This window comes from Perca flavescens, chromosome 22 (assembly GCF_004354835.1).
Source record: "Perca flavescens isolate YP-PL-M2 chromosome 22, PFLA_1.0, whole genome shotgun sequence".
In the NCBI taxonomy this organism is placed as follows: Eukaryota; Metazoa; Chordata; class Actinopteri; order Perciformes; family Percidae; genus Perca; species Perca flavescens.
The window spans coordinates 13,015,474-13,159,652 of record NC_041352.1 but is presented as its reverse complement, the minus strand read 5'-3'; the positions used below and the strand labels follow the sequence as shown (position 1 = coordinate 13,159,652).

General features: G+C 41.1%; 1 protein-coding gene across 4 annotated transcripts; it reads left to right on the top strand.

The window, feature by feature from the left end:
* Nucleotides 1-23,378: 23,378 nt before the first annotated feature.
* Nucleotides 23,379-134,941, top strand: sema5a (sema domain, seven thrombospondin repeats (type 1 and type 1-like), transmembrane domain (TM) and short cytoplasmic domain, (semaphorin) 5A). Of its 4 annotated transcripts, XM_028569874.1 has the most exons (23): nt 23,379-23,910; nt 54,901-55,112; nt 64,011-64,110; nt 64,462-64,515; nt 66,303-66,348; nt 74,938-75,000; nt 78,030-78,128; nt 83,133-83,346; nt 84,595-84,880; nt 86,614-86,749; nt 91,106-91,310; nt 94,890-95,097; nt 96,879-96,996; nt 99,739-99,920; nt 100,684-100,827; nt 105,187-105,334; nt 113,286-113,511; nt 124,234-124,443; nt 126,567-126,737; nt 126,995-127,150; nt 128,654-128,698; nt 130,125-130,336; nt 134,184-134,941. In XM_028569874.1, exons 2-23 carry the CDS (start codon nt 54,965-54,967, stop codon nt 134,301-134,303), a joined length of 3,291 nt encoding a protein of 1,096 aa, XP_028425675.1. In that variant the 5' UTR covers nt 23,379-23,910; nt 54,901-54,964; the 3' UTR covers nt 134,304-134,941. The 4 variants fall into 4 exon arrangements, with proteins under 4 accessions (XP_028425675.1, XP_028425676.1, XP_028425677.1 ...); XM_028569875.1 differs by lacking the exon at nt 64,462-64,515; XM_028569876.1 differs by lacking the exons at nt 23,379-23,910; nt 54,901-55,112 and adding an exon at nt 57,994-58,216.
* The last annotated feature ends 9,238 nt before the right edge of the window (nt 134,942-144,179 follow it).

Here is a 144,179-nt window from a genome sequence, read left to right as displayed (position 1 = left end):
TTTTATTCATCTAGGCTATCATTTCAGTCTGTATTTTTTTAAAGGGACTGAAAATAAAAAAATATATCTTGGAAAATGGTATTACCACAACCAGTGTCACAGCCTGGTGTAATGTAGACATCCCTGCCTATTTATGTGACTCATTAAAGTGACGCCTCGTTCTTTAGGCGAGGTTAACCTGTAGGGTTGGGTATTGTTTGGATTTTTACGATTCCTATGCCGAACCGGCATTTTTAAAACTATTCTGATTCCTAAACCGATTCTTGAAAAACTGAAAAGTGAATGGTTAATATGCTTTTACGTCAGTTTTGGTGAGCCCAAAAGTAGCTTACATTTACGGTAGCTAGCTAATGGTAGACTACAAAGAAAGTGTGATATTTTTACGTCCGTTTCGGAGCGACAGAGGGAAAATATTTCAGTTGACACATTAAGTGGAACCGGAATTTGCGTTCTAATCCGCTCCAATTCCTACTGGTTGTGTAGGAACCGGTTCCATAGTGGAACCGGGTTTCGGTACCCAACCCTATTAACATGGTTCATCAGGTTCGGGATGAAAATATTCAGTGCTTGTCAGCCCAGATGATGGAAAACACACGTTTGAACACAGAAAAAGAGGTATAATGCAGGCAGCCCAGCACATCTACAGTATCATTCATTCCTCTCCCAAAAAAATTTCTTTCTGTTTGTTTAGTGATGTTTGTGCTAGGAAGTCCAATATTATCATAACCAGCAGCAATGTCCTCTCTGGAGATGCGTTCTGTAAAACCATAGTGTTAGCAGTGTTGACATTTGAATTGTTGGCTTTTGCTAATAGATTTATGTGCAATGGTGTATTTATATGTGCTTTTGCTTTTTTGTGTGTTACTCATTAACTCTCTGTGTTCCCTTCCCTCTGTAGCAAACCTCTGTCTGGCCTAGTTGGTATGGTGTTCAAGATGACCTGTCAATAGAAGAGCCCTCCACAACCCTGCCACCAGCTGCGTCCTACTCCCACTTGGACATGCCACCACCATATGAGGCCGTCTCTGGAGGTAGCATTCAAACATTCTCATTCATCAAGCGAATCAAAAGTTCAGCCAGGAAGACTGCCTGATTCTTATTTTTACCCCTTTTACTTCTTCATTCATAAGCTATAGTAAGGAGAAAGTCTGCCTTGTTCTATCACTGAACGTTCCCTGTGGTCGCTACATAGTTTCACTTACTGTGATAGAGAACAAGATTTTCAGTAGAGATGGCTTTGCTGTGTATGTGGGTTACTGAAAAGGAGAAGAAAACTGAGCCTTCTTTTCAACACATTCTTATACTGTTGCATTAACTCTGAACAAGATTGTTTAGACTACTGGTTATTAGAAACTAATGCCCAAGGTGCACATCGTAGCCTGTAACATAACAGAGCCTATGTACGTTGCCATCGTTAGTACGGCGTAACCCCTTATCACAGAAGTAAGTCCAGTTTAACCCTTGTGTTGTCTTCCCGTCAACCTTGAAAAAAACGCCAGGTTGATACTACTCATGACAAAAACTGGCCACCAGCTTCTTTAACACCACCAGCATTATGACTCCATCAGAATCGGTGCAGCCTGGAGATTCATGTACTTTAGTGATTGTAGGGGTCATTGTCACAACCAGAAAAATTAATTCTATTCAAGAGTACAGTACTTATATCAGTAAACTTGTCTTTTCTGATTTAAACAAGCTCCCACATGTATGCACACACAGAGTACTCGGTTTGCTTTAAAAAGACAAAGTAAGCTGTGTGTCAGTAACTTAATCATAATGCCACAGCTTCAAGGCAAGGCAAGGCAGCTTTATTTGTATAGCACATTTCAGCAACAGGGCAATTCAAAGTACTTTACATTAAACATTAAAGGAACACGCCAACTTATTGGGACTTTTGCTTATTCACAGTAACCCCCAGAGTTAGACAAGTCAATACATACCCTTCTCATCTCCGTGCGTGTTGTAACTCTGACACCCCCAGCGCTAGCTAAGCCTAGCACAGATCCTGGAGGTAACCGGTTCCAACCTACTGCTCGGAATAAGTGACAAAATAACGCCAACATGTTCCTGTTTACATGTGATTTGTATAGTCACAGGGTGTACAAATAACAAGGTTACTATGCTTTTACTATCTAGTAATTGTTGACTCTATTACTCCAACTCTGAGCGAACTCTCTGCTCCTCACCACAGGGCTTCAGGTGCTGCGAGCAAATCACTCCGCCCAAGTAGCAGAAGTAGCAGTGCTTCGCCTTTCTGAGAATATAGTTCCGAGTTTGTACACGGTTAGAAGACGGATGTGTCTCATATGACCTTGTTGTTTGTACACCCTGTGACTATACAGATCACAATATGTAAACAGGAACACGTTGGCGTTATTTTGTCACTTATTCGGAGCAGTAGGCTAGTTGGAACCGGTTACCGCCAGGATCTGTGCTAGGCTTAGCTAGCGCTGGGGGTGTCAGACAGTTACAACACGCATGGAGATTTGAAGGGTATGTATCGACTTGACCTGAGAGGTCTGGGCGGTTCATAGTGTAGCAGCAGATCAGAAATGTATTTTGGCCCTAAACTAGTTAGTGATTTAAAAACCAGCAAAAGTATTTTGAAATCAATTATTTGAGGCCAGTGTAAAGACTTCCGAACTGGAGTAATGTGATCCACTTTCTTGGTCTTAGTGAAGACTCGAGCAGCAGCGCTCTGAATCGGCTGCAGCTGCCTGATTGTTCTTTTTTTTTTTAGGGAAACTTGTAAAGATACCGTTAAAGTAGTCAGGTCTACTGAATATAAACACATGGACAAGTTCAAGGTTTTCTCTGTATACTAGACAGACATGCCTTGATGTGTACTGCGTATGTGTCCATTGGGTCTCAAGTTAACTCATTTCTGTTGTCTGTTTTACCACACTAAAACAGACCAACTTACCACACTACTGGTGCTTTGAGAGCAATCTAATATTTACCATTTGTTGAGTTCCTTTTATTCTATGTTCCCCTATTTATGTTTCTCAACATGTCATTGTGAGTACATGAAACAAGATACAAGCTGGCCAGACTAGTTGTTCAATTTTTGTGTCAAGATTCAGAGTCTCCTCTTTTGCAAATGCCATCTAATTTGAAGTACTCATTCTGTCTGAGAGCAGGATGTGAGGAAACACTTTATGAAAACGGTCTATAAATAGTAAATTCATAGATAATTAAACTTTAGTTAAGTTACTTTACTGTTAACCAACAATGAAATGTTTACCTATTATTTGTAATGTTATAATTTGTTATTTTATCATTAGTTCAGTGGAATACAAAGTAATTAGTTGATACATATAGAAACATAGTTAATACTTTAAGTGGTTAATAACGGTTTTATAAACCATCTATAAACACGATTTGAATATCTAGTATAAAGTTGCAACTAATGCTTACCAAACCATTTGGTAATAATTAACAAATACTTAAATACATAAATTGTTGTGATATGTGCAACCATAAACTGTTAAACCTAACCCGAATAATTAGTAAACATGATTGATTAATTTAATTTCATAGTTAACAGTAAAATAACTATTAAAGTTTAACTAGTTATCAGTTGACCTATTTTTACTGATGGTTATTATTAGTGTCACCAGGTGTTGAGATTTCAGCACTTATTGTATTACATGATGTTTGTACCTTATTTTCTTATATGATCTTTTTTAAAGATACCAGAGGGTGTCTGAGGGCCTGCTGTCATCCAAAATAGTTTAACTGGTTCATGTTCTTCCTACACTTTCCTAATGTGTCTGAGCAGACTCAATTTTGCGTACTATCATTATCAAATTGTATTTTTGTGACCTTTTGAGATATCGGATATCAAAAATATAGAGGTTGGGGGAAACAAATCGATACAGCATAGTATCACGATATTTTCCGTGGCAATACTGTATCGCTACACAGATGCCAAGTATCGATCTTTTATTATATATGTGTTGCTAATTTTGTTTGCTTGTCAATCCCATTTTGCAGCAATAAAATTGAGATAAACAAACAGAGAAATGTATCTTTTTAGATAAAGCAGATGTTGACAAAGTTTCCTTTTTGAAGTTGGAAAAAAGGTAATAAATTGCAATATATTGCAGAATATTGCAATATGTTTTAAAATCGCAATAATATCGTATCGTGACATAAGTATCGTGATGATATCATATCGTGAGGCCTCTGGTGTTTCCCACCCCTACAAAAATATGCCGTACGTCATCGTCTTCACTGCCAAATGTTCCTGCGTAACTTCTAAACCGAGAGTGTTGTCAGAATGAGAGACAGTGAGGGAGAGACAAGCGTACCGGAGTCGCAAAGGTGGTATTAGGTAAGTGAAAATGGAGCAAAAGTTTTAATGCGAGCACAGCAAACAAGGAAATGGTTGAACGGACCATAAGGAGACTAAAATAACAACTTGGCAACGTAAAGAAGTTAAAAACGGAAGACGCACTGCAAACTTTTTTTTTTTTTTTTTTTTATGAGAGCGACGAGGAGGATTCAGGATTCCACTGCTCTGGGGTCAGTTTTCTCCGACAACTTTTTGTCTGTTCTTCCTCACAATCACTGGGTTTCAGAGATTCTGACAAATTTTTGTTATTCCTAAAAAGTGTTCTTTCAACGCATTTTGCTCCTGTGTTTTTGAAACTCATAAGATTAATTCACATCAATGTCCTGCCTGTCTCTTCCTGTACACAGTTTTTCATCCGGAGTAACATACACTTTTCATGTGGTGATGCAGCTTGGGGGAGAAATTGGGAGCGTTTGTTTTGATGCAGTGGAGCTCCTTGCTAGTGAAAACGCGGCAGAATCATTGACACACAAAACTTTTGATAGCATGCAAATAAAGTTGTATCGTATGCATAAATTGCTATTGTGATCTTATTTTGATTTGAATGTCAAAGCTTATTTGACCTAATGCATATGTTCTTTTAGGCCGCTGATGGACTAGTTGACCCTTTTTCTTCTTTCCTTCCAGAGGATGATCTGAAGCCCCCTCCCTACAGCGAGTGTGCTCATGGCGATGAGGCCGATGCTCCTCGTCCCTCCCATCAAGCTCCTCTCAGTTCCGAGGGAGACGCCATTAGCGTTAACGAAGCCCCACCCCCATACACACTGTCACCACCTCCACAAGTCAGTCAACAAGACGTCCCTGTAAGCCACAGGGAGTCCCAGTCAGAGAGCAGGTCCACCTAATCAATCCCTGATATGCCACTTTGCCTTTTTTTCATGCACTGCCTTCTTACATTCAAACTCAGTGATTGTTACCAGCCTAACTCTCATCACACGAGAGCAGATGTTTATTTGGGTGCGAGTGTGTGTGTGTGTTTGCGTGTATGCGCGTGTGTTTGGATGGTTTTTAGATCCAAGTTGTTTTTCTACTTTGTATTGTGTGTAAAAAAAAAAAAAAAAAAAAAAAAGGTGGCCATCTGATTGAGTTTGGCAGTAACCGATGACATCAGCAAGTCTGTGTGCCTCAAGTCAAGGCCGCAGAACCTGCTCCCAGCTAGGATAAGAAAAAAATCCCTTGACCTCGAAGCTCAAAGGTAAATCGGTGAGATACAGATGGGCCGAAAGACAGATACTTTCAAGTATGTTCTGTTAGTTTTATAAAGTTGTTTCCTGCTGTATGTCCGAGGCCACTTCCTTTCACAGATATAAACCAATCGACTTCTTCTACAGGCATGCTTGGGGAATTGAGTTATATTTAGTTCCTGCTACTGCGATACTTAATATGTGGGACATTGTATGGTCTTTCTGTGTGCGTCTATAGACTTTGTTCTGAATACAGGATCCTAATAACAGTGCATTATAGCCAATTCATAGTGTAGACAGTCTAATTAGATTTTGGTGCACCTTGCTGTGAAGATGTGCATTTTAAATAAATTGGAAGTGTTTCAGCTTCTGCAAACCGTTATTACTCTCAATGCTTCATTAATACTGCACGTGTCATTTGAAGACAAAGTATGTCAGCGGAGAACTATTTGATAATAAATGCACTAATTGTCTTAAATAATTACCTCATTAGCATAACTGGTTATGTTAAATATATCATTGTGATTATACTGGGACATTAGGCAATTTAAGTGCCTATCACATCTGTGAATGGAAGTGAGTAAGGACAAGCGAAACAAGTTAGTGAAATAAATGAACACTTCATGGCAGCAGAAGAGAGATTTTCTATTCATGATCTCATCTGCTGTTGGGTTCTGCCTGTCGTTGCTTTACGTGAGCACCTCTATGCCAGAAAGCAAGATTCTGTGCAAACGGTATAAAAATAAATTTCTGTCTTTAAAAATAGTAGTGGAATTTGACAAATGGTCTTCTGAACATTTTCTGTAGTTGTAGTTCCAGCTGTAAGATAATCAGATCAGTAATGAATTGTAATGTTGAGCTGAAGGCTTAAATTGAGAACAATATCATCAAATGAAAACTCCTGAGGAAAAAAAAAAAAAAAAAATTCTGAAAAAACATACGCACAGGGCTGCACGCTCAGGCTCAAAACATTTTTGGAGCTAAAGGCTAAAAAGTCACAAAACTCAGCTATTAGTTCTTTTCATAATTGTTGCAAAATGAAGACTAACCAAAACGTGTTCCTTATGTGTCTGTTCCTTATCGGTTTATCTACCACAGGCTGGTAGAGGTCAGCCGACTTTGTGTATTTCTTGTTTGCGTTTTCTGTTATAGTATTGCTTTGGAAAAGGTTGTTACTTTGCTTTTTGGATCACTGCATTTTAGATTGTCCAAAAATAACAGTTAAGACGATGCTCCACTTCCTGCGTTTGTTTTAGCAACAACGTAATCTGTGTACAGTTTCTGAACATTTAAGAAAAGAAAAACAAAATGAACGCTGTATAAATGTATTTGGGGCCTTGGGGAAGTACATAAAGGAGATCTTCACAGAGAATCTGCATTTAAAATGTTTTTTAATGATAATCTTTCGTATCGTAATGACAAATCGTAGAGCTTCGGTCACTGATGCCTTTTAAAGAATCTTTCCTGTGGTTATAAAATCTGAAGCATGCAACAGAGAGGCCGCAAGGTACAAAATCCGAATGTAGCTTTGAACTCTGTTGACATCACTAGCATAGCAGCCGCATGATGACGATTGACTACCTTAACCATGGTGTTACAGGCTCCCACTTTAATGTATTTGTTGACTTCATGTTCATTCCCATGGTGGTTGACATATCCGATCTCTCCACTTACAGTAGTAGCTTTGTGAGTTAAGGAGAATTGACTTTTGTCTTTTGATTTTGGGGGAAATCCGTTTTCTGTATTAAACTGTTGTTCAGAATTCCTCTGGTGGTTTTATTTTTATATATATTTTGCTTTACCTTGTGAAGTCACTTCTAATCAATGTCCCTGCACTATAGAGGAAAAATAGCTGTACTCTGGTTCCAAAATAGACCCTATTTACTTAATTTTGCACTCATAATAGACGGTCTTTCCTAATGATTTGTTTCTATTTTGCAGTGTACCACTACTTTATTTTTGCAGATTTGATAAAGGTTTCTGTTCCATTTTTGTTATAAGTCTCAAGCCTAAACCTAGACAACCTTGATTAGTTAATCAGGCTTATTTTATCAAACTTTGGAACGGTCTGCCCAGAGCCACAGAAGACATTATGTACTGTATCTGTTTCCCAGGCCATGTGACAAGTAAAAAGAACTACATAGTGTTAAATCATGTGAAGTGTCCTTTTAAAATGCACGTCAAAATAACCCTGCAAGTTTATTTTCAAGTTTTACCCTGTTCCTACACAAAACATAAGATGCGTTTCTTTAAATGCTTTTTTTAGTAGAAAATCCCCTCTGTTTTACTTTCCAGCCAGTGTCCTCTTGCTGAGCTGCAGTGGAGGGAATCGCAAGGGAGAGATTCCGTATTCTTTGGAGGATACCTCCTTAATTTGTCTAATTAGAAAACTGTAGGCTACTGTAGATTTAGTCCCCCATCCCTTACAGCTATCAGAATCCTATTAGGAATTGGTCTCTTCACAGCCTGTATGAGCACAAGGGATGATTGGTGTCCAAAAACTGTTGAAAGGAACACGTGACTACTGTTTTGAGACCAACTTTGAAAAATGTAATCCTATGATGTGCCACTAGAGAGCAGTCTTGCACCAGTGATCATTAAACCACATGTTTCTGAGCAGCCTGTACCTGTTGCTGATGTATGACAAGAGCAGTGCTCTTGGTTGCTATCATTTAAGTAGTGATTGAATTCTTTTATCACACACTTTTGTGATAGAAAATGGCATCGACATTTGTTGCAAAGTTTTATAGTTTAGATGGAGAAAAAATAATGGGCTGTGCAATCGATCAAGATCAATTGTACAGCCCTCTTGTGGAATGTATTGCAGAGTGGATACTCAAGGACATTCATTTTTCATATTGTAGCCTCTCAGCTGCTGCATCACTAAGCTGCATACATATCAGCTGAGCTCGAATAATTTACAATGGGTGTACGCATGATTATAAACCTTTTCGGTAAGCAAAATGTGTGTGGGACAAGTCAGATAAAATTTCATGGCCAACTGCAAAAACAAGCCCCAAAATGAAATGAATGTGGAACTATTTGGATAATGATCCCATTCTCATCCCTGTTATTAATAGTAAAAATGAAAAAAATACAATATATATACAGTATATGAATTAAAATGTACTTGCATGCTTAATCAATTCTATTCATTTTTTGAAACAGATATTCAGATATCACTTTAAACCTTGAAATGAAGGAAATCCATCAAGAATACAGCCTTCATTCATTCGTGTATTCATGTGTGAGAGTATATCTTGTGTTAGTGTTAAATCTAGTTAGATAAGCACTCTTTGTTTGTCACTCATGTATGCTGCGCACTGGTTTTGCTTTGAGTAATTGATGCTTTCAGGGGATATATTTGCATTTTGGAAAACCGGCAATAATCCATCATTTAAACCATTTTTCTTATCATTACATCTCGGTATAAACAGCTGTATAATGGATACAACACAGAACACTCCTCAAGGATATTTACTGAACCCTCTCCAAGATTATTGAGGTCTTCAAGGCCGTTTGAGAAACGGAATAGACGGCTCAATTACCCTCTGTTGTCTGTCAAAGATGTATTGCAATTCCAAGCCTCGCATGTCAGAGCCTATCCAGTGACTATTATTTAGAGGGAGGTATGCATGCATTGGTCATGGAAAAAGACACACATTTTGAATTCAGCAAGAAAGGCACATTCCAGGTATGGGTGAGGATGGATAAGATGTCAAAAAATGTGCCTGTACTTGATTTCCAACCTCATTGCAGGAGGGGTTACCCGTCAGTAGTTATACTTTTTTACACAAATTAATATTGCATCCTTGTGCAAGGACTGTAAAACCTCACAACCTCGGAACTTTAATGAGTTTAACGGATTTCTTCCTTTCTCTGTCTGAACACCTTTATCACTTTTTGTCGTAGTTTCTTACTTTGTTAGTTTGGTTCAGTGTGATGTAACCCAATATCCAGTTAACTACAGTTTGTAATATGCTTTTAAAGTATATAAAACAATAAGCAATTTAAGGCACTTCCACTGTAATTATATATGGAAAACTAATAAGCTTGATAAGCTTCAGTTCTTTAGCAGCTCCTCTGGCAAATGGCCATCTTTTTCAAACTTATTCAAAAATCTAGTTGGTGTGTTTAATATTAAAGATGTTTGTACATCAGCTACTGTGGCCTGTTGACAGAGAGGGTGATATCCTGCCATGCATCTGCAAAGTGTCCGAACATTAACATCTGCTCAAATATGATCAGAGATAATAACCCTCAGTGGATGAGTGGATCATATCAGCGTTTAAGCACATAGCATGTCACTTTACAGTAAATTGCACACTAAAGTGTGGACTGTGGAGCTAAAAACTATTTTGTTTCCTATGTTTGCTTCCCATTTGAGGAATTTGAGTAAAGACAAGCAGCAGTGGAAAGTGTACATGTACATTCACTCAAGTACTGTACTTAGTTATAATTTTGAAGTACTCACACTTGAAATCTCCATTTTATTCTAGTTTATACTTCTATTAAAGTACAAATCAGAGGGAAATTCCTCACATATGGAGTTACTTTACATATCAGTAGTTTACATAAAAACATGATTATTAAAAAACTAAACCAGTGGTTTCCAACTTTTTTGGCTTGTGGCCCTTTATAAAAAAACAATATAGTGTGTGTCACGTTTTAGATGTTTATGAGTTGTTCGCAGTTGCACCAAAGAATAATTGCTCCTCTAAATATCCCAGATGTTCCATTTAAATAACCGTTTGTGGCCCTAGGAAGCAAAACTTTCAAATATGTCACAAAAAGGGATTAGGGAAGATTCCCAAAATAATTAATACAAATTTGTGTGGCAGAACTTTGTTTTTCTCTTTCCCATGCATCATTTCCCGACCCCTCCGTTTATTGACCTTTTTGTAGGGCCCTACCATACTAAATTAACTGTATATAAAGTAGATAAAAGTATCTCCCCTTCAAACAGCTACAACAATAAAATTCTATAAGTATGTCAATCTAATAATGCCATGTATGATAATACAGTATAGAATGTGATACATTACACATACATTAAGCTGAAATACTTATCTACATCTACTTCTACTACTACTACTACTAAAGTCAATCTATTTAACTTGTATTTTCATTTATTTCTTTTTTTGGTACTTTTTACTTAAGTAAAGGATCTTACCGCTGATAAACTTTTGTATGATTCATCCTACGTTTTCTGGAGGCCATCATCATCCAGTGGTGGACATGCTTATTTTCATTCAGTTATTTCATTTGAAAAACATTGATTAGTAATGAGGGGTGGTATTCTGGGGCTCAGTGGTAGAGCGGTCGCCTGCCAATTGGAAGGTTGGTGGTTCAATCCCTGATGACAGTCCCATGTCAAAGTGTCCTTGGGCAAGACACTGAACCCGGAGTTGCCTCTGATGCTGCTCCATCGGAATGTAAATGTGTGAGTGTTTATCTGATGAGCAGGTGGCACCTTGTACGGCAGCCTCGGCCATAGTGTATGAATGTGTATGAATGGTGAATGGTTCCTGTACTATGTTAAAGCACTTTGAGTAGTCGTTAAAACTAGAAAAGCGCTATATAAATACGGTACATTTACAGTATTCAGTGATTGGTCAAGAGACAAGTCAGACAGAGTAATGTTATATGAAGGAAAAAGAGAGTGAAAGCAGGTTTTCTTTTCAGTAATAGGACTGAGTGTGTGGTTTGCGTCCCATAGTGTTTTTTTATTTAAAATACTGCTGTCCATACTAGCTTTCATCAACATCAAGTGTCAAAATCATGATAAGCAGATTCATCATGTCTCCTTGGCCCGCCACTACTGATGTGATCTAGAGGGCAGGGATAGGCCTGCTCTTGTGTCTGTGTGATGACAGGATAAGTGAGGGTGTCTGAATGTCACAAGGAAAGGATGAGCACCTGGTGCAGACAAGTATGTGTTTAAGCATGATGAGGTGGTAGTCAAGATCAGGTTGTTGAATTTTAAGAATTTGTTATAACCTGCTGGATATGATCATTCTAAATGGCTCCAGTACTTATTGTAGCCCCACTAAATGGCAAAGCAAGCAGTACACTCCTCCCAGAGGTAATTTGTTGGCCACTGGAGTCAGTGTGTTTTGCATTTTTAATCTCAGAAAAATGTCCCCAATGGAAAGCTGTCATCCAGGCAAGTGAGTTTGTGACTTATATCTGCCACTAGCTTAATCTAAATGATAAAAAAAGTGAAATTTGAAAACTTGGAAGTATGTATTTGACTTAAAGAAATGTTGTAAGTCTTATATGGATTCAATGTTCCAAAGTGTTGCATTTGCCCTTCAGCGTATTGGGTTCGACGTGACACGAATTTGGCCGACTTTGTTTTATTTTTTTTAAGTACCACGAGTCAAAAAGTGTGTCAGCTCCTTGCAAAACAATGTCTCTCCGCTTGTAGAAACGCTTCAAAGGTGCAGACCAGATTGAGTCTTTCTGGGAGCTGTCAATGCACCAGACAAAGACCTGCAATACACAGAAGATAGGTGCTTGTGCAGGAAGCGAGAGAAGTGGAAAGGGAAACAGCAGAGAGGAGATCAGTCTGTAAATCCCTCTGAATGGCTGGAATCCCGCCCACCTCTGACCTTATGTTAATTTCCCTGCTGGGACACACTGCTCACCTGCTGTCCAACACAACAACTTCCGAGTCTCTTTGTAAAAAGACGCCTCCTGGCTGGTGCCTGAGAAACTGAGAGGACTGTTGTTCCCGTTTATCAGCTTAGCAAGAATTTACATTTTAATTGAATCCCGATGTTTTTCGGCCAAACTACTCGCTGAATAACTGGATCTCTTTCACAGAAATGACTTACAGGCTTGAAGTTTGAGTCCACAGAAGATGACAGGCAGTCAGACCCGTTCACATTGACTATGCAGAATTCAACTATATGTGCCAAGATTGCTCATGCTGCCATCACCAGGAATATTCTTGGATTGTGTGTGTAGGAATGTCACACAACTACACCTGGGCATTGTGTGTGTATTTACACATCAGCTTCTATTTATTTTAATGCGTTTGAACGTGCCAAGAGTTTTCATCCTTCCAGTGCCAAGGATAAAGTTGGAACATGTGTGTACAGACAGCAAGGAACTCAAGGTGTGTGTGTGTGTGTGTGTGTGTGTGTGTGTGTGTGTGTGTGTGTTAGATCACCACTCCTACATTGTTTTTGATGTGGCATGTTTGCCAACTGCTGATGTTGGAGATTCTGTCTTATAAGACTATGAGATAAAAGATTTGAGTCGTCAGCACCTGTCTTTGTTTGGTCAACCTTTTACATCTATTTACAATATTATATCAGACAAGATGGGGGTGCATGCTATGGGGCCCTAGTGGATTTTTGCAATGCCTGATGGGTTGTTTTACATTATTACACTTGTGTATTAACAGATCTGGTAAGTTAAAACCTTTCTTTTAGGTGTTCATTTGTGTTTGTCTTTTGATACCATATAAATCTAGAAATATCACCTTCACTGCATTTAAAACATATCTTCAACCATTTCAGCAGCTAATTATCAACACTGAAGTAAAAGGCTGCAGTTAATTGTCAAATAATCTGCAGATTATTTTCTTAATTAATAGTTTGGTCTATTAAATGTCCCAGAGCATTAGGTTAAATCTCCACATTTCTTGTTTTATCTCACCAACAGACCAAAACTCAAAGATCTTCAGTGTACTATGCATGTGGCAAAGAAAAGACATGCGAACATGCTGCACCAGGTGAAACGTTTACCCTGTTCGCCATCTTAGTTTAGCGTGTTGGCATGTTAACGTTGGCTTATTAACACTAAACACAAAGTAAGGCTGAGGCTGATAGGAATGTGATTAGTTTTGCAGGTATTTGGTAAACAAAACAATTGAAGGCATTAGAATAAAGGTCGGGGATCAAACATTCCTTCAACGTCTGAACCTAATTTCGTTGGCTATCCATCCAATAGTTTTTTGACACATTTTACTCCACAAATGTCAACCTCGTGGTGGCGCTAGAGGAAAAGTAAGGTTTTTTTTATTTGTAGATCTGTAAATAAATGAATCGTCTAGCTTTACTTAGGCTGTTATCTTTTACTACAGGTCCAACTACAAAGAATATTTTTGTCTTATCCTTTCTCTGCTCTCTCCTCTGTTTCTTTAAGTCCTCTGGTCTTGCAAGGCCTAATACTAACTGATTTCACAGTCTTGAAAGTTGAAGTTAATAGTTGGAATAAAGCTGCTGGAAACACTATTTACCCTCTCTCCTTTGAATTAAGTCTTCTGTTTGAAAACGACTGCTCTTCCTATTTTCTCATTAGACTTCACCAGTGCTATTCTAAAGGTATTGTTCTGTTATGCTACACAAAGAACCAGGTAAAGGACCATACTTACTCTACGTCTCATTTGCACTGGTATGGACAGAAGCCCAACACATTACAATGCAATTAAAATGCTAATTTCAATTGTTATTATACTTCCAGACTGTGGCATCTGCAGCTTTCATCCAAGTGCTGTTCAGTGCAACGAGATAGTGATTAACTATTGCATTTTCACACTGATAAAGAGCAACTAAAAAGTCAAGAGCATAAATTGAACGACAGGCTGCCAGCACCAGTTTCCAAAAGAAGTCATTAGGATTCCAGCTAATTACATCTAGTCTGACCTTCCAGTCTCATTGCTTCAACCCAAACAAATAGATGTTCTTCTCTCTGCTTATACCTCATACATATGGAAATGAAAATAAAGTGGTAATAGATGGCACGGCGACATTGTAACTTATGTTTCGGCATGACACTGGAAGGTGTTATCATTCTAGAAGTAGAGCAGATAAAAGTTAATTAACTGATAATGGCACTCTATTCATTGAGATGAAAGTAAGTTAATAGAAATGAAATGGAGGGAGTCAAAGAGAAAAATTGACATTCTGTAGATCTAAAAAAAAAAAAAAGCAGATCATAATATTCCTGCTGATTAAGTTTCACATTGGGTTGGCATGAATGCCAAGAATGCTGGGTAATCTTCATCACAGCTGCCACAACAATGCACTAAACCAAGGAGTATGAATTTCATCACGTCTAGTTCTATACAAATTGCACCACAGGCTTCTCGGAGGAAAACACTACACCTGTCACATCAGAGCCTTTGATCACTTGATGAAGACCTCTTTTATTCACTCCTACTCTTCGTCCAAAACCCAGCATAATACAGCAAAGCAAATCGATAGCAACAGCACCAAGAAACCCAAATATGTACTGTTTTGGGGAAGTAAACTCAACAAGAGGGCAAGAATAACACAATTCTTTCTTCCTGTATGCACAGCTTTTGATCAACTTTCCAGCTGGACAAGTCGGGGGGGGGGGAGGGGGGGATCTCACAGATGAGAAACAATGTGCTTTATTCCATTACACTGTAAATCCAATCTCATGCTTCACGCTCTGTAGAAGAGTAGCAGAAAGAGGGAATGAATGAGATGGCATGGGGAAATGTTGACACAATCCCAAAATCCCTAAGGCGACACCAGTCGGTCACTGTTGTACAGTTGAGGGATTCTGAGCAATTAACCAATCAATCAGGGGGCTGATGGGGCCCCATGTAACTATTATGGTAATACATGTGTCGCTGAAGTGAGAAGTGTGCACTTGGCTCAACAAAGTCAGGCTGTTTATTCATTTTGTTGCCTATTCCAACCAAGAGGTCACACTTGGGAAATCAGTACCCTTCCTGAGGGAACATTTTCAAGTATACAATTAAGAAATAATTAGCGTTTTGCTGCCTAAAATGTAGACTTGCACAGATAAAGTCTGCTTCTTATCACCATCCTGGTCTTATAAAAGCATTAAAATTACTGAACATGATGGGCTTGAGAATGGATGTCTTTTCTTCTGTTGACTCTTGCCGACATCTGATGAATGCCCAAATTAATAATGGATTGAGAGGAAATAAATATTTAATTCTTTAAATCTGTTGCAAACAGCTTGTAATAGTCACCGATCTATCTCCTGCATTATTCACACAGCAATATAATACCTTTAAAAAGCCCAGAAGCTTTATGCCTTCACCACTTATGAAGACCAGAGTGGCATTACATCTCCTGGCATCAGTTAACAAAATGTCTTGCATATGGAACAATCTGTGTTAGGTGTTGCGTGCTGAGGAAGTTGATTATGACTAATTGCTGTAGATGCTGTTATTACCGGAAAAACAATCCTGCTCAAGACCTAATATTGAATATTGGAACATAAAAGCAAGCTGCAAATATCATCTAACATAATCGACAGCTTCACTGGCTAATGCCTCCTGACTCGCTCCAGGGTTTAAACAAATTTTAAAACTTGTACACTGCAGGCTGATATGTCTTTACTGTCGTCAGTTAATCATATTTTGTAATTACACTGTTTATGGAGTTAGATAGTTATGTTTTAAATATTCAGGAAGTCTTGTGGAGGCCAAGACCTCTGAATCTCGAAAATAACTATTATAAAGTTTTCACTTATCCTGAGAAATATCTCAACATTTAGAGGAATTATCGGTACAGACATTTATGGTTCCCATATGATGATACCCTTACTTGTCCTTCCGCACCACCATGAGGTTAACATCTGTGGCATTGACATTGATCAAAATGCCTCTCAACATCTATTGGGTAGAAGGCCATGACATGTGTTACAAACATGCATGTCCTCTTCAGGATGAATTGTCATCAATATAAAATAATGGTGTTTCCTTCAACTTTCCAATTTTCTCAATACCTTGGACTGTGACCAAATACCTGTAAAGCTAACTAGAGTCCGCCTCAGCTGTACTGTGCGTTTAGTGCTAATTAGCTAATGTTGCATGCTGACATTAGCATTTAGCTGATAGCAATGCTTAAGTACGTACCTACTGCTGCCTATATGCAACATGAGCGTGATTCAGACTGAACGTTAAAACAACACAGGGGCCTGCATTGTTGGGGGGCATGTTGTTTAAGATACTGGTGGGACAATGAAATACAATCTGGGAAGTCCACCTTCTAACACCTTCGTGCCTTACATGAGAACACTGCATAATGTTTTATGAAACTCACAAACAGGATTTTACTCTTAACTCACCAAGTATTCAACAAGAAATGTGCGCTTGTGTGTGATTGGTCAGTGCAATGCCTTGCCAGATGACCTCAGGTTGCGTTATGGCAAAACAAAAATTCCAGAGCCCCCTGCGTTGGCAACCCCGCTCCACCGCTGGACTGGCTCTATTCAAATGAATTAGAGGACTGTAACTTTTCATGCAGGGTTGAAGTCGGTCTGAACCATCTGAATGTGGCCTTACAGAGCAGCTAGAGATACTGTAGGTGTTCAACATGAGATGGCAATCCAACCAAATTCCTAATTATGTATAATGTTCTCCTGTTTCTCTCATATAAGCTGAATATTTGTCTAAGTAATCAGTGACACCACCGTTGAGTCTATTACCAATGACCAGAATTGATTAGTTAGGTGACTTCATTAAGCAGTGCATATTGCCCACTTAACAGAGTCAGACTCCATCTGCTCAACAAAGTATGTTGCTTTTAAAAACCTTCTTCCACTATGTGATGATGCTTTTTTCAACTTAGTGCAAAAGCATGCAGCCTGGCCAATACATTAAACCATTATAAACTGTCGGTAGCTTTTAGAGGTACTTTACTTCACACAAGCTGTCTCCATATAGTTTGTCTAGTGTGCCCTGACAGAAGTGTTCAGATATTTGCTTTCATCTTGTCCAAAGGCATGCCTCAATGATGGGAAAAGGTGAAAGTAACTACAGGATGTGAGGGAGGAAAAGGCTTGTTCAAAGCCAAAACAAAAGAGTTTCTTCCTTTATGCCGAGTGGCCTAAATTTCTTGAAAACAAGCAGGTGCTTTGATCTTATAATGCCATTTTGATGGTTCCCATTCTACTGTGTGGGGACAGCTATAGACTCTCACAAGCTCAATCTCTCGTATCAGTCGGGAAAAATAGCTTCAGAGACAAGTGTGTCTAAATATAATTACAGGCAAGTTGTCGCCCCAACATACAGTTATGTTGTCTTGGATATATGGAAAAGTAAATATCAGAGTCTACCTCCTCCACACATGCAGCATTGACTTCTAACTTCCAACTGGAGAGCTGCCAGTAATTGAAAATAATTAACCTGTCCAAAGTGAGGCAAAAACAATTACCCAAGCACCCCCTTGCTTGTCAACAAAGTTTGTTTCTCATGAGAAGAATGGGCAGCGTATTACAGTTGGTTGCAGTTGGCCCCTACAGGAGATGTGCAGAGATGATGGATGTCTGTATTTCCAGTGGTGCCTTCTTTCTAATGAGTTCCTGTGCCATATTGCAGCCTCATTATAAAAAAAAACAGGATCTCCATTACTGAGAATAATAAGAAACGATAATAACCCAGTAATGAGTATGATTATTATCACTTAATGCAAGTTTTGGTTTGTTGTTGTCGGCCTTGGTGCTTATTTTCCTTCCTTTTAATAAGGCGGTTTATTAAATTCAGTGGTATGTAAGGCATATACATCTGCTCTATTATATACAAAGCCAGTGATGTGATACATTTATCAAGAGAACACATATTTTAATGTAAGTTAAACATTTCTTTCAAAGCTGTTAAGTTTCTGTGTTCATCCGTTAGACTAGTAAACTGTGAAAGCCCCTCAGGTTTTTGACATTTTTTCGTTTTCCTCTGCAGACCTAAGAAGCACACAAAAATCAAGGTTTCCAAAACTCTGGAGATAGAAACGCAGCGTAGCGAGAAGACCAATCTTGATTTCCTGTGCACACCTGCTTAGAGTGCATCACGGTTCACGCAAATACGAACTCCCTCTACGTTGGTTGGTCTGTGGGGGCAGCTCTGTTTTGTGTTTGCATGCGAGAGTGAGAAAGAAAGAAAGGAAAAAAAAGAAAGAAAGAAAGAAAAAGGCACAAAGTATTTGAGGCACATTTCATAGTGTTTGTGTAATATTGGAGTGCATCATGATGTCTGTGCCCTCAGTTACTGAGGATAAACTTGTGCATTGAGAGAACAAACAGCACTGTGCAGCAAGAGGCCTGTGAAGACACCCTGAAACACTAGATGGTGTTGAAAGAAACAAATTGCTTATGCTGAGTTAGAAATTAGGGGATTTATTCTTGTTTTCTGAGAGTTTTTGGCCAGTGCTGGTGAACAATCACTTTGGTCCCCTGCGGCCACAAGGACCAGAGTACACTTTATTTCTCTGCTTAATCTGTGATGTAAACCTCCACTGACTATGAAGTGGAAGTGGCAAAAGTGGCTGTGACTGAAAGATAATTTTCTGCAGATACGGGTATATTTTTAGCTGATAGCCTTTCCATAGTAATACAAGAAACACAATACACAATATGGTGGTTTATATGTTTTGACTGGACCATTTTCAGCTGTATAAATGAAATGTGAATTCTTTAATTGAGTGGTACTCCCCTTTTAACTCCGGGTCTGCCTTCACAAGATTACAATGCACAGGAGATGGTGGTAGTTTTCCCCGCCGTGGCTTCTCTGGATTATACGCGCCTTGAGTACTTACATAAGTGGCTTTATTTTTCCATCCATTTAGCTATGGGTAGCTTTTGCCTACTTTATCTCCACTTAAATTGCTTTTGGCTTCTCAAAATTACTGACTGGGAATAAAATATCTTCTTAACACAGAGGAAAATCAGCAGACTGCACTCTTTACTGTGAATGGCGAACACCATGCCCAGCAGTCACATACATAATTGTCCTCTACAGCCTCACCCTCTCCATTCTGACATTAATTAATCTGAAGCAATCTCCAAACTGCCCATGGGGCCAAGACCTCACGCCTCCAAACCTTCAATTCCCATGATTGAATTTCACAGAGTTCATCTCTCCAGCCCTTAACTTTACCACTTCGCTAATGGTGATCGGTAAAAAAGAAGACACTAAAAAAGAAGAAGAGTAGAAAAAGAAGAAGAGAAAAAATCACCATCAGCCGTATTCTTTTTGCTATCCATCATGGGCCATAGAGGGGAGGACAAAGACAAATACAGCCAGCCAGAATCTGGGCAGAAAGCGAGAAAGATGACCTCACTGGACTCTGGTGCTGCATTTCATTAACTCATGCAGTCCATTCATTCACTACATTTGGACGGACCAAGCCCCAAAAACACTCGATCACACCTCTACACTGCATTGTAGAGGGCTGATGTGAACTGTGACCCACAAAGATAAGATGAAGATGGAGTAAACTTCATAATGATGTTATAAGCAGAGATGGGAAGTAACAAAGTACAAATACTTGCAAGTTACTGTACTCAAGTAGATTTTTCAGATATTTTTACTTTACTATTTATTTTTGTGCCAACTTTTTACTTTCACTCCTTACATTTTTAACACGAATATCGGTACTTTCTACTCCTTACATTTAAAAAAATTGGCTCGTTACTTTAGTTTCAAATAATTTCAGTCTAGTTAGCGTTATTATTTTTTATTGTGAATATACCTTATAATGTGCTGCAAATTGTGCCAACCGAAACACCACGAACTGCTGGCTTTCAAGAATTTACCATCGAATTTTAAAACACACATAGAGGTAAATGCATCTTTTTGTTGTTATCAAAAGCTATTTGTTGTTTGTTTCAGTAACTTTATTAAGTTTATGCTAATGGTCAGTTCATTTGTTTATTATATATTAGCAATGACGATGCCTTGGTTCGCTAGCATTTAGTTAAGTAAGCCAAGTAACGTTAAGGTTAGCGAGTGTTCAGTTTATTTGAAAATAATCTAATACTAACTGATACAGTATCTGCATGTATAGCTTTATATTAAAAACTAATTCAGTAACTTGATTTAATGTACCAGTGCTGTAGTAATGTTAATGTTACTCAAGGCCGTTCTTGTTTTCGAGACCACTTAAGTTAACGAAAACGTTACTTGGTCTTGTCTGAAATCGACTTTATTTTGGGCTAATGTTAACGTTAAATAACGTTAATGTCTCAAACCTCTCAGACGTAAATTAGAGGACTCATGTTTGAATTCTCACAGAATCACAATTGAATTCCTATCTTGCTGCTCAGTCAGAATCTTATTCACCTGGAGTCCCAGTCTCTGTCACAATAATCCTATATGTGATGTTTTAGGCCTATTGGCATCCCTAGCAAGCATGACTTAAAAAAAAGTTAGGCATCAATAAGTATCTCCTATCTGATAAACTTTAGCCTCTTAATAATCTTGCTGAGTCTGTCACCTCGAGAACTGTCGCAGACATACTTCCTCTGACACTGTGACAGTTACGGCATCATTGCCCAATCCTTCCTTCCGTGGAGCTTGGCAGTGAAAGTAGACTTTGTGGAGTCCTGGTACTTGAGGCCCTGGATGCTGCTGCTGCAGGGGCGCAGTAAGGCTGAGTAAGCCTGAGAAATCACATGGCTTTGGCCCTGCTGCAGCGTGGGATGGCTCATTGAGTCTCCAGGTATGGAGCTCAGAGTGAGGAATGACTGCAGTCTCTCACAGCTGGCCAGTTTTGCGCTTGCTTTCTCACCCTTGCTACCCCCACACACACAGCTTCTTTGCTCCTGGGAAATGACCCCTTCTCTCTCTCACTCACCTGTCCTGTCACCTCTCTAAATCACTCAAATGTAGTCATTTTTGCACAATCATGCATATGTGAAAGCATCAAAGTGTGCCCATATCTCAACCCCCACATTTGAAAATGTTTCACTTATGTGTCAGTGAACGTGTGTGTTTTGCATGTCCCAGCGGCTGGCTGGTTGGCTGCCTGTGTTTGCAAGGTGTGAGCTGACCTCGGGATCAAAAGCAGCAGAGGAACTGCATGACAGATGGCATGTTTGAGAGAGGGATTTTAGGGGCTCGGCAACTGAGATTTGACACCAAAGCAAGGGCTTGGCCTGCTGTTAGCATCTCCCCTCCTTCCATCACTGTATACAGATACAGATAACATGCACACAAGCCATTACAGATGCTTGAAAAGCCATAAATAGACATGCCAGGGAATATTCTTAAATAAGTATTTTGTCCCCTCTGGTATGGCTTTTTTCTGTACAGATAAAAGTTGGCCTTCAGTTTCTTTCACTTTGACATTACTTTGAAAATAGTATTTGGTCTCTGCACTTAGTAGACTACAAAGAATATAAACCCCCATTTCTTCAAAAAACTGAGAGATAAAACGCACACGCACGCACACACACACATACACACACACAAATACATCCTGCTGAGATCTTATACGACCAGGTGAAACATAGGCTCCTTCTGAAACTGAATTTTTTGTGGTTGCCTGGCAACTTGAGTTCGCTTGACATCAAAACAGGAATGCTGAGCAACAATGGTGGCCACACACATTCACAAACACGCCAGAGGAGACTTGAGAGTCATTTTGATTCATTCTGTCTCAGGCCTCCCATCATGAATTAATGTACTCAAAAGCATCCATCATTGAGTCTGATGGCTCATTCAGAGACACCGCGTTATTTTTTACTGATGAAACCTCCTCTCTCGGTGCAACTCAGGCAGCTAAAGCCTCACTCTGAAGCTTAGCTGGAACTCTGTGGGATACACTTTATTGCACGGCAGAGAGCAAACCATGCAGAGTAAAAGAGACTCTGCAATTCTTGAAGCAAAGAGAAAGTTCTGGAGGTCACAGCACTTTCAGTGGATGAAAGAAGGCTATATATGATGATTTTCTAACTAACATTTGAGAACTTATTGTTTTGTCAAGCACTGTCAAGGCCTTTGGCGTGCCATACCTTCATCCAATCTGTTCTAATATTTTAAGAAAACTCCCTTTGCGACTCCCTGTGCAGCAAGAGAAAGGAAAAGGTTACCCACGCAATTCCCAGAGTTGCATGGACGCCACTTGAAATGTAAATCTCAGCTTTACTTCCCCTCGTGGGTAGCAACATTTTTATGAAAATTACCTGATTTGAATATAGATGTGGGTATACAGGAGCTGGGGCATTCACAGAAGCACGTTCATGTTGAATGAAGAGGCGTATTAACAGGCTGTTGTTGACTCCGCTATGCGTCTGTCAAAAAGACAGACACACACTTGCTGTCATAGCCCTAAAGCTGTGTACGACACTATTTGGGCTTTTGGAGCTTGATAGAGGCTGCCTTCATTCACCGGAGGATTAATAGGTAATTGAACTGGGGGTGTCTATTAAAATACACAAAGGCACATAAAAACAGCGCTGTCACTCTCTATCTGGCTCCCCCCCAACACACACACACACACACACACAAATGCACACATGCACGCATGCACACACTCATATCTGACATGACATACATTTACTTTCTAAAAACGATCATTTTTCTCTCTCTACTGCTCATTTTCTCTGTTAAAATATGTTTTGTGCTTTGTGTAGCTTCAACACTTCATCACAGCATTAGACAGCTGGGCCCCAGTGATTACAGATAGGCCTATGTATGATGGGGTTCGTTCCCCATCCTTGAAAAGGGATCCTAACCAGTTTTGTCACAGAGAGCGAGGATTTGCAGGTGAAAAGACTCTAAACTGAAAGTTTTTGGCTGTCTATAACAAGGTTTATACGTCCAAATGTAATGTAAAACTCCCAGATTCACATCAAGGGGAGAGTGCTTTTCTAAAACTGATGTTGACCTCTGACCTCCCTGGAAGAGACAAACCACAGTGGAATTTAACTGCTGGAATCAATAGAGAACCATATTGAGGTAAATATGTAAAAATAGCTCAAACTGTGCAAAAACTTAGTCAACCCACTTGTAGCTCGCGCGGTTTGTGGGCTGTATTCCTCTCCTCCACCTGCAGAACAGCTGTGCGCCGCTGCCACGTTTCTCCTCGGTGCTGGAGAGGACGCGCGAAGTGGTTGCGCACTCCTCAGCCATCCGAAACCCTACTCGTGAGATGCGCAGCTGTGACTGAGAGCAGCATTGGACGCATTTCCCACCTCCGATCCGCTTGGCTTTTTTGTGTGCACAAGATCTCACTGTTTTTACTTGAAGGACAGTTTTGTTTTGCGCCGTTGCTTTTTGGCACTCGCGCCCCCCACCCCCCTCAAGAGCGGAGGCATATTGTCTGTGGCGCAGCGCGACAGTGCGGTGTCCGATTACAAACCACCGAGGAGCCATCGGCAAAGAGCGTTTCTCTGTGGGGCAGAAATAGCACGCAGGACTCCGGAGGGACGAGAGAGAGAGAGAGAGCACAGAGGAATCTCTGCAGAGAAAGGAGTTTTACTGAGCTCGATTTCTGGCAAGAGAGGCAACAGAACGGAGGATATATCATCTTCAGCTCATCTTTATTTTTTGTTTCTCCATACCACTCTTCTCACCGGGACAAGACGCGCAGCTTCGCTCCCTACTAGATGAACGGGAATTGGGCACCTCACTTGGTAAGAAGAAGCGCATTTTATTATAGATTGCATACTATTCAGATATGTTACAGTTTTGTAGACATTGCGTTTCTAAATGCGAGGTATTTGTTTTCGTCCTGAAAATAAAACCATGACTTTTACTGATTGTCATATCGTATTTCACAGTCAAATCACAAGTTCAAATAAGTTAAAGCATGTTGCAGAGTGGGAATATGCCAGAGTCTTACAGCAACCAAAATGAAATAATCGACAAATCCAATACCCTACAATATAAAATACCAGTTTTAGAAGTTTTGCATCTGGATTTGCGATGTCTGACCACTTGGTGGTGCTGGCAGAGTGCAACCATCACCAGTACCCCCGTCATCAGATCTTTATATTTTACAAACTCCTTTCCTTTCTCAATATCTTATGACAATTGATCAGGGTATGGTATTATAACCAATACTCTCAGAAGCACAAGTCTTCTGCATTCACTGCAGCATGTGCAGGAGTACAAGCATGTATATATAATATGACTGCTCATGATTATAAAAAGGGAAATAGTCTAGAAAAGAAGCTCTGCTTTGAGAGCCCAAATGCAAATAGGGGAATGTGTGTGTGTTCAGTTTTTAATTGTGCTAAGATTTTTGCATATACTAATTGTTTTATCAGTTGTCTCTGCTTTTAGATGTGACCTTTAAATAGTTTGTACTGCTTTGTGTAGTTTAGTCTTTGCGTTTGGTAAAATGATGTCACTGTCACCAAGGAGATGAACAGAATGTATGCCCTTCATGAGACAATGCTGATTGTGTCCACTTGTATTTGTATATGCTTGTATTTCACATTTAATGAAAATGAAAATGAAATGTGCTATAAGTTTCTTTAATTCTGCACATCCCTTTGTTGAGGAGGTCAGACCTTCCAGTCATACACCTTCCACCTCAAACATTCAGCTTCCTGCACAATAGAGCTAGAGCCGAGTCCTTGAAGGTTTTTACGGTTTTGTAAAACTATCAAACAAGTTTAAACACTTCATTTGAACTTTCGTTTTATTCCCAACGAAACCAAGCATTTCTCTTCCACAAAAGCCATCATCAAACTGCATCCAGTGTACTATTTGTCTGTGAGCAGGGTAGATTAGACAAGGTAAATATACAATAGTAGAAGCTGTGTTTGTGCTATAGGTAAAAAATGTGATTGGTGTTGGGAAGGAGATAATGTATGTGGTTTGTGTACTCCTCAGTTAGCCTGCGGCTGTGTCCTTGGCTCTTACCAGCCCTGCAGCAGATTTAGTTAAATGCTAATCTCCAGCCATGATCGTGCTGATTGGTGTACGATTAACCGGACATAATTGTTAACTAAGCCACTTGTTCATAGGGGTGTGTGCGATATTTTCCGTGGCAATACTCTATCGATACACAGACAGCAAGTATTGATCTTTTATTATATATGTGTTTGTCAGTTTGTCTGCTTGACAATCCCATTTTGCAGCAATAAAATTGAGATGAACAAACAGAGAAATTAATCTTTTTAGATAAAGCAGATGTTGACAAAGTTTCCTTTTGGGGACATCATTTGAAATTGGGAAAAATTTGAAGTTGGAAAAAAGGTAATAAATTGCAATATATTGCAATATGTTTAAAATCGCAATAATATTGTATTGTGACATACAGTAAGTATCGTGATGATATCGTATCATGAGTCCTCTGGTGATTCCCACCCCTACTTATTCACCACTGTTTTTTTTTAAGCCTGAGGCGAGCACCTTTTTAGAGAACATGCAAATTTCTTACTCAGATGTTGTGTCCAGAGTATAAAGCACCCGAGCAGTATTTTCCATTTCATTGGAATTCATACGGCTCTGTAGCTGTTTAGGTCGTGCTACCTTTCAGGGACTTGAAAGTTGCAGTTCTGATAAACACAGTCAGCTTCCTCTGATCTTATGGCCTCAGACCCATGAGGATGCTGTGGCTCATCCATCCTGTCGCACTGTGCTTACCAATGGAAAAAAACAGATGGTAGAATTACTTTGGACTCACAGCGTCCAGGCCTTTATTAGACGTCAGATGTTAAAATCCCCTAGAAGAAGAGAGGAAAAAGAGGTGAAAAAGAAATACAAAATGAGAGGGATGAAAATGCTGAATCAAGGAATCATGTGACATGATGCCTTTTGGCAAAAGTTGCCAGTTTATATTGCAACTGAAGTGCAAGAGAAACACTGCAAGGAGCAAAAACAACATTGGAGTTGCAACGAATGGGCGAGTATCTATTTCTGCAACTACTTTGATATTTTTAAGAGCAAAAATGACAAACATTGTCTGGTTGTAGTTTCTCAGATGTGAATATTTGCTGGTTTACTATTCCTTTAATAGTAGTACATTTAATATATTTGGACTGTTGGTTGGATAAAACAAGAAAACTTAATATGTCAACTTGGGCTTTGGGAAACTGTGATGTGTGTTTTCTGACACTTTGCAGACCAGAATGAATTGGTTAATTGAGAAAATAATTGGCATATTAATTGCTAATGGAAATAATTGTTAGTTGCAGCCCTGCACCCGTTCAACATTAACACTTACACTCCTGAGTCATAACAAAGATGAGCAGCAGATGCAGATGAGCCCACAGTAATGTAAACCAGCCACACATTCCAGCACCTAGTGAAAAGCAGCATATGATTAGCGTGATTGATATTTGCACTGTGTTGGGAATTTGCCCGAGCACTGACACAGAACACCAGCACAAACACAGCAATTAGTCCCAGGCAGGAGGGTTTCATGATGAAAATGACCCCGGTGGCCTCAGCGGGTTGTGTGGTCGCCATGGAAACCAATTGAATGACAAGCCCATTGTCGTCGACCTTTGTGATTCGGCGTCCCCTCGGGGTCGAGCTCTGTTGGGAGTGAAAGTGAAAGGCATTATCATGCACGTGTAAACCAAACAGCCATTACCCTCTGGCCCCTCGGTGCTCTTTAAGGCCCTTTGGTTACTTATTCATCTGACACCAGCAAGATGGGGCTTTGAGATAGTTTGTCCCTGTACACATACTCTCAAAGGATTTGACTTTATTGGCTGTGAATTGCATGGAAGCCCAGATTGTACATATTCTCCTCAGTGGATGATTTATTGCTCTTATACAAGTAAACTTGGGGACTCAAACAATTGCTGAAGTGCTTTGCTGTTCTTCCCTGCTGTGCTTGCTTTGTCCTCTCACCACAACAAGCTATTTATACATCACAACCACTTTGCCATTATCTCATTCCTCCCTTGTTCTTGCTGCCACTTCTGATTTCAAGACTGTAGCTCCGGAGAATCATGCCACATGTGGGAAGATGCTGATTCCAAATATTTAGGCACTTTTTTTAGTGGGATTTTGTGCTTATTTGTGCCAGTAGCATATTGAGATACATGTCTGACCTATTCCTACATAACAGGTAAAGTTGCCAGGGTGTAAGTAAAAAGCTTTTCTTTTCTTTTCTAGCGTTCTCAAGTTATTTAGTGAGATGGCACAATGTTGCTATGCCTACTCCCAAGGTTTCCTGCAGGGGACTTGAGTGCCCCGTCAGTCACAAAAGAACTGAAAATGTTGGCAAAATTAAAGTTTATCATCCACGGCACTTCTGTTCTTTAAAGGCCAAAGTGTCACGACAGTTTCTATAGAGATCGTGACGAAGTTATCAAGTGGTATTCAAAATGCAACCCCATAGAATCTGTTCTTTATCCTCACAAAAGTCTGCACGATGAAGTGGAGTTACATCTCTTTCCATCAAGGTCAGCTCTGAAAGCTTTGTTGCTTGCCTGGCGGCATTATTTTCAAACTCTCATTGTGACTTTATTTTCTGCGAGGAATATTAATACTGTAATGCTACACAGCTGGTGACTGAAGTAAGTTAAATTGAAAACACAGCATAAAAACAAGTGATAAAAAGTGGACGTGTGTAGAAATACACACAAACACACACACACACACACACACACACACACACACACACACACACACACACACACACACAGCAGTTCTCTGATGGGACATATTCTTGTAAAACAGACAGAGGAAGCTGTGATAATTTCACACATGCATGCTAAACAGCAGAAGCAGCACAGGGGCAGGTGTAGGAAATAATTTGAGTTCATGGTACGGCAGGGAAGCACAGGCAAGCGATATTGTGATCCTGGATGCACCATTATCTCTGCTGCTTGGATCCAAGAATGAATGTCTGTGGTTTGAGTAAAACATCCAGTTTCATGTCCGCCCGTCTAAGGGAATTAGCACCGCCGAAGCAGCCTTCACTCACCAGCGCTGTTACACTACATTAGCTCTGTTCCTCTCTCCGCTACAACCTCAAAAACCCCAGTCAAATAGCAAAGGAATCTGTCTTTAACCACCAGTACAGGAAGAAGAGGGAGACTCTATTTGGGTCACGATTAAATAATCCCCAAAGCCTCTTTTTCACTCGGGATCAAGCCAAGAGGATGTTTGAAAGGTTAAACAGAGATCCAAACTTCTGTGACAACAGGAGAAGCGATTATTGCAAACTTATTTAAGTTTGGAGTTTGTTGTACTACTGAGGCAAAAGAGAGAGCAGTCGAGGGGAGGAGAAGAAGGCGGGAGAGAGTGTGAGAAGGTTTAATGAGTTGGGGGGACATGAGAGCTTGAGGAAGAGAGAGTGAAGAGGCTTTGCTGGTCTTTGTTTATTGACTGCGCCACAGGGCCATTTTAAGGGTGATATGAGTCATGAGTTGTCACCAAACACACACGGAGAGAAACACACACTTTTCCCCTCTCTGGGCCGTCAACCTAGCTGTATTTTTCTAAAAGATGTATGACTTTGAAGCATGAATGAGAGGATCATTTGATAGCGGGTGCTCAGCTCGTATATTTCTCTTTCATAGGATCTGCTTCTTCTTTCAGGCTGCAGCTTGCACCTCTGAGGTGAGAGCAAAAGTGGACTGCCTCCTGCGAGACTTTGACACTCAACGCTATGTATAGTCACAGCTAAATTAGCAGCCTGCACCTATTACTAAAGCAGGTGCACGGGTATGTGCTGTCTGTATGTTTATTTGTGTGTTGTGCGAAGTTGTGTTTGCCATATTTTTTTCTATCTCAGCAGGAGGTAATGTGGCTGAATTCTTTCCTGGGTTTGAGTTTTTTTTACCCCTCTTGGGACGCGCATCGCAGCGTCTTATCTTTATAGAGCATATCATTATCCGATAAGAAGCTCTTTTGATGTGATGTGTTTAGAACTCTCAGAGCTTCAGCTATCGCACCACCGCAAACAGCCAGAGAAGTTCTAATTTGATCAATGAGAGGATATAAATGCATCAAATCCTTTAATCTTCTGCAAATGAAAACATTTATCTCTACTTTGAAATCATTACGAAGGGCTAATCAGAGCAGTATCCTCGAAAGAAATATTTGAGTTGAAAAAGGATGCTCTCCTCCGCAGATGGGTGAGAAAGCGAAATTTCAGAGCGTGCTATATTCTTTTCATCCGACCTTATATGAAAGTTTGTGATAACATCTAAAAGATAACTGCTTGTAGTTCGGCCACGCAGAACAAATGGGAGCAGAAGAGAGATGCAGAGGGAGATTAGAGGGGAGATATAAAGAGTAGAAGGGAGATAAAGGTGAAAAGATAAGAACTTAAGTTTCCCAGACAAAGAGGGGCAGCGCCTTCTTTTTGAATGAGAAAAGAAAAGGCAAAAGAAAAAAGGAAGCGGAATTATGTAGAGATAAAAGGCCAATACGAGGATTGGCGAGCAGACAGGTAGGACGAGCGTGTTTGAGGGAAATTGTTAAATATACAAGAAGGAGTTCCTCTCGAGAGGCAGCGGCCCCCAGATGCATCTGTCTGCTGGATTCATCTGTCAGTGCCAGAGGTCCTTAGAGAGGGACAGACGGAGGGACAGGTAATCGGGATGGGACAAGACAATAGTGAGAATGGTGGGAAGGGGCAGCAAGAGAAGGGAAAGACATGAGAGAAGAAGAAAAGAGAAAAACAAGATGAAGGAAGAGAAAAGTTCCAGTGGGGATGAAGGGGGCATGTCTCCCCCACTTTCTGTTCACTAAAACCAAGCAATGTTCTCTTAATGTCAACACTCTAAAAGTCATACGTTGTTGCCACCAGTGTCCAAAAATGTCAATATGCTAACCTGAATCGCTTTCAATTATTACCTAGCAATTTCAGCGAATATTTAGGCTTTTTTTGCCCTGGGTTTGACCTCTCAGGCTACATACAGTGGTTGAAAGTAACTGATTATGTGTATGATACTCCTAACCAAATAATAATTTCATGACTTTTATCCTATAGGCTTATATATATATATATATATATATATATATATATATATATATATATATATATATATATATATATCTGTATTCCAATATCTCACAGGAGTCATAGTATACTTAGCTGATAATACTTTTGTACCTTTACTTAAGGAGGATTTTGAATTTGAATTTTGTTTCATTGAATATTTAGGCTTTTTTGCCCTGGGTTTGACCTCTCAGGCTACATACAGTGGTTGAAAGTAACTGATTATATGTGTACGATACTCCTAATCAAATAATAATCTCATGACTTTTAGCCCAATATATATATATATATATATAATTTTCTTCTTAAAAGTTGCTACAATTAAACATCAATCAAAAAGAGCAAAGTATCAAGGCTCTTACAAGGAACCTAAACGTGACTTTAAGCAGGGTTACTGCATTAATAAAGCAGCGATCTACATAGTAATCCATTAAAGGACTTCATTGTGTGGCTGAAACCAAACATATACACCCTCAAAGTAGAGCAAAGAAAGTGAGAAACAGGTTAAAAAAAACACAGTCGCGTGGTCTCTCCTTCACACACACACCTACTGTATTGTTTTCCAAAAACACAGCACACACTCCAGACAGGAGACTCTCATGAGTCATTCCCTTTACTCGTCTGTGTAGAGCACAAATGGGGATGTGCAGTCTACCCCGTTACATAGAAACAATGCCGCCTCAGTTCTGGAGGGGAAACCACACAGAGGATGTGTGGTCTCATCTAAACCACCAGCAGTGAATAGCAGACCACTTATTATTCCCCCTGAATAACATCTCATTCTTCCTAGAATAAACCATCAGGAAAAATGAGCCCTCAGTCTGAAACCTGGCTGGCGTTCTGCCAGCAGTGAACACCTTATTTTGGTGATTGCCCATGTTGCTTACAGTAAGCTAAGCAGACTTGACTTTGACTTTTTAAGCTCTTTGCACGAGAGAAAGTGGTCATTTAGAGTTGAAAACTATTGTACACAAGTGGGAGTTTCAAGAGATATTTTTTCTATGGAACATTAAGTCTTTTAAAACTCCAGCCAGGCACTGAGCCTCAGCGATAAGGATATTAGTTGCTGTAGAAGACAATGGAGTAATTCTAGAGGTATTGCTAGGAGTGTGCTTTTTTCATACAAAGTTTTGGTTGGCCAATATAGTGTTCTGATTATGCTGTTCATGAAACAAGAGAATGTTTCTATTCTCCTTCTCTGGCTCTATTGTGTTCCCCCAAAAAGTGCATTCACAGGTTGTACTGACTCTCTTCTTCTGCACTGTTGGGACTTAAGTGGATTGTTTAAAGATTCTCTGGGATGAGAATGTGTTTTTTTCTCCTTCTTCTGTCTGGCATAGAAAAGAGAAGACTAATACAAACAGCAAAGCGCCTAAAAACACACATCCCCAGTGTACACATGCGTTAAGGTGGCATGCTGTTGTGTTACTTTGACAGAAGAGCTGAGCTTTAAAACCTTGCAGCATCATATAATGTATAGATACGGAGGAAGAGGCAGTCAGATAGACAGAAAGATGATATCAATAAATAAATCCCCAAGAATAAGCAAAGCAGAGTGAGTCAAGGCAGAAACAAAAATATCCCTGTGTACAAATATGATATAAATATAGTTCTGCGTTTATTTCACATGCAGCTCTGCTCTCAAGTGCTTGTGTCGGGCCTCCGGATGTCAGCAGGGTGACTCAGAGTGAGTGAAAGAAAAAGGATCCAGTTTCACTTTCTCAGAGATGGGACCTTAACCAGACCTGACCCCCAACCTCACTACTGCCCTTTCATAGAGATACACATTGTAGGTGTGTGAGAAAGGTGCATAGTTTCATGAAAACACACACTCTTTCACTGTCAGAGACTAAAAGAAGAAAAGACAATTGCCTGTTTTTCCTTAATGAGGATAAGCTAATATCAGCTCAGTCAAATAAGTGTAAATGAAGGATCAAATGGGTTTTGTTGCAGGAAACCTTCACAGTTGTTTTGTACTCAAGCTGTTGCAAAACTCTTAACAGGCGCAGCGAGGGAGGAACTCCTACACGGAGGATACATTTCCTCTGGACTTGCACTACCACAACACTTTGTTGCAGTGCTCTTGTTGTCATTAAAAATAGACCTCTGTCCTTCCGAAGTAAGGGCCCCGTAGCATCCTGATCTATTTTGTGCTCCACGCTGATCCCCAAAGGCTTTCTGGGTAGAAAAGTACTCCCTGCTCTGCAGCAGTTAAGGGCAAAAGGGGATTCTTTCCTGCAGGGTGGACGTCTTTTTATTGACTTTAGAAAAGCACACAAGCAGGAGTTATATCTCACACAAACTGTTGCTAGATACCATCAAGCAGCTGACACTCAGGAGGTAATTGTGCGAGTAAAGAGAGTTGATTTTTTCCCCCACTCCTTTTAATGCCACTGCTGGTGTTACAAAAAACCTGAAATGTGAAATGTGTAGCTGGATATCTACAAACCATTCTGAGTCGTTTTTAGAGAACAGCGGATGTTTTTACTTCTTTCCCTCAACCCCATTACAGCTCACACCCACCTTCTTCCTTTGCGCTGAATACCATAATATTAACTCAATACTTATTCACGGCCAGAGGGAAATAATCTTTTCGCTCGTCCTCCCTTTTGATATGAGAAGGTCAGAGTGCAGGGGCATCTGGATCTCAGAGGGATGCAGTAACTTACTCAAGGGCACTAAAAGCCCTCGTGTTCAGCTTCATGGCCAGTGTTGTATCTTAAAAGGCATCACACAACAGTGGTTTCTGCTTCCTGGAACCATTTCAGTCCCACAGGCGGTGGCAAGTCACCCTGCACACAATGAGACTTGATGTAACCTGTCATTGTCCTCAGCAGAGCTCAACACCCACGCTGTCTCCCCCTCTCCCGCCTCTGGGCCCCATATATCATAATTAATACTTTCTCATTGCAAATATGTTTCTTCTTGGCTTGGCTTCATCTTAAAAAGAGTTTCTTTTTGTAATTGCGTATGAGCAGACGTGTGTGATTTCGCACCCTCTCAGATATCAATTCAATTCATCAGTTCTAGCTGAAGCAATTATAGTAATTGTCAGGTTACAGTCACACTGTAAATCACACTTTTGTTTCTGCCTCAGCTACCTAGACTATAATTTAGCCGCACATCTGATTCAGTGTGTGGTCCCACACATTCTGCCACTCAAAATGACCTGTTCCTCTCCTTTCTTCTCTCGCTCTTCTGTTTCTAACACACATTTGCCACTCTCCGTATACACAAGAATGCAACTTGACGGATTGATTAATGCAGATATCCAGCTGTATCCCTTGAGAACAGAAAGCTTTCACACATAGAAGTTACAGCTTTCTACAATTGCAGAAAGATAAACGCTCTCGCAGCAAAGAATACATTTTATAGATGGACATACATTGACCGTGCAGTAATAAAAGATTGACAAAGTAAAAGATGGACGTGCATGGAGAGTTGGGAGGTTAAGAAGTAACATAGATAGAGTTGAACACACCTGGAGGCCACATGTGGATTACCCCGCCGGCCCGCCCCCATCAGCATCCCGCCTTGGAAAACTCCATTGTCATCATTACAGCAAAGGGTGGAGGGGATCATTAAGTCATTATTTATGTGCTTTCTGCTGTTTTATCACCTCCAGACACAGTCTCACAATGCAGACACCCACACTCACAGCCCCAGAACAATAACATAATTGTATGAGGCAGCCAGGGGGTCCCGTCTAATAGAAAAAGTGCAGACATTAACAGTCTGGGCCAGCTGTAGAGATGATCATCACAACTTTATTTTCCCTGTTAAGCTCATTTACACCTAGTGCTGTTTATGTTTATTTACACGCTGCTCCCACAATGAACCTCCACTTCTAGATTTTCTTCGGTTTGAGGCATGATGTAGCAGAGGGGACGTTTTTACAGGCAATTTCCCCTTTTCACAATAGCAGTAGTTTGCTTGATGAGCCCAGAAAAAAAGAAAGAAAAATAAAACACACACAAACAGAGCACTTCTCACCCAATATTGGCTTCTTCCCCCGCCACATTTTCCTGCATGTAAAAGCGGCGAGGTTGTTATAGATATTTTTATGTGAACTGGTTTATTTCAGTCTGCCTTTCCTTGACGGGGGGGAGGGCGACTTATAATCAATTTTCACCCGTTCTGTCAACATGTCACACTGTGATGGACGATTACAGTCAGTTTACATAAAACAAAACCACAAAAAAAGCCTGGTGTGTTGGTAAAAAAACTGAGACAAATGTGGGGTAGAGGCGGGCTAAAAAAAAGAATTGGAACAGAATTGGATGTTAAACAGAGCTGCACTGTGTTGTACCTGGAGCTGTGGCTCCTGTGAAAGGCTATGTAGAGTCAGCTCTCTGGACACCGCAGTCCCAGATACTCCCCCGGTGTTTCCTTTCCCTTTAGTTTAAAAAGGGGGGAGGGGGGGGGGGGAATGTTGCTTTTCCAGCTGTGCCTGACCACCTCACCCCGTGTCTGTTCCCCTGTTGTTTTCATGTCTTGATTCAATTACCTCTGTGGGACCACTCTCCTGACATATGACATACACACAGCGGGCTGGAGATGTGAGGAATTGCAGTTTTAATGGCATGTGTTATTCATGGAGATCCTAGGAACTCTTCATAGCAAAGCCACACGTTCCAACCTCCTTTTCCTGAAGTGCCTCTGAACTCCTGAGTCCTTTTCTTTCTTTCCATCTAAACTCATCTTCTATTAATCCCCTCCATTCTCCTCCTCACTCATCGCTTCTTTTGTTCCCGCCTAACCTCTTTTACACCCCTCTTCTCTTCCCTCCAACCCTTCTCTATACAAGCCCGTCCCTTAATTTCATCCCATCCAACTTCTTTCTCTTCATCCTCTATTGCATCTCCTTCATCCTTTGTTCCTCTATTCCTCTCATTATTACCAGTCTCTCTAAAGTAACCCTACGCGACTTTCTCGCCTCCTCTTCCTCTCGTCTTTTCACCTTTCTTCCCGTTTTTGAAGAGAGGGTCAGTGGGAGCCATTATTGGTCTTCCCAGACAACCAAACAGCCTGTAAAAATTCACTGGCAGAAATACATTTGCTCACATGCATGTTCTTATGTGCATTTTTACATGCGCTGCCCTGAACAAAAATAATATACGCAGCAAATATAATATATGCAGGCATCCAGACAAACTCGTCGGAGTGTTCAGCTGGAGTCACAGCACAGTTTTTTAGGTGCCGGCCCGTCATGCATGTGTACATTTAAATTTGTTCTGACTCTGTCCACTGACTGCATGCAGCTGAACAATACAAGTCAGTGTAACCATGTGATAATGCACCTTTGGACTTCTGAGTTATAGTACTACAGACAAACTACTGTAACACAGGATGGAAAAATGTCTTTCCAGATTTTCCAAATTTCCATCAGCTTCTCGTCTGCTTTTATTTTAAAGGTCCCATGACATGGTGCTCTTTGGATGCTTTTATATAGACCTTAGTGGTCCCCTAATACTGGATCTGAAGTCTCTTTCCCGAAATTCGGCCTTGGTGCAGAATTACAGCCACTAGAGCCATTCCCATAATGAGCTTTCCTTAGTATGTGCCATTTCTGTGTCTGTAGCTATTGAGGAGGAGAGAGGGGGGGGGGGGCAAGGTGGGGGGGTGGGGTGTGGCCTTCACCAACTGCCATTTTGCTCGTTTGAAAGCCATGATCTCTCTCTCATGGGTGGGCCAAATTCTCTGGGCAGGCAAATCATAGAAAGGTGAGGTAACCTTGCTCCTTATAACCTCATAAGGAGAAGATTCCAGATCGGCCCATCTGAGCTTTCATTTTCTCAAAGGCAGAGCAGGATACCCAGGGCTCGGTTTACACCTATCACCATTTCTAGCCACTGGGGGACCATAGGCAGGCTGGGGGAACACATATTAATATTAAAAAACCTCATAAAGTGATATTTTCATGCCATGGGACCTTTAATACAAAATATAAACTTTTTACAGGGTACAATTTACAGTATTATATATGAATGTAATCACATGAAGCAGCAGCTCTGTGCTTAGTTCTAAATTGCTGCTAATCTGCAACTCATGTTGACATTGTAAGAGGGATTGTTTTTTAGTTTGATTTAGATGCATACAAAAAGGAATATGCCCCATAAGATGCAAAACAGCTTGATTATAATGACTTTAGTTAGAATGTTGTCGCCATATCATGAAATGAGCTTGAAATTATGTGTATGTCATTGTCTCAATTAGAGAAATAATGTAGTCAAATCCGAATGATTACAAGACATTACTGAGATATCTTCAGACTCGAGCTGTTATCCTTCTGTGGAGAAGCATGTCAACATTTCTGCGAACCTACACAGAGAAGTGTGTTATGGGTAACCGTTGGTCGCAGAGGCTCGCAGAGGAGATGATGTGCACACATTTTCAAAAACTTAACAATTCGCAGTGCGGAACTGCGTGTCAAGCAAGCTGATTAGTTGATTTTTCTTTGTTTGGGCATTCATTGATACATCTGCTGATTATTTCTCTCTGAATTTTGTCCATAAAATGTAAATGTCAGAAAAAGGGAAAAATGCCCATTCGAATTTCCAGGATCCCAAGGTGAAGTCTTTCTATTCCTTATTTTATCTCAGTGTAAAATATATTTAGTTAACCACACATACAAGAAAAGACATGTAAATACCAATAAATAGGATCAGATGAGCAGCTGTTCACACTGTTAAGATTGAACACAAAATAAAAATAAGGAGGCACGGACACAAACTCACTCACAGAGGCACATGCAAGTAAACAAACTGATACAAGTGGGTCAGGCACACTCACACTAACAAAGAGGTATTGTCAGCAGTAATAGGTGCATTTGGGTAGGCAGCTGTGCACACATATTCTGCCCACACATGCTTAAAGGTAGTGAAGAAACCATGCACACACACATACACACACATATACGGCCAGGAACATCTGTTTTTGGCCTACAATCAAGCCCAGATGGACCCCAGGGCTGGCACGTCAACACCAGTAGAGACCACACATTATATACACCCAGTACTCTTTGCGACTGACTCTTGGGGATTAAGAGCGGCGACGGGGTATTAACCAGGACCACAACCTGTAATTGTAATCATAATGACACAGGAAGGTATTTTCATATTAATACATGCAATAATTTCTGGGAAATGTAATAGTTGACCAAAATTAGACAAGCTTGGCGACTTGCGTGGCTCGGGACTGTTTGGTGTTGTAATGTGTGTATGCTGCTTGAATATGCATTGTGAGGACAAGTTCACTTTTTTTCCATCTTTGCAGAAATATGAGGCAGAACCTAAACATAGAAAGTGAATTAATATATTGGAGTTAAAAGTGGTGATATTCAGCTTTGATGTTGAGCCATCAAAGGCTTCATGAAACTCGGTTCAGAGGGGCAGTACTGTATATTTAGCCGTGAGCTTAAATTAGACGTGTCACAGCTATAGACACATGCCATACCCGCTTGTGTGTCTGTTCATCTCAGCGAGGTTGCTGTAACTGTTGCTGCTGATTAGATGTTTTTTTTTTTTTTTTTTTTTTGCTCTGGGGTGGCATTTTGGGTGGGGTTGTGATGGCATATATTTATTGAAAAAAAAAAGATTGTGTGTGTGTATGTCCCTTTGTGTAAGTAACGTGTGTGTTTGTGTCAGCTTGCCCTTGTGCAAGCCTTCATTTCAGTGAAGAGAGGGCACAAAGCACGTGGCCCATACCTGCCTAATCAAGTTAGAGGAGCCTGCAGCAATGAAGGCTCAGAGAGTTAATACTACCTCAAACAGAGACTACACAGTCTCACTTTTATCCCGCAAACCTTGGAGTTCCCCCCACTAAACTCATTAAACACCAACATTAAGCCTGAAGTCGCTCAGTGCGTTTACACACACACACACACACACACACACACACACACACACACACACACACACACACATATATACATATACACACCTGCTCTCCTACTGTTTACCTGCTGACACACGCATTCTTATCAATTATAAACTGTCCACCCCCTCCCAGTGAGGTGAAGGGGTGATTTTTTGATAATTTAATCTTTGTAGTTTTATCTAAAAAAAATTTTTTAAAGCTACACTGCTTCTGTGATATGTGGCAATTTGCAGCTTTATAAGTCTGTTTGATTTGTCCCGACAGAAAGCATTTGTGAGCAAACAGTGCCTCTAATCTCTGTCGCTCTCTCTTTTCTAAAAGAAGTGATGACACATTATCAAAGTGATTTCTATTTGTTACATTGCTCATTTAGGTCAATTAGAGGAAACTTGTTTTGTGTTGTCAGTGTTTCGGGGGGAAACAGTGGCACCGTACCCCAAAGACGTTCAATTAGCTCTCTGACTGTGACGTATATTCACAAATGTTTGTCATATATGGAGTCTTAAAAGGATCTGCTGTTGCTACAAGGCAGTTATGACATGAGCTGAAAGAAGCATTGTTGTTGACTGTCTGCGTATGTGTGTGTGTGTGCATGCTTATATGCAAGCTGTTGTACAATTAAGCATATAATAATATTAGTCACAGGTAGGCACCGTGTGCATGCGTGCGTGCGTGCGTGCATGCGTTTGTCTTTACTTGCACCTGTGACCAATCTTTGCCTACTTTACATTCCCCCTGCCCCTCTGTCCATCTAATGTGGCATGTTGATGATTTACCAGTACACCGGCGGAATGGATTAACTGTGCAGTTCACGCTTTCTGTCTGGAGCTTCTTGCTTTTAAAGGAGGGCAGAGTGTCATTGATCAGAGAAAGAGACAGTGTGGAAACATTATAGTGAGACCTGATTAGTAAGAGTGTAGTGTGACGCGTCAAGGGATCAGCATCAATAATGACAACCGCATCAAATCTGCTTGGGCCTCAGTTTTCTATTTCGCTCAAAAGTTTGATGTCTCCCCCCTGTCGTTGTCTACAAAGTGTGCCAGCTCCTCAAATCCATCACCCCCCACCTCCATGCTGCTATATAAAGGCCCGGACACGACGGACATGGATAATCGGCCGTTGGACAGTCTGGCTAGGCCAGTGACTCAAGTCTGTCCGGTGTGATATGTATAATCGTCGGGGCGGGCACTGCCGGCAGTTGGACTCAAATGACCCATCTGATTGGTAGAGTGCTAACCCGGAAACGGGGAGCGGAATGAATCAAAATCAATTAAACTGACCTTTGTTGATCTGAAATGAAGACAGATTCAGCAACTGCATGGCCTATTTCTCGCTTAAAATGTTTTGAGAAACACGTTTCGTTGAACTATTTTAGTACAATATGAGATCGTATTCTGAACAAGCCACCATGACAGTCTGGCTTTGAATTTCTGGAGAAACAAGACCCACGTGACGCGTTCGTCCAATCAGTTGCCAGTTTTCATTTTTGGGCGACAATACAGATTAGCGCCGCCTGCTGTTATGGAGACGTATTACGTCTCGTCGCTTTGGTGTGTTCCGAGGCATTTTTTTGACCAACTCGGGGGGACTGATCAGTCCAACTGCCTTTTCTGCCGAGGGTCGGTCGTCTGGTCAGTGTTTCTGCAGCTTAAGTGTGTCACATAATAGGAACGTCATGGATTCCTGTGTAAATGCTACAAAGGCAAAGTTTAATTTTACAGTTTAACGCTGATGTTAGTAGTTCACCTTTAGTTTGGTTAACATATGCTGCCGTTTATATATCACCATAAGCCCTTCTTTATATCAGGCCAAACCCCTAATGTAACCAGTGTGTCTTCCTTGGCACTCTGTCAAACTGTGTTCTAATTCACTGCTTCTCTTGACCTTCCAATTGGCATTTACAGGGGAAATCTACCTGCACAAAAGGCTTTGTCACAGTCGTTAATAAGCACATGGTGAAGGACAACCTGACCATTAAGCCTTTGGACCTAAGCATGAAGATAATGGCACCCATTGATGTGGGTAAGATAATGGTGGGGACCATATGTGGTGTGGTCTTCAGCTTTCTACCTTACAGTAGCACAGTTGTTTTGGGGGTTGTTAAAGCTGTCAGCTATCAGCTTCATAACTACATAAATAGTGTGTGTGGTGAATATTCATGCTGCCCTGTGGTGGATGGCATTAAGGTTAATAAGGTATTTTGAACAAAAAGAAAGAAAGAAGAGAAGTGAGCTGAAACCATAAGGCAGTTTGTATTGCATGCTGCAGAGGTTATGCTGAATAAAATGTGTTGTTAGATGTTTTGAAGGCTATCATTAGGGACAGCGTTGAAGCAGACTGTGGAAAAACTCATTACACCGACATCACGATGCAGCTCTGTAATGATGGACATCTATTAGTATTTGTGATTGTTGCCCCTGCTCTTCCTCACTTTTACGGTTTTACCCCTTGGAGATTGTGTTGCGAGATGTGTACGTTGTTGTGCTTCTTCAAAAACAGCCTGGCCTCTCCCACGGGGAAAATACACTGGATTACGCAGAAGGAAATGCAATTACCGCCTCCCAGCAGAATCTTAATCACTGAGGCCTGATGTTAAAAGTTAGCCTCTTTTAATCTGTTGAATTTCAAAGACACAGCACATATCATTTGATTTACTCACTCCGATCTTCAGAGGATGTAAATAAGCTTATTAACCAGACATTTTTAATGTGAGAATCCCACCTCAAGAGGAACTACTGACTTTATTCAAATAGAATCTCTAAAGATACACGAGTGAAATGAATGCATTTACAGTGAATGTGTTTATTTAAAACCTGAAAAATTGTGATGGTGTCGAAAACCTGGAGAGCTGTGTGTGTGTGTGTGTGTGTGTGTGTGTGTGTGTGTGTGTGTGTGTGTGTGCGCGCGCGCACACCTAAACAAACACATGAAACGTCCTCCAACACACCACTTAGAACTAGTTAACTTTAGGTTTAACATATTTCTTATTGTGCAGGTGCTTGCAATATGCCATATCTGTTAGTATGCATAACGTATGCACAGTGTATATAATATACAGTATATGAATACAGAATAAATGTTTCAAGTCCAGTGCCTCCTAATTGTAACACTGACTTATAAACTCTTCTTCTGGATTCCAACTGGGAATAAGATGGCCAATTAAAGCCTTTACCCTTAGGCCCTGCTCCAGTAGAAGTGAGCGGAAAAGAGGAGGTGGAAAAAGATTCACTGAAGTAGTACATTTCACGAGTGAAGTTTTTGCCTTTTCCTGGCCTTAATAGATCTAGAGACGCAAGTTGCCTGGGGCTAAGGTGTGGGTTGGTTCTGAAAGTGGCTTCAAGTCTCAGGCGTCTCTATTTTTGAGGAGGCTAACTGGACTAGTCCATTCAGATCTTGGTGAAACACAATCCTTCAGACTCCTCACTAGCTCATAAACATAGACAGACAGAGAGAGAAAGATAGAGGCGAGGGAGAGCGAGATAGTCCTATATCTGTTTGCTTGGTCTAGCAGAGACACAATCACATGGTGCCTGCAGGCTCCGTCTCAGACTCTGCTCCTCTGTTGTTCCAGTTTACCCTTGGGAGACATGTTCGGGGAGACGGAGACTCAGGCAGACACACACACACACACACACACACACACACACACACACACACACACACACACACACACACACACACACACACACACACACACACACACACACACGCAAACACACAAAGACCACTGCTGCCGTTAACCAAAGCCATCTCTCCCTCTCATTAATGCTATAACTTTCTGCTATTGTGCCTGTCTCTGGTGTTAACGGGACAAATTACCAAGGCCAGGCACTCAACAGACACACACACATGCACACGCCCGGGTAATTAATTGGTTCCAGTGGAGCCAAGAGCTAATTTACTATCCCTCCTGCCACATTTCTTCAGATACAGTAAGACGACTCATTTCAAGTCAGCTTCCTTATGGCTCCCTCCCCATTTGTAAGTCCTTTACGTGTGTATGATTTTGTTTTTGCTGCCAAAGAGGTGGTGGTTGTTGTTGTTTTTCAGGCATATAATTACTGAGCCGTAGGAGTTGGCAGCCTGTTAGGCTTGTTATTTTGGATGTGTTGATTGCAAGAAACGTGGAAAGATTGATAAGAGTTCATTTCTCCCTGTCCCCCCTGCCTCCCTTTTGGTTTGACCAATTGGGACTTTTGACAGTTTCAGACCAGATTTATGAGAAATAAGATTTTGCCATACAGTTCACACACTTTGTTAGATCTAGCCAAGTATCTAAAACAATAATTAACTGATTCTGTAAAGTAAAAAGATTGTCTGCATTAAGCCACTGTGTGTAATGGGAAAGCTGACCTACTTTATTCATAACATATATTCCACTAGTGTTATAAACTTTAAAATGGGAAACAAAAGACAAGACACAAACAAAATACACTTAATGAAAAAAGGGCAGCATGTTTTCCCACTATGGAAGTCCAAAGCATTACAAATTAGGGGATTATTGACTGATTAAATTTGAGCACAAATCAATCAAAATATTATGTACATAAATAAAGATATTCAACTGACTCCAAAAACTGGCATATATTTAAAGCCAAAATCTTATCTGTCACATTAGCAAGTATTAACTTTAATAATCCATCATCCTTTAGCATATGGTCCACATTTAAACCCTTATATTACACATACCGTAGTCATTTTATCCATTGTTAATATAAAAGTATATACTGCAGAAGTAACAGGTCTGTATTCCAAAAGGGTAAAAAGTACAATAATTAGCCTTCGTCTGAAATGTATGGGGTACAAATATAAAAGCTCACATTATGTTGAAGTGCAGTTCCTGATGTACTTTTAAACCCTCAACCTCTGCCGTAGAAGATCCAACAATACATACAGTTGAAAGCGTTGTACATTTACACCAAGTAGAACCAAAGAGACTCGACCTCCCCTGCAGTGGAATCTATCTGTAAGATATTTCATCCATCATTCCCCCAGTCATATCCTGTCACCACTACAGCTGATATGATTGATTACAATATTAGTAATTGGATTATTCAAAACTGCAGTACTCTGTGCAGAGCCCAAAGAAAAAAGTCTCATCTCACTGATTTCACATTCTCAGCTGAATGAGAGGAGTTTACCCTTGGATGGCTGTGATTTTCTTTTCATTTGCAGTCTGGTTAGCATTAAGGTAGCATTTCATTCTTCTGTGAGGCGCGTCTGTGCCACAATTAAGGGATAGATCAATGAGCTGGTCCTGCAGTTAGTGGTCACCCTTGATATTGGCAGAGCAGCGAGTGCAATCACTTTGGTCCTTCACCTTAGAGGTGCAGAGGGCAGGTGTGTTTGTGTGAACGCTAAGTCAGGTTTAGACTTGCATCTGTGCACAGCTGTAGACTGTAATAGTGTCATTTTGCACCCAGTGAGACAGTTGGCTGCCCATTAGCCAAGCATATAATTAAAGCTTTAAAAATGTCACCGTGCCTCAGTGGTGGGCTTTATGCCCCTTATCGCTGCAGTCCCTGGTGAGTGTTCAGTACATGTGTCGCTATGAGCGTATGAGTTTAATGTTTGGTGAGTTATTTGTATTTTGGCCATGTTCCCACTGCTGCCTTGATCAGGCGTCAGATGACACTGTTCCTCTCGTGCGGATCAGCCCTGCCAATACACCGCGTGGAGAACAAAGGCTTTCAAGTGCCAGAAATCTTTGATGCCAATGCATTACCCAAGCAGTTAAACGTTGAGAAAATGACAGAAAGATTCTTCAAAACATCCATGACGGGATTTTTTTTTTATTATCTCCAGGGTGAAAAAGAATGTGATCTGATGCTTGCAAATCAGTTTAGGGTTTTAATCTTAGGTTTTAAGTCTGTGTTTTAAGTCTGTGTTAATCTTCAGTGCTAGCTGTTAAGTCAAAGTCAGCGATGACATTAGCTTAGAAGAAGTACCCCGAAACATTTTGTATAGGGAGCTGGTGGCAACCTTACACTTGCTTTCCTGTCAGAGATTTAACTTTGTAGTACCTCGCTGAGGTTGTTATGGAAATATCAACTCTCAGTTAGATGCAGTTTTGAGGCAGGGGTGACAAACTTGGTTCCTTCTCTGAGATTTAAGACACTCCAGAGCTACAAGGTTGTTGTGACAATTTGCTCCCTGTGAACAGCGCTTTCTTAAAACTGAGAGCAGCTCAGACAGTAGCCTGAGGGTCTGAGCTGTGTCAGAGCCGCTGTCTCAACAGCCTGGGTCGGCCAAAGGAAAGTTGACACAGTATTATGCAGACATCTCCCAGCAGCAGCAGCTGCCTGGCCGTAGAGGTAGTGAGAGGGCTCGTGGGATAATGTTAATTGGCACTGAAAAGCAGAGTGTGTGCTGTCCACGGATCCTGACGAAGCTGATACATAGCTTCATTCCTCTGTCTATGCTGCACGTGGCCTTGTTTAGTTTCTGAACTCCTTCAGGGTCTTCTTCTGTGAGAAAACCTTGAAGGAAAGTTTGACATTTCAGAAAGTATACTTATTTGCTTGTACACAAAATATAACGCTACAGCCCACTATATTAGCTTAGCATAAAGACTGGAAATTCTATTTAACACTAATTAACACGTATCACATTATTGTTACATTATTACGAAAAAGAAGTGTAAAAACAACAAATCAATGTTTTACAGGGATGTGTCAGACTACTTCTTGGCTCTTTGCAGTTTCCAGGCAACCAGCGAAGACAAGAGGAAGTTCCTGGTCCTGACCAAGAAATATTCTGGCACATAACACTCTGTCAAGTCTTCATTTACCCTTCCGTTTTTTGTACTAATGACACAAACAAGATAACGTGTTGATTTATAAGCTTTAGATGTGCTGTAGGTTGATTTTTATACCTTTTGGACAGAGCCACTCTAGCTGTTTCTCCCCATTTCCAGTCTTCATGCTAAGCTAAGTTAGCATGGTGCCAATGATGGCTTCATATTTAAGCGTAGAGTAATGACAGTGGAATCTATCCTCTCATCTAACTCTCGACAAGAAAACCAATGAGCACCTTCCCCAAAATGTCAAACTTTCCCTATAAGAACTCAGCACAGTTCCTAAAAGAAATGAATACAAATTAAATATTACTCAGTAGATCTTTTTTCAAAGTACCCTTGTCAAAAGCTGAGCAGAAACCAACCAACCTCAGAAATGATTAATTCTCTGTAATTATTAAGTCAGCTGTGTAGGCTACAAGTCCTGACTCTGCCTTACCTTGACCTGAATTTTGAAGTGAACAGTTTTAAAAGCCCTGCTCTGTATTCAAAGGGCCATCCTGCCAGGAGTTCTGTAATGACTTAAAGTCACAGGTCATATTGAACTACAGTACCTCCAGCAATCATGGAGACAGCAAGACAGGGCCACGCCGTGCTGGTAATCTAATGCAGTGTGAGAGCTTTTCACACGGATGCTTTGCTTTTTGAGGCATGATGTCACTTTTCTTGCCACATATTGCATGTTGTTAAAGCCTTTTCTCATCTGGAGATGTGTTGTGTAGAAACACTTGCGCAGACCGCATTCAGGCACGTGGTAATGCATCAGCAAGCATGATTGCTGGAGGGTAAGCCAGTTGAGTAAAAATAACAGCAAGATTTGGGAAGCTCTGGAGAGTTAGGGTGGGACTCGGATGAAATTGCTGGGTGTGTTTTTGAGCAAGACAGTGGAGCGCGCGTGTGTGTGTGTGTGTGTGTGTGTGTGTGTGTGTGTGTGTGTGTGTGTGTGTGTGTGTGTGTGTGTGTGTGTGAGAGTGATGTACATCCTAGATTTTACTGGAGCAAAGCTATGGTTGTGGTCAGACGAGTAATCAGGGCTGGTCAAAGACCAAAAAAAGCCTTTTACCTCAGTACAGTACCCAGACTTTGGTGTTTTTAAGATTCATTGTGTTTTTCAGCATGCACATGAAATAAAAAATGAAATATCCTAGTGCAACCATTACTCAGGTGCAGAGGAGGGTGACATGTTCTTAAATTGACCCCAAGACTATTTACTGTAAAAAGTTTCAGTTTTGTTAAACAAAGTTAGAACTAAGTTGAATACCTGCTATGTTAAATTCCAATACCAGAGAAGCTCTCTGCTGTCCCGCCTCCCAGCGCCTTTGTTTCATCAGCTGTATAACTTCCCTCCATATGCTGAGAGCAGAAAATACACAGCAAATCACAAATCTGTTTTTCCAAATCTTCTCCGGCAATCGCAAACCTGACAACAGATTGTAATCTTGGAGCGTCATTGCAACAGGGGGAAACTGATTTAGTATTTGTGGAGGTTTAATGTTTATTCCAATATAGAGAGCTGTTAGTGGAACACACTGGACTGAAAAATACGCTACAGAAATATGCATATGCAAACATACATGTGCAAAGAGTGATTTCCACTGGGTTTAAAGTTGAACTGATGTTTAAAATGTTCTCACTTTTGTGCAAGGAAACATAAACTACAACGATTCTGCTGCTATTGTGCATATTTCTAAGATTTTCAAAAGAGGATGAAACTGTTTTTGAAAACTATAGTTTCAAGCCTCTTTGTGGGTGTTTCTCAAGGCTGCAGCTTCTAAGAGACATGCTGTCAACTTCTGTTCCCTGGTGCGCTACTGACTGGAACGTGTCACAGCCCTGTAAAGCTTACAAACGTTCACAAAAGTATGAGGTAGAATTCATTGTCATTCTTTCCATATACAATATTCAGTATACATAGAAATGAAGTTGCCTTTATCCAGTGCTATGGTTCACACAATAAGAATAATACAATAAAAAAACAGAAAACAAGACCAAAGAAGTCCACACTAAAAACAAACAGCAAATATACAGCAAAAATAGATTTTAAGTTAAGTTTGACCTGAAAAATAATTCATATTACCAAAAGAAAACATATGACAACATAAAATATATGATAAAAATAAAAATACCAAAAAGAAAATGAAGAATATAAGCTTTATATTTTGTACAAAGAATGTAGCTCAAATAATATAGTTTAAACTGCTTTACGATAAGAAAATAGATGTGCAAACGGGCACAAAGTCAAATCTGTAAGAGCAGTAAAGTAATATATAAAATATATTGCATATAACATAATAACATGCTCACACACACACGCAGAATGACTTATTTGATCAAAATGCAGAGAAATATATTAATATATAATTAATACCTCTGTGTGTCTGTCTATCTGTCTGTCTGACAGGGAGACAGACAGGTGACAGATAAAGAGAATGGGAAAGACTGAAAGACAAACTGCACATTTGATTTGCACATGAAAAGCAATACTGTGCACCACAGATAAGCTTTTGAAACAAACAAACCATCTGATCCGGGTGCGCTTTTCAATCTCACTCTTGGAGAGACACAAACATTTCTATGTGTGGAATTATCCATGGGTTGTGATGCAGAAAGGACCCCGCTGTGTGGGGTGGAGCCTTTGATGACGATCGGTCATCCTCGGCTGAGCCTGTGAGATACCTGGCGAACTGAGTTGGACTGAAAGCATAAATAGGGATAACAATAATAATAATAATAATAATAGGTAAAAGGTCAGTGACAGGTAGAAACAGAAAGGAGCAGGGGGTGGATAACAATGGGGAAATCCAAGGGATGGCAGTGAAAGAATATCCTCGTAACAGCCAGAAAAGTCAGTCAGTCGGCCATTTGGTCTGTCAGTCATGTGTTTTGACAGCTAGTCATTCACTCATTCAGGCCCCTCCTCAGTCTCTCTGTCATAAAGTCAGCTAGTTTGTTAATTTGTCAGATCGTTTGTTACTCAGTCCACCAGCCTGACGGCCAGTCTGTCATTTAATTTATCGGTCACTCTGTCAGCCAGTTGGTAAGTTAAATTTAGACTTCATAGTCATAATTTACCTTAATCATAAAAGGTTAAAAACAACTTTGTTCAACCATAATCTCTGCTGCCCTTTTCAGACAGACAGACAGCAAAGTAAAGCACAAACATCTCTGTCATTTCTGTGTGTGCTTTGGTCTAAAACATAAGATGCCAAAATCACAGATACCAATTGGCAGACAGAGACTCAGAACAACAAACAGAAACTGGCAATAACCTGTCTGATAAACAGATTGATAAACAGACAAACACCCAGTCAAACACACACATATAAGCGCTCTGCCTGATAAACATACAGCTTTATGAAGCAGCTCTATAGTGTCTTTGTGTGCCCTGGTCTGAAGCAATGTCTGGGTTGATTTTACTTGTGTTTGTGTGTGTGTGTGTGTGTGTGTGTGTGTGTGTGTGTGTGTGTGTCCTGTCTGGCCAAAGAGAGAGAGAGAAGCATCTATCAGCACTGTGTTGTGACCCCAAACTCACACTCCCCTGACTGTGTTTGGACAGATGGATCATCACTGCACCACTCACATTTGACAAACGTGTTTGTATGAGAGTGTGTGTGTGTGTGTGTGTGGGATACAATGTCGGCGTTTATTCAGGAGTGTATTCATTATGTATAGTGTAATTCAACCATCATGAAGTCCCCCTCAGACAAAATCAATAGTGGTGTTAATATGATCCTCTCTCCACTCGTTACTGCAGGAAGACTTCAATTGATTAGTTAGCTGACACCTCAACTCCCACAATGCAAAGATCCAAAGGTGTGTGTGTGTGTGTGTGTGTGTGTGTGTGTGTGTGTAAGTAATACTGTCTATACCCAGATGAATGTGCCATTATATAACTTTCCAAAACTATGCAGCAAACAACTATTGACGTCTAAGCAAATCCATTATTCAGCTCGAAACATTATTCTTTAGACTTTGCATCTGCATTTTTATTCTTCTACGTTTATGGAGAGTTCGACATCTAATATGTTGTCTTTATGTTTTAAGAGGACATTAGACAACAAAATCTAACATGCCGCACATTATTTCATTGCATTAGATTTGGCGTAAAGACAAGAATTATAACAATAATATGATAACTATTTTTGATTACTGAAAATATGAAATATTTCTGTTTGAAAGGTTCTGGCAGTTGTCTAAAATATTGCATGTGAGGATTTACACAATGAGCATGTTGATGAATAGAGATTTATTGGCTTCACATTTGGGGAGCTGTCAAGCCATCCATCTTTATATACAGTCTATGTTTTGTGCTGATTTTTACCTGTTAATTATGGTTGTCATGAAACAATGTGTGTAATGTTTTGTCTGTTTTGTCTCTGCCTTCTCAAAATTTGAAGGAAAGAACATCAGAGCTTATCACTATGCTGGTAGAATACTGTATTGTACTGTATTATCTGTTCTGTACAGATTTCAAATGACAACATCGTTTATGCCAGAGACAGAGAAAGAAGTAGGAGTGGTAGCAGGAAGAGGAGGAGGTGGTGGAAGAGGAGAAGGGGGAGGAGGATGAGGAGGAGGATGAGGAGGAGGAGGAGGTGAAGGAGGCTTGTACTAATGCCCTGGAGATGATTTAGAGTTTAGACCACCGAACAGCACAGAAAGCCATTCCAGTTTTCTCCCACAGGACCAGTCGGTGGCTTGTGGTGAGTTAAAAGAGAAAACAGGATCCACCAGAGATCACTTCAGGGGAATGAAACAACAGTTCAAATGGTTTGGTTTTAAATCAAGTCACGGCTGCCTGCCTGTGCTGTTAAGGCATGATGCAAATGCATTTGTGGGCATAATTCAGGTTATCTGTATTTCTTTAAAGTGGCATATGCATATTTTTAAATGTATGGCATTCTATATATTTATCGTATTTACAGTATTATTTACAGAGTTCTTCATCGTTTCACCATGTAATGACAAATACAGTGAGGAAAGTATTTTGAAATGAATTCAATCTAGATGTAGAAAGAAGGCAAAAACAATGGTTCAACAAGGGTTCACTTAACAGTTTGACTCTGATATTAAATAAATATATAAAAAATATATTGGACATTGTTTAGATGCATCATCAATTTTGCTATTTTTTTAATTAAAAAACAATTGTATTTTTTCTGTTGTTAAATCTGGGGGTACCCTGTTGAGTTAGTAGCGATATGGAGCAATTTCTTAATGATACGGTCCCCACTTTGTATCACACACGAGAATGCACGTGGCCGTTTTCACTCTATTCCAACAATTGATTGGTGGAGGTAATGCTTAATGAAGTGCAGCAATGCGCCAACACAGGTGAGGAAGAAGAAAACAACAGGCTAGCAAACTTAAATACAGTAGAAACACTGCACAAATGAAAATATTCAAAAGTTTTATGTGGAGGGAAATATATTAAACACATATGTTTGACATCTAGGATTAACAGAATGTGCTTTTGTTTTTTTAACTTGAAATCGCCACAGGGCACCTTAAGTATTAAATTCAGCTACAACTGAAAGGGTTTTAAAAACCCCTGTAAATCGGTAAAGCAAGCAGAAGGTTATGTGCACTGCAGCTCTGTTACAGAGGGGGCGAGGTCAACAAAGAGCACACAGCTCGGTGGCCTTGGCTCCTGCTCCTGTCAGCCAACCCTCTGCATGCGCGTGTGTGTGCGTGCACGTGCATGCGCGTGCATGCACATGCATGCGCGAACGCGTGTGCAAGGGACGAACACATTATGTAGAATACCACAGTCCTTTCAGATGACACGCACAGACACACAACTGTAAAAACATCCTTAATCTCATTTCCTACACCAAGTTCCCCTCTGTGCCTAGCAGATTATAAAATATTTTCCCTAAGTGAATGCAGACATAAAAGTTTATAAGACTGAATTAAAAATGACAAGAGGAATGTCCCTACTAGAGACTACCTGGGAGAACTGACTCACTCGCTTTCAGCTGCAACAGGTAAAATGGCTTTTTTGTGAGGAAAAAAAAAACCAAAGACTGTCAAGGAAACTTGCAGACAATGAAAAGTGACATGTAAAACGACAGGTTGACTAAAGAAAAGCTGCAACGTAGCACAGAAGCTGATGTGAGAGCCGTCAAGACGAAAAGGGAAAAAGATCAGAGAGAGGTAACTGGCACTGGCTGTCACTTGCTTTCCCTGCTGTGGATGACAGGTGTTTTACATTACTCTGTGGTTGAAGGCAAACCACATATCCACGCTGCCTGTGCGTTTATATACTGGACTTTAAATGAATTCCATATAGGCCCCAAGGTCATGGAGCCTATTCCTGCACACTGAAGGTAGAATAAACTTTCCATTCAAGGAGAAAATGTAATAAAACCACCACACACACTCACAACATTAGGGTATTCATTTGAAGGCAGGAGTAGAGAGTAGTCCCTGATGTTCTAACATACTTTTCCATATTTTGCTGTCTTCCCACAACAAGCATGGTATTAATAGTTTTTGCTTATTTGCAACCCACCATTCACACTAAATCAACTCTTTCATGAAGGGAGGATTGTTTTGTTCTTGCTCTACAGAGCACCATTTTCCCACTGACTGGACAACAGATGAAAAGCCTATTTCACATGCAATAAAATAATAAGAATGCTCCACAGGTTCGGTTACAGAATACATTTTCTGTTGTAAAAACGTAAGCAAAGCAATGCCTTGCCATTACTAGCACTTTACAGCTGAGATACTCCGTATCTTTACTCACTCTACCACACATACTGCTCAAAATGTGGTATAGTCAGGGAGGCCCATTCTTCTGTTGCGCACAGCATGAATCATTCTTGGTAAAAGCATCACATAAATGATTAAAAAGCAATGATGTAGATGGTCTAGACTGCTCATCAATTCACCCTCACATAGAAAAGAAATCATGAACAATTGAGTTGTGAAAACTGCTTTGTTGTTCTTGCGGTGAATGACTTTTCTGCAGTGAGCATTATATAATAATCACATCCAGCAATTTGAGGACTTGGTTGTGAATAAAAACATATCAGATTTACAGCAGCTATAGGATTTAATTGACCCACAAGGAGTGCTGTGCAGAGCTGCTCCAAAGATATATCAGTCACATATTCACACAAACAAATGGACTCTTAATAATGAATGCATGCACATTGAACTATTGCTTCCCTGTATTATTACATACAAACAACAAAGCTCCTCTGCAGTGGAAACAAAGACATGCACAAAAGGCAAACCTATTCAGATATTAGTATAAATATAAAAGTAAATATAAGAGTATATAAACTTTAGGTTACTTAACGTAACCCCGGTTCTTTGATAACATAGTGAGGTGTTTCACTATGGGAATCGCCTCGGCGTGACCAACTATGGTAGCTCCAATGACACCACGTCTGTCCGTGACAGACAGGTCGAACTGTGCTAGGGCCACGCCCTCTCATATAATCACAGTCGACCAGCTCCTTACAAATCATTCCAGATAGGTTTCTTTCCATGTCTCTGCAAGGAGGGACGTGTTGGTGAAACACCTCACTCTGTTATCAAAAACCGGGGTTACGTTAGGTAACCAAAAGTTCTTTTTCTAACTTCGTTCGGTGTTTCACTATGGGAGATATAGACCACTTGCATGACTCTCCAAAAGCCAAAATCATATTGAACCAAGAGTCACACTGACCCCGGCATCACAAAAGTGTGAGGCGTAGCCCAGCTTGCAGCCGCGCAAATTCCTTCACTGACACACCCCTGAAAAGGGCCCATGAAGTGGCCATGCCCCATGTGGAATGAGCTCTCAGGCACTGGGGGGCCTGCAAACCTTTACACTCATAGGCCAATTATATGGCCTCCACAATCCAGTGGGACAGCCTCTGGTGGGACAATGGCTTGCCCTTATGGGGAATAGCCCAGGACACAAACAGTTGATCGGCTTTTCTGAACCCAGCCGTCCGACTCACATACATGTGCAGAGCCCGGGCAGGGCATAACGTGTGAAGTCTTTGCTCCTCTCCTGAGGAGAAAGGAGGCGGGTGAAAAGCCAAGAGCTCCACTGAGGGACAGCTGTAGGCTGACTCCACCACCTTAGGCACAATGGCTGGGTTGGGCCGTTAACAGACTTTAGAGAGCCCTGGGGCAAACTGCAGACAGGTAAGGCGAATAGACCAAGCCTGTAAGTCACTTACGCGCTTTGCAGTGGTTAAAGCCAAGAGCAAAGCTGTTTTAAGAGAGACAAACTTCATCATTACTGCCTCCACAGGCTCAAAAGGATGATGAGAGAGGGCGTCTAACACGACCGACAAATCCCACAGAGGAACCAGGGGACTGGAAACTGGGAGCTTGTGGCATGCCCCTTTCATAAAGCGACAAACTATGGGATGTTGCCCCGCCGGCTTATCCTCGAAACCCACGTGACAAGCTGATACAGCAGCTAAGTACACCTTAATTTCAGGTACTTCAGGAAACACAGCAGGTCCACCACAGAACACTGAAAAGGGATGGTATCCCTATGTTCGCACCACTTTCCATTGTAAAGAGAGCGGGTGGACGTGGCCCTTGCACATGGCTCTCCTGCCAGGAGCCGTATTATCTCTGCTACCCGATGCTTGGTTGACCACCGTGGCACCATCAGGATTAGCGACAGGCCCTGTCCTCACCCTCACTAGGGTGGCGGAGATCAGACTGTGGGGAGGAAATGCATAGAGTAGCGTGTTTGGCCATGGGTTGGCTAGAGCATCCACACCCAGCGGTGCATTTACGCCTGACAGAGAGAAGAACACTGGCACTGCGTGTTTTCCTACGAGGCAAAGAGATCTATGGCTGCCTGAACGTATCTCTGCCAGATCTGTTCCACCACCTGTGGTTGGAGAGTCCACTCTTCGTGACAGGAGATCTGTACCCGTCTTTAGAATGCCTGGCACGTGTGTTGCTCGAAGAGACAGCAGTCTTCTGTTGCTCCACAAAATCACCGAGCTAACTTGTGCAACTGCAGTGAGCGAGTGCCGCCCTGGTGGTTGATGTACGCAATCACAGTGGAATTATCTGTTTTCACTAAAACATGACGACCTTGGAGAAAGTGCAGGTAATGTTTCAAAGCCAGAAACACTGCCATAAGCTCCAAGGCATTTATGTGAGCCTGGGCTAACTTCTGGTTCCATGTGCCATTCACTATTCTCCCTAACAGCGTTGCTCCCCATCCTGACAGGGACGCGTCCGTTGTCATGGTTACTCTGGATGACACAGTCCCTAGTGGGACGGCCGATGCGAGAGCCGCCGTGTCTCTCCATGGGTGGAGGGCTGCTACGCACACCAGTTATTTTCACCCTTCGGTTGAGATGACGGCGTGGGCACAGGCGTAATGCTGCAGCCCAACGCTGAAATCCCTCATCATTAAAAGCCCCAAATGTACCACAGCCACTACTGACGCCATAAGGCCGAGCAGGAACAGGCATAGTCTGATCGGCATGGCTTTGCTCAGCTGGAAAAGGGAGAGACATTGTACCAGAGACGCTAATCTCCCCTCCAATAGCGTGACGCGGTAGGAGAGGGAGTTTATTTTGAGACCCAAATATTCCGTACATATTGCAGGTTCTACTCGGCTCTTTGCCTAGTTTATGTTGAACCCCAACCCAACCCAATCAACCTGTATGTCACAGACAGATGTGGTGTCGTTGGAGCTTCCCATAGTGAAACACTGAACAAAGTTAGAAAAAGAACACACAAAGACACAATAGGTGTTTGATAATAAAAAGCCATGTCTGATTCATGCACAGATATACAAACGTAAGAGGTGAGAGCTCTCCTGGAGCATACAAAAAAACACTTTCCCCTCGATCTGTCACACTCTCTCTTCTTTGCACCTCTCTCCCTAGTTCCCTTTTCGAAAGGATTTATTTTTGCTGTTATCTCCCAGAGTGAACCCCTTGGTGATTGTAGCGAGGTGCTATGCTGTATCAAGCTTTTCAGCACTTGATTAGAACTAACGTGAAATTAGTCTTCGTTTAATCCCAAAACTGTCTCTTTGTGTCCTTTCAGGTGTGTCTCTCCAATGCTCTTGGTCCCTGAGGCCTGAGGAGAAGTGAGCTAAACCCAGGCCCCCATGGGACGCCCTGTTACCCAGCATGCACTGCTGCTGCTGCAGTGCATGCTGGTCCTGCGGCCCGGAGGCGTGGCCAGTAGGAGAGGGCCGGTGCTGCTGCCTGAATCACCTTGTCACAAGACAGAGCACCCGCTCATTCCACACTCAGGTAAACATGTACACACATCAAAGTGACATCATGGATTTGACTCGTTATTATTTCCCTTCATAATTATGTGAACTTTGTATGCGGTATGTTGTTAATTCATATGCTCCCTCTCTACATCCATTTCTCACTCCCTCCGTTCCTTCACTCTAACCTTTATCACATTGTTTCCTCCATCAACTTCTCTTTCCCTGCCTTCACAAGGTTAGATTTGTAGACCATATACAGAGAGGTTCTGGACCATTTCATCAGAAAATGGCACTGTTGCTAGGAGACCTAAACACTCTTGGACACATGCTGTCAGCTCTTAGTTGTAAGCAAATTGATGAGCAAAGAAAGAAAAAGTAACTTGACATTTGTATTAGGTATCTAGTTAGCAATTAGCTGTTTGTCAGTGGAATACCCCCCTGGCAACAACTGCAAACAAGATACGGACTGAAATGTTGGGATTGCATGTTGTTTACCATGGAAATGAAGTGGTATTGGTTTATTTTGTAGAAAGTAATACAAATAATCTGGAATAAGTATCCCTCTCTAGAAAGGACTACAAAATATTACAAAATAATTGGGTTAAAATCTGCTAGTACCTGAAAACAATTAACCTAAACATTTGGTTACATTGTACACATTTAGCTGATATACTTGTCTAAAAACTCTAAATAGGGTAATTTCGCTAAACTTGTACGTTGAAAAGTGATTGCCCAATCACAGCTACCGTAGCAACCATAACTAGGCCACTACAGGCATGTCAAGCTTTGGATTTCTCCATGTTCAAATTATGATTTAAAGCAGAGCGATACTGTGCATTTAAAGAGTTTGTATGGTAGTGTCTTGTACACCGGGTTGGTAAATATGTAAGGAATGAATGATGCAAGATGCAATCTGGCTACAGTAGTAACTATTTTTACCACCATTGTCTGAAACATGACACTAGCCTCAGTCTTTTTAGCACAATATCATGTACATGTATGCATCAATATTCAAGATCCCTTTTACAAAATTCCTATTTCAAACGAGTCAGCTGGAAACATTAAAAAGTTAGCCGGAGACTAACGTTAGCCTAATTAACTAGCTAACTACAGAAGATGCCCTCTTTACTCTTTGTTCCTTCCCTTGAGACACAAAGCAGACACAGCCCTCCTCGTATGCCTTTACTACACAGCTCTGCAGTTTTTCGATACAGCATACTCCACATCAGATTTTATCGTGCTTAGCCTTTATCCCACATTGCCATTGAACAACCAAACTGTAAGGAATTAATGCGAAACTTAGTCGAAATAAAGTATCAATAGCGATCAATGCAGCTCTGTCTACCCTGTGCGAAGCAGCAAAATGTCATTGAGCTGTTTTCAGTCCAGCAGAGTCCCAGTCAGATAATCACAGAAAAATTCTGTCTCGGGAGAAATGGACTAGAAGACCAAGGTCACTGCATGTGTCCAAAGATCCACATGCATGCAAAGACTCATATTCAGTAACACCGCCCAGCACAGACTCAAGAACTCTTCCTCCGCAAGCCTTTCTCTCTCCGTCTTTCTTTGCAGTCTTTGGCACTTCAATGTAGCTGAGGTGGCACTCTTCCCTGTGCGCCAATTGCAATGATGATGACTAAATGCCCATCTAACGTAATATGTTCCTTCCTTGTGCTTGCTGCATGAGGGGGATAACACACCAGCCAGTGGGTCAGCTGTGGTCAACGCGTTGGTGTTCTCTAATGTACCAGAATGGCCCATTAGGCTCTGGTGGCCTAATGCTTTGGTTGAAATATAGGAGCATTAATAAAAAAAGGGGTCAACATTTCAGTTAGTAATCAGACATGGTTCACTAAGACAAAGCCTATTGTACAGAAGAAGAGAAAAATCGTGAGAGGAACTCAGATGCATTACGGTCTGTGGGTCAGTGTCTGACAGATAAAATAGTAGATTTTGTATGGAAAAAGCTTCATCATCAGGTCACCCAAATTACAAATACTTCTTGTCAACTTAACATCTTTTTGAGTTACATGGGAAACCATAGGCAGTAACTCAGTCCCGCACATCTGCATTCAAACTGTTAAAAAGGTGGAATTATTGTTCATAAAATTAAATTGCCCTGATGCAGAAACATGTGCAGCATGCATGTACATTTCATTGGCTTGTTAATGTTGTTAAACCCTAAAAGTTCACCCGAAGTTTCAAAGCTCAAACACCTGTAGACTTCAGCTTTGTTGCCCTGGTTTTAAAGTGCTTAAACTACGCAGACTTTGCATGTCTAGAGTTTTGTTGCCTGTCATGTGGGGACAGAAAGCACACGTTTCCCTTTAACTCAAGTTGTATCATCATTCTTTGTTTACTTACATCACAATCTTATTTATTCTCAACTTCAGCACCTTTGCAGTGCAGCTGCTAATTCTCATGGTCTCATGGATGTGTCCATTTATCTTTGCCTTCATAGTTATATTTATGCTCAGTTTTTTAATAACTTTTCTTTTATTGCCTGATGATAGTCATTGTGCGGTAAAAACCCATCTCATTGTTCCGAGTTGTACAGTATACAAAGCTTTTTTAGACATTGCCAAATTACAGCCCTTGCTTTTTCGCAATAAATGCAAGTCATTACAGAAAATGCCAACACATACGCACGCATACACACGCACAAACAAACAGTGTGTGAGGGAAGAGAAACCTCTCGTTAAACCTATTATCATTCTCTGTTGTGTTGTGTCATTGTGCTCCATGTAATGTAGTTTTATCCCAGGTTGTTGAGAATGTGTAGAGCGAGGCTGCCATGACTCCTCTTCAGCCGAGCTGGGAGGACTACAAACACATTAAATATAACCCTGTGAATCACAACAACACCACACTCCCACTGTGCTCAGGCAAACCTGATCCTGTTGGACATACACACAGACACACATTAGAGTCTATAGCTAGGATATAAACGTACATTTGATGTAAAGAAATAGTTTGTTTGACATTTTGGCAAACACACTTGTTCGCTTTCTTGTCAAAAGTTAGATGAGAAGATTGATACCGCTCTCATGTCTGTAGGCTATATAAAGCTACAACCAGCTGCCGGTAAGCTTATTTTAGCCTAAGGAGTAGAAACCGCTAGCCTGGCTCTATCCAAAGGTAAGAAAATCCGCCTACCAGGACCTCTAAACCTCCCTAATTAACACATTAAAACCACAAATTCTTGTCTTAAGACATCAATTTTCATACAGATTAACAAATTAGATGTTATGTGTTAATGAGTGAGCTAGTTTTTATGCTACGCTAAGATTACCGGCTGCTGGCTGAAGCTACATATTTAGCATAAAGACATCATCTAATTCTCTGCACTAAAGAAACTACATTTTTAATTTAAAGGAATGTTTTTTTGGACTGTTGGTGGAACAAAACAAGCAATATGACAACATCACCTTGGACTGTGGGACATTACTTTTCTCTCAATTATCTGACATTTCAGAGGTTGAATTACTAAAAGAAATAGATGAATCAACTGCAGTTAGTATGCAGCACTTATATTCAAGGTTGGGGTGAAAGAAATAAGAGTGATATGCTGCTTCTCTTTACTAATTTGTGCCACTGGGTCTGCATTGTGGATGTTTGGCTCACTGAAATAGCAATTAGTTTCAGCCATAGGTTTCAGTTAGCTAGCTTGGTAAAAGAAAAAAAAAGGAGTTAACGTTCAACAACACAGAGCCCAAAGAGTGGTTGTGACCCGCACGAGAAGGTCAAGGTTTGTCTGAGTATGTTCCAGTGACAGCGTTTCTTTCTCTCTATGTGATTGTGGCCTGACTATGGAAGGGCGTGCCTCACATGGCTTTGACCCCGCTGGGGATGGCGGTTTTCTGACTTGGCACAACACTTGGCTGACAGAACTGCTACTGTGGTGCAAGGATGCTATAGTCTAAAGACCACTTTCTGCTTTGTATAGCGGTTTTAGAAATGTAGGGTTTCAGAAAGAAAGTACACTGTGCAGTTCAGCAGCTACATTCAGAATGTTTACACAAAATGTACACTCGCTACACTTTCGCAAAAACAGGTCTGAATATAGCTTCAGCAGAGGTCCAATGTAAATGTGTGTCATTTATGGAATTATCATAGGAGGGTCGTTGAAAGACTATCCCCCTTCTTGGTAAAGGATATGTTTTCAAACCAAGCATTTGCTGTGTTATTGTAGCTCAGATATACTGTATTAATAAAGTGTTGTATTTAACAAGTGTTCCTGTGTGTAGGCTTGAAGACTTTTAAAGGTTATAAACTGGTGTAAGCAATGCCTTCACAGGCCAAGCTGAGGGCCACGTCTCTGAGGAGTGGAACCGGGCCGGCAGACTGGTTTTACAGCCACAGACTGAGCTCAGCTTTTATCATCCCTGAACGGTTAACACATCGTTAGAGAGAGGGGAGTGAAAACAGGAAAATAAACAAATGGCCTCATAGCATTCATAAACATAACAGGCTACAACTAGTATCAGAGGTCTTTTAATTGGTCATTTGGGAGTGATTCTTTTGAATTGAAAGCCCTCCAAGGTATTCAAAGCTTAAATTCCAAAACATTAAGTCCGCGCTATTTGTGTCCAAGGTCAACTATGTTCTAGCCATGTTTTATTCCACTTGATGGAATGAAGAAGGACCTGTCCATATTTTTGGATTTGTACGTCTTTCATTTACCCGCTGCAATAAAATTCCCACATGTCATTTCCCCACATATATATTTTAATCTCTTCCTTTTTTCTTTTTTTTCTTTTTTTAAGTGGCATGATGAGATTTGGTTATTCTGGAGATTTTGGTTGTCTCTTCTCCCGCACCCCCTAGAACCAAACGACTCCTAAATACACATTAGATTTAAATATTTTATTGCACACTTATGTGTGGCTTGACCGTGGTTTGTTTCGCATGATTCACTCGCTGCCCCAGTGCCACAGCACAGCCACGGTAATTTGAGGTGCAGGGCTTTGAGCTGTAATATGTTCTTGTTTTTCTTGCTCGAAATAACATAATAGGAAGAAAACCTTTGAGCGCAGAGCCGCGCGCCAAAGGTTTTAACTGACCTTGTTTTTTTCAAACTGCGCAGGTGTTTGTTTTCTCGACCGCTTGGCCAAATTGTTTCTTCACATCAACTTGACCAAATAGTTGCCATTCTTTGGTTGCCCATTACCACAGGGCTGCATTTAGAGTGAACAGGCTCTTCATTTATGCAAGCGTCTGTTGTCACACTCTATCTACACCACTCATAGACAAACCATTCATGTTTCAGAATTGGTTCCACATGTTGCCATTGTTGCAGGCCTGGCAGTACTGTAAAGCACTAACTTTGAGCGCTGGCAGACTGAAGACTGGCGTGGCCTCTGATGCTGGGTGTAAATATTTATATATCCTGTCATTTTGTCTTTGTGTCAACTGCTCCGTGTCAGAGCGGGGAATAACAAACGGGTGTGAGTGATGGGCTGTTCTATTTTAAGGAGGAGGGAGACAGGGGTTAAGGGGATAAGATGGGACTGAGAGGGTGTGTGTGTGTGTGTGTGTGTGTGTGTGTGTGTGTGTGTGTGTGTGTGTGTGTGTGTGTGTGTGTGTGTGTGTGTTGGTTTTATGTTGGCTCAGAGCCCTGGCTGCTCTCTGAATTTTCATCCCAATCGGTGTGTATGATTCTGCACGCGTGTGTGCGATTACGCCTTCGTCTCATCGGCAGCCAATCCCCTGATTCAGGCAGCTGCTGTACAAGCATGGCTGTGATGTGATTACATTATCACGTGCATTTAAAGGGCAGCTGATACGAACCCGTGTAACATGCAAGCAGGCCTGAAATCTAGGAAGTGAGATTGGGAGTGGGATTAGTTTTTATTTCAGGATAAATATTAGCTGGGGGTTGTACTACTATTTTCTCTTCTACTGGATTAACGATACTGTTGATTTTATGGGATCATAAAAACCTCCCTGCTTGCCCCTAAAATAAGCTTATACAACCCATCGAAAAACAAATAAATATCACAAGTCAGATCAGAGTTCAAATCAGTGTGATTAGTCTCTGTGAAGCTAACCCAGTATCCTGCAGTGCTGTTTTTGAAAATTTTTTCAAGTGTGCCACTGTCTTGTATCCCTGTAGTAAACCCAAACTTTGATCTCCTAAACCCCCACGAGTTTGACTTTGTGAAGCTCCGTATATTTAGCTCCGCAGCCTTGGGAGGTTCCATCCACGCTGGTTATGAATGTTTATGAATGGTCCTTGGCCCAGTCACAAAAGGCCATAAATCCTTTGAGTGCTGTTATGTTCAATTAGAACCTCGTGCCCCTTTTCCACACTCCAACAAATATCCTTTCTTCTCTGTTTCTGTCTCACACACACACACACACACACACACACACACACTCCATCACCCCGTTAGCGAGCCTCCCCTGGTGAGTCAGGGAGATTTATGGGGAGAAGCAGGGTTCGTCAAGCGGCTTCTTCCCCCGGAGGGTGTCACTGTTACATTTGTATGCCAGGGATCCTCTCGATGGAGTGAAAAACAAGCCCAGTGGAGCTAAAGGATTGGCACTTCCAAAACTTTGTGTCTCCCTACAGAATTTAAGCAGAACAGAAGCCATTAACCAAAATGAAATCTTTGGGGTGAAGTTGTTCGTGATCTGCCAGATATTTATTTCACTGCTGCTGATGAAAATGTATTAGGGCTGTGTAACCTGGAGTCAGACGCTGGATGCTTTTTCCTCTAGCAGTTGCACTCCATACTGGAGACTTGAAAGAGAACAAGGGAACATGTCTTTGCATACAGCGGCGCTGTCTCGCAGCAGATGATGTTGTTTTGTTAGGAGACTTGGAGTTTGGTCCCACTACGTGAAGTGGAGGAGGCAGATGTTCTTCGGAAGCTCCCAGGTTTCTTGCTCTGTTTGTATTCATTTTAAAACACCAAGAATTCCCACGTTTGTCACCGAAACCCGAAAGTACTTGCTTTTGATGCAGTCAAGGGAGAGCATGCTTTCATTTGAAACGCTGTGTGACAGGTGTGCCTGAAGAAGCAGATAATGTGTTGCAGAGAGGATATTCAAGCTGTCCTCTCCCTCCGTTCCGGCCCTGATGGAAAGCTCCCTGGTAAATAAAAAAAAGTCCCTTTGGAATTTTTAGTCTGGAAATAGCTCACAAATGTAGTGATGGATGATTTTAAATCACTGTAGCAACCAACGCTAAAAACTCTGCAGGAATTCTGGCACCTTACTCAAAAATAATAATTTCGAGCTTTTTGGAGAAAATATCCCAAATGTGGTGATGATTTTTGGAAGTGTAATCCGACAGTATAGAATAAGTTATTATGACTGCAGATCGAGTATGTGATGAGTGATGTTGAAAACACGTCACCATGACTGATTGACCACCCTCGACTAAACCTATCGGGTAACCAGATGGTAGACAGGCCGTCCTCATCGCTCGGCAACCACACTGTCCTGTGATTGGATTGGTCAGGGGTTAATGGGTTGGGCGCCATGAGAACAGGCATGTTGTGGATAAGATGTCAGTGTCTGTCTGGGATATCTCTCTCTCTCTCTTCATGTGTGTATGTATTCACCGTACCAAGGTCAATTTCCATAAAAAGTCGGACTCTCATCTGTCTTCATCGTTCATCCACAGTATACATTTACATGAAAGCGGTAAATCAACAGTTGTGATGGTTTACAGAAATCAAAGGACTGCCCACTGAGTCACAAGAAGCTAGATTTCACTATTTTGTACACATTCACTTATGAATGGAAGTCTCCAGTCTCGCTTTTATTTTGGTGAGGCTCAGAAGCAGTAATGTAAGAGTACTTTGATCCGTGGAAAATTATTTTTTGAATGAGCGACAGCAGGGACAGCTCAAAGCATTTTGTATTTATTCAATCTCTTCTTCATTTCCTTCAGTAGAAGGGCTCATATTCGCATCATTACAGGTAACAACTTGCCTAATGGTTTTGTTGAGTAGTAGTAATTACAAAATATGCTAAACTAAAATATAATGATCTATAACTCTATCTTATGCAAAAGTAAATGAAATGTATATGAGTCAAGTCAGGTCAGGTTTACCTATGTAGCCCAAAATTGTCAAGAGGACTGTCTGTACAGCATTACTTTAAACACTATATTGGTCCTCACTGTTGGAAGACATATTCAGACGTAAAAGCACCACAGTGGAAATTATTCAATAACAAGTAAAAGTCCTGCATTCAAAATCTTGCTTTAGTAACAGAAGTAATATCCACTAAATGTACTTTCTGAAAAAGGGCCCCTGTGAGTGTAATACCGTCATATATTATATTATTATTAGAATGTTACTGATGTATTCATGTGTAAGCAACATTTGAAACTTGTACTAGCTGGTTGACTTGGAGCTAATTGTGGCTACTCTACAATACTATCGGATAGTTTAATCTATATCAATGCAATGTATGCATTGCAACTTACCTGATGTGAAATAACATTATGTTTAACTGTGTTATAAGTTTATGATATCATTAACTTACTGTATGTAGCAGGTACACAAACACCCCACACAGACCATTATTTTTGATGAGCCCCACCTCTTCTGTCCGTTATTGCAGGCTTTATAGATGTGTGGTTTGCACCTGCCAATAATGCAGCATTACTGCTACAGCCGAAAACTTGCATTTGTTGCCCATGTAAACTCATTGTAATGCAAAACACAAGTGCGATGGCTCTAATATTTACATCTCAGATGCTACGCAGCATCACTAAAGGTAGACGGAAAGGTAAAAATCTGAACAAAGGCAGAAGTGGAACGACTTGCTGCTATTATAAATTTGGCCTTGTCTGAAGAAAAGTTACAGCAGCCCTTTGAACGCAGCTTATTCATCAGCACAGCTGTCATCTGTAATCGTAAAGTCTCCTCTCTGATTGGTTCACATTATTTGTGTCCTGTGGTGTCGTTGGCAGCGATGGAGCCATGGATCTTCAGGTTCAAAGCAGAAGGCACGGTGGATTACTCACAGCTGACCTTCGACCCTGGCCAGAACGAACTGATCGTCGGTGCCAGGTAACGCATATCTGAGTTTTTGTCTCCTGTCTCTTTCTGTTGTTGTCTGTCCTGTTATTGTCTTATCTTTCATTCCCCTTCTTTTCAGTGTTTGTTGGTGCATTGCATGAGTAATGATCACATTCTCTATAGGTGTCTTCCAAAGCCAGAGAACACTGGCTTTGGAGATTGTTTCCAAGTCCATTGTGTGTGTTTGTGTGTGTGTGTGTGTGTGTGTGTGTGTGTGTGTGTGTCTGTCTGTGTGTGTGTTTGTGTGTGTGAACGCATACTTACATTCACGCTGTGTGAGTCTGTGGCTGATTCCAGATGAAGTGCGCTCTGCACTTCTCTTAATGGCTTACTTGTCAATAGACAGAAACACTCCCCACAACATGAACAAGATATAAGGAAGGAGCCAGCAGGAAGGTGAGCAGCAAAACAAAGTGAGCCCAGGGAATTTACTAATGCACCCCAGGAACTTAGATGGAAAAGGCTAATCGGGTCGAGTGTGTATGTGTGGATGGATAAGAAGCAAAGGTCCAAGAGGCCAGTGGATTCTCACTGAAACTGCTGGCAAAACTGTGATAATATAATATATAAAAGCCACATAATGTTTTTTTTTGTTCCTGGCAATCTTTTATTTTTAGCTACAATTCTATCAACACATGGTATTTGGAGTACTAAAAAAAAAAATGAGATATAAGATTTAGTTCAATTTTCTGTGCCAACTTGATGACTGTGGAGTGTCTGACTGTGAAAGGCGTTGTGGCTGGATGGATGGCTGCAGGCTGGGTTAGAAGAATGAGTGATAATGGAAGGAAAGAGGGATCGATGCAAATATCAATACAGTAAAACGGGGCCATGGCCACACTGAGACCTGGCTGATAGCCACTCTTCAGGAGACTGATAGATCTCAGTGAAAGTGTTTGTATGTGTATGTGTGTGCAAGAATGTGTGTGAAAAATAAACATGCTTGAAGATTTGAGCTCCAAAATAAGATATTTACTTTATAAAAAAACAATGCTTGCTCTTTAAAAATGATTGCTGATATTAAAGAAAAACCCATAATGGGTTATTGTTAAAGCTATTGCAGGGCCTCTGCCTGCAAAATAGTTTTTAAGCAACACAGATCGATCTTTATAAAGAGTTTTTGCTGTGAAATTGAACTTAACTCACCAAATGTTTAAGACAACTTTGTGGAACTAAAACTACAAAATCTGGATAATACAGTGGTCTCAAAGAGGGGAAAAAAATCACAATAATTAATGCTTTTCGCCCTAATTGTCAGGTTTCATTTGATCTAGACATCGTTATTCAATAAATAGAATATAGAATATTCCTCCTTAAGAACCTCATGTTTCTTGAAAAGTTGTAAATGCCAATTTGTGCTGTGCAAATTTGAAAGGCTTCAATCAGGATAGGCACTTATTAAGGCTTTGATTTTCTTTCAGTCTCTTTCTTTCTCTCTCCCTATTTCTCATACACACAAAACTCAAGAGATAGTGGCATATCGTAAAACTTTCCAGTCTTTTTTGCTTCCTAATTAACTGTTGAAGAAACCTAGAGGTCCATAATTTGCTGCAGCGGTTGAAATCCAACCATCCACCACCTATGAGTACCCTGATTAAACTCTTCCAACTCCTTATGCCAGCAGGGGAAAAAAATAATTTTTTAACTTCTGAGTGGGGAAAACTTTAGATGCTTTAGATTCAACAGTTTGAAATGGAAACGCTGCCGATTTTACACATCAAAGTCGGTTTACAGGTCTTAGGGAGTACTACTGCATATGTGAAAGTTGTCGAGTTGTATTGTGGGTAATGGAGGCGCCAGGTTTTTGACAAGGAAGAAGCATGTGTGGAATAAAAAAAGACAATATCTCTGCTTCTACTGTACCAATTTTGATCTTTTTTTAAACTGTCCATCATGACTTTGAAAGTGTTATAGAAGTGCAATGCTAAATAGGTGGGAAAAAGTGTGTAGTCATCCTCTGAATCTTTTTTACCCCTAACTTGCTATTTAAGCAGTTTAAGTCTGTATGCTCCCCTTTTGGATGTGGAAATCCCTTTGTACTGGTGGCACTATGGGTAGAGGGGGTGAAGATGAAAGAACTAAAGAGAGAACACAGATTAAAAACTGTACAGAGCTTTGGCCACATCTTGATTTTTTTGGAGCAAATGGCTCCATTAGCTCACAAACGTATTTTATTTTTACAGAAATCACCTCTTCAGACTGAATCTGGAAGACCTTACACTGATCCAGGTGAGTGCTAATTCTGTCTAACTCTGTCTTTCTGACTCACCCACTGTTCTGAGTGAATATGTTGGCTCTTGCAGTCACGCTGGCACACACATCCAGAGTGCCACTTGCCTCCAAGTAACGCTGCGCTATAGTCGTAGCGTGCTGCCAGCTCCCACAACTTAAAGCTGTTACAGTAAAATGGTTTAGCATTTCACATGTCACAACAACTTCCCATCCGGTGGAGTGACAAGTGGGTTTGGTCAAAAGCGCTGTGAGTCTACACGCAGAGGGAAGGAAAGAGTCATGTTATAAAGTATAGACAGCATAAATACCCTGCTTGTTTAAATCCAATTTGAAACTGTGTATGACATATACTCCGCAGCTGTACTTTTCCACATTTTCTAGGGTATGAACATGGAGTCCAATTTCTTTTAAAATGAGTCTACCATTTTGGTTAAACCGTCTTGTTCCTGAATCATATGCTCTGAAATATTAAACAGAAATTAAAGAATGCTAACTTCAGGGCTAGAGTTCTGCCGATGTTGTAACATTTGCACAAAACACGCATGGAAGAGGTAGCAATTAGTCTTTCATTCCCTTTCTCCCACATGTTGTAATTCTAATATTTCTCTACATCCTCTCATTTTTCTTTCTTTTATTACACTTGTATGAGCCCACATCCCCCCCTGTGGAGCCAAGCGTTTTGTGACCCACTGAGTTACCATACAAACATTGACACATTGAAGGGGTTTATTTCTAGGTGGTAGCAGCAAGGCTTCTTTGATGGTTTGACAACTCTTGATGTTCGCCACTTACACCCTGGAAAACCAGAGGAGAGGATGATGAGAGAAAGAGAAACAGTGGAGCGAGAATGGCTGGATGGAACAAAAGGGAGACTGGAGGGAGCTCTGTTGATATAAATCCGCCTGGGAAGGGAAAATGAGAAAAACGGCCGGACTAAATGAGAGGCAAGACTGCATTTGTTGGATGGGAAGGAGTGGAAGGCAGCACACACAAAGGAATGAGAGAGCAGTGAGACAGCACACTGACAGAGGAAAGAAACCCCCCACAGAGATAGACGAGGATTCACGCAGAGCTGGTCTTTTGTTGCCGCTCACTGGGACACATGCTTTTTAAACATACTCTGTGTCATTCACGCACCCAATCATCCATCCTTCTTTATTTCATCCTGCGCTCGGCTGGCACTGCAGAATCGACCAGGAGATTCCAGCGACCCAATCAACCCCTCATCTCCAAGACATCTTCTCTAAAGAGAATAGGACTTGGTAATCCCTGCTAAGGCCTGGCGCCAATTTAAGATGACCTGTGCACTAGTGCCTGTTTTGCATTTGATTGGACCAAGGCTGTAGAGTCAAGGGGAAGGCTAAGTTCAACTGCTGAGATGCTATACTTCTATTCACCTCCCTCTGCAATCTTTTTCTCTCCTACCTTCATGTTCACCCTGGCAGAAAAACAGGAGATTAATTGCACAGAGATTTGGTTGCCTCTGTGGCTCGGTATACATATATTTCTCACTCTTACTGTTTTTGGATATGAAAAACTTGATCCTTTTTGGCATCATTGCTCCACTCACCTCACATGCATTGCCGATTGTTCAAATAGATTTACAAGGAAATATGGTGCTGAGAGTGTCAGAGCGAGCAAAGAAAGTTTGAGCACAAACGGGTTTTATTTCGGTTGCACCGCTGTTCAAAATAGTTGCATGAGGTTCTTTTTTTCCCTTTTTTTCTTTCCTGCAAAAGGAAAATAAAAGCTAAAAGCTAAAAGCTACACCTACGCTTGTCTTTGTGAGTTCACCACATCCCCATGTATCAGCCATCTCAGATAATGCCCAGTGGCAGTGATTTGTTCTTGCATGGCTGGCAGCGCTAAGAGGGAGGCTGTGTATGGGATGACAGAGCAAAAGGCTTAGAGCAGGTGTAATACAAACAGCCTATAATATGCTAAAGAGGTGGATATAATTACCATATGATCGATGTCAGGCTGATCTCATCTTGTATGTGCATGCATCAAACATTTACGAAAACAACAGCCATGGCTTTTGCTTCATGAAGGCAACATTAATCCAACCCTCTTTTCCTGTCCTTGTTTGCTGTATGTTGAGTTGTTTTCGAGCTTTGTGCAAGGCAGAAAATAAACTATAAATAGTTGATAGTCTTACCATTGTATGTTGGAGGGTTTAGAGAATAGTGACACTTAGGGTGGTAGCTAAACCCTGCTGGTCTAACCCACTCTATTGCACATATCGAGTTGAGACTCTGAGATCGATAAAGCCTGAGCCCAGCAGCCATAATCTCCTCAGTAAATGCCCTCCTAGCTTGGAAGTAATAACAAATAGAAAAAAGCCAAGAACATCAGAAGTTGGAAAGAGAGGGGACCTTTGTTAAAAGAGTTGATGTCAAGCCATCTGAGAACTTCTGCACTTTCATTGCCCATTTCGAGGCCCCTCCCTGTCTTTGCTCTTCAGTGAGTCCTGGGAGTAGAAAGGCTTCAGTTACTTATGAAGAGGAACTGTTTACACGACAGGAAGACACTTTCTGAATCATAAAGAGAAAATCTTCCACATTACATGAACTTGCTAGCCTGTTGTCGGACTGAATAGCAATCGGGGGGCTGAAGTGGGAGGAGTCAGGACTTGAAACATGAGTCAGCCCTCCCTATGGCCTTGATTGGAGTTAATATCTGGCACTTAAAGTTTTTTTTCCGCAGTGTCTCGACAGCCTGAAAAGGCCTTCCTCTCCCTGTCAACCTCTACCCTCATCCTCACTGATCTGGAAAACACTGACAAGAACAAAAGGTGGATACTTTTCTCCTTGCTCCACTTTCAAACTTGTGAAAAAAGAAGACAAGGACTTAACTCTGCAGCATGCACAAGTAACTTTTAGAGCGACCACAGCCAAAGAATTAGCTATAAAAACAGCAGCCACAAAGCGCAATATCCTCACTCTATCTACAGGTGAATCCCACTTTATATCTCACATCTGTTCAGTATTGAACTACTTTCCCCTCTGACCGTCATTCAACTCCCTGATCTTTTTTGCTGCCAACTTTGGGGAAGCGAATCAACGCTGGGGTCGCCGTTATCCACTGTCCATGGCCCACTGCAGAGGGGACAAACACTGATGAATTGGCCTTCTGCATTTGCATTGTGTTTAATTTCCCATTGTGCTGCCAGGGCAGATGAATGGCCACACCGGCTAGATGTACCACTCAGCCTTGTGTTTTTGTTTGCCCGTGAGCTCCCCAAATGAATGTCCTTTGACATACTTAAATACCCTAATGCAGTGATCTCGCCCCACCCAACCTGTTTTTAGCTGCCTCTTTACCCTTGCACACCTGGTCTGATAACAGGCAGCACTCATTCAAGCTGGTCCTTTAAACCCAAAGTGTCTAATTTGCAGGCACAATAAGGGCTTGTTGAATTCACAATATCCTAAGCAAAGGTGCTAATGAAAGAAGAAATGAAAAGAAAAAAACCTGCAAGAATCAAATATTAGCGTGCTGTTAACATCCTAAATCAAAACAGGATTCAGACATTAAGGCCACGTTTTAACAGAAACACTGTGGCACAGCATTAGTTGATAAGCACTGGGATGAGGAGGATCAGTGGCATTGTTCACCATTCGATACAGCACCAGAGGAGGAGAAAAAGAGTGGATATTCACTCCAGCCTCTCTCTCGTGAAAACACTATCCATAACAGCTCCCGTTGGCGTTGAGATGTATATTGTGCCTCCATTTTTCTTCACTTCCCCTTGTATTGTTTTGTCGTTAAGAAGGAAAGAGTACTCCAAAGAAAACAAAAGGCTCTCTTCAGTCACACATGTTCTATTTCATGGGCCTGCCTTTTGCAATTACACTTTGTCAGACAGACAATTAGCCCTGCTAATCAGTAGCTCACAGAAACTGTCCCCCATAACTCTGGAAGCATTGCTAATTCAATTACTAGAACCCACTAACTTGGCCATTTACATGCATAGAGTGAAATGCATCAGTGGGATTAGAAATACAAATACCAGCACATTCAGTGATATCACTACACCTCTGACTTACCAGTTTATGCTGTTATGATGATACACGTAGTGACTCAGAACTACACACTCGCTGAGACGTAGTCTCACTTTGCCAGACCTTCCTCCACAGCGCTGCGAAGGAGGGTCTGGCTAGTCCACACAGCATTCGGGGATGGGAGAAAAACATGCTGTGGTTTATTGGCATTTCTTTAAACCAATCACGATCGTCTTGGTCGACACTAAGCTCCGCACGGAGCCACCGTGCCTCTGCAAAATAACCTCTGGAAGGAACTTGTTTTGGTGGAACGTGTACGTTCAAAAGTTGTTTTAGTCGTGAAACAAAAAACTCAGATTGGACAGATAGTCTAGCTAGCTGTCTGGATTTACCCTGCAGAGATCTGAGGAGCAGTTAATGATAGTCCTCATAAATTAAAAATTCCAACACAAAGAAAGCGGAGGAAACGGACATCGGCTGAACAGACATGCATCCGGCTGAATTTCCGGCGGCACCGGAGCAATCCCGGAAGTGGAACGTCGTGGATATAGACTAGCTGAGATGTGGCATAAAGACCAATTTTATGTGTAAATCTTTCAGCAGCTTACATCAGAAGACATCAGTCTGAATAGTAAATATTGTGCCAGCACATCAAAAGGCAATATCAGCTATTCATAAGGCAGATTAGATTTCCCCAGCAGGATTTGTCCAGCTCTCACTCTCAACCCACCGTCCCCTTATAATGAGACACAGCCAGTCATTTCATAGAGCTAGACAGCTGTCAGCAGCGAGTGTGTTCTCTAGACCCTCTTTATGCAAAAATATATTCAGTATCATGTCAGGAAAAAATGCAGTTTTGGAATTCAGCTCCTCACTCTCTCCTCAGTCTTACTGACTACTTCACTCTGCCCACACTGTCTCCCTTGTTCTGGCTGACTCCTAAGTTGGATTCTGTTTTCTCTTTGTTTTTTTTTTCTGTTTGTCCCTTATTTTCTTTTTTCTGTCATCTCCACTGTCTCTGTCTATCTCCCTCCCTGCCCACTCTCTCCCTTGGTATCTGTCCTGAACCCACCTCGTAGTGACAATAGCCCCTCAGTGTGAGGACAGACGAAAGGCCCGAGCACAATGGTTCATCTCTGAGGATTGCACCCATTACAGGGGACAGAGGAGAGGGCGGACACATGGAACATAACATCTTAGGATTTTTTTTTTCAGCTTCCCTGAAGCAACAAATGACTGCTACCGACTGTGCCAAATTCCCTCTGCCTTTCTCTGAATATCTGCATCCTAATCACTTGTTTAGCTTGAATGATTATTCTGGTTGGTTGCAACTAGGGTCTTGTTTTTGCAGTTTTGGCTAGCCTTGTAGTAATTAAAAGACTGTACTCACCAAGTCATTGCTGAGATCCGGTAGGGTGGCAATACTGTCAAAAAGAAGTCCAACATGGAAAGAAGCAGGAGCAATCAAACTACTACTTTCCAAGATGGCAGCCTCTTCATTCAAAGTTGCTCACCGCGTAGAAAATCCAACATTTTTCAGGTGGTATTGCCAATTTTTAGAGCATGTGTGTTAGAGAATTTCTCTCGCTGAGACAACTGACTTCCTATTGGCTTCTGCACACGATACACGATACATGATGGCACAAAATATTTAACTGATCCGCTGGAATTTACTGTTTCTAGGTTTTCCAAGTTATTTAGGGATGTCTGTGATGCTCATAATTCCATACAGCTGTTTGTTTGGTTGTGTATGTGAAAATGCCTTTTTCGGCCTGTGTGCACCTGCAACACCAGGTGTAGCCACTACACAGATATTGCTTTAAAGCCCACCACTGTTTTTTGCTACGCTATGTTCCTGCAATAGAGGAAACTGCATTTTCAGGACCACAGTCCTAGGACCGCATTTTTACAGGTTAGGGTTAGGTTAAAAGCGAGGTTAGGATTAGCAGAACTGCATTCTAGCATCTACGCGAAAACTAGGTTCCTAGAAATGTGGTCCTGGAACTGAAGCTTCCTCTATTGCAACAACATGCTACTCGGTTCCTGGGGCTTGTAGTTTAGAGACTGATTTCCTGGTTTAACGTTGATCTGTTGTACTTATCATAGTTGTACCTTCGATGAGGGAAGACAATCTGGATACATTTTTGGCTGATAATCTGATTGTCCATGTTTTTTGTTGTTGCAGTGATCTCAGTTGTTCCCAAATCTTTCCCATTTACATAATTTGTTGAGTACAATGTTATCATACCCAATGAAAATGATAAAAAGAAATAGTTGTAATAAACCATAACTATCCTTTAACATCTGTATATTGCTTCCCGTTCTACAATACCCAATGGTTGCTTTTCTCCAGAGATGATTACAGTGCCGTGATGTATATTCATTTTTCTTTTGGGCCAATTCACCACCATGCTCAGCTCACTTAATTTAATCTGGGTCCTCTCTTATTCTCTCATCTTCTTTGTTTCCCCTATCAGTCTCTATTTCGATTTCTTCTAGGTGACAAAAGCACAGAAAGCAGTCTTTGTAACACAGCTTCCTCTGATAAAGCCAAGAATTACAGTGCATTCCAGACATATTTCTTAAGACACATACATCTTAGGAGCACAGTGGCTGAACAAAAGCATGTTAATGAGCTTTTAATGTTTCTTAATAACGCTGGCACTTGCCTTTGCATGGCGGATTCTGTTCTTTACTCTGGGCCATTTGAGGCAGGGCAGTCAGAAAGGGTGGCTTTAGTGGTAAATGAAGCCAGCATATCCCCCTCTTGAAGGCTTACGGACACCACCCTTTTTAGCAGTCATAAAGTTGATGTTAAAGATGTAATGAGGAATATATACTACTCTGAAAATCTGCTTTGAACTATTTCAGATGATGATAAATTACTTTATCACCCCGTAATGATAAAATCAACCAATTTGCTCCCATTAATGTGATCTCAAGTTGTGATTTTGCATTGTATTATGATTGATTTTTACCCTGAACATGAGTGGGTAAGGTTTCGGGCCATTAACAGGTTTTCTCCCCCACTCCCCTGCGATTAGTGAAAGCACTTTTCAGCGCCTACATTCAATTCAGCTGGGACATGCTGTGGTGCTGTGTGTGCAGGCTGTGCTGCTTGTGCTGATGCGTGTGGTTTGTGTCTGTGGTGGCTACACGGACCCAGAATAGCCAGCTTTGGGCTGGAATGTGAACTGACACACACACACACACACACACACAGAGCAAGAGAGAAGCCAGCTCACATTAATACTCCATATCTCATCCTCCCTGAATAGGACCCCATACCCTGAGCTCTCTTTTCTCTCTAAGCTCCCTCCTGTTACTGCCTATGTGTGCATGTATGTGGGAGTGTGCACCTACGGGTGTTTCTACGCCTTCCAAAGGCCAGTGAGGCGCAAAGCAAAGGCCTTGTCATAAAACACACAGAGGAAACTCCCAGAGCCTTTTCAAATAGGAAATAAAAGAAGTTGTCTGAGAAGCGCTGAGGGGGTCTCAGCTTTCGTTTCCCCTTTTGTCCGGCAATTAAAATCATCGTGATACCAAGGTGAAATCTAATATTCTCTTTCAGTTAGCGATATTTACCATATTCCCACAGAGAGTGAACTATTGGGGAATAGGCAGCGCTGCCTGGAAGGAGACATTGGGGGCTTAAAACACTGATAAACTAAATATTTCTCTAACTGCCCGGTGACAGTGACGGCTAATTCTGCCTGTCATGAGCGTGAGTGTCTTAGTGGCCCAGTGCTGTCCTGAGGCCAACACTCATTTCATGAAGAGAGAACTTTTATCAATGAGAAAGCCCCCCAGAGGTCACACTGAAATTAAATGGTAGAAATTGGAGCACGCTGGTGTCTTCACCCTCGGAGGAGACGAGTCAAGGTTTTATCTCCTTATTCCTCTCCCTCCTGTAGTAAAAATGTAAAAAGCGTCTCTCTGTTTCTTCCTCACATGTAAATCACGTTGACATCCTACTCTAGGGACTTGCGTGTTACGTCTTAAAGATACCTCCTTTTTCCTCACACATAAATCAAATCGTGCATTCAGCTCTGCACAAACATGTCACTCGTTTCTTGAGGTTTCTGCTTGGAATGCACATTAATTGGATTTGAATTGGATTCTGCTTCTGTATTTAACATGGCTTATAAACTTGTGTATAATGTGTGTATGTGTGAGTGTCTATATGTGGTATTGAGAGTACAGTGAAGATGTAATGTCAGATTAATTTACTGTTCGCTTCTGTTTTTATCCATTCCTCCCACTCAAGTCAAATAATAGTCAGCACACAGAAATGAGTGCTTCAGCCAGCATATCTAACTCATCGCAGTATGGTTTTCTATTATATTTGTGACTGTGTGTTCATGTCTTCTCTGGCATTTTTATTGTCCCTGCTATCTCAGACAAAGTCACCAGACATCAATTGACTTCAAAAAGGTCAAAATTTAGCCACGGTTGAGAGCCAGACATTGTTTTGATTTGGTTCCCTGAGAGGTTTTCAAAGTGGTTCATGGTGACATGGCGCCAAATGTTTCTGATGGTTGCTTCTTTTTGAGTCTCATAATTCTTTTCTCTCTTTCCACAGGAGGCTGAGTGGCACTGCGATGAGTTCACCAAGGGAGCCTGCTTCAGCCGTGGGAAGTCTGAGGTAAATTTAAGTGATGCCTGAGCATTTCAAATGTCACACTGTTATATTGCTTTGTCAGACACTTGTTGAGAAAAACAAGTTTCTGTGTTGATTTAGCAGAAAATATCTTGTCCTCAGTAAAAGGTGCACTTCATGAAATAGGCTCATGGTTGCTATTTGGAAGCTAACTAAACCTATTGGTTTTAATCAAGACATTTAAAGGTGTATTCCAGAAATTTTGTATCCCTTTAAGTTTTTGGATGTGTGAGGGACAAAAAGCCTAGATCCTACACTTCCCATAATGCAACTCAATAACAACTCTTTGTTTTGCTGACTCCCTCTATGTCTGGTAAATGCTAACATATTTCAAACTCTGCACCCTATTTGTAATGCAAGAGTCAGACATGCTTGCAGCTCTATGAGGCTGCACAGCAGTGCCTTGAGCTAAATGCTAACATCAGCATGCTAACATGCTCACAATGACAATGCTCACAAGCTGATATTTAGGTATAATTTTTACCATGTTCACCATCTTTGTTTAGCGTGTAGCAAGCTAATATTTGCTACTTAGCGCTAAACACAAAGTACAGCAAGGATGATGGGAATGTTATAGGTTTTGAAGGTATTTGGTCATAAACCAAAGTATTGGACAAATTAATATCTTCAAAGGAGGCAGAAGATTGACCAACCCAGCCAACGACATTGCCATTCCTCTAGCCATGCCGCTCCAAGCCAAACCCAACATGTTGTAACCCTGATGACATCACAAGGGTTGTTTTCTCAGATTGGATGAAGCTCCCTCCAGAGCCCGGGAAGACGACTAATAAATTGATATTGATGTGTAAAAGTTCCCTTTTAACAACAGTATAAACTACTAATTTGAAATGAAACCTCCACCACTGCTAAACTCTTTTCTAAATTGCAAAGCTGCAGGCTTCAAAACAGCATGGAACATATTGAAGCTGTAAAGCAACATGGAGCTCTTCAGCTGGCGTTAACATTTCGACTCAGTGGGAATCCCTGCTTTGTACGTGTAATTGTCCTCAAAATAGATATAAATCAACTTGTAAAGTCAAAAGCTTTCCCAACAACAGTCACACTCTTATTTATAGGCCTTGCATAAAGGGAGTTCCTATGTTTTTTTGGAGGTTCTTTTTGTGCAGAAGTGTATGTTTTTGTATGCGGTTAGAAGGCATACCCCTGTCTACAAAACAGCTGGTTTAGAGCTGAACTTGACTTGTAGGTGAACTACCCAGCCCTGATCCCTGTGTGTGTACACCGCTGTGTATTTATCCTCCTGTGAAAGGTGGTTAGGAACCCATAATAGGCATGCACGGGCTGGCCAGCACGAGATAGCTGTTGTGAATTACAGACCAAAGCTACCTCAGTCCTTGAGAGTCACTGTTGATTCCCAGAGTCAAATTATTTTGCTCAATATTCCCTTCTGAGGATCAGCTCCCGTGATGTACACTAAGAATAGCATTAAAAGACTTCATTCTCCGGCAGTTGACAGGGCTTTCGATGGTTTATTACCTAGCTCAGCGCGCAGCAATGTACCATCGCTTAAGCTATTACACAGATACCGTGCCTGTGCTTTGAGTGAATTTACAAGTGATTGTATTTTTTTCTTCTTAATGCACACGTCCGCTCTTCTCTTATGTATTTGATTTATTCCAACCGGGAGAAGAAAGGATAGTTGAATTGACTTGACAGGACTTGATTGCTGCCTCTGCTTTGTTTTATAATGCGAGCGGCAAGCATAACAGTCTCTGTATTACAGTACAGACGTGGAACATTTGTCAGGAAGTTTTTGTAAACAAGTCAAGACGGTTAGACTGGGCAAATATTAAATAAGTTGTTATTTACTGTAGAAACAAACAGCAGAGAAGAATTGAATTATGCAGACGCTACACAACCCACTCCTGCATCCATGCACACGCATATACACAAGCATATGGTTCACAATGAGCTGCACAATCAGCAAAGATATATAGGCATACATAACAAGTTTTACTACAAACACGCTGTTTTGAACAGGCACACATATGAACACATACACACATACTTTGGCTGTGCTTAGCACCAGGAAACAAGTTGTTTTATGAGTCAACCTTCATGTTGATGGGGGGAATTAAAAGCCCTTATTTCCTCCATCTCTCCTACGGTGCCCTTCACTCTTAAATCAGACCCTTGAGAGGGTGGGGGTGGGCTTTCGGGGGTGTTGCCCTGGGCACTTTAAGTGTCTAAGACACTAGCAGATTTACAAGGTTTTAAATTTCTACGAGGGTCCCAATCCTGCCATGGCCCCTTTCAGATGGAGGGGACCCTATGAGTTTATTACCTTGTCCTAGGACAAAAGCAAATGCCACTCTCTGTCAAGAATACTGACTGCTGTTGTTTTGTTGATGGACATCCCCAGTAAACCTGCATGAAAGCCCTACGGCGATGTCGAGAGTTCATGACGTTCAGCTGCAATCAATCATTCAATCAATCATTCACCACGTCTGTCCTGCTTTATTTGTCGCACGCTTTTAACCAAGTGCTGAGTGGTTTGCAAGAAACCCAAGCAAAAACCTCAGGAGAAGCCAGCCAAGAAATGAGTGGTGAACCTGTACTTCACTATAATTGAGAGAGAAAGGGGTTTGAATTGATTAATGTAGAGCAGCCAAAAAAGAAACATGCTTTAATGAAGCATTTGAGGGACTACACTTTCATTTCACTTTTTGACCAGTCAACAAAGCCAAGGCAATTTCCTAAACCAATCCTGAGTGGTCCTCTCCCACGCCTGTTGCATTTATCTGTTCTCCACCTCAGTCAGATCCTTCTAGAGATCTGGTCCCTGTTAAATTAAGATGTGACAGGGCTAAGCCGTGTGGGCATTAGCCTTGATTCAACTCTGTCAAGCTTGGCCACGTTTTAGAGTAGCCCTCCCGCAGTTTCAGGTGTTTGTCTCATTTATTGGTTTAAAGTGTAATTTTGTCTCTCTGCCTAATGCTGCTGTTGTCAATGTAAAGATAACAGCGCTGTTGTTTGCTGGTGTGTTTCCACAGGAGGAGTGCCAGAACTACATCAGGGTGCTGTTGGTGAATGGGAACAGGTTGTTCACCTGTGGAACCAACGCCTTCACCCCCATCTGCACCAACCGAACGGTATGAACATCACAGTTTCTGCTACTTTTGTTTAACCAGGTTCACATTAACGCCATTTATTCGTAACCATACTACAGCTTCTGATTCTATTTAAATGACCATGTAAACTCCCTTGTCTGATCCAAGTAAAGTCAGCAAGTCATTTTGCATATGAATGTTGGGGACTGCCACAAACCAGAGGTGAAGGTTGAGCTAGCACTACTGCTAGCAAGCTAATCTGCTAGCATGTTAGCTGCTGGCCAAGCAAGCTATTATTACAATGCAATCTTCTATAAACCACACTGACTGTTGGTTTAACTATTGTTTTTTATTTTTGTTTTTAAAATTCATTTGGAATTTGTCATTTTTTGTCTGTGTACCACATTGTGCTATTTCTTCTTTATTAACCAAAGGTTTTCCAACCCAACACTGAACAGGGTTGGTTAATTAAACATCAAAGTAAGACTGTCATTTTTTCATTACACATTCTTCTAATTAAAATGGAAAAAGGCTGATCCATGAACAATAAAATGCAGCCTTTCTCTGTACACACACAGGTTTTGCCCATACAGCCTTACTTGGTGTGGTACGACCGGTAACTAATGTTAGCCAATGTCAGCTAGAAAGACATTCATGTAGAACAGATGTAATTTTACTGACTTGAATACTCTTCTCTATTTGTGCTACTGTACAATACAAAACACTATAAAATTCACCATGGTAATCAATCACTTTAAAGAATTTAAGGGAAAATTCTGAGATAGAATTGTAGAAAGGTTTTAAAAACTAAATAGAAGTGACGAAGAAACAGCTAATGGTAGGTAAAACCAACTGTCTTTGTCAGTGAAGTAACCTCACTAGTAACTCACTTTTTGCACTTTGCAGTCCCTCAGGAGTCTCCCATCCATGTTGCAGTGCAGAATGGAAGTTGACAGCAGCCATAGTTGCTCAGTTATTTTTCCTTTTCTGTAATATGTGTCGCATTTGTTTGTCAGTGCTTACTAAAAATCTCTAAAGGAACACCTATTACCCCAGGAGCACATCTTCATAAGTCATTATCCTTCAATAACTTTGCAAATATGAATTGAAGTGTTGTTGCTCAAACTAACAATGTCAACAGGAAAGGCCAAGGTTGATTAACACATTTAATCAAGATGTGATGGAGTTGTGATCCTAATATCACAGGATTTACTGTATGAGCTTGTGTGGCTGTTCTCTCCTCCTCTGTTGTGCAGTCAGGGATGTAGACCAATTATGAGATGAATCCTATTAAGCTCGGTTATTTAAGAAGTTGTGTTTCCTCAAACTTGTTAAACGGCGTAATCAAAATATTGCCTTAAGCTCATTACTCCCGATAAGTATTGCCGACGCAAGTAAATATGTCTTTGTCTCATCTGTGCTGCTTTGCCTTTCTTCATGATTCATTGGTAATTAGCTTTTATTCTTTGAATCAAATAATGTCTTTTCTTCTTATGTAGGCTATTTGACTTAGTGCGGACGGTGCACCCCTTTCTCTGTCATGATTCTGCAAATTCCTTCTCTTAATCCCATGTTTTAATGTGATTAGTCAGACTTTTCAGTTTAAATGTAGGCTTTTGGAACAGTGAGGTCAACACAAGATTTGTTTTGTGTCTGTAACCACTAGTTTGCTACCCCTCATTTTTATTTCAACAGCGTACGGTGCTAATAATGTTTCTTGGTAACTGAAGTGTCTTTTTCGTCCAATATTGTTACTGACATTTGCCCACTAAGGTTAAGTATAGACCAACATTTAAAATGTCAGCCTATTGTGCTTACCTTCAACCATATCAAATACCTGTGTCTCCTTCTGTGGGATTTCAGTGGAGGAGGCGGCAGGTGTTTACTATTATGATGACATTTGTTTTGGTCCAAAAGCACTGCACACAAAGGTCACAGGCTCATAATGACGCTGTGAAAATACATATAGTTGAAATGTCATGACATTATTAAAGCAATATTTCATCAGGCGCTGTCATATTTACCCACTGAACATCCGTTAATGTGAAACACTGGTCGGGCACACAGCAACAGCAATGGAATCACGCTCAGACATATTTACTATCAGCGGTGATGGATGAACAGAGAAGGAGCAGAATATTCTATTTGTTTAATAAGTGCTTAGAGGTTATAGATTAAACAGCGGTTAATTTCTCTGACTTTTACCCATGCTGCCACTGATGATGACGCTGATGATGGGGATAATGACAATAGCAGCAAGTATATGTCTTTAACTTAAAACATAAAAAGAGCAAATTTTTGCTTATAGTAGAAAGAAAAACTGTATCTTATCATGTCATCTGTCTTTTCATTATACTTCAGAATAAGGACTATACTAAAATGAAGGTTCTGGGTGCCACTTAAAAAAACTGCAGATTCAGATTATTTTACTGAAAAATGGTACCATTGGTACCACAGGTAACTAAATCTACCAGCTCACTGTTAAATGTGACCTTCAACATAACACCAAACCCAAGGAATAATTAAAGTAAATCAAAGTTTATTTACAGCTTAACTACGGTTAATTAAACCAAAACTATGGGAGTCTGGAGGTCAGGCCAAAAAGAACAAAAGAAGGGAAGAAGCCTGAGCCAACCCATCAAGGGCCACCAGACCCAGAACTTTCCCGCCTAAACTAAAAAGTAGTAACTAACTAACAGAAACAAAGCCGCAAAAACTAGACAAAAGTAGGTAACAAAAGGAACAACGGCGATCTGAGCTGCTTCAGTCACTGACTAGGCATTCCTGTCTCCCAGCCTCTTTTATCCAGGGGTGGGGCCACCCTCATTCAGAGATCAGGAATCAGAGATCAGGAACACCTGAGATGAAGAGAGAGGAAAATAGAGCAGGGCGGGGAGCACATAACACTCACCAAATAACCTGGAGTCTAGTCTACTGGCCATTTTTACACTTTGGTTTTTGTATAGAATTTGCTAACTATTGCTGAGCATTTGACAGAAGAAGTTGATGACATTAATGATGTTTTAACTTAAAGGTCCAATATGTAATATATTTACTGTAATAAATCCAAAAATGACCCCAATGCGTCATCAGATATTCAGATCTGTGACGGAATTTCTGTTTGTGTTTTGGCCTGTGTGTTGTTATCAACTGCCCAGTTTGACAGCCTGGCCGGGTTGCCAGAAATACCTGTAAAAATGTAAAACCCAGCGCGCTACAGCTGTAACGTTAGTACAGCCCTTAGTAAGACAAAAACAGTTTATTGTGACAACTCTTTCATTCTGTTCAACTCACATTACAAATAGCTGCTAGGATGTCATTTGCATCCACAGTGGAATATCAATGAAAATCCTGTACGATGAAAAAAAGCTTGTGGGTAGATTTCCTGTCATAGTGGGTAGTTAAAAATTCTCTCAACAACCACAATAGCGTCTCAGTAGCACCATACATAGCACTCAACTGGCTCCCACAGCAGTGTCTAATCTGTGAGCTGTCTCTTTCTAAAAAATCTTATTAGAGACATTCTAAGTCACTTCAGTGTCCAACTCGCACAGCTGCTGGGAGCTCTACAGAGAAGACTTTCAGTCCACTTCCTCAAAATGCAATGGATGCACTGCAGTCTATCTATTTATCACTCATCCTCTTGTTTTTCTAAATGACCCAATTGACCTAAAAACAGCCATTCCGGCCCACAGAATGAGTCCCATCAATAGCAGGCTTTCATCTCAGGCCAGCAGAACTCAGACAGGGCTGCTCTGTTTTGTTGTGGTTTGGGTGGAGCAGAGGTGGCAGGAGTTAACAGAACCTTTGATCCAAATCGACCGGCTACAGAAAATTGGCTGAAGAAGTGGCTCGTTTCCCCCCAACACAAGCGCTGAATGGAGTCTGGCCTCTTGAGTGGAAGAGTTGTCCACAGATTATTCAGTCAAAATGTGTGAGGAGAGATTGAGCTGTGAAGTTTTCCAATGTGCTGTGTAACTGTAGGTCCTCTGCAACCACGGAGGAGTCAAAAATGTGAAGCCCTGATTGATAGAAAAGTAATTGCAAATAGAATCATTTTAGTTATTATTTTTGGATTCGAAAACATGAGATTAGTGCAATCTTTTTACTTTGCCTTAGGAATTTAGATGGACTTGGATGGAAGCACAAACCATGATCATGATCTTGATTTTGCACCATAAAATATAATTACATCATGGATTTAAAAAATGCATTACTCCTTTTTTGGTATTCCAGGCTGAGTCACTGAGCTATGGCCTGTGTGCGTTTTTTTATTAAATAGGAACCAGCCCAGTGTGTCAGGAGTAAACCAGGGTCATGCTATAAATTATTTTTTTGTAAAGTGGGGAGTTGGATTTTGGCCTCCTATTCAAAGGCAGAATACGAGAGAAGACTGCATCTCACATCAAGCCTCTCTTAAACTCAGAGAAGCTTCTCAAAGATGTGGTGCAATAATGTTTTAACCAGACAAGCAGCTGGTTGTCCCGTTGAATCATCAACCAAACCAAGAAAACACTGCAACCAAAAGTAACTTGATTTAAGAAGCCTGTTTTAGTAGTTGTATTGCTCTCTTGACAGGTGGCTTGTTGACATTGGACTTTAGGCAGCTGCTCTGTTTGTGTGTTTTATGCTGCTAATGATTCTAAATGCGTTCTCTGATTCTGTTTGCTGCTCCTGAAGGTTTTGCTCATATATATATCGTAGTGTGTGTTTCGCAGCAGATGTAAACCAAACAAAACATAATGAGATGGGGTATTGTTTTTAGTCTGTCCGCATTATTTGCATATCGGCAGTAACAAACAAAACATTACCAGACCTCTCTGGTTTGCATTTTAATGTTGCCCTTTGATACTCTTTTTTGGCAGTTTCTTTTAATTTATTTATTAGAAAAATGCATTGTATTGTTTTTGTTTCTTAACTCAAGGGATACTCCTGTTACAAACAATCAAAATCAGTTTTGGTAGGATCTACGCAACATCTGCGTCCCGTCAATGCCCTTTTTAACTTTCGCCGCCTAATTCATCCTCTTCTTTTTCTGTGTTGCAGCTGACAAATTTGACAGAGATCCACGATCAGATCAGCGGGATGGCTCGGTGTCCCTACAACCCCCTCCACAACTCCACTGCCCTGATCACCTCCAGCGGGGAGCTTTACGCTGCCACGGCCATGGACTTCTCTGGGCGAGACCCCGCCATCTACCGCAGCCTGGGTGGCCTGCCACCGCTGCGCACTGCCCAGTACAACTCCAAGTGGCTGAACGGTAGGGGAGTGACAAAGTTTAGAGTCCAGATAGTGTTTATTGTAAATGTGTGTTAAAAAAATCTTTCTAAAATTTTAAATAGAAAGAAACACAATAAAGGAGAAAATTATCCTTTTGCTTTCCCCTGTCACAGCTATTAAACATCAGCACTGCAGCTTTTGAAGATTCTGTGTTTTGCTCAAGGATACTTAAGCATGGCAGATGCTTGACTTAAATTACATGGGAGTAGGAATCTGTCTCTGTTGAACGAAGGGTTGTATTCCTCCTCAAATCACCACTATGAGAGCTAAGGAGTGTAACGAATGCTGGAAAACAGGATCCTCTCTTTCTAATTGTTCTTTTGCATTTTATCAGTAAAAACAATTGGGTTATTAAGCAACTAGAACATCTTTATATTTATCTCACCCTTTCTTTGAGGAGCATGAAATTGTGAAATTGTCAGAAATCACTGTCTTTTTTTCCTGACACCTCAGAGACGCACTTCAAGCACAACGCTTCTCAGTGCACATTGGAGAACTTCAGACAGCTTAAGGTGTCCAGCCTACAGAGGAGCAGGTCAATCAGTATCTTGTCAGCAAGTGACTTTTATCTGATTCCCATTTAAGCTAAATTGAAACAATGAATTAAAAGCCACCACATACATTGTTTTGCAGCAACCTTCTGGGATAAGGTTTAATAACTAATTTTGTGGCAGATTGATTTTTGTCCCTCTGTCTCCCCCTGCACTGCCCTCCAAAGGTGCAGAGGAGAGGAGGGTTGAAATGAGGAGGGTGGGGGGCACTTTCATTTAAAGGTGAATTATATCACTGTCAGTGAGAAATAAGTGTGCAGTTTAGATCCAATAATGTCATACATAAAGATGAACGCCTTAGCTGTGACAGTGTCGTGGAGGTCGCGTGTTTCAGATAGGGTGAGAGCTATTACGCTACACCTGTTGTGGTCATTTCTCATTCTAACCTTTAGGTTAGGGGAGTGAAAAATGAGTTTTCTTATTACAACACAACGCTATTAATAACATGGCCTGTAGTTATTAATCCTAATCACCTGCTGTTGTGTGGGCCTCACGCTCACACACACTGCGAGTCAATCAGTCATAGCACATACCCATTCGCTCTCCCACTCTCTCTTACTCCCACAGCTATATTGCCTCTGCACTTCATCTTTCTCTTAGCGCTCTGCATTTTTTTCTTTCTGTGTCTTCTTAGTCACACTTATTTCCCTGGTCTCTTGCCACCTCTCCTTCAACAGAGCCAAACTTTGTCTCCTCCTACGATATCGGCAACTTCACCTACTTCTTCTTCCGGGAAAACGCAGTGGAGCATGACTGTGGCCGGACGGTATTTTCCCGCGCAGGGCGTGTATGTAAGAACGACATCGGCGGTCGCTTCCTCCTGGAGGACACGTGGACCACCTTCATGAAGGCCAGGCTGAACTGCTCTCGACCGGGGGAAATCCCCTTCAACTACAACGAGCTGCAGGGAACGTTTTACCTGCCTGAGCTGGAGCTGCTCTACGGTATTTTCACAACCAACGTGTGAGTAGCATGAGATTTTACAAATGTACAATAAACACAAATTCAATACACTCTTCATACTGTACTGACACACTGTATGAAAATTGCATTTAAATTCACAATTGGCCATTAGCTAAACCCAGTCCCCCTTAGTTATTGTTGCTACACCTTCTCGCACAACATATTAAGTTAACAATAATAATGGTGACAAACATTCTTAGTAATTAATTTCAGACAGAGATAGACAAAAGTAGCTTCTCATATCTAGCTAGTGACCGTCTATTCTACTGGCTGAAATGACACCTGAACCCAGCCGATTTTATCAGCTGTACTGTAGTTAGCTAGCAAATGAAGCTAACTTTTTCCAGCTGACGTTTTTGAAACAAGAACCCTTTGAAATTTGCATCTACAAAATGCAAGATGCAAAATAAAGCATAATAAGGATATTATGTTTTATTTTGCATCTTTATTTGCATACACTTTCTTTAAACGAAATCAACCCTTTGTAAATAATCAGATTAAGTCAATTATCAAGTCGTTAAAAGTTTAGATCTTTTAACGTTATTTTCCACAATCATTCCAGTTCCACTGGTATATTTGTCTGTATACTTTGCATTGTGAAGGATGAACCAAAGATCCAGCTCACAGCACGCTGATATCAATGATACCAATTTATATCATCAGATTTTTCTTTCATTCTTTGTTGTTTTAAATGCACCCACAGAAGAGCTTCATGTATAATTCACAGTGTGTTCGGCATCACATTGTCAGTTGTGTAAACAAACAAACTTTGATTGCATTAACTTGGCATGTGGCCTTTTTGTAGCATGCACACTGAGCATATAAAATTGATTGATATATGACAGCAATGTTTACTGTACATGGCCATGTGCATCTTAAATTGAATTTCCAGTAGAAACACTTAAACCAGCTAAAAACAGTATCGCTCCTGCTAGCACCCTCTGACATTTAAATCCCTTAAAAGAAGCATATCATCACTATTAAAGTGTACACTGTATCATGCACATGGGGGATGTAAGAGATGGATGCATCCATGGATGAAAACTATTATTTTCTATTTTCACAAACACCCTTTCCTCCATCTTTTTTTTTTTTTTTTTTTTTACTTTCTCATTTACAAACACACCCGCGCACACGCACAGACCATTATTAAAAGCTGAGTAATCTATTCTTTATGGTCAATGCCTTTACATTGCTGAAAAATAAGTCTTTTGAAGGGTATTGGAAACATTTCCCCCTGCAGGCACAGAGTTTAATGAACAGCCACATTGGATTATAATTCACATCGCCCAAGTCTCTCAGTTTAAGTTGAGAGTTAATACTCTCATTCTTTACTCTCTCGTCTGAGGGAGGAGACCCGTACTTGTTGAAACTGACAGCTTAAAAAGTCAAAGCAGTATTTCAGCCCCGAAATCTGTACAGTTAATCAGACCAGCCAAACAGCTTAATTGTGTCCTGTTGCTGGATTTATATTCCAATAATGACGATTACTTACGTTGGCGTCTGCGTCTGACTGACCAGTGTTTGATTTGTGTTGTTGGCTGAGAGCAATACAAACACACAGAGGTCAGCTTTACAACAAAATCTGAGCAGTTTTCTACTAGTGTTATGGTGTGCTTTTCTAAATTCCTTTCATTCAATACTTTCCTCTGTTTCTCCCTCTATCATCCCTTTCGTCCTCTCACCCTCTTTATTGTGTCTCTCTTCCTTTTATTGCTGTTCCTGACATGCAGAAACAGCATTGCTGCGTCTGCGGTGTGTGCCTTCAATCTCAGTGCCATATCACAGGTTTTCAACGGGCCCTTCAAGTACCAGGAGAACTCACGGTCAGCATGGCTGCCCTACCCCAACCCTAACCCAGACTTTCAGGTAACAAAACTACTGTACATAGCCCTGCCTTTAAATAAACAGCAGAGGAACACCACAAACACTTAAACAAGACAAATATTGTACAACCATGCTAGTGGCTCTGTGAGGTAGTGCAGTGCTTTGAGTTAAACATGCTAACATGCTGAAAATGACAACATGCTGGTGTTTACAAGGTATAACGTTTACCAATTAGCACCAAACACAGAGTACAGCTGAGACTGATGGGAATATCTGAATATCTGTACCACATTTTATGGCAATCCATCCCATACAGTAGATGTCATTGCATGTTTTACATTTCACATCTCAGTTTCCGCTAGAGAAAAAGTCAGGGGATCTCTAAAGGCAGAAGGATTCATCCTCTGGGGACCATCAATGTCTGTACTAAGAGATATTTGACCAAAGTTTTGGACCGACCAACAGCCAGAAATTGGCGTCACTACAGTTGTGCCGCTAGCATGGCTAAAAAACGTTCACTAAGGCAGTTTATGAAGTGTGAGCTAATTCTTAATGATCATTTGTTCATGCTTGAGGTCATTTAGTCCCAACACACTGCCAACGAAGCCAAACAATAGTATGTGTGTCTGGGTGCCTGCCTAAGGAAATGTATGCATGTGATGTGTATGTGTGTTCACCCTGATGAGCCTGCCTCAGAGTCCCAGCAAGCTCTTCACTGTCATTAATTTCCTCCCTCTATCCATCATCCCTCTCTCTACTCATGAACAGACACATTACGACCGCTCGTTATAAAATCCAGTGATTTTTAAAATGGCACAATCACTTCTTTAAGATGTTTCATGGCCTCTTTCTATGAACTGTAGTCCCTTTCTAATAAACTGTCCTTGTTTTGCGCAAGTGGCACTTTATGTTTATACTGTGTCCTAAATCTGGGAGGGGCAAACCAAGCAGTGCTGGGACACCTTATTCCGATTTTCGGCGCTGCTTGATATTGATGACACAGAGGGAATGTTTTATTAGCTGAAGTTGGCATTCAGTTGTTGCGGGCTTAGCAGATAGTAAGGGAGCTAATCCACCTCTCTAGGAGTGGTTGAATTCCCTCCGAGGTCTGGCTGCCAGTGGGTGACACACACCTCACTTCCACACGTTTCCCATCACTGAGCCGGCAAACATGTTTCCGTCAAGCCAGCAGCTGCGTGTGCATTCGCGATGGCTGCTATCGAGAAGTCACACGCACATTATCTGTAATGACATGCTAATGCAGAAAATAGTGGATGAAATGTTCATGCAGAAAAGGTGCTAGCTCTGACAGTTTACTAAGCACATACACATGGATCTGTAACTTAGAAAGTGTCTCACTGCCGTCATGCGTTAATATATCTACATGTCGGAAATTCACTTACCTTCAAGAAAACCAATTTTCTCTATCTGGCCAGTGCTGATCACCGATTTATTCTGCTCAGCATACTGTTGGTACACCACATAGAGGTTTCAATATACCATAAGCTTTTATGAGGCTGTGTTCCTCAAGGATAAAGCAGGATCAGTTCTTCCTCTCCATCTGCATCTCTCCACTTAAGCTAAGGCACAATAGCTGCTCCTTACCGCTGGCCCGATGCACACTTTATCTAGGTTTCAGTGACATCTTCATCAAGCATTTGTCAATGTTGGAGGGTAAGATTTACGAGCAGAGGATTTATGGCCTGCCCGGGTTTTTTTTCACCCTTTGTGCACACACACCTACACACATCCAACGTAGGGAGACCAGCACCTAAAACCACCAGCCACGTACATATCTAATGCACACAAATACGCCCACAAAAGTAGGGATAATTATCACTGTGAACTCATCACTCAACACATAAACACTGGTCATTGATTGAGAGCTTAATTCCCCATCTGTCTGCAGAGAAAAATCCCCCCATTTATTTGAACCACAGGGATTGATCCTGCTGGGTTTATTCAGCCTATGAGTCATGTTCGTTGGGCGTTAGGAGCTAATACTGTCTCTGTGTTGTATAGGTTTTCTGTCACACTGCAACTGCTTACTGTACAGTTACATTCATTGTTAAGCTCCATATGCAGAAAATATGTTAAGTTAGAGTCTGGGCCAAATGCTGTTGGAACATTTTTTATCTTTAGAAGTTTCAAGTGCAACAAACAAGATATATATGTATATATAATATACATTTTACACAAAAGCCCATTTGGCAAAAAAAAGCTGTAATACAACCATATTTCTCAGAGGCACTTATTATGCCACAAGAGCACAGTGCACTGATGATGAGCAAGACAGCTGAGTGTTGGATGAGCTCTCAGCCAAATGATGGTTCTGTCCCTCACCTTGACTGTACCGAGGAAATCACCACATCCGTCTCTCTATACATTCACAGATGTCGTAGACCCTCACTGGCCAGTGCCTTACTTTGTCTCACGGTGGCAGATATACAATCCTGCAGACACTGAGACACATGCATGCAATGCAAGGACAAACCACAAAAGGAAACCTTAGACATATGGTATTACATAGCCCTCACCACACACACACACACACACACACACACACACACACACACACACACACACACACACACACACTCTACACGTCTGTGCCATAAGCAAGAGGCATATTCAAGGCACATACACACAGTATTGCATTTTCCTGTCCTTCAGGGCTTTAATTTCCCATCTCCTGATGTGGCGAGGGCACTGATCCGTTGCCCATCCCGGGGAAGTCCACCATGTTTCTCATCTGTCAGCCCAGGGAAGGCCAGGGATTTATCCGTATAAAGTGTCCGTGCTGTTGCTACTGTACTGTAGCAAGTCAGCAGAAACTAATCGGCACCCAAGGTCCAGTCTCAGCTTAGTACGGCGAGGCTGTGTCAGTTAGCCTGGAGCAAATCCGTGCAGTGCATCTGCGATACAATGTTTAAAACAAAAACAGTACCAGTCATTTGGGTTAGTGTAATTGTCGAGTACGGCTTATTTTCGTTTTCTCTGCTCTGTGTCTTGAGGGCCTATTCTTTGTGGATGGGGCCTCAATCCACAATCTTCACCCAAGCCAGGGACCTCTTTTACAGAGGACAACATGCATGGTTAGCTTCACTCATCCAGCTCTGCCTTAGCTGGACTGGCTTTGTGCCTCTCTTAGTCCCATTGTGCTTGTTGGAAAAAGGCACTGTATTCCCAACCTAAAAAGCATGAATATTGTCACTGTTCTGTGATTAGTCACAACACACTTCTTAGGTAATACAATGTTTTTTTAAATGGTTTCTAGACTACATTTCACACACAAACGTATTCCTTGACAGTTATTTAAAGACATCTAAACATTTTGAGATACACGTTTTTCCCTGGACAGTGACAACATGCTATAAAAACACATAGTACTGTATATATCTTGAAGTTAGTTTTTAGTATGCTATTATTGCTACAATGGGTCATGATTATACAGCCTGTCTCTGATAGCAGTGCTTTATATTCTACATAATGCTGGTTGGAACCTCTTTCAGCATAAAAAGCAATTTTCAAGCAAATTTGATAGATCATAGATCATTTATTATGTTGTTTTTCCAGATAAAAAAATATCAACTAAAGAAATTAACACATCACATAATATAAACCTCCAGTATCACAAAAATACTTATTTCCCTCTTTTAACTCCCATTTGGAGAAGGTTCACTTTGTTGAACTCCTTTTAATAAATCAAGTAGGGGAAATGCCATACATATTAGATATTTCACATTATAACCAAGTGCTGCGGCACTGACTCTGCTTCAGTAGGAAAACTCTCCTGGGACACAGAACGAGAACTTGGAGTCAACTGTAGCTGATAAAACCAAAATGAATCTGTGGCAATAAAGATTTGTAGGAGATACTTATTGCAGTTGGACTGTTTTCTTGGCAGGTCCTAACATTTTGAGTGCAAGTTTTTGAAGTCCTTTGTTTGAATATTATTGCAGCATTTACATTTTTTTCTGTAATATTTTGAATAGCAATAATTAAGTTCTGAATATGAAAACATTTTTAAGATATTAGCTTATTTTGGGGTACAAACAAATTAGCAATCAGACACATTACAAAACTCACTAGCAATATATGTGCATATGAGGAACAATCTAGTAAAAGAGATAACTACTTGCTCAGTCAAACATTCATTCAGTCGTCTTCCATCAGCCACAGTGTATTGACTACAAAGCCTTAAGGTTGTGAGGATAGCTAGCCATCACAAAGAGCTGGCAATCGACTTTTTAGCACTGTTCATTTAATCATTCAATCCCTCTCTTTTCTCATCTCTTGTGGTAGCATATTAACGTAGGTTTTCATCCCAAAGAGCTTGGAGCTTTTATTTATGTAGTCCGTCAATCTTTTTCCTTTCTTTCTCCCCCACCTCTACAGTGCGGCACCATTGACTCTGGCTCCTATGTGAACCTGACTGAAAGAAACCTGCAGGACGCTCAGAAGTTTTTGCTGATGCATGAGGTGGTCCAACCCGTGGTTCCCGTGCCCTACTTCATGGAAGACAACGTGCGCTTCACTCATGTGGCAGTGGATGTGGTGCAGGGGAAAGACATGCTGTTTCACATCATATACTTAGCTACTGGTGGGTTCTTGGCACTATGTTTATTCAATGTGTTGCCTTCTTCACAGGTTTAATGTGGGCAGGGTTGGGTGGGAAAAAGCTGATGTCACATAATTCGAACCACCAATCAGAATTTAGCAATATTGGATTCAAAATGTAATGACAGTTGTCAGCTTGTTTGCCTCTGTTGCAGCACTGTCAGTCAAATCTGATCAAACCTACACAGTCCTGAAGCAGCAGATTAGAGTGCGGATCGGGCCGCATTTTTCTGTCCGAGCCCGGCCCGCGTCCGACAGAGCAGTACCCGAACCCGGCCCGAGCCCGACAGGCATTTAGATATTTATGTCCAAGCCCGACACAGTTAAAATCTCGTTTTTTTTCTCATACTAATGACACATGTACGTTTGTTTGTGTGGAAAGCCCGCTTTTATTAAGCAACTGTAGGAAGGCATTCGGAAATGTCAACAGATGAGTGCATCAGCACAAGCGCACGTTAACACAGGCACGCACCTACATAATAAGCTTTTTTTATTTGAAATGTTCAGAACCTTATCGCGCTGATGTGACTGAGCCTGACCCAAACCCGAACATCATTTCTAAATATCTGTCCGAACCTGGGCTGGCCTGTAGGGTTCCAACGGGCTCGGTTTGGGTATCCATCCTCTACAGCAGATTGGCATACATTAGCATTTTAGGGATGTTAAACTCTTAATAAATAATACCTTACATAGCTTTCTAAATTTAAGCTTCAGTTGTTACTTACATTGTCATGAATATTAATAGATTTTTGGGGCTTTAAGCCTTTTTAAGTCCACATAAAAAAGGCTTGTAAGAAGAAGAATGAAAACAATAGATCCGTGCTTCTGAGGAGACATCAAAGCTTAGTGTTTTGACCCAAGTTTGATCACTCTTTCCCTCCGTATGTCCTCCATATGCACTGACCGAACACACACACGCATCCCACCACATATCACTCCCATGCAATCTCTCACTAAGAGATCGTAGACACCATGAAACAGCCATGTGTCAAAAGAAAGCAGACGGGTAATTAATAACACAAACACATACTGCTCTGATTTAACCCTTACACATGAACTGCATGGCACCACCTGCTTATCAGTAGTCTGTTTGATCACACTGGTGTGACAATATGTGATGTTAGACTTGGCAAAGTGCTGAAAACAGTATCAGCTAGACTCCAGATACACACCAGCGTTTGGTGTCTGTTCTGTATTATGATATAATGTACACTATGGATTAGGAACGGATGTACTGAACAGAATATGAACGTAGTGACCCACTTCACTGTGCTACTGTACCATGGCTCCACTGGGAAATGTCAACATGATCTTTCTGTTGTTAGTCAGTGTTATTTTAGGATATCACACATGCAAGCACACACTCGCACGCACACACACACACACACACACACACACACACACACACACACACACACACACACACACACACAACCTGTTCCAGTTCACTGGCTCTATGCTTGGCATCTCCCTCAAAAACTCCCCTCTTATTGTTTGCATGGTGCTGTGATCAATGTAGCGTCGGACCAGAGCTGCCCACACTGCAGTTCCCCAGACACTAACCAGACGCTAATGAAAACATCTGAAACCCTGCCAAGGCCATTGGGTAGCACACATAATGTACCTAATCACATGCTATTATTAACGCTTAAACGCACCCCGCTGATTGGGGCCATTGTAGAAAACCTCGCTCCAACTGGGCATCCAAAGATGTCAAGGTGTAGAGTTCTTTTATTCAAACATGTGGCTTGCAGCAAATTCCCCCCTTCGTTGTTCAGCCCTCATTAGAGATTTCAACCCTGCAGCAGCATTTTTCTCTTGCAGTTAAGGTGGACAGAATTCAGTTAAATGCAAAAGATTTTCTTAAAAGTTCCTGTTTCACCAAAGAACCAATTTTTTATTTGCTAGAGGTGAGACTTTGTGAAGGTACGTGCCTTGAGGGGAAAAAAACTAATCACTTACTCATTATATATCACTAATTGAAAAAGTAATTATATTACTCAAAAGCAAAAGTAATTATTTCAACATATGTAGGATTAGAAAAAGAGATTATAAGACAAGAAAAGTCTTTATTGTATTGCAGCAGCACAAATAGTGAAAAAAGTACAAATTTATTGAGTTAATGATATGGTATTGTATTATTTGTAAGTGCAAGAGTAATGTGATGCACACCACTATATGTTAAACAAGCAATTAGACTACAGAGGTATTTAATGAGCATCAACATAGCTTTATGTTAGCCACAGTTAGCACACAGCTGTCCAGAAGTCCCATCTCTTCAGGGCTCACACGCCCTTTAACTGTGAACAAAACCAGGTGTTTCTTAAATGTAGCTAACCAGAGGCTAACATTAGCAAGCAAGTTAAGAACGCCAACGTGTAAATAAGACAACTTTGGAGTCACCGGGAGCCTCTATTGGTAGTTTCCTGCACCAAGCTACCTGTAATTTATATATATATATATATATATATATATATATATATACTTTTTATTGATTCACAGTGGGAAAATTAGAATTTACACTTTGTTATCACTGCACACAGGCCTGAAATACACACACACATACACATGACCTATTCATGCACAAATTGTGAGTGAGAGTGAGTGGGCTGCCAGTGCTGGACCAGCGCCCTGAGCGGTAGTGTGTGTGTGTGTGTGGGGGGGTACAGTGCCTTGCTCAAGAGCACCTTGGTAGTGCCCAGGAGGTGAACTGGTATCTCTCCAGCTACCAATCCACACGCCGTACTTTGGTCCGTACTGGGACTTGAATCAGCGACCCTCCGGTTACCGACCCAACTCCATACGGACTGAGCTACTGCCACCCCCAAAATGGGGTAGCACTTCCCCGACCTGTTTATTCACTGAACCACAATGATATCAACTCTCCATCAAATTAGCGAACAAGTCAGCCCCCAAATTTTCAATGTAGTGAAGGTTACTTATAATAATAAAAAATAGTAATTACATTACTGTAATGGTACTAAATAATGCATTACTGCCCAACACTGCTTGGGGCAATACTTAACTTTTACATTCCCTACTTTGAAACTAGGTATTCACCCTTCTTCCCTTGGCTTCTTCCCTTCTTCACTGTGCACCTAATTACTTTTTCTTCACCCAGGGGATTGCATGTATAATAGATGATGTTTGTTTTAGCTTTCCCAAAAGAAAATTCCCCCAACTTCATCTCACAGGGCCTACCTTACATAAAATAAAGGTCATGAAGTATTGACAATGACATGGAAGTAAAAAGTGTTTTTTTCCCTTTGCATCTACAGCGCTGCATGTTAATGGCATAACCACTCTTGGCACGCCAGCCACTACCAGTTTTTTTTTTATTTTTGTCTTTTTTCAGAGCCTCTCTGTGAGGAAGTGATTGTTGTGATTCACACTGAGTTCACATCGCCTTGCGTGCAGTTTTGCTCATCCGAGATCTATTTTGTTTTCTGTTTTTCCCTCATCAAACTCCCAGCTATTCTTACCCCTTAACTTTTCTCATTTATCGATAAACACCCTTCCTTTATTTGACCAAATCCTCTCTTCCCCTTTCTTTCTCTTCCAGATTATGGTACTATCAGGAAAGTGCTTTCCCCTCTCAATCAGTCCACGGGGAGCTGCCTATTGGAGGAGATTGAGTTGTTCCCGCCCAGGAAGAGACAGCCGATCCGAAGCCTGCTGATCCTGCACAGCCGCAGCGAGCTTTATGTGGGTGTTAGAGACCAGGTCATCAAGATCCCACTGAAGAGATGCAGCTACCACAAGAGCAGAGAGTGAGTACATGCTTAAACTAACGCCATTAATCTCAATGGAAAGTGTCAAAAGAAAATATGTACACAACAGTACAAAGTTTTAAAGCTGCCCATTTCATAAGATGCTCTTTATCTGAGAGGGCCAGGCCTCTTTGTTGGTCAGGGGCCTTTGCTGAGATTTAAAACCCTGTAAATAAGCTTTTGTCTGGGCCACTGGAGGTGCCCACTGCTGCCCTCTGTCTGTCTTCCTCTGGTTGTCATCAAACCGTGCATTTTCTGCCTCTTGTGCACAGTTCTGTTGCTGTGCGTGTGTGTGCAGATATATTGAGTTTCTGTCTGTCTGGAAGACGCTCCGTCAACGCATTAATATTGGCAAAGAAAAAACAGAGACAGAGGCTGGGGTGTGAAGACTCACCACAAGATTGGGATCCCATCCATCATCGCTTCAGAAAAGGAATCACACCTGCATTCCTTATCTCTCGCACAATGAGCTGTTATTGGAATACACAGAAGAGTTAAGGCTTCATATTACAGCTGTGGCTCTGTGATATATGCTGCAGCCATTATGGCATTTTTTTTCTTTCTTCCTTTTTTTTTATTTTTTTTGAGAGAAAAACAAAACGGATAAAAGAAGTAAAACCACACACAGATTGTGCACACAGACTGGCAGCTACAGTACAGGGAGAGTTACTGGGTTCATCACTGACATTTCTTTGAGGTTTGCCTGTGAAATATTAGAAGGCTGCCTCTCTGTTTGGCTGTGTGTGCTGTGTTCTGATGGCTCACTGATGAGTGGTGTACAATCTGCAAGGCCCTTAAGGCCTTCTGAAAGACAGGTATTATCTTGTTCTTTCTCCCTTTCATTTTGTGCTGCTGTCGTCATCCCTGATATCCTTGTCCGTACAGATAAAGTCCATAACCCTCTGCTGTTTGTTAGCCTCTCAGACACTACGTCAGCCACCTTGTGTGTGCATCAGAGTGTGCACAAGCACGCCAGAGTGTTTGCCTTTCTGCATTTTCACATGGATGGATGCATATGATCTTGTGTCCTTGCACTTGTTTTTGTGCATGTGCTCAGTTCATTGTTATAAAACCCACGGACAACTTTGGTTACATTTCACTAGGGGCATTTCAGGCTCCGTTGATGCTCGTGGCTCAGAGATATGTCATTGTGCTGTCAACGCAGACTCGTATTTGCATGAAAAGAGTAACATCAGGCTTTTTATTGCACTCAATAAACCACCTGAAGCAGATACTGCAAAGACAGATCCAGCTATTCTCGCTACAGTATTCTCAGGGAATATTTGTTGGACTGATAAGCTATTTGAGTTAGAAATGTGTGTGTGTCGGACACAAAACTATAATCCTCGTGCTTGTGTGAAGATTACCTGAGAAATCAGTCAGCACATTGTGTCAAGACATAATTTTGATGATGCCTATGCAATGTACATTGCAATACTTAATTTCTAACACTTCTCTCCAGCCTTTCTTATCTCTCTCTTCTTCTCTGTCACTTGTGTAGCTTCTCTCATCCCTCTTTTTTATTTTAATTAGCTTTTTACTCAACTCTATTTCTACATTTGTCTCTTCTCTCCTTTGCCACTTTCTCTCATCTTATCTCTCCCATTTCCTATTTTTTTCATCCATCATTTCTCCCGCCACCTTATCTTCCAGCTTTTTCTGCAATCTCCCTTCTTTGTCCCAACCCGATGTTAGATTTCATGTCCTGTCACAATGCAGAGCTATCTGTATTCACATATGACTGGTTAATAAAAGCCCATTAAACTTTATTGTCCTTCCAGAGCCTGTGTGGGAGCCAGGGACCCATACTGTGGTTGGGACCTGCTATTGAAGAAGTGTACCACGCTGGAGGAAAGTGTCAGGATGAGCCAATGGGAGCAGAGCATCACAAAATGCCCTGTGAGTATCACGGAGCTGCTGCCTGATCTGTACATACCTCATTGTAGTCCAAATGTTTTCTTTACTTTGAATCTTTAAAGTTGGTAGAAAACACAATTATCCTTACTCGGTCTCCATAGTCACTTTCCCCTACACATGAATGTAATCCTCACATTCATCGTTGCTCCTCTCCTTTTAAAGTTGCAGCCTGCTCTGTATTCTCTCCATGCACTCACAACTTACAAGCAACATCCCCTAAAACCAGCCTTAGAAACATATCTTCGCCAAAAAAAGGCATCTTGGGACTAAACAACTTGACTTTAAGGGAGCGGCGTGTACCCTGGGAATGATCTGGAGCGTTCCCTCAATCATTCACCTTAGACTGCATGTTGATTAGCAAAACAGTTCTTCCATTTATTTTGACGTACACCAAATTCGGGAGCAGTATTTTTTTTTTTTTGGGGATTGTTGGTAAGCCTATCAATTCCAACATGGCTCTGCTTTTTTCAGCGTTTCATTGACATCAATTTCAAGCCAGTCACAGCGATAGTGCTATGTGCCTCCGTGCCCTTTTATATTCAGAGGACGATTTAGCAGTCAAGCCACTGAGCACCCAGTGGCAGCTGTCAGCATAGCTCTGGCAGAAACGTGGCTGCATCCTCATATGCATTCAGATATATACATGCACTCAAACAAGCATGCATATGTGCATAAACAGACACGCATTATATTTTCGCCATGTCACTACTGGCTGCAATTCAACAATTCTGTTCTTATGCTGGAGCTATAAAGCTCACTAATTAACAGCTTACCACTGTTTATATGAAACTTCCCATAAGACTTGTCATTTTTACACTTTTTTGTACAGAGTAAACAAACAACATATTAAGCAATGTGTTAATTAGTGAGCTTTAGAGGTGCTGGTAGGTGTTTCAACCTGTTTTCCAGTCATTACACTAACCTAAGCTAACTATTACTTTAAATGCAGGATTTGATTAAAGATGCTATTCATGTTTCCAGCAGCAGTCTAGCCACCAATCCTTTAGTTTTGATGTATTTTCATTTGGCCACATACCGCTGCCCACCCCAGTAATGGAATATGTATTTATCCACTAAACAGGTCGTACCAGGTCCAATCCATTTAGAGTGAGCATGAATTAACTTTTGGCAGTAATCACTTTGTATTCTGACAGAGAGAAATGGCTTTACAATGGGGCTTGTGAAGCCAGACCAGAATGGGAAACCTGTCTGTTAGCAACAATTCGATACCAAGACGTGGAAACTGAAAAACAAGAAGCTGCCTTTTTTGCCTCACAGTTAGTGTTTCACTCCCTATGAATTCATTAACACTTTTGAAAAAAGGCTAAACTGACTGAATGTCTGTTCTGTTGCTTTCTCCTGAAAAGTGGAAGTGTGGCGCTGGAGGCCAGTCAAGGTTTTGCACACTGAGTTGCGTTGTGTAGGCAGAGACAGGAGATATACCAACGTATTAACAAACGCCATCTGGCACCACAGTCTCACGTCTATATGGAAACAAGCAGAAAAGAGTGTCTAGTTTTAGGGAAGGTACAAGTCTTAGTCACTGTTCTGTATGTTTTCACTCAAGTAAAATGGAAATTTTGACTCAATAAAAGTTTTTGTGAGGAACCCACATTGCCTAAAAATAATTTTAATTAACCCCTACTCTAAAAACATAATGTTACAGTATTCTTTAGTATTACAAAAGAGTGAGAAAGAAGAAAGACAGCTGATGTAATTTCAGCCTGTAACAAATAAAATACTTTTACTCTTATAAGCCGCATAAAACACAAGTGCTTTTCATCATCCTTCAGAATTATCATCCTGTTTCTGGTGCCCTTTCATTTCTGTTTTCCCATTTTAATGAAAGAAATTACATGTGCTTAAAAAAAGAATCTTTTATATGTTTATATTTATTTTTTAGGGACAAATACACAGCATAAAAAGGATAGTGTCATATACATGTACCATATCATTTATATTGTCAGCTGTATGATTGGTGAAATAGATGCAATATTGTCTGTCTCTTTCTAGTTGTTGGCTTTTTAGACAGCCTAATGATGCAAATGTTACCTATCTTAGCCAAGCGTCCCCCTTTTAGGCACACAGCCGAGTTCAATTACCAAAAAGAGCATAGGGCAGATGGTTTTTCTGCTTCTGCCAAAGCAGCTGATGATCACGCTCTCTTTTCTTTGCGTGTTCTTTGCATTTTTAAATCACCCTGAAATATAGCAGCGATATGGCTCATATCATCTGGATTTTACACCGGCGCGTTTTTGTTTTTAGCTTGTGTGCCCAGGACATTGCTCGTAATTCATAGCTGCTGCAATATCTGAGCCTTCCTGTTTCATTCTGTTTTGCTTCAGATATCTATTTACACTGCCACTTTTATTTCCTCATATTTCTTGGAATGTGTCCATTCACAGCTTTCCTTTGCCTTTCCGAATCTCTCTCTTGCTGTTTTGGAATCTCATCATATAAGACAATTTTCATATATCTACCTCGTGTTCACAGCACATTTTTGTCCTTATAACTGCACTATTTTGGATGTGTTGCAGATGATTTAATGCAGTTATTTTTGCATCTATTTCAGGAAAATTGATTTCTGTTTGCATCCACCGTAGCCGTGGGCTGCGTTTCCCAGAACAATACATTCTGAGAGCATTGGTTTAATTCAATGATCAGTTTCTGAGAAAAGCCATTTCTCTCAAATGTTTGATTTTTGGCTCTCTTTATTGCTAACAGATCCGTAATGTGACTGTTGATGGAGGCTTTGGTGCCTGGTCAGGCTGGTCCACATGTAGTCATAGCGACGGAGGCAGCGCGGGGTCCTGTCTGTGTCGGACACGAGCCTGTGATAACCCCGCCCCTCAGTGTGGGGGCCAGCATTGTTATGGCATAAGTGTGGAAGTCGCCAACTGCTCCAGGTACGTTCTTTCTTGATACACCAGCACACATCTGTAAATCTTCCTTCTCTTTGTCAACAGTCTGATGAATTTGTACAGTATGTACCTATCTCTACAATAGAGAGGGTGACAGGGAGGTAAGGGGATATTTGTAAAAATGTGTTCATTAATTCTGTGCATCCTAACACCTACTTGTCAGAAATCCATACACAGCATATTGTTTCATGTTGCATACTCTGTCAGTTGTACTGTCACTCTTAGTTATTTTTGGGCTAATAAGTGTTGATTGGGTGTATTTTTCCCACCCACACAGCTGACTTATTGCTGTTTTTAACACTCTCAGAGTTCAAATTAACTGAGATGCTGCTGCTGCTGTGCATCAAACACATCCTTTGATGATGAGGGGAAGTCACTAAGGATTACTTTCATTATTAGTTATTTCATCAGTTGTTTTTACCAATAAATTCATCTTTTAGTCAAATTAATGTCTATTAGTAGTTACAATAGCCCAAATTAAATACTTTCTAATTATGTAATTCATTTTTATCTGACTAGGAGTAAAAAAAAAAAAAGAAGTAAAAAAAATACATTAAATTAAGTCTTTATTCATCTCTTGAAATATTGTCTTCTGTGTCTCATGGGGTGATCAACCACTGAGATTCATGTGACTCAATAGTTACTATCTTCTTGCTGAAGTCATGTTTTTGTGTTCCTCCAGCTACCATTAACTCTCCACCAGTAGTTAAAGTAGCTTAGACTGATGTTGCTCTGTGTGTCTCCATAGAAACGGGGCGTGGACTCCCTGGACTTCCTGGTCTCCCTGCAGCACCAGCTGCGGCATCGGCTTCCAGGTCCGTCAGCGCTCCTGCAGCAACCCGACCCCTCGCCATGGCGGACGAGTGTGTGTGGGCCAGAACCGCGAGGAGAGGTATAACACATGCGCGCACACACACGCACACACACACACACATGTTTATAAATGTATTCATATTTTGATTTTGATTTTTTTTGCTGCTTTTAAATGTCTTATGTATCCCTGTACTGTGTCCTTGAGTGCCGAGAAAGGCGCCTTTAAATAAAATTTATTATTATTATTATTATTATTACATGTACAGATTAAAGCAAATACATATGGTACATGCGTATTTGTATTTCTGAGCATGTTAAAAAAAAGAAGAAAGCTATTTTGTTCGAGAATTTGCAACCTGCACTAAGGAAGCATGACTTTTTCTTTCTTTTTTCTTTTTCTTCACTTCTGTCTAATTTTGCGACAGCCAATTAAGGAATGACTGGGATAGGCCTGCGCTTGGGTAATTATCTGGCTTTCACACGCAGGACCAGTCTACGTCAAAGCTTTGGTAGCTTTGCTGTAGAATAATCGCCTTTTTAAAGATGTGTTTCTGTGGTTTCTAAGCAACCTTCAAGGCCTAAAAAAGAAAATCTTTTTTTTAAGGGGAAAGCACAAAGAGACATACAAAGCAGTCCAGGTAGAACAGGTCAAGAGATAAGTATTCTTCAAGTTAAAGTGTTGTGCCTCTATCTCTTTTATCTCAAAGTTAGGTGTTTGCCAAATCAAAAAATGATTGAGGAATGCTATGACAACTTCATGGTGTTTAAAAATTACGACACTGGCTACATTACATAATTCTAATTCCATCGTATTAGAGACTGGCGTTTCTTAACCCTTGTGTTGTCTTTAGGTCAAATTCAATTCTATTTAATTTATAGAATCAAATCATAACCAGAGTTATCTCAGAACACTTTACAGATAGAGTAGGTCTAGACCACACTCTGTAATTTACAAAGACCCAACAATTCCTAATTCTCAAATTTGACCCATTTTCTAAATGTCTATATCAGAAATATGGGTTTCTTTTTAACAACCTAGTTTTGATTACCCAAAAATAACACGAACGGATGATTCCACACAACAGCTTCACAAGTACAACAGAAGATCGGCTCTCTACTTTCATTGAATTTGGGGTGTTTTGTTACATTTTTTAGCATTTGAAAAATAAATTGAAATGTTTCGAAACAGTATCCTGACTGAACGTTGACCCTTCTGTGATTATCCTTCCTTTAATATTATTCTAAATAATTCATAATTTCAGTTTTTAAATTCAAGGATTAGGTATAATTTCCTTAATAAATTAGGTTTATTGACCATGAAATCCGAAAAGTGTAAAACTAGTAATGAGTTGGTGGTGTTTATACATGGTAGTGAAAACAAGAGTAAAACGGCAAAAAAACGCCAAAAACATTGAAAAAGGTGCCTAGAAAAAAGGGACAAAAGCGTCGACAAGTGTATGGTCCAATGGAAGACAACACAAGGGTTAAAGCAACACTTATGTAACTTTTCCCGCTTTGGTCCCCCTACAGGTTGTCTCACTGGAACTACAGCTGCAGCTAAAAGTTACATAGTGTTGCTTCAATAAACTGAGGCATTCTTCTTCTGTGTCCATAGTCTCTGTGTCACCAAGCAAGGCATCATGCTTATGATTTTTCAACTCCTGCTGTGAACCAGAGGTGAAGGCAGAAAAAGTGCAAATAAATACAGTTCAGAGGTTACAGGGAAGGGAAAAGGAGAAATAAATAGTTACCAATCGTTACCATGGCAACAGAAACAGCATTGCGATGGATGAGTAATTGGATCCAGCCTTCAAGGATGAACCGTATATTGCATCCATCTTTGCTCTCTTCTCTGCACTTTTTCATTTCCTCTCTCTCTTTTCACCTTCCACTTTTTCCTTATCTCAATCACTGATGCTCCCAAGGACTGCTCCATCAGGAGCTCTGAGGAAAATATATGGAGTAACCGGCACAGCCCAGTTACTCACAAACCACACCAAAAAAGTGCTGGCTGGCACTAAAGACCATGGAAGGCCAGAAGCAGGTTTAGCCGCCCCCTCGCTTTCTTTCTCTGTGCTTTAATCTCCTTTGTTTCATCTCCCCTTCCTGCTCTCAGTGCTCACTCTGTTCAGCTATTTAAAACACCTTAGGCCAGTTAGGGGCCAGCTGTGAGGGCTGGAAAAGGATCTTTGTAAGGGAGGTTTGTGTGTGTGTGTGTGTGTGTGTGTGTGTGTGTGTGTGTGTGTGTGTGTGTGTGTGTGTGTGTGTGTGTGTGTGTGTGTGTGTGACAAATGGACAGTATAGCAGAGAGATAGAAAGAGAAAATGTGTTAACAGATGAATTATGCTGTGTCAGTTTGACTCTGCCTGAAGGAGAAAAGGATAGGGATGCTAGAAAATGTTTGTGTGTGTTCTATATGAGCATATTCAGGTGTGTCACCAATGCTTGCAAAAACAAACTGGGAAAACTTCTCATTAAATGTTCAACCTGTATATTGGTGTCCATGGAATTCCACCACATCTGTTGTTTATAGTTGCCCATGTGTGAAATAGGTCTTCTGTACAAGCTTTAATCCGCATGACATGAAAAGGACTGGCACTTTATCAGTATTTGCGCACTGAACTTAATACCGTGAAAGACTTTTATTTTATGGGGCACAGGCCTCCTTTCAGAGGTGTTAGGCGTCTGCAGTAAGCCTCGCTACTCACTTTATGCACAAGACTTAGGTTCAAACATGCATGCAAATGGAGTGAGCTCATATGTACGCCAAAACTGAACCACTTCTCCCACCTCATTTTTTTCAGCCAACAGGCTTCTCATAAGTTTGGCCCTGATTGTTTGCAGCAGGCAGAGCTTTTAAAGATAAAGCAAATGTTCTGAAATTGGCTGTGCACGACAGCGCTATAGGCTTGAATCTGGCTGTTTAATGTCTGCATTCATGAACCTTCTGTTGGTATTTCCCTCAGCACATTGACATCGTCCACACTGCTTACTCAGCCTATAGCGAATAATTAGGAGCGTTTTATCTGATCAGCTCTGTGTGTTTTTAGAGTGAAGAGAAAAGGATTAGATGGACTAAAGCTATGACTTGTCTGAAATGATTAAATTGTGTGTGATTATGATTTGAAGCTCTAAATCATTCATTGCAAAAGTACATTGTGCTGTGGTGCAGCAGAGATGTTTTGGGTCTGCATACAAGCCTGTGTGTGTATGTGTGTGTGTGTGTGTGTGTGTGTGGGGGGGTTGGGGGGGAGTGTGTGTGTGTGTGTGTGTCTTTCTCCTCTCAGGCTTGTGCAAGATTGTAATCCACACTCTTGACTTCTCCACACTCTTTTCCTGCTGTATCAGCCCACTACAAGCTTGCAGATTAGTAAAAGTGGTAAAAGAACACACTGCTCTAAGGATTTTTACAACCAGGGTATACTGAATGTAGCTTTTGGTTTGCCATGAACAATAGCAGAGTTTTAGGGAATAGTACAATGGAAATACGCAGCCTGAGCCTCTGGAGGAAGGGTATACAGTTAAAGATATTTTAGCACAAGAAGAACAAGTTTTCCTGAAAAGGCACCCATGTGCCAAAAGACAACAAAATAGCAATAAAAGCTATTTTTATAGTTTGCGTAAAAGTTATAACATAAATTATATGGCTCTAATAAGGCTGGCAATCGTCTATCGTTATTGTATAATGAGGACTGAGTAATTAAGTATTTTAGATTTTGCAGTAATCCTGTCTTGTAAAACGATGTAATTAGAGATGATGCATGCATCTTTGTGGCTTTTTTAATAGGCTGTGTCAATGAATTATGCAAAATGCATATGCATGTTCATTAAGATTTGAGATGTAATGTTCTTAGATGTACTTTTATGCAACACTGGCAATGACGCTATGAACAGAAATATACCGTACAGACCCCTCTCTGGTGGCATGATTCAATCGAATGTTCCAGTTCACAGTGCACCGTGTTCTCTGCGCTCCATGGCCACATCAAAGAGATACATTGGGTTTTGTTGTAAAGTTTCTTTTTAAGTGAAGTTTACATGCCTTTTCAGACATCCCTGTCTTGTGGTATGAACTCTTTGTAGCTATTTCAATTCAGTGGCAAGGTTTCAAAAGTGTGGTGACGTCTCCAGTGCCCTTCACATATAATTTGAGTGCTCTGTCAGATAAAGTAGCTATTCCATTTTCCACAGACCACTCAAAAGACACTGTCATGCGTGATCCAGTTATATGTACCCAGGATAAGTTGAGCTCTATTGTCAGAGTTTGAAAAGTACCTCATATTCATTTAAATCTTGTAACTACAATACACAATCCCGTAATTACTTAAAGACGCACTTATCATTGTTTATAATATAAATTGATCAAAAGAGTTTGCGACTTATCGTATTAAATAAAGTAACATGCTGATCCCATGCGGCTTTTGCTCCTTCTTCCCAGATACTGTAATGAACACCTGCCCTGCCCACCGCATGTTTACTGGTCGGCCTGGTCGGCATGGGAACGCTGCACTGTGCCCTGTGGCGGAGGGATCCAGTCACGACGCAGAACCTGTGAGAACGGCAACGACTGTCCCGGGTGTGGTCAGGTATGTCCCGCAAAACAATAGCTCTCACATGCACCATACCTTATATCCATCTTTCTCTCAGTCTATTCATTGTTTAGGAACTCAGCTTAAGCCATTTGATGCGATGAGCAGTCAGTGGTGATGAAATTGGAACATCTACACGACCAAATCCCCTGACTATATTTATACAGTGGCAGCAGCCATCAGATTTATTACCAAGACGTATTTAATACCACACACGCAGTAATCACTCCACATATGAATAGGCTTATTTCTGCTACAAAGCTTTCTCCAAAGCACGGATGATGCAAGGAAGTGTTGAAATATGAGCCTTGTTGACAGAATGATGTGGTGCTCGTGTTATTTCTGGTGCTATCTTCACACTCACACACACACACACACACACAAACTCCCTCATCCCAGTCCTGGTAAAAAAATAAGCGAGAATGATAGCTGTAGCTTCTGGTGTCCCTCTTGGAAATGGATTAAAGAATATAGGTCAGGGTCTTGTGGATGCATGGGATCCTTAAAGTCTGTTTTTGTTTGTTTGAGGGCTTTCTTTAACATTTCGTTTTGTTTTCAAATTGATTAGGATGTTTTAAGGTAAAAGCTGATCCTTAAACATAACTCTTTTAAATGGCTGGTTTCGATTTAGGGTTTTGAATTATCTTTGGTGCTGTGTGTGCATTTATGTAAATATGTGCTTTTTCACAATGTGTATATGTATGTCGAATAAAGTACTGCACACAGGCATTCGCTGTGTCAAATTAAAAGGATGTTAGATGAAATTTGTTTAAAAAAACAAATCTGCCAAATGTTGAAAAAGCATTCAGCGACCCAAATCACATTTAGCTAAAGAGCACATCACACAGGTTGTGTAATGGCCCGTTGTAAAGCTAAATAACACACTGCCAGCATTATGAAACATCCCACACAAGGCCTTGCAACCTCAAGAGCATATATAGTATCTGATAATTGCCCATGACACATTAGTAGCTGCAGAACACCAAATGACCTCCCATTAAATAGAAATTTAGCAGTCGCACCATATCATCTACAGTACGTCTCACTCACATTCCAATCAGATGGCAGCTGTCTTATTTCTGTCATTGCACAGCGACCGTTATCCTCACAGAGGAATCCTGGGAATGCAGCGGCATTCATAGAGTAACTTGGTTCATAAAAGGAAACTGATGACGAGCACGAGGGAATCTAAGTACCTCGTCACCGCTGTCTCCAAAAGGGAATGCCTGTCTTTGACTGTGGTTGTGGGTATTTTTGATGTTCGAGGACGAGCACAGGCTCACTGAGCAAGAGATGTTAGAGGTAGTTTTTGTTGGTGTTAGAGGAGGGGACAGTTTCCTACTGATTAGAGACACTAACTTTCACTTCTTTTTTCTTTTTTTGTTGCCCTCATCAACTCCTTGTCTCCAGCCATTGCGACATGGACTTAATTGGGACAACAGAGTTGTAATTACATGCAGATATCAGAGACACTTTCTCCTTTTCAGGGAGGACTTTATTTGGACAGCTTGGCTAACTTGTACTATAGCTGCATATTTACTCATATCAAAGAAACATTTGCTGCCTTTTATTTACAACTCTGATGAGGTGCTTAATGACACAGCTGTCAATGTTTAACAGTTGCTTCAATGCACTTGAAGCCCCTAAGAAGTGTTTGAGATGGAAAACAGTGTTTAAACAATATGCAACTTTACAATAAAGTTAGGCATATACATTTGTTTAGCACTTGAAGATCAAGAATGATGAGAATATGTTCTTTTAATTCAATCAAGAAACCCCCCCCACAAAAAAAAAGTGTGATGAGTTCGTTTTTTATGTGCCATCTTTCTGTGTTCTCTTCCCCCGGACAGATCCATGTTTAATTAAACAGAAGGAGACCACGCACACATAATCACACACACACACACACACACACACACACACACACACACACACACAGGTTGCAGCTTCTGTCATCACAGCTGAAAAGATGAACACTGTGTGTGTCTTAGATGTTAGCGTGCGTATGTACGTGTGTGCATCCATGTTTACCTGTCAAGATTCATATCGCCACAACCACCTGTGAAAAGCTTCCTCCGTTTTCCAGACATTAATCAACAGCAATGAGCTAACATCTGCTTGGTGTTCTACAGTGATGTCCTGTGGAGAATTTGCAAGAAATACTAACATTTGCGTGTCAAAGATGGACTGAAGGTCGGGATAACAGTCAGGTCAACACTCCTGACATACTGTAAAGTGAATTTTGAAATCTATTCAGTTGTTACTTTATTTTTGATTCTCTATTGATCCCTGAAGAGAAACCTTTTACACTTATACCTCCTCTGCAGGGAGCTCACAGCACACTGTCACATTCAGAATAGCTCAAGTGAAGCTAGTAGGGATTCAGGTCAAGGACGCTTTCATATAAAACTAAAGTGTCTCTACTCACTATGCCAGCCTGATACCAAAAAAGAAATGTGGCCACATACATGATTAAAAGAACAAACTGTCTAGCTGCTTCATTTCCATAAAACTGCCCTTAGTTTGCCCTGTGTGTCATTGACTTAAGCCTCAACAGTCTTATCATCATGGAAGTATTCAGTCCTGAGGGGCTCGGTGCCTTATTTTGCTGATGCAAAAGGCCACATGACTGCAACTTCATCAGTCTGAGTCTGGTCCATGCAGCGCTGCCCCGTCTCTCTCGTTTCACTGTATCTGCATTACAGGTTTGAATCCCCAGAGGAGCTAGCAAAATATGGGCTGGAAATAAACAAGCGAGGCCCTGGTGGCCCAGCAGTAAAGTACTGTACCATGAGTGCAGTGCTTAACCCCATATTCTACTGAAAACTACTGAAAAAGAGGATGTCTGCTCAGTCAGTCAACCTTGGATAAATTGTAAGAAAAACTAAAATCATAAATCAACTGCTCATTCGTCGATATATTACATTTAAATCATTTACATTCTTAATTCAATAGCATTTGATGACAGACGACGCGCTTCAGAGGTCTTAAAGGAGATATCATTCACTGTGGTATTTCCTACTTTATATAGTAAAGTACATCAAATAACTCTCACATCCTAGGAGACTTTTATTCTCAGCTGAACTGCACATCTTGACTCTGCCTCTCCGTGTTAAATAAGTCAAATATGGACCATGAAGAACTGACGGTGAACAGAGCTGCTTAATGACACCGAGAGCGGTTCTATTTACCTGCCAGTCATGCAGCCAGACTGCGGAATGAAAGTAGTCTGTGTTTGTGTAGGCAGACTGAAGTGTGAACACACATGTGTGTTTCTGTATTGTGTTAGTCATTGCATGTGTGCGCGTGTGTGTGTGTGTATGTGTGTGTGTGTGTGCGTGCGTGCGTGTGGGCACTGGTGTGTAGCCAGTAGACCTGCTCCTGGCCGACAGCAGGCTTCATTATGGAGTCGGGGAGAAGGAGGGAGGGAGAGAGAGAGAAAGTCAGAGTTTGACAGAGTGTGTTTTGGTGGCGCTGCTAATTGAACTGATGTGTCATGGAGACTTGAGGAGCATTAGGCCTCCGTCTCTGTCGACTCGACCGCAATAGATAAAGATGTAGGCACTGGAGATGATTAGTCACTTTCATATCTCACATCTGGACCATTCACTTAAACGTCAGGGTACAAGTGTGTATTTGTAGGCATCCTAATATACACCAACACACATGCTTTCTTCTCTCTCTCTCTCTCTCTCTCTCTCTCTCTCTCTTTCTATCTCTCTCTCTCTCTCTCTCTCTCTCTCTCTCTCTCTCTCTCTCTCTCTCTCTCATATACACAATCACAGCTCTCCCAGTCCAATAAGAACTATAATGAGTGTAGTGATGGTAGGAGGCTGGAGAGGCACGACTCCTTATTATTCACCTCCCGCAGCTGGCCGGACACCACAAAGAGCCTTTTGTACCTACACACTCATACACACACTCTCTTCCCTACACACACACACACACACACACACACACACACACACACACACACAGAAGTAAATATATACAGTGTATTTCACTCTCCAGTCCACATTCATACATTCTTTATTACAAATAAGAAGAAGCTGAGGGTTTATTCTTCCCCAGCACTCAAACACACACACACACACACACACACACACACACACACACACACACACACACACACACACACACTCTCAATTTCTTCTTTTCATCTTGTATCCCCTCAGCCTATACCACCTTAAAAAAATAAGCAGAAAGGTCTGTGGATGGAGACAAAATAAGATAGTGGCTGCCTGAATCCATAACTCAGCCATGCATAAACTTCTAAACATGCACAAGCTTCAAACACACACACACACACACACACACACACACACACACATCAGGTACTTCACTCTATAGTCAACTTAGCACATTCATACACACAGTCTTGCACATACACACACACACACAAACAGCCCAACCACCACTTCCGTACTGACCAAACAGGCAGCTTGTTTGTGTGAGGCAGTAAAGATGCTATCAGGTGTCCTCCCACCCAGCTCTCCTGAGCTCCAGCCAGAAACACATTACAGTGCTGCCCGTCTCTGAGCAGCTGCCTGTTAAAGGTGTTGCACAGCATAAAATCGCTGCTCTCCATTTACCCATAATGCATATCAGTGCTCTCGCCCAGGGGGGGGGGTGTGGATATGAGCCGAAATCAGCAGACTAATTGAATCCAATTTTGTGTTCCACATGCCACTTGTCACATTCGACTGCTTTCCGCCATGTTTTCACTTTCGGTTAATTTCTCAGAAATTGAAATGTGAGTGTGGCCGAGTGAAGAGTACAGGAAATGTTTCCTGGATTCTGTTGTTTTCTTGTAGTTGTATTACTTTGTTTTATTACCACACCATATCAACTGGAAAGAATGAGATGAAACATTGAAATAGCTATATTTTAATCAGCTTCTTTTGCCTAACAGTGTATCAGAGTTTAATTTGAATACAGTCTGGCTCCTTCCTTTTGTTCAGATGCACATCTACATGGTCAACATGTAATATATGCCTAAGATGACCTTTTCACTGCTCTCGCTCAGTGAATGTCATTGTAATGGAGTTATTTTATTTGCTTGTGGCTGTGTGTTGGGTTTATGGGTTTTTATGGGCAGAGCTAGTGATGTTTATTTCACATTCTCGGGTCCATTTTTAATGCATTATTCAAATTTTTTTTTCAAAAATTGCCACTCAAAAAGCGAGGAGACTGTTGTTGTTTTTTGTTATTATGCCAGATTTGTATTCACATACCCACTATAACAAGGCTCTTTTATTGCAGGAAAAGACAATAAACTGTCCACTGTCCTTCAACCTTTTCTTCATATCATGGACCCCCGGGTGGTACCAGGGTGATACTGGGGACCACCACAATATCTTTATGGCATTACGTCATACTCTCACCATCCCAGTTTATGCAATCAGTTTATGAGTATTGCTACCATCATATCTGGTAATATTTTTTTATTATTCAACTTTTATTGAATTTTCTAAATAAAAGTTGCAGTGCATGGATTTTCCTTACAAGGGTGGTCCTCTCAACAAGCCACAGAGCTTTTTGTATTTGTTCAGTCAGTGGGTCGCCTTTGTTAAATAAACACTGGCCACCTTGCTGTAAACTGCATATACTTTAGCTGTAGTTGATGTGGATTCCTTTGGAGACCTTGAATGAGGTTTAGCCTTAAAGCCAGTAATTATCTCTTTAGCCCTCTGCATCAACACTAATCCTCAGAGAGTGCAGGAGGAAACGCTTACCAGACAAGCCTCATTAAATATTTACTGTGTTTGGCCACCATCAACAACCCACACAACAAACACCCACAGATCGTTTGCCTTTTTCCCCCCCCATTCATGCCATGTGGTGCTTTTTTTGTCGCTGTAGGTGGCGGCGAGACGCTGAGGTGGACACTTTTTTTTTTTTTTCCGCCCCTTTGTTATTGGCTGATAATCACAGATTGTGCGCTGGTCTGTGATGCGTGATGATGTTAAATATTAATGTCTGGAGATGATTACTGCACTGGATGGAGAGAGGCAGGAAGTGTGGTGGAGGTGACACCCTCATTCATCACGGGGCCCTAACCAAATCTAAATCCTCCCTGTGTTTTTAACCTTGATACCCCGGGGAAGAGAGGCAGGGGGAGCGAGGGGGAGGAGGAGACAGAAATGAGGGCCGATAAGGAGAGACAGAGAGAGATGAAGCAGAGGCACAGAGTGGAAAAAGAAACAAGGAGAGGCAGGAAGAGAGCTGACACAAAGCGAGTTATGAACAGTGTGTGAAAAGAGGGTGAAAGAAATATAAAGATAGATAGATGGATGGAAAGTGAGACCAAGAGAGAGCGTAAAAGAGGAGGCAATATGGTGAAAAATAGACCTGCATACTGTGTAATGTATAGTGCTCCTCTCCTCAGCTGACCTGTCAGCCGATCCCATGTGACAGGCTGACGGATGTGCAGAAAGGAACTCTTATCTTATTTTGTCGAGGTCTGGCAGTCACTCAAGGCCTCTTCAGCATAAATAAACAAGCGGTGAGGAAAATGGCAGCCATCTCACCTTATCTTCTACGGTGTCATTTTCTCCAGACGTACAGTATCACTACTTCCACCTCCTCATTCATTTAGCTGGGCACAAAGGGGTCTGGCCTGACTATTACCCACCTATTATATTCCTGAATCATATCATCAAAGAAGCAGAATATTTTAGTCCAAATAAAAGTTGGCTGAAAGAAGCAGAGGCAAAATATATACTTCTGGTACTTCTGAACCAGACTCGCATATCATACTGTTGGAGCGTCAGTGGTGTTTTTCATTTTTATGGCGCGGCTCTCAAAGCCACATGCAGAGGGGAGAAAGAGTTGCCATTACTGCCTTCTTTTTCTCTATCACTCCACTCCTCCTCCACTTTCCCCCTCTTCTCCTCCATCCTTTCCCCTCAGTTATGAATTAAACTTGATAAATAACCTTTTCTGCCTGGCTGGTTTGCCTCTTGCCATGTTCAGCAAGTGGTCTGAAAGAAAAGTATCCTTAGTCAGGGCATGCATGTAAAATGGCAAGCAACAAGGTTTGGGCCAGGCAAACAGGGCTTGGTGTGTTTGTACAACACCGTCTCACGGCTGTTCGTGAAATGGTCACGTTATTTTAATCTATTGATTCGTGTTCACAGGGATGTTTTTCAATTTTTTTTTCGTGGTGGCCAGCACGAAATGGTCTATACAGAGATTGTGGGGGAGGACGCCTCACACGTCGGGAGACAGGCGCCTCACACGCCAGGAGACGGGAGCCTCACACGCCGGGAGACGGGACACGGCCGTGGGGGACGCGTGACAGTAACGGAATGGCGGAGGTTGGGTTAACGGGGAAACAAAACGCCACACGCGGGACGCGATCCCTGGCCTCTAGGGTGAAAGTCCTGAATCGTTTGACCCATCCACCACCCCAACCAACCTCATTACATGGATTTTTGGCATTTCATACTACTCGCTACCATAGTCGTGCTGTGACCACGACATATGCTTCCCATTTAAATACATTAGATTACATTTTCGTGCTGGCCACCACGAAAAAAACAACAAAAACGTCCCCGTGAACACAAATCAATAGATTAAATAACGTGACCATTTCACGAACTGCCATGAGACTGGGTTGGTTTGTAAGGGGTATTTTGGGGGGTAGCGTACTGGAATCAAAAGGCTTTCTAGGATGAATGAAGCTTTGAAAAGGCTGTGTATTATTTCCTCATAGAATAAGCTGTGTATTAGTCACTGCAGAGAAAGAAAAGCCATTGTCCTGTCCTTTTATTATGCTTGGGAAATACACCACATATATCTGTCTGAGCCTGTCATGTTTGCTTTAATGATCTGGATTATCTCTTCCTATGCTAGACGTGGCAAATACACCTGCCTGCAAACGTGCTTCCATGTAATAACTATCTATGTGAACTGCAGCTAAATGTTTTCTGTTATTTGATTGCAGGAGTACCAGTCATGCAACACCCTGCCATGTCCTGACCTAAAGAAGACCACACCCTGGACTCCCTGGACGCCCGTCAACATCTCCGACAACGGCGGGCACTATGAGCAGCGTTTCCGCTACACTTGCAAAGCTCGCATCCCAGATCCCAGCCTGCTAGAAGTAGGCAGGCAGAGGATCGAGATGCGCTACTGCTCCAGCGACGGATCCACCGGCTGCTCCACTGACGGTGAGTGCAGAGTGGAAGAGACAGATGGTCTTTTTCCAGCTATCTAAGCCTCTGGATGTTTTCCGTTATCTCGCTCCAACTGGCTTTCTGCGTTTCTGCAGGTTAGTTATTGGTCTCCTCGCCTCAAGCCATTCCTTCTTTCTGTGTGTCTCTGTTGTTCCTTAGGTCTTTCTTTCTGTGCTGTTCAAACTTTTCCCCTGTCTGTCCTGCAAAAGTTGAGGAGACGCTATCTTAATCAGCTCTCTTGTTTATGATCCCGTCCTCCACGACTTTATCAGATGATCAAAGCATCAGACATGTTAATGAACTTCCAATCCACAAAGCCGATCAGCAGTTTACGGCTAATTTTAGCTCTGCCGTGCTATCTTTCACACTCGTGCACAAACACACACAGACGCATGCACAAAGTTCAATTATAGTTTTGCAAAGAAGCACAAACGCACACTCTTTATCCATCATCCTGGGTATTCCCTTCTGCCTGTGTCGGTGCACCACACAGTCTCAGTGAGCCACACCCCTGGTGAATTAAACACTGTAAACGTTTGTGCAAACAAACTGCTAATTGAGAAGTTGTTTATGTTGTCAAGTGGAAGGATCCATATTAGAGGGGAGACGGGCGCGGTGGCACCACACCACAGCAAAGAGGCTTCAGATGCAGCAGTTAAAGTTTGTTTATGGATCTTTGCCTCAGAGGGAGAAGCTGATTTTTGTAGGGCTTTATAGTTAGCGCCTGGCTATGATGCGGCGGTCTCCCATCACTTTGGCTTCATCAATGTCTCTGGGTGGTCGGTCTCTACACCGCTTACATGCCCCATGCGTGGTAATCACAGAGGAGAGCCCTTATGTACGATATTAGTGGGGGGAAGGAGGGGTCTTTTGATCTCTGTTTTTTCCTTTTCGGATTATGAATCTCTCTTTCTCCTCCAGTGCTGTTGCTAGTACAGGTTGTTCTCTTCACACTTTGACGCCAGCGCTTAAATGTTCCTGTACAGTTTTAAATGAGCACTGGTAGGAACAGAGAAACCTGACCGCAGACTCAAAGCCTTAAGAGGAGTGACACCACCACACCACCAAGACATTAGTGAACAAAAGTCTTGAGCTTTAATAGGTCTGTCTTGTTTTTGATTAGCGGGAGGAAGTAACAGACACACAGTGTTTCATTAGAGGTTGTCACCAGAAGCCTGACATCAGATTAGCTTTAGCGTTAATCACTGCCATTGAAAAACAAAGGCTGAAGGTTCAGCAGTCCCTTTGGCAGTGAGTCAGGCTGTGCTGGATGTAAGCAGCCTATAGGCTACAGCAGGCAGATGGTGATGTATGAGGTGCACATTATGAGCGTTAAATATGGGTGTTGTTTTCACCAATCTGCCATCAGAAAACATGGGAGTAGCTGTTAACTCAGCATTTAGGTGTAAATGATGTACCAACAGTGCTGCAGGTTACATTTAGACACGTTTTCCTTTAAAGAGGAACTTTATATATAAACTTATATACTTTATTATATAAACTTTAGAATTTTTCTATTAATAGATACAAACTTTATTATACAATCAGTGCCAAAGATTATTAACAGCAGTGATTAGTCATGATGCTATTGCACTTCGTATTCCATATATTGGCATTTAAACTAGATAAGTAATTAACACCACTGCAGGAAATAATGCTGTTCAACATTGCTTCAAAGCACGGCAATGATTTTATTTTATTTATTTATATTAATATTATTCGCTTATTGTAAATTAAACTATTTAACATCAAAACTGGTTCACTCAAAGATTCTTTTCATCAGTTGTGTACATTTGACAGAAAAAAACTTCAACATAGAATATGAAACAATTTCATCTTCCTTAAAAAAAAGAGTTAAAAAACAGTTTCACGCCAGTTGTAGTATACAGCATGAGTGTAAACAAGACCTGTTGAGGTGTACAGTACGTGACTTCTGTGTGCTGCTCTGCTCTTGTCCCACATTGATTGTTCATCTAAGACTTCAATATGATTCACTTCTCAGATGAGTTTTAGGCCATAACTGTCGAAAAAGAGGATGGACTCCAGTCCACTTCTTCATTTCAACCATTATCAAACTTGTCATCCATCTGGAGAGCACTGTGTGTGTGTGTGTGTGTGTGTGTGTGTGTGTGTGTGTGTGTGTGTGTGTGTGTGTGTGTGTGTGTGTGTGTGTGTGTGTGTGTGTAAGCGGGGTGTAATGTGCATTTTTTGCCATGTTGTGGGTGTGTAGATATGTGCCTCTGTTTGTGCGTGCTCATATGTGTGTGTGCACATGACATTTTTCCAATTTGTCCCCCTCCCACCATCCACCTCTGAGCCCTGGGAGCAGCAGTTAACTTTACTTATAGCGAGAGGCCATCGCAGGATAATTACCGCCACAGTGAAGGTGTGTATTGATGTCCACAAGTGGGGCAAAGGACTGAGATCCCACCGAGATGATGAAAACCCAAAAAGGATGGTGTGTCACCTGATAATGATTTACTATTTGCGTCAGGCAGCAGTTTTCGATTAGAGCGTTGGGCAAGTTACTCAATTACATTTTACTCATTGAAAAATTAGTACTTTAGTTAATACTCAAAAGTAATGGAATTCATTCCATTACTCAGTACTTTTTTTTTTACTACGCTCACACATCACATCTTCTGTATCAAGCGTGTAGATAACGAAAACAAGAAAGTGTGTATGTGCATTTTCACATCTTAACAAAATGCAACAAATCAGCCAGGTGAAATATGTGATAAGATTGTGTGTTTAAACATCTTATGCAAATCAGGAGTAAAGACTTTACACTCTCCCTAAAGCCAATACTGTCTTGAAAGCGATGCATGAACTTTAAAAGTCTATTTCGCTGTGTAGCTGTCGCACTGATGTCGCTCCCCCGCTACTCAATAAAAAGCCCACACTGCCATGTTGTCTGAGATCTTCTTCATCTCCCCCTGCTCTGGCAGAATGCCACTATGTTTGTAGCTTGAAGCATCAAAGTGATCAGATATACCTGACATTTGATGATTTGGATTGTATTCTGAGACACGGCACATGTTATTGACCACCTGAACAGCTGGAAGTCTCATCTGTAAAGCACAGATATGGAGAATTAATCCCTGCAATAAATGGAGACAAAAAAAAACATGTTTGAGATATGTTTTTGCGACTTTTCCGACCTCTCCCCAGTGCCTCTTTTTCTTTGTGTCTCAATGTCTATCATATGAAGATATCTATCTGTCTTTATTATACGAGATACATTATAAATATGCGATTTAACCAAGCATTTACAATGATCTTTTATATAACCTACTGACTGTTTCATATCAGTGATCATAGCTTAATGATAGCGAAGAGTTAATTACTTAAGATCTGTAGTGATTTAAAGACCTCTCTTGTCATGTACGCCCATTGATTAATCTTTTATCATTTGTAGCCATTTTTCCTTTTTATCACATTTCACATGCCTGAATGAAAAACCAAACATTTGATCATTTGCATAATTGCCTTTTTAGGCGTGTATGTTTAAACGTCCATGAAGCAAAATTATAAAACATGGCTTTTCTTTTTCTGCCAATTAAATGACTCTTCTCTTTACTCAGTGATACAATATGTCTTCATATAATATGTATGCATTAATACTCAATTAATATTACTAAGTGGCTTACACGAGGCAGTTGGTTTTTGCGTATTCGCCATCTTGCACACATGTATTTCTTAATAGATTGCTCAAAGAGACCTCTGCAGAATTAATGTTATTAATGACTCTTATAAAGACTCCTTCCCTACTTTTTTCTGTGTTGTGGTTTTGGAAAGATAAAAATTTGCATCACTCTCCCAAATCTTTAAATGCCGGGTGTCACTCTCCCTGCAGCCCCATGCATGCACAGTCTTTCAGTGTATGGAGAAATCCAAAGCTTGACAGGTCTGCTGAGCTATGATTGGACACTCAGTCACTGTTCTGGGGAATGGTTTTGCAAACAGACAATTACTAACCAGCCTGCTGTAGTCTGCATACAGCTGGAATTCACCCTCCCACTGTTGCCAATATTAAAACCAGTTACCTGCCTATCATCCGTCAGCCTCAAACTAACAAACTTTAGTTATTAGTCAGTCTGTCTGCCACCAAAGGCCAGCCTACCGCACAAACCTGATAATTTAAATGATGATTTCTGTGAAGCCATATGTCTATGAAACAGATATGCCTGCCTGATATAATCAATATCTCTACGTAATGAGTTAAAAGTTCAGTAACACTTGTTTTATGATTCAAAAAAAGTCATCTCAAGCTTAAAAAAAGCTTTGCAATCATGCATTCACTCCAGTTAGTTTTTCCTCATTTGCATCTCACAAAGACAGAAGCAGACACACTAAAGGAAAAGAAAAGAAGGAACTGGAAAGATGAAAGACATTTCTGTAGAAGGCTGTGAGTTTGTAATTTTGCAGGCTTGTGTCGGTGAGTGATGGCTTCATTTTTTCCCAGGGAGAAACGGTGGAGTGTCAGCAGCTTGATGTGTGCTTCAGCTGATCTGGTATCAAGGCCAGGGCCTTCTCATGGGCGACAGATTAGTTTCTCCTGCACGGGTGTCATGAGCAGACACCGAGTAGACACAGGACATTGCTGAGGGACACTTCTGACGGATGACAACTATTCCAGTACCCTTATTGTCTTTCTGTTTCTCTGTCCTGATCTCTCTCCCTACAGTTAGAGCCCCCTTTTTTATGTGGACTGCTCAGTGTTTTTCAGTCAAGAAACATCTAGTTCAGCAAAGTTAAGTGAACACACAGTTATGTTACAATAAGTTACACAACAGTCTGGTCCTTGAGGTACTGTATGTGTTTCAAAAGGTCGAAATTAATTATGTATAACAATATTTATTGACATGGAAACAGACTTTGGTGATTAGACATGAAGTTAGCAGATTCTGTAGGACACCATTCCCCTGGAGCCTAGACGCTGGTGATGGTGGAGTAAAGCCAGTAGGCAGATAATGGAAGCTCTCAGTTGACTCTGGCAACAAGATGGATGTTGCAAGGTTGAGTAATAGTAAGTCTGAAAAAAATTACAGTGATTAAAAAAACAAAATATCTTTCTTTCTCCATGCCAAATCTTAATGAAAAACATCTACTAAGCTGTTGATGACTGGATCTCTCCCTATATGGGCTCTCTGTCTGTTATGCTTCAGTTAAGTATGTAACCCATGCCCTTTCCCAGATTACTGTCAGATGGAGTTTACAACCTTATTGCAATTATCCTTGACACCAAATTTGCAGGGAACCGTTGGAGTGCCAATGACACACTGTCTGTTTCACATTTGCCCTCAATGTGCCCCTCATATAGAGTGGCATAGATATTGGTGACATAGAGTCAACAAATTAGCAAACCAGCGTAGGCGATGAAAATATACACAGCTGCATGTCGGAAAGATTTGACTTTGTTGGCAGGAAGCCACTCTTTGCACGACACGCCTGCATGAAACTATTGCTCTGAGCTCCTAAAAACATCAAAACAGAAGATTCTAACAGATTAACAGTACCCAAGAAAAGTTTCTTCTCACATTCTGACTAAGTCATGAGCTTGTCTTCGCCTGTCTTCTCTGACATTGGTTCACTTTCCGCTTTGTTGCTTATTTTTATCAGACTGGATGCTACCTCAGAGTGGAGAGCAGTGCTGTGGTACTTACAATTATCAGGGAGAAGGAAAGGGCTTCTTTGATGGAAGCAAGTTTCCTTTGGTAGAAAAAAAATCAATCCTATGCATGCTGTTTGTTGGCAATATCAGGTAGTTGCCTCGTTCTTATAAAAGCACTTACAATTACCACAAACACACACTTGAAGCCCACGACCACTACAGCCAGCCGTAGCAGAAGGTATTTTGTGTTACCTTTGATTGTAGTGGCAAGAGCGATGCTGCGTTAACACAACAGTTCAACAACAGAACTGGTTGTTGTTAAATACTAAGATATTTTGCTTAGAAAAAATACATACTTTGGAAAAAAAATTGGTTAAATGGGTTTTGTACAACAATTATCTAAAACATACCATTCTGATTTCCCACATTCCAACTAGTTGCTGGTTTGAGTTAATCTCACCACAGTCTAAGTCTGGTGACTTGAAACCTGCATGTGGAAGGTGATCCATAATTTTCTTGTCAAAGTTATGTTATTGTTGCAGTTTGGAGCAGAGGGGACCATTTTCAACACTCTTCTTGATGGTGCATGCAAGGGCAAATTGTCAGTCAGATGCTGAAAATGATATCATGTGATGCTGAGTTATCCTACGTTGTCAGAAAATAAAACTCACCAGATAAACAATAACAATGGACGATGTGAAAACAATAACACAAGAAAGTTTGCTGATTGGCAGTGGACTGGAACTTTGAATGTCAGATATTTGCTGTTAGGATAATTAATTATCGAAGAATGGACAAAATCACTGGGGTACTCTTAAAAGCTTGTTTACTTGCAGCAAGGAGCATATATAGCACTTCGTAGTACAGAAATGACTGACGAGTGGTCTCAACAGTGGGTTTTTGAAGGAGTAGGGAGTCAAGTTAGTTATACGGTTCACACAATCATTAGCTTTCTTCTTATCTCTGTTCAGGCTCGGCATCTCCTCCACATTATGCACTCTCTGCCTTCAGGGCATCCTGTGCTTTTTGCAAGGTCAGTGGCTCTCATGATTATCACATGAGAAACAGAAATAGTTGCACACAGACTTCATGCAAATAGTTTAACACTAAAATGAAGCATAACAGTTTGCTAGAAAGCATCATTTTTCTAACATTGGCAGTGATGGAAAAAGTATGTTTGAGGTTAATGTTCTAGAAATGCAACCCTAAACTGGAGTTTAACCTACTGCTAATCCTTTTTAAACAATAAACCCTGCAAACGCCACAAATAATCTAATATTGTTCTTTCAGTCCTTGTGTCCTTATAACCTCAAACATTATAGACAGACAGTAAATAAAAATGCTTCAGTCCAATAAATCTCTGAAAGACATTTCTTGGGGGACAATGTTTCAGCAGAGGACACTAGAGGTTGGGCCTTTAATCCCCCTTTTAAAACGTGTCACACTAACAAGCCTCACCTCGAGTGAATTTATGAAACATCCCATAACATTCAGGTTAGTATGTCCATCCTTGTTCTTAGCTATTTGTACTCTGTGTTTCTGTGCATGTGCAATGCTAGCTTTATAGGGTTTGGGTTTTAATTTCACCCTTTAAATTAGCGCTTCAATGCCTCTGGAGGGTTTCTGGGTCGACCATTGCTAGGCAGACCTCGGGACAGCCCAGGGTGCACTGTCATATAGAAATCAGGGCATGATATGCAAAACAGCCATACATTTTCTTTTTTTAAATATAAATATGGAGTGTATGTGCAAACACACGTTTGCAGAGAGACATTACTGATCCGATCCGGAGGAGGGAGGGAGGGAGGAAGAGTAATGGGGAGTAAATGTGCAGTTGTGAATCTAGGACAGGCTGGAAGAAGCACTTCTCCACTTTTTCTCTCTCAGTGTGGTCCAGTGTTAGTCTGATGTCGATAAAACTTTGTTCACACATGACAGTGCATCCCTTCACTGCTGAAGGTTAGCGATTTTTCCAGCTCTCCGTCTCTCACATCTGTCTGTCTCAAAGCGGAGTTCTCTCTCCGGTTTGCAGATGTCATCTCATCTCCATCTCTGCTTCTATCTCTTAATTCTTTTCTTCTCTCTTCTTTCGCTGCTTTAGTGCCTTTACAGTTGCCTATAGTGTACATTGCACATCATTGCGTGTCTGTGTGGCCTCATAGAGTCCCAATTCCTTTTTTTACCACACATGCATACATGTTTATTCTCTCTCACACACACAGAACTTAATACTTTTATTTACAGTGTGCTTTGCCTTTGAGCATGGTGTGAGATTGAGCAAGGGGAGGGAAAAGGGAAATCTTTTTTTTCATGTCCTAGTTTCTTTGCAGTGGGGACTATTGGATGTTGTGCTGTGTCCTTCTTAGTTTTGGCTCGGCCCAGCTCGTCAGGAGAGCGAGGATTAATTCTCTCCGGCTGTGTGTGGTTCTTGTGCAGATCAATAGATCCAGTCGCTGCCTATTTGAAAGGGAGGGCACCACGCTGTTTGTTTTGGCGACGGGAGGGCAGTCCCTGTGAAGTAGCATTAACAATACGCACAGCACCCCAAAGTAGTCTCAGAACAAAAAATTGAGCAAGCAAAGGAAGTAGTCAGTAATTGTTTGCATACCTGTATTGGTGTGTGCATGGAAGTGTGTGTGTCCAGATTAGGCTCTTTTAATGTGTATATGTGCATGTATGAGAGAGATCATTATAAAGCACTCCGTTGTTAGGACAGAGCAGCAGTCCGGTCTCTTGGGCTACAGAGGGCTTGATAAAGACTACGGGTCACAGTGGCAGGGGGGACTGTCCGTGCCACTGCCTGCTCAGAATCGATAAAGAGTGGGAGCCTCGACGGGCCTGTCAACGCTCACGCCAGCTTGACGCCGGGGTGAGTTGGCCTGTGCACTGCCAAGGTCGGCCGTAGTTATGAAGAGGTCGAGGATTTGGGATAGGTAAACACACTTTCCTCTCCCTGAGAATACAAAGCAGCCTCGACACGGTAACTGTCAGTGAAAAGAGCACGCTGACAAAACGAGACCAGGTTGGAGGACAGAGGGAGGGGGAGCAAGACAAAAAGCGAGAGAAGGTTAATGGGAAAGATAGACAGAGAGGAAGAGAAGACTAAAGAGAAGCTGTGAGCATACTGTAATAGAAGAGGTAGTGATATAACAAAAAGATAAATCACAAGATTATACAATTAGGCAAAAAGGAAGGTTGCTGTGCCATGGTCGAGTGTTTCAGACTCAGTTTCCAGATTCTGTTGTCTATTTCAATAACACCGAAATGCTATCCCTTCTCTCAAAATGAAGGCTGCTATCTGAGAAAGTACATAATAGTCCAGTTTGTTGAAAGAGTGATTCATCCGTGAAGTGCTTGGATAGTGACTGTAATTTCATTGGAGGTGATTATCATTCACTCAAGCAGATGAGTTCACACTTTTCATTCAAAAAGGCCAGAAGCTTTCTCTCTCCGCTCATTCTGCTCATTTCCACGGTGCGGATTAATGCATGCAGTAATTTTAGTTTAATAGAAATGATGGTTTCATATTTCATTAAGAATTTTCCATTCGACTTATTCCAGCTGAGTGTACACAGATTAGTCAATTGATGTTGTTTGATGAGGGGAAGCGTTCGCATATTGACAGGACACACTCAGCTCTCACTGAATCCTTCTTTCAAGAATGACAAGAGGCCTGTAAAGAATTAAATGATGGATTACATCTGCGCAGCTGATTTCTGACACCATCGCACATCTATCTGCCTGTAAAAATGGCTCCAATATTTACTTTGGTGACTATGGGGCAAAAGAATCGGTCATAATCTGTGTTCATGTTCACTTCTCCCATTGGAATCAGTAGACTCAAGACTTGCCGCTAGTCTCCTAGTTTCCTTGTGTCAAGTGGAGAAACCTACTTGACACAAATACAGGAAATTACTCTGAGTTTGGGCGTAGAGTTTTTGATCTATCTTCTGCTCAGTTGTCTTGTTACTTCTTTTTTTTACTCAACTGGCAATAGTACTACTAGTACAATAGTTGAAATAAAAATACGCAAGTTTTTTAATCAGTAATTTTTCTTGCTTCGACTACTTAAAAAATGAGTACACAAACAAGACTAGAGTCTACAACCATGCTAGCAGCTCTGTGAGGCTACTCATGCACAGTGGTGCTTTGAGCTAAATGCTAGCATCAACATGCCAACATGCTCACAGTGACAATGCTAACACATGTTTATGTTTAGAATGTACAACGTTTAACTTCTTCAACATCATGCCAACATTGGCTTCTTAGCACTGACACAAAGTACAGCTCAGGCTGATGGGAATGTAATTTTGCAGGGATTTGGTCTTAAACCAAAGTATTGGACAAATTGAAATTTTGACCTGATGATGGCGCTGGATGAAAAGTTAAACAAAAAGTTATTACACTTATTCCTGAAGGAATCCATCCACTAATCGCAACATTTCAAAACGACAAATGTAAACCACAAGAGTAAAAGTCATTAGGCTTCAAATTCAAGACAATCCATTAATTAGTTTCTTAAATATTTCAGTCTGGATTAGAGTGGTGGATAGACCAACCAATCGCTAGAACCATGGCTAGTAAAAATTATATTCAATAAATGTGTTTTCCATTGCGTTTCCATCTCCCTAAGACATACAGTAAGTATACTTTCAGATATGCTTTAGTAAACAGGCAGAACTGCAGATTGACAGTGCCTGTGAGCTTCTACACTTAGTACACACAGTGTTCCACCAGTTGATTTTAAATTAAATCTGTCAAATTGCTTTACAGCATAACATTACTTAACAACACAAAACATGCGGTTGGCTCTGCTCTTTTAGCACAAATCAAGTTAAAGCTTTTGGAGTATCTCTAAACTGTTATCAAGAGCTGCTATTGACTCTCTGCCCTCTTCTTGCTCTTCAAAATGAATGCACACATTGATGCCAGGAATGGAAGACAAGTACCAATTTGCCTTCTTACACAGAACAGCAGGGTTTTGTAGGAAATGTTGTCTTTACGCAGCGAAAGCTAACAATACCACACAGGTGACATACAGTACATGTTGTTTTGACAATAGTCTAATTTTTTTTATGTTGTCCCAACTCTATTCCCAACAGGAGAGGTGCTTCGTCTCGGGAGGATATCAGGCCACACGGTGAACGGTGGCTGGTCATCCTGGAGTTCGTGGTCCCAGTGCAGCAGAGATTGCAGCCGGGGAATCCGCAGCCGGAAGAGGACCTGCAGTAACCCAGAGCCCAAGTACGGAGGTCAGACCTGCCTGGGGCCAGCACAGGAGTATCAGGAGTGTAACATCACCCCTTGTCCAGGTGAGAAATGCACAAATATACACATGCTACAAGCCAGTTGTAGTTACACACAGGACACACAGAGATAAGAACATTCACAAGACCAGAAGTCAATTACATAGCCAGATCTCTTTTACACTCACACACAGATAAATAAACACCATACTCAAAACTATGTTTTCCCTTGATTAATGGATAAAAAATTACAGTGACACAATGACTTCAAATCATCAGGAATCACAAAAGAAATCAGTTGCAGATAAAAGGTGTGACAAAGACCCCAATTTACACCAGGAATCAAAGAGACAAACCCTGTGGCGCTCCAGTATGTAATTACAGTACATTGCTGGGTAATTATGCTGCCAGCTATGGGATGCCTTACTTTGTTGTGAAAAGCCCTGAGACAATGCATTTTCAACACTCCTGTAGCGGAAGACTAAGAGAGAGGAAGCTGTCTAATTAAAAGAATACTCTGTCTGACAAGGGAAGTAAGCTGTCTAAATGGAAATCCAGTACTTAGTTTGGCATAAAGCACACCTGGTATCCAGCACAGGTGCCAAGCAGACAAGCAGGAATGTTGTCTCAGATGATTATTAGTCAAGACCCCTGGAGTAAGGCTTAGGTATCTCACTAAAAGCCCGGATCTACGCATCATCTTTAGCAGCCGCAATCTGTCTACATAACTGCTGCCACGCCGTAACCAAGCAAAAAAAAGGCAAGAGAGTGCTCGGTCGTCGATACAATTTTTTACAGCCTGAATTCATTCAGTGAAAGTGCACGCCATTCAGCTCAACAGCTTGAGCGCAGTCGCTAACAGGGTAAACTACTATCAGCTGAGAGACTCTGGATCTAAGAGCATCAGATTTGCTTTGTTCAGGCAAGCTCTGCCTGTATGGTTGCCACTAATGTTCCCCTTGAGTAAAATGTCGAGTGAATGTACTTTGATTTTCCTGCCCTGCATCACTATGCTAATACATGTAGTACACCTATTCTGGGATGTTGACTATAATAACACCACAGCTACAGTATGTTGATGAACAACTCCGCACTCCTGTCCCCCAAAGGAACAGACTTAACCCAGCCTGAGTAGTAATGAATACTAATGCATACTCAATTAGCACCCCTCTGAAAATGAGATATTATTTTGAGGCAGGCAGGCCATGCTGGTAGACTAATTGTAATCCTCCTATGGCTAATCCAGTGCTTTTTAAATGTGTTAGTGCGCTGTGAAGGAGAAGGAGAGAGAAGGTGTTATGCCTACCATCCATCTGGTTTGGAAACAAATGAATCTGTGTTTTTCTTGCGTCCACGCCGGAGATGAGACGATCCGTCATCGAGGGCCAGGAATCGACTTATATGTCGCTTTGTGATAGAGAAATTACACTGAGATGACAAAAAGCTTTGGCAACTTCAATTACCTGCACTGTGCTGCCAGCCATCATCAGGTCTTTAAAAGCAATTCCCAAGTGTTTCCAAAAAGGTATTATCTCTCTGCCACAATGAAGTAAGGTTTTATCCACTTGATTCTAAAGAATTAATGGCCAAAGATTGCCCCCATGTTATTGCTCTTTGTACTCCTCTCTTTTAATTTCTCCGACATCCCCCCCCCTCTTTTTGTCTATTTATGTCTTCTTTGTGTGCTGATGCTGTCAGGAATTTTAACGTTTGCTGCTTGGCACCACATGAAAGGAGGAACAACAACAGCGAATTGTGATGCTTCATTTATCTTTATTAATCAGAGTAGAGATTGTTGGGGGAGGTCAGGCATTTGCTGTAACAGCTGGATTAAGCACACTTCCTGTCACTTTAAAACTCTCTCACACACAAACACACACACACACACACATCTCCAAATTGCTTCATATTTCTGCGTTACGCATCGCTGTTTGAAATGGCTTGGAATGACTTCCAATCACTTGATGTTCAGAGAAAATTGTCTTTTCAAATGACCTGGAACCTAAATCCTAGGAAATACGAAAGCACACATTTTGGGGAATATATTCTCTAGACAACAAGAAACTGAAATTGAGTGACTATTTCCTGTCCTACACCAGTTACAGAAGTAGAAAATGTTCATGCAAATATAATCATTCCATTTTCTAAGCATCAACATGTACAATATGACACTGATATTCTCGGCTCAGTGGATGGCAGCTGGTCATGCTGGTCTTCATGGTCCAAGTGTTCTGTGATGTGTGGAGGGGGACACTACATGAGGACGCGCACCTGCAGCAACCCTTCGCCGGCTTACGGAGGGGACATATGCCTGGGCCTGCACACTGAGGAGGCACTGTGCAACACACAATCCTGTCCAGGTACACACACACACACACACAAACACACACACACACACACACACACACACACTTCAGTGATAAGCAGCTTAGGGCTCTGACTCGACCACCAATCCATCACAGGTTCATTGCTTATTTTCTTTAGTCTCACCCGGCCCCCTCAGAGGACACTCATGCATGACTAAAATGCAGCTGAGGGTGCACACATTTCATACACGGACAAATATATGGACACACACTGGACATGCTGTGAGATATACCGTCATTGCCATTTCCAGAGAGCTGGTCCAGCTGGTCGGAGTGGTCCCGCTGTGACTCCAACGGCGCCCAGATGCGTGTACGTCACTGTGATGTCCTGTTTCCCACTGGAAACCAGTGCTCAGGAAACAACAGCGAGACTAGGCCATGCTCCCCTGACTCCAATTTAATACCAGGTGACCACACACACACACACACACACGCACAAATACACACACGCACACACACAAATATACATCCGTCTACTGTATGTGCACACAGACAAGCTTCCTCTCATCAGGAATGTCTTGCGCACTCATGCATGACTTAACACACAAGGTTGAGCACACACACTCAATCTGCACCACCCACCCACCACCATATGCCCACAGTGGTAATTCTGTTCATTTCCAAGAATTCTGTGATAATGAAATACGTTAGCAATCCCTCTAAGGGACTCATCTCAGGTCGGAGGTCAGGTTCAGCGACAGGGCAGCACTTTTGCGAATGGTTGAGATTAGTGTCTTGCTCAAGGACTCCCGAGTGTGGCAGGTGATTACACGAGGGCGTGAACCCGGGTGCTACACTTAAGGGCAGTCCCCTACTCATTTCAACCACACGGGTTCATATATTAGTTTCATTATTAGCTTAGAAAGTCTTGTCAGGCCATGCAAAAAGCACTTACACCAGCAGTTTTGCTATTTCATGTAGGAAAGGAAAGGGGGAAATGGCTCCTGTGTGCTGTTTTCTGTTAAGCATTTTTATTTATTTATTTTACTATTTTCTGGTATCCATGTTTGTGTGATAATTTGCCATTTAATAATGCAACCTTTTTCCTAATGAGAGTCATTGCAGTGTGTCCCACAGCTTTTCTGTTGTTAAAATGCTTAACAATTGTTAACAATGCAAGTACAATAATAATAATTACAGTATATCTTGCAGGGGAAGGCTGAAATAAAAAACGAGAGTCCGAAAAAAATAAATAAAAGTACCTCCACTGCCCTGCTGTCCCAAAAAAGTCAGACATTTTAGAAGGACTTTCTGAAGTACATATGAAATACATACACACACATATCTCACACACACCATTAGTATTGATAGCAATGCGAGACACCCTCAAGCATTGATCTGTTCTACACAGAGCTCATTAAAACTCCTCCTTTTAACAAAGGATTCTTATGCAATTAACATTTCATCACTGTGAACACTGAAACTGCTATAAAATCTTTGTATATTTGGAAAAAGTTATTTATCCATGGATAGAGGCCTGGATTGGATAAACTTCAGGAATCATTACTTATTAGATTAAAATAAACATTTGATTGAAACATACATTTGTAACCTCTCTGAATTAATTAGCAGGGATATAATAGTCATAAAAACCCTTCACAGATCTTTTGAGAATTACCCATTTGCCTTTATACCTTATCATCCATCCCCTTTAATGGGAAAGGTAGTCCATTAAGGTTCATTAGATACGTCATGTACTTCATTTCAGTTAATGAGAGCTGATACTTTTCATAAACCATCCAGGTGCCACAGCCGCGATTAACTCGTGGAGTTTTTACGATAATCTGTTCCATATTGAATACAGCTTTCTTCTCCACGCTCACCTTCAAGGGTACAATTTGTCATGCTAACAGGGGTGTATATGGTTTTTGGCCCTAATTATGCTGCCTTTTGCTTTTTCCTCTTTTCAGAAGTCTCCATTGCACGCTCAAGTCAGGATGAAAGGCGCTGTGGAGGTAATTTGTGTGTGTGTGTGTGTGTGTGTGTGTGTGTGTGTGTGTGTGTGTGTGTGTGTGTGTGTGTGTGTGTGTGTGTGTAAGACAGAGAGGTGAGGATAACACCTGGCGTTGCATGTATAGTATCTTTGGCTATATGCCAATATAGCTTTCCAATCCTGCTTAACGCACATTTACATGCAGACATTAAAGAAAAATGGTGATCTGATCATATGTGGAGGGAGTCGTAGTTGCACGGGATGAAATTTGTCAAGTTATTCAAGTTCATCATTTCCTCCCAAAAATATTAACACCATCTTAAGTAGCACAATAGACTGTTTAAGTCTTATGCATATATACTGTTTGGAGTGCTGCAGATGGTTTATCGCAAACCTTAATTTACTTCTATCTATCTATACAGTATATTCCACAGTTCTGAAAAACACCCTGGTGAATGACCAAAGCAATAGTTTTACATTTCCACAGTTACAGTTGGAGTCTGAGTGAATCAATAAGGTCACTTTTAACATTGTTGTTCTACTGCTCAGCTGCAACAATCCATATATGAGACTGCTCCGAGTTTATAAAAATGGAGAAAGACTAATCCAAGTTGCCTTAGACAGGCACCCTGCGCCCGCAGCAATAAGCTAGATGAGGAGAAGCAAGGCTTTAGGGACCTTTTGTGCACTGTGTTTTGCCTCTTACACACTTACACAGGCTACAGGCTGCTCCTCCTGTCAGTATTTAGCTTGGTGGAGGCTGGATACAGAATGAGAGGGAGATCTGCAGTGTGCTCAGGGCACAAACAAACAATTGTTCTCACCTATACGTCTTTTTGAACATAAATAATAGCCAGTAGAGGAAAGTGGTCTGGCCTGTATTTCATAAACTTATAACTTAGTTGATTTATGTCTTTATCCATAAAACATGATGTTCAGTATGGATAGTGCATTAATAATACAGAAATCATATGCAGCATATCAGTTATTGTATTAGACTATCATTATTAAGCTAACTAATTGCTTAATATCTTAGTATAAATATATCTTTATATGTATTATGTTATATATTTTACTCTATTAGTTTTGGCAACAGACACCTCTAAAGTTAAGTAAATTGGCCATTCTTGAAGGAAAAAGATGTTGGATTTATATTTGTCAGCTGAGGACAAATTCTTACTGCAATTATAGCCCATGTGTACAATATCTAGATGAAAGTTGAATGTCACTTACTTACTTCCACATCTTCCATCTGTGATATACAGCCGGTCCCACTAGCACACAGTAAGAACAAAGAGAAAAAGACGAAGAAGAAAAAGCTGTCCTTTTTTATTGCAGAACACTCCATCATTACCATATGAACTGCAGCTTCAGTTACCACTTACACTTGTGTGAATTGACAGAGAATTACCTCCATTCTCCTTCTCCCCCTTCATTTCTTCTTCCAGACTTCAACCTCTTCCACATGATCGCCGTGGGGCTCAGCAGCTCCATCCTCGGCTGTCTCGTTACCCTGCTGGTCTACTCGTACTGCCAGCGCTACCAGCAGCAGTCACACGACGCCACCGTCATCCACCCCATTTCAGCCGCACCGCTCAACACCAGCATCACCAACCACATCAACAAACTGGACAAATACGACTCGGTGGAAGCCATCAAGGTCTGTGGACAGGTTTGCACTGGGGTTCACTGCGGGTCACGCCTGACTGATCTCCGGATGTGTAACAAAAAAATTCCATTTCCTTACTGTTTGACTTAATCAATTGATGTCACAATCCCACTCCCAGTCAGTGAGCAACGGTTTGCCTCTTCCTCCAGTGTCAGTTGTGATTAAACACACTTCTTACTGCATGAATCTCACTGTCACACCACCTCCTGTCGTGCACTGGCACTCTCTAGACGTGTAACAGATAGGCAGTTGTGCGTACATCTTCTCTCTGTGTGCTCCTCTGCTGTGTGTCTCAGTATGTGACTTTGTTCTGTGTCAGTGGTCATACACTGCTTTCTCATAACATACTTATGCAATTACCTATCGCTGCGTGGGTAGGTAATCAGCGAAGATGCTCTGTATCTGCACATTTCCCTGCTTAGACAGGCTTTGTGTCATTATTGCATCCTAAATTGCAGACAGTCGGATGCACCAGAGCCAGTTACAGAGATCCAGCTACAAACGAGCCTCTTATCCACTGATTCATCAGGCCTTTAGTGCCAGACTGAGCTGGTGATTAGTGATGTCCACAACTTCTCCATGCCACAGCTTTTTTTCAAGGGTTCCCACTGCTCTGTATTAAAGGGAATGTCAATCACTCTAACAACCTGTGCATTTTTTACCCCAAAAAAGGAGCTTCAAAGTAATCTTGTATCATGATTTTATACCAATTAAAGTACTTGCCAAATTGCATTTGTAATATAGTCTGGCACTAGCTGTCCACTTAAAGGCGCTGGCAACCATTGGTCTTCCTGCTAATAAGCAGCTATTGGATATGCAAGGCTACATGGCATAAAGCTGCCCTCCTTACTGTAGTTACTGATGCTACGCCTCAAGCTTTCCATTCAGATATGCAGTTCACAATAATAATGGTGGCAGATTTAATTTTTGAAATAATACTTCTTTTTTTTAATAATAGGGAGCTTTATTTTAAACTGATGTATAAATTAGAAGGCTTCTTATTCCTAGCTGGCTATTATTAGGTGTTGCTACTGTAGCTAGCTTACTCCACTTATGTTAGCTTGATGTGTTGTTTATTTCTCTGGCTGACTTTTTCACATTTCCAGCTGACTCGCTTTCTAAACAAGTCCTAAGTATGCATTTAATGGCTAAGTCATTTACATGATATTGCACCAAAAGACTGAGGCTAAAGCTACATGTCCCAGGCAAAAAGTCAGCATCCTCACCAGACAGTTAATGATGTGGGTTTTTGTATAGCAATGTGTAGCTAGTCCTAGTATTATATGTGTGGTAAGGAATAATTTAAGACCTGACTGTTGATTTGTTTAAACAAATACTCTGATAGCATCCAGCACCATCCAGACAATGGGGAAATGCTACACAGTAATCTAAAATGTACAATAGAGCAGACAAACACATTGTTCCCTCACACTTTTGCTCTTGTGTTTTTGGTTTTGAACAGGCTAGAAAAAAACACCACCCTCCAAACTTTCTAAAATTACTTTTCTACATCCCCATACTTCAAAATGTAGAGAAATTCAAAGCTCTACAGACCAGCCATGTCTAATGCCATTGTGAAGGCTATGATTTAACAATCGCTGTCCAGGGGAGGGGTTTAGCACACAATCAATCTTCAAAGTTTTACATTGAAACTCCGCTTGGTTTTGTAACATGATTTTACTGCAATACTGATAAATCAGCATTTTTAGGCAGGTTTTATTTTCATTTGTTTGATTTCCTGTCAGAGTAAGTCTTCAATATCAGACATATATTATAAAGTAAGTGAATACCTGGATCTCTGTTTGGAAAAACTACTTCTCAGATATGAGAGTGTTTTGTAAAACTGCCACAGAGTGAGAACAGATCCTTTGCCTCGGAGAAAACATCTCCAAATGTAATTTCATTGCAGAATAAAGGTGTGAGCGTTCATCTGTCATGCAATTACAGTCAGGAACATAGAGCATAATTCAGTTAGCCCTATTGCAAAAAGAGGCGGATATGAATATAGACAGACCATGTGAAAATACAAAAGGAGCTGCATGACAAATGAACGCTGTCTAATTCTCCAAAAGCACATTCTGCCTCCAACCCTCACTCACTAAGCCTAAAACGTTTGGATGTTGATGTGAATTTTCAACCATTAAATGTGCAACACCGTAATTTGCTTCTTTTGAGCGTTTATAGGGAGGAAGGATGAACACCTGATGCCGTATTTCAGAGTTTTTTTGGCTCAAATCCTGATGTTGATGAATCATTATTATTATTATGCACAATGTATCACAGATACCCTACTGGTTTGTTTGCCAACTGGAGTACTATATTTTCAACAGTCTAGTTTAGGATCACAAACCTAAGTCACCATGTACAGTAGCTGCAGTTTTATGTACAGTTAATCCTCTTTTCAGGCTAAAACAGAATATGGCCTTAGGGTTTCTTTGAGGATGACTCTTGCCCATTCCTCTCCTCCTTGCAGCCAGATGTGTCGGTACTCTTGCCTTTGGACGACCCCGCCATGCACCAGCCTCTCTCTGCTAACATGGGGGTGTCCATGCGTGGCCTGGAGATTTTCTACTAACCTCTGACCTCTACAACATCTCGCCTATTGACCCCCTTCCCAACAACTCTTTGACCTTAAGCACTACTACTTCCTCTTCCCCCCGTGTCCCGCCCTACCACTTCCTGTGGCACTTCCTGTGTGTGGCAGGTTGGAGTACAGACTCTAGTTTCTCTTTCTCTGCTCAGACACCTTCATACCCCTCCTCCCCCTCCCCCCTTCTCCCACCTGGCTTGTGAGAAGGCAGTGTATGCCTCCCTAATTTTTCTCTTTCAACGAGTGCAACCATTTGCATGTTTTTTTCATGTTTGTCTTTCTTGTTTTGTCCTCTACTTCTACTTGATGGTTTGATTTGATTGGTTGAGACAGAAAATCCATTGTGATGCTCTTTTTATTATGCTCCTCTGTTACCTCTCTATCACTAATGCCACTTCCTAGTTCAACCACATTTTGTTTACCGCACCAAAAACTTAAGTGTAATCATTCTTCAGCCAATTAAAGAGGTTTAAGGAAAGAAGACATAGTAGATGATGCTAACAAGCATTGTAGCACAGCTGTTTAGAAGCAGCCATGGGGCCACCTGCAGAGACAGATAACCGTCTCCGGGGCTGCGGGAGTGTTGATTACATTCCCTTGATGTGCAAATCACATAATGGGAAAGAGGCAAAATATATGAGTTTTTTGTCCAGCACACTTGTTCCCTATCAGTGTCAGTCGTAAACATCCATCAACGGCAAATGCAGCATCATCAAGTGTTCAATTACACTGCCCCAAGGGACTCCCAACACGCACTCTCTGCAACAGACTGCATATGAATGCGTTTATTTGCCAAATTGCTGATGTTGTATTGAGCATCACATCAGAAGCTCATTCCATGTTTACTATGTCACGCAGGGATAGGGAAGATGCCCCCATGGCTCTTCCTTATTGTTTAACAGAAAAGAGACTCTCTTGATCGATTTTTATGGCTTATTATTTTTAATTGGAGGGCCATAAAAAGTGCTGATGCTGGGTATTAAAGATGACAGAGGTGGACATACGGACATGCATCAAAATAATGTTGCCCTGTGGTGGCTTATCATTTTTCCAGACTGTTTGCAAACTCTTTGACCTTGCTCTGTAAAATGTACGTATGTTTCATTCACTGAGCGGCCCCCCATTTATGTTGCTCCATTTTTATTTTTATTTGGGGGAGCTTGATGGATTTGCTTTTACCTTGCCATATAATCACTTGATCCATGTGTCGCAAACAAGTCCATACTGACTCCTCTCCCTTATCCACAGGCCTTCAACAAAAACAATCTGATTCTGGAGGAAAGAAATAAGTACTTCAATCCACAGCTTGCCGGAAAGACATATACCAACGCATATTTCACCGACCTCAACACCTACGATGACTATTAAGCCTCGAGTCAGCAGTTCAGACTCCATACCATAGCGGGGACACCAACCCTATCATCCATTTTGACTGTATTCTTTTGTTTGTGCTTTGTAATGAGATTCGTGACACCATGCGTGGGATAGTCCCACTCTCAGACTCTATGGCAGCTGGTATGTAGTGAAAACCCAGACACAAAGTGTTGCCAACAGATGGAAAAGCCCACTTTCTCTCAGGTGCCTTGGGGTACACTTGGAAAGATACATTTTGGGGGGCAAATCTTGCCTTGACTCTTTTCTCGCTGAGAAACGGACAACTGGATTTCCCAATTTGGACAAAAAAGGGAAAAATAAGAACTTGACTCAAAGAGACTGTGGGAAATGTGATCCCCTTTCAACTTTCCTGTGACGCCTCTAAAACAGACCTGTATTTGTAATGATGGGAAATAACCACAAAGCCGCTTTGCATGACTTCATCTGACGTGTTTTCTCTGCCTTTCTGTTTTGTTGTTTTTCTTTTTGCATGGTTGATCGCATTCCAGGGTTTGGAAACTCGCAAGCATTTTCTTTTTCTTTTTTGCTGGTCTTAAGTTCAGGACTGGTTTTGGAAGTCATAAAAAACAAAGACTGTGGTAATGCCTGATAGCTTTTACCATATACTGCTGCAGCAATCTCCAGATGGATCAATATCCATCCCCAGTCCTAGAATCAGGATGTAGATATTTGAATTGTGGTCAAGTTTGTCCACTTTTTTTTTTTTTTTTTTTTTCTGTTACAGGCTCTAGCAGCTCACAGTGATTGAACTTTAAGTGTAGCATTTCTCTTGCTTTCTCTCTTTTTTTGTTGCTTTAAAAAGTTTTACATATGTTTTGTACAGGATGTTAAGTTTGAAGCCTATGTCTGTAGTTTTTCTAAATGCATTTATTCAATGTCTCAAGTGTTTAAAGAATAAAACATTTCCTTTTGAAAAGAAAAAAAGTTTATGTGCATTCTGAATAATTAGGAGTATTCATATCAGCCTGCATCAAGTTCAGTCTTTGTCACCGTACTTTTTTATATTTTTTGTAAAAGAAAAAAATAATGTTTTTGAATTTTGATAGTGTTCGCTATTCCTTTGGCTTCTGAGTTAAATATGTAATTTGTGAAAGCAGGATGTTAATGGCATTTAATGTACAGATGGAGCGTAGCAAATACTACTCTCCTAAAACCCGACAGGGATGCTACCCATATCCTATAAGATGAAATACATTCATCAAGTTGAGATATTTCTGTTCAGAGTGTATAACCAAATATTAGGTTATTCAATGGTTCAGTTGCAACTAACTCTTTTTACATGTTTGCTTGTGTTACTGTGCATAAATTAAAAACTGCTTCATACACAACAGACTTGTCAGAGTGTGTTATACGGATTCATTTTTTTAATACCTCATTTGTAAAGCTTTGCATTGTAAAGTATCTGCAACTCTTATGAATGACCTGAAGATGGTTTCAACTAGATTACTAGCATTCCATTACAAATGTGGCACTTCTGTCCTGTGTGGCTTGCTCTGACAACTTTAGAGACTTTGATGTTGCTTGAGCAAAACACTGTAAAACCACAGCATGCTGAGCACACACACCAGCACCTCATAAATCACTCAAAACCAGACTAGGAGACTTCCTCCACCTAATTTTTTAAAGGAGTCTTCAGCAAGGCCCTGCAGTGACAAATGGCATCAGCAGCAGTGGAAGGATACCTGAAGGATACAAATCGTGCCAGGTAGCAGGGTAAAGGTGGAGGGGGCGCCGTCTGAAGTCCAAACTGTAATCTGTATGATGGGGTGTTACACCACACACCGTGTTGTTCTCCATCAACCTTCAACCTGACGCCCCATCTGTGTGCTGAGGGTAATGGAGGGGGTGTTATTAATCACTGCGATGTTTGGTCGGTTTGGGGGTCTAGCCCAATGTGTGGCCAAGCGCTGTCTGGCTCCAGAGAATCAATCTCTCTACCTTGAGTTTATTCTTTCTACCTAAGAAAGCAATGCAGACCCACAGATGGTTTTATATGCACATATATGAGGAGGTTGTGCAAGTGTGTATGCACATGTAAATGTGTGATAAAGGTTGGAAAAGTGGTGTGAGCAGCTGCAAAAGTCTGCATTTCTCTCTCAATATTGGTTCTCCTCAAAACTTTGACCTCACCAAACTTTGATTGATAAATCGTCATTGGATGCACACATAATGAATATTTCCATTATGCACACACACACACACACACACACACACACACACACACACACACACACACACACACTCACCTACTGCCAGCAGAGTGAAGCTTCCTTCAGCACTCTGCCGGCAACATGAACTATGCAGCTCGTAGTCAGTCAGACATATGTGACATTCCACTTTGACAGCAGGGCTGAGGACAATAAATGACTTTCCCAAAGTGGCATTTAAGGACCGCTAAAGGTCAAAGCTAAAGGTCACAAGAGCAGGGCTTGTGCCTGTCAGAGGAACTGACTGCGTGAGTGCTTCCATGCGTATGAAGAAGTAAAAAGTGTCATGAAATGTGACTTGCAGCATGAGATGAACTACCATCTGCATATTGTTTGTGTAGAAGCAAGGGCCAAATCCTCACTCAGACTTTGGAGGGGGACTGAGACTGTGGAGAGAGTGTGGGTGAGTGAGTGAGTGAGTGTGTGTGTGTGTGTGTATATTGTTTACATTTCACTTTGTTGAATATCACTTATAAGTGTCTCTGTAACCAATTTTCCCCAGGTACTATCATCTGACCGTTTTATCTCATCTCAATACTTCATTCATGACTGGTGCACTACTGACACAGCGGTGAAAAAGGCAAGGCAGGGACTGTTTTACCTCAGACACCCCAGAGCAAATTCCAGATATCCCCTCAAATACTGAAACATTTCTACTCCTACATCATTGAGAGCGTCCTGCCAGGGAACATCACGGCCTGGTACGGAAACAGCACTGAACAGGACTGCAAGGCCCTGCAGAGAATGGTTTGTTCGGCTTAACACATGACCTACCCGGCCTAAAGAATATTTACACCAGGCACTGCAAGAAAAAAGCTAGGAGATCTTTTTTTTACAAACCGTAGCTCTAAATGGACACTACTTTGTGTTTTTTTTACCTGTCGAAACTTACGACAAGTACAATAATGTCAGTTAAAAGTATAGTCAAATGATGGTAATGGATTTACAAAAACAACTAAACTGACAATAGTTGTATGTATCCTATATAAAATGGACATTCATATTCAAGTACTACTATAGAGTCCAAATACAATCTCTACTATATGGTAATATTGACAAAAATATTGACCAATGAACATACCATATGGCGTATGAAAGCTCTGCTACCACAATTTTCTGAATACTTGTTTGACTGATACCCTTGTGATGTGATTTGAATATGAAATGCATTTAATATAGTTTTCCCCCAATTTGAGCCAGGCTTCTCCATGCAAGTAACCATTCTGCTCATGAAGCATTCAGGAGCTCTGTTAATTAGCAGCCTGTATACAGAGGCCACTGAGTGGCAAACAAGGTGAGTGAGTGAGATTGTTCCTGTCAGGCAGGTAACAGAGCGTGAACATCCCATTAAACACCTCTTTTCCTCTCGAGACCAGATTTTCTCTCGTTCATCTGGATCACTGTGCTTTAGACCGGGCTTTCAGCACCTTCCTGAGCAGATCCACCACCCTGTAATATCAGCAGGAATATACACAAATGCCCCAAACATAATGTAAGTGTCAACTGCAGCTGCTGTTGTTATTCAGTGCCAGTGGTTAATCCAGCCAAAAGTATTCTGTCATTTGTTGTGCGAATCAGAAGAAGTTATAGCTGAGTCTGGGATGAGACCCCATGCAGGCAGCGCAGCTCGGAAAAAAATGCTTTCAGGGGAAAACCCAGTGATAAATCTATGCTGTTACGATATCTTTGTATGAGCTTTGAGAAGTGATGGATGTAGATGTTGACTAAACAACCCCAGGGAAGACTGAAGACTACTGAACAATTTATGAGCTGTCATGAAATGTTTTTTTTTTTGTTGCAGTAGGAACATAACAGTGATTACAGATGCCTGTCATACAGTGGAATCCTTGCGCAGTGGTTTTCTACAGTTAGTACCCGGTCATCTGTGCACACTTACAGACATACAGAGCCTTTAAATGAGATACTCTTCAAAGCCGAAGTGTAGCTTACCTAACATTCACTATGTATCTGTTTCCACCTGAGGCCAAGGTGAAGCTCTGTGGATCTGCTACTTTATTTGTTGTTAATTTGAGGCTGTAAATAGACCGACTCAGACAGAAGATTCTTTAACTATCCCCCAATGCATAAGAGAATTCTCTTTAGTGTAATTTTCTCCACACTTGTATATTTTGAAGCAAACATTCCTTAATGCAGCCTCAGTCGAGATTACCATTACTACGTATTCAAAGCAGATGAGAGAGATTTTTCAAAGCAGCTCTAATCTCCACAACGCCCTTTCTGCCACGCTTAAAGATAAATATTTTTCATTTCAGTGATCTAGGAAAATGTGTTTTTTTTTCTCCTATTTGGAATCTATACTCATCACATTAGCATCTTTTGCCTGTGTAACTTTCCAAGTTTCCAGATAGCTCATCAGTCCTAGTTTCTTGCTCAAAAACTATTTTTTTTTCTTCATCGCAGACAGAAGGAAGCACAACTTCCAGCAGCGCTCACTCAGACATATATGTGTGGGTAGATAGGAATCTGGCTCGACGCTGCCAGCTCCGTCATGCCAGACTGAATGATGAATGTCACCGTAAGCACTAATGCCAGTTGAGAGATGCCCCCATAGATTCCACCCGAGACATCTGGAATCCCAGGTGCCCGTCCCACCGATCCAGGTCTCAGCTGCAGGAAGCCAAGAGCCCTCATGGATGCCAAGAGCCTCGCAACACCAGCCAAGCCACACTGAAGCTTATCAGCTCCACCACAACCCTTTATGGGCCTATTCACCTCAATCAAAGCTGTTATTTAGGTAACGAGCCAAGATGGCGGATATCGCTGCGCTCCAATTACCCACTATGTCTCCTCCATCTTTCCCTGCCAGCTTCCCCACAAGCCCTGATTCTCCTCAGCGTGCCCAGCTGCTCTGGCGCTGCTCCGCTTCCTCTGTATCTGTGCAGAGGGAGACCTTTCAGAACAGAAGGGCTCTTTCAGCGCTACATTCACTCACAGGGGCTATTGATGACTGCTATGGTGTACGGTAAAGCAGGTCTTATCAATAGCGGGAAGGTGTCTCTCAAAGTGCAATGTTGGTGGCAAATACCAATGTCTAATGAACCAACTCAGACCTGTAATCGCATTGCTTTCAACAGCAATTTGATTAAAATGATGTTCGAAAATGTTTAAAACAGAGCTTAATATTTATTCATTTAAAGGTGCTCTAAGTGATATGACGTGTTTTTTAGGCTACAACATTTTTCATCACATACAGCAAACATCTCCTCACTATCCGCTGGCTGCCTGTCCCCTGAACACACTGTAAAAAAAACGCGGTCTCTGAAGACAGCCCAGGCTCCACAAACGGCAACAAAAACAAACTGCGCCAACCTGCACAACGAACCATAACAAACAGTGTTCCAGCCAATAACCAACAAGAAGGAGCTAGTTGACCAACTCCTTCTTGTGGGTCCTTTAAAATTCCTGATGATTTGTCACCTGAGGAGTGTTATTATTGCCATCTACATGCCATCTAGTGTATGTGAATGGTCATGTGAAATGCGTTGTCAGACGTGTTTATGTGGACGGAGATGTTGCTGTGGAGCTAAAACTCTTGTGTGGACGGTGATCGGTTTTGTCTCAAAACGCCGCTTAAAAATGAAAACATACTGTAGTAGTATAGATGTAGCCTCAGACAGTAATAAAAGAATTCAAATAATTAACCTATGTAAAAGTATCAATACCAAACTATAAAAATACTCCATTTACAAGTAGAAAGTCCTGCATTCAATTGTTCTACGTTTTTAAAATGGGAACACTGTGGTTTTATGAATTAGGCTTAAAAATGGTCTTCAAACATTGTGGCACAGACATTATTAGTTACATTTATTTTATGTGGCTTTACAAAAAAGGATTTATAACCTTTTAACTTGAAGTCATTCTTCTAAGTTACCCTCAGTCTCTTTGTGCAGTAGCTCTGTGTCATTGTTGTGGAGCTGCAGTTCAGTCATGGTGCTGTTCAGTTCCGCTCTTAGAGTCTCTTCTTCTTCCTTTGCTTCTTTTTCCATTTGTCATTCTGATGTCCAGCGCATTTAATCTGGTTTCTTGCTCTAAATGTGTAGACAGAGAATTTTTTTTATTATCTTATCGTACAACAGTGAAGTACAAAAAGTAAAGTACATATTATTAGTAGAAGTAGTAGTTTATGATGTTTTGTTAGAGTAAAAATATATCAATCCCACATTCATGTATTTTAAGTTAGCTGGTTCCAGTAACTGGTGCTGCTTCCTCGTTCTGTGTGAAGGACTTTGTATGTTAAAGAAAGCTTTTAAATGAGCGAATAGTTAATTAAATTCTACTTTAAATTCAACTCCCATTGGTGCCACTAATTAAGCATCAAGACTCATACAAATTTTAGATGCTCTTTTATTAAATCATTAACCTGAACCATCATGGCTCAATCATCTGACACAAGCCACACTAGAATAAAGTTTTGGGTTGGGTCCAGTCAAAATATGGGATCATTTTGGGCATCAGTACAACTTGAGTCTCGATGGTACTTAGCCACTCCTCTTAGAGTGGCCACTTCTCTGCTCTGAAAGGTCTTTCTCACTGGCTGCCACTCTCTGTGCAACACCTGCCAGTTCTGTTGAGGGCACTAGAAGTAAGAAAAGCATAAGCTGCTAATATACATTTCAGCCATCAATCCATCAATCTCCAATTTATTGTCGATACTACCATAACAAATCAAATGAAAATATTCAGTTTAGCCTTGAGCAACATTCCATTTAATCCTGAAAATAAAACATTCAAATCAATATTCGAGAGAAGGAACAGCGATAGAAGTCATAAAAATGGATTCCTTTAAACCAAACTTCAAACAAACCAAAATATTGACTCTGTGGAAGCTTTTATATCCAAATTACTTTTATTTCACAGCAGAGCTGACAGTTATGAAGCAGGAAATGTGCCCATAAGTCTGAGAATCACAAAGTCCGGATCCTTTTTATTGTCATCCCGAGAAGAAGAATCTATTCGTCAGAGCTGTTGTGAATCATCTGTTTATGTTTGCTGCAGAGTGTGTGAGATTTTCCCTCAACCTTTCTTATGTACTTTTACGTTTGCCATACAGCAGAATCCAACAGAAATAAAAATATTTGTACCTGTGTTTTCCCTCTCCAGCTCAGCCATCTTGTTCTCGGCTACCACCTGCTCTGCTCTCTGCTTCTCCACCTCCTTCGACATGTTCCCTAGTTCAGTTGTTGGAATCTAAACTTTATTCCTCTCTTCACATGATCATAGGTGTGTCTCACACTGGTCTCCATGCTCCTGAGGTCCTCAGCTCTACCCTCTGCTCACCATGGTGCCCAGGCCGTGCACCATGCCTCTCACATCTTTGGCCACAGGAAGAATAGCAGCACTATCTGAACCACTGAACTCCTCATTCTAAACACATTTGTTCAATGATTGAATGTCACCTGGGCAGCTCACTTGCCCTATATTCAATCAGCATAATAATGGAATGTAGAAGGTGTCAAAACAGTTGGTAAACTAGTTTAATCTGAGCAGCAGAATCTGTGTTACATGGCAGAGTTTCAGTGTCAAACCTGTCAAACCTTGAATCAGTCTCCATAATACATACAAAGGCAGCAAGTCATAACCCTGTTAACATATATGACAGTAGTATGATGTGCAAATATACAAAAATCTATTTAAGGAGTGGTGAATCAGTATGCTATATGTGATATATCCCTTTAAACTTTAGTTCTAAAACATGAAGGTAAGGAGTATTACAAAGACAAAGATCTAATTTGGAAGTTAAATCACTAACACTGCAATGAGCAATGAGCAATGAGTAGTAGTCTGAAGTAATGTTGGCTAAAAAGAATGTATCTAATTCAAAACATTAAATCAAATGTAATTTAAAGGAATAGTTTAACATTTTGTTTGACATATGTTTATATGCTTTCTAAGAGTTAGAAGAGATTTTGTTCGACAGAGCCAAGCTAGCTGTTTCCTCTGTTTCCAGTCTTTATACTGAGCTAACCTGCTGCTGGCTGTTGATTCCTATTTAGTGTACATGCATGAGAGTGGTATCAATCTTCTCCTAACTCTCAACAAGAAAGTTTATAAACGGATTTGAGATGAGAACTCTTTGCTTTCATCTTCCAAAGGGTGTTACCAGGTGGAGCCAACCGTTTAAGGCCCCCACAGTAAAGCCTGTAAATTCAAGTCCTGTGTCAAGGTGTGGGAATATGTGCTGTGGCCCTGCCACTTATTGTCCAAACAAAGCATATTGTATTCTTAGAGTGCTCGGCTGTAACTAAAGCCTGCTTTTTGCCAGTGGTGAAAAATAGCTGATTACATACTTAATGCTCTTTGTTTATTTGAGCCTGCAAATGTGATGTCATTTGATATTTCAAGGAGTCACCAACTCCTCCCTTAATCCCAAACAAGACACAGTTAGAAACTAGCTGGTGAACATTGTGGAGCATTTAGCAGCTAAAGAGCCAGATATGTCCCTCAGTGTCATGGTTGTGGTTTTCTGTTGTGATTTTTCTTGTTTATTTTAGTAATTCATTTCCTGTTTCCTTGTTGTTTACTGTCTCATGTGTTCCTGTATTCTCTGTTGTGTTTTACCCTGTTCCATCCATGTGTATGTTTCATGCTTCAGTTCCTGTTTTACTTTGTAGTGTCTGTTGTTGATGTGTTCCACCTGTTCATCAGCCCTCATGTCGCCTGTCTCTCGTTACTACCCTTGTTACCTTGTGTATTTAGTCTCTGTGCTTTCTTTGTCTCTTGTCGGTTGGTATAAACCGATTTGTTATAAATGTGCACCTGTAGTCCTTATTAGAAAGTCTTTGAATGTTTAAAAGTTCTCACCGACATCTAATGTCCCAGTACTAAAAAAAAAAGCTTTTTAATTTCCTAAATGCACTGCTATCCAGCTGGTATGCTTTTTATTTTCACCATGATGACTGATGTGACAGGTTATCTAAGAATTTAAACTAAAGACATGACATGCATCATGATGTTAGGCAAAGACGTTTGACGGTGAAGTGTTTTTTTACCTATTTCCAGAAATGTAATACGTGTAAAGAGTAGGTGGTAAATATTCTCTGACTAATGTAACTGCTATTTCATAACTCTTTTGTGTGAGTGTATCAAACCTGAATCAGCAGCATTTGCATAATTGGTTCCTAGTGTCGTTCTTAGTGTTAGTGTATGTAACAACTCAGACATGCAAACTAGTTGTCCTTTATATGCTTTATTGTCTGGGTGACAGCCTTAAATGTTTACCATTCATTACAGTTTCCCATGTGGAAAATCCATCACATCTGGCGCCTAAGAAGGCTTAAACAAACTGAAAAAGTGTTTTCAAATATTATTTGACCCATGATCTCGGTCTTGGTTGTGGGAGTATGTAGCAGAATAGCTGATATCTCATTAGAGACAGGGTAGAGGTCAGGGTGAAAAACATTGCGCTCATCACCTGCTGGATGACAAATGAAGCTCTTCGTGGGTCACAGAAGGGAAGAGATGAGAGAGAAAAGAAAGTTAGAAAAACCAGAGAAATCGACAGAAAAAGGAGAGGCGGTGGGGGAGACGGATATAGGCGAGAGAGAAAACAAGACAGAGGGAGTTACTTCTATTATTGCGTCTTATGCTGCTGTAAAATCTTTCATTTTTACACATTATGAAT

What these genes read in the sequence shown, in the direction of transcription:
- sema5a (XM_028569874.1), top strand. Translation starts at nt 54,965, where the DNA reads ATGGGACGCCCTGTTACCCAGCATGCACTGCTGCTGCTGCAGTGCATG. An exon ending in CAACTCCAAGTGGCTGAACG is followed by an intron (nt 83,347 to 84,594) that starts GTAGGGGAGTGA and finishes CTCCTTCAACAG; the next exon opens with AGCCAAACTTTGTCTCCTCC. An exon ending in GGATGAAAGGCGCTGTGGAG is followed by an intron (nt 128,699 to 130,124) that starts GTAATTTGTGTG and finishes TTCTTCTTCCAG; the next exon opens with ACTTCAACCTCTTCCACATG.